At 46.6% G+C, this 141,811-nt stretch overlaps 5 protein-coding genes and 2 long non-coding RNA genes across 9 annotated transcripts; 3 read left to right on the forward strand and 4 right to left on the reverse strand.

Annotated features, from left to right (window-relative positions):
• Positions 1 to 10,006: 10,006 nt before the first annotated feature.
• Positions 10,007 to 21,952, reverse strand: ECSIT (ECSIT signaling integrator). 3 transcript variants are annotated; one of them, XM_035097146.2, is made up of 8 exons: positions 21,906 to 21,952; positions 20,801 to 21,011; positions 19,398 to 19,815; positions 17,635 to 17,858; positions 16,370 to 16,427; positions 13,388 to 13,536; positions 12,004 to 12,106; positions 10,007 to 11,284 (listed from the first exon to the last, which is right to left on the reverse strand). In XM_035097146.2, the coding sequence occupies exons 2-8, from the start codon at positions 20,996 to 20,998 to the stop codon at positions 11,061 to 11,063; spliced, it is 1,374 nt and encodes a 457-aa protein (XP_034953037.2). In that variant the 5' UTR covers positions 20,999 to 21,011; positions 21,906 to 21,952; the 3' UTR covers positions 10,007 to 11,060. The 3 variants fall into 3 exon arrangements, with proteins under 3 accessions (XP_034953037.2, XP_034953038.2, XP_060124747.1); XM_035097147.2 differs by having other exon boundaries at positions 21,897 to 21,945; XM_060268764.1 differs by having other exon boundaries at positions 11,193 to 11,284; positions 11,976 to 12,106.
• Positions 21,953 to 26,803: 4,851 nt separating this feature from the next.
• On the forward strand, positions 26,804 to 50,629 carry LOC118097880 (TLC domain-containing protein 4). The gene is made up of 7 exons (XM_035141170.2): positions 26,804 to 27,007; positions 36,401 to 36,571; positions 37,114 to 37,203; positions 39,527 to 39,585; positions 43,512 to 43,606; positions 46,415 to 46,488; positions 47,466 to 50,629. Exons 2-7 carry the CDS (start codon positions 36,417 to 36,419, stop codon positions 47,755 to 47,757), a joined length of 765 nt encoding a protein of 254 aa, XP_034997061.1. The 5' UTR covers positions 26,804 to 27,007; positions 36,401 to 36,416; the 3' UTR covers positions 47,758 to 50,629.
• Positions 50,630 to 54,781: 4,152 nt separating this feature from the next.
• On the reverse strand, positions 54,782 to 57,021 carry LOC118097881 (uncharacterized). Its single transcript, XR_004694093.2, has 3 exons — positions 56,767 to 57,021; positions 55,447 to 55,497; positions 54,782 to 54,859 (listed from the first exon to the last, which is right to left on the reverse strand). It is a non-coding gene; the product is annotated as an uncharacterized LOC118097881 (long non-coding RNA).
• Positions 57,022 to 64,675: 7,654 nt separating this feature from the next.
• Positions 64,676 to 104,644, forward strand: CNN1 (calponin 1). The gene is made up of 7 exons (XM_035140726.2): positions 64,676 to 64,843; positions 86,580 to 86,701; positions 89,789 to 89,855; positions 90,739 to 90,876; positions 93,263 to 93,373; positions 97,231 to 97,377; positions 100,942 to 104,644. Exons 1-7 carry the CDS (start codon positions 64,781 to 64,783, stop codon positions 101,191 to 101,193), a joined length of 900 nt encoding a protein of 299 aa, XP_034996617.1. The 5' UTR covers positions 64,676 to 64,780; the 3' UTR covers positions 101,194 to 104,644.
• LOC132591261 (uncharacterized) lies at positions 64,850 to 79,517 on the forward strand. The gene is made up of 2 exons (XR_009556879.1): positions 64,850 to 66,079; positions 66,116 to 79,517. It is a non-coding gene; the product is annotated as an uncharacterized LOC132591261 (long non-coding RNA).
• Positions 104,645 to 108,302: 3,658 nt separating the features above from the next.
• ELOF1 (elongation factor 1) lies at positions 108,303 to 113,633 on the reverse strand. The gene is made up of 4 exons (XM_035140727.2): positions 113,491 to 113,633; positions 111,891 to 112,012; positions 110,431 to 110,501; positions 108,303 to 109,989 (listed from the first exon to the last, which is right to left on the reverse strand). Exons 2-4 carry the CDS (start codon positions 112,004 to 112,006, stop codon positions 109,925 to 109,927), a joined length of 252 nt encoding a protein of 83 aa, XP_034996618.1. The 5' UTR covers positions 112,007 to 112,012; positions 113,491 to 113,633; the 3' UTR covers positions 108,303 to 109,924.
• A 7,417-nt stretch (positions 113,634 to 121,050) lies between these two features.
• On the reverse strand, positions 121,051 to 133,426 carry ACP5 (acid phosphatase 5, tartrate resistant). The gene is made up of 5 exons (XM_035097265.2): positions 133,098 to 133,426; positions 130,133 to 130,387; positions 128,279 to 128,406; positions 124,994 to 125,339; positions 121,051 to 123,031 (listed from the first exon to the last, which is right to left on the reverse strand). The coding sequence occupies exons 2-5, from the start codon at positions 130,385 to 130,387 to the stop codon at positions 122,789 to 122,791; spliced, it is 972 nt and encodes a 323-aa protein (XP_034953156.1). The 5' UTR covers positions 133,098 to 133,426; the 3' UTR covers positions 121,051 to 122,788.
• Positions 133,427 to 141,811: the final 8,385 nt, after the last annotated feature.

Raw genomic sequence — 141,811 nt, forward strand, 5'->3', positions numbered from 1 at the left:
GTGCATTTGGTTTTCTCCCATGAAGTTGGAATGGGCATTGATTTGTACCCTCTCTTGTGAAATAGGTTCCCTGCTCCTGCATCTATTTTCTTCTCTTCCCTGCCTGGACTTTGTTTAGTCTCAAGGACTGGATGTACCTGGTGGTGAAGGCAATTGCATGCAATTGCAACTTGGAAAAACAATGCTTAATGATTACTTTTGCATTTTATTTTATGGCTACGTCCTAAAATAGGGGAAACACGGTATGTGTGGCGTCTGCAGAGGATTTTAAAGTGATACCAGATCATGGGCGTAGGCAGGGGGGCAGGAGGGGGCAATTGCCCCCCCTAGAAGCTGAGGGGCGCAGGCGTGGCAGCCCCAGGCTCCCGCTCCCGGCGCGAAGCTCCAGAGGCGCGCGGGGAGCGTAAGCGGAGGAGCGCTAAGCAGGAGCGGGGAGCGTAAGCAGAGCCACAGGCTCGCGTTCCCCGCACGCCTCTGGAGCTTCGCGCCGGGAGCAGGAGCCTGTGGCCGCCTCCTCGGAAGTATGTGGGCGGGGCTACGTTACCTGCGCCGCCCAGCTCTTCCGAGGAGGCGGCCCCAGGCTCCCGCTCCCGGCGCGAAGCTCCAGAGGCGCGCGGGGAACGCGAGCCTGTGGCTGCCTCCTCCGCGCCTCCCCAGTCTTCCGAGGAGGCAGCCACAGGCTCGCGTTCCCCGCGCGCCTCTGGAGCTTCACGCCGGGAGCGGGAGCCTGGGGCCGCCTCCTCGGAAGAACTGGGCAGCGCAGGCTATGTAGCTCCGCCCACATTCCCACTGTGGCCCCTCCCCTCCCGCCCCTTGCCCCGCCCCTTTCCCCCCTAATTTTGATCCTGGGTACGCCCCTGTACCAGATTCGGTGACTGTAGATTAAATATGTTTGCATGGTCCATTATCAGAGTTATAACTATGTTCATTTCTCGAGAGAAGGTGGCTCATGCTTAAGGGAGTGCTTGAGTGGGAAGAGGGCAACCAAAATGGCCAAAGGCCTGGAAATGATGCCTTATTAGGAAGGGCTTAGGGAGCTGGGTATGTTTAGCCTGGAGAAGAGAAGGTTAAGGGGTGATATGATAGTTAGCCATGTTCAAATATATAAAAGGATGTCATAGAGGAAGGAGAAAGTTTGTTTTTTGCTGCCCCAGAGAAGCGGACACGGAGCAATGGATTCAAACTAGAAGAAAGAAGATTCCACCTAAACATTAGAATGAACTTCCTGACAGTAAGAGCTGTTCGGCAGTAGAATTTGCTGCCAAGGAGTGTGGTGGAGTCTCCTTCTTTGGAGGTCTTTAAGCAGAGGCTTGACACCCATCTGTCAGGAATGCTTTGATGTTGTTTCCTGCTTGGCAGGGGGTTGGACTGGATGGCCCTTGTGGTCTCTTCCAACTCTGATTCTATATGGAAATCTTTCATGATACGTCTTCCATTGCAGTTAAAACTGATGTTCCTTTCTAAGCACAGGGAAATTGCCCTAGTAAGACTTAATAGTAATAGTAGGATGTTTAGGATTGCAGCCCAAGGCAGGTAAATTATGTTTTCGATTCTTCCTTCTCCTTTTTACTTCCCCAAGAAGAGATAATATGTAAGTGGTGTCAGCTCCCTAAAAAGGTCAACAACTCTGGGAAATGGGGGGGGGGCCCCGCCGGAGGGATCTTTGCACCACGGCGCCAGATAGGCTTAAGACGGCACTGTTCAAAACCACGTTTTTTCACCCTGGTGTCACCAGGAAGATGTGGATCCGTGTTGTTTGTGGTGCAGGCTGTGCCCCTGGGCATGATATGTGAATCAACAGTGAGTTTTTGTTGTTGTTGTTTAGTCGTGTCTGACTCTTCGTGACCCCATGGACCAGAGCACGCCAGGCACTCCTGTCTTGCACTGCCTCCTGCAGTTTGGTCAAACTCATGTTTGTAGCTTCGAGAACACTGTCCAACCATCTTGTCCTCTGTCGACAGTGAGTTAGATGTGGCCTAATGCAAAAAGTGTGAGGATCCGTCAGGATCCGTGCTTCAAAACCATGTTTTTTCAGCCTGGAAGCCATGGATCCATGATTTTTGTGGTGCAGTCTGTGCCCCTGGACATGATGTTTGATCTGCTGGTGACTTCAGTTTGATCTAGTGCAAAAATCATGAGGATCCATGAAGATCCGTGTTTTTTAACCTAGTTTTTGCGCCATTGCGGCCCCACGAAACAGTGGATGCATGATTTTTTTGATGCTGCCTACAGACTAAGACATGGTCTACAGTATCAGGGTGTGTTTTATTTAATTTGAAGGAAAAAATCATATGAATTCATGAGGATCCGTTTAAAATCATCTGGATCGCTGACCCCAATTTTTGTTATTTAAAAAAACTCGGCTTTTTGTCATTTTGCCACCCCCCTCAGTGATTACACCTGGGGCAATTCCCAAACCCCCACCCTACTTTCTCTGCAACTGCAACAGAGTAAAAGGACTCAAAACTTCCTTAGCAATTTCCTCACCATTTTCCCGGACATTAATCTTCAGACTTTGCTCTCTCGCGGTCTAAGGCTCTCCTCGCGGTCTAAGGCTGTCTCTGGCTATTTCGCTGTTGAGCCAAGGCTGGGGTTGGCCTCAACAGCCAAGTGAGGTTGGGATTCTGAGCTGATGTCACAGTCAGACAGGTTCCGATCAGTCCATTTCCTCTAAAGGGGGGGGGACGACCTGTTTCCCCTTACCGTTTAACACACCATCAAGAGAAAAAGGAGAAAAGCGGAGAAATCTTTTAATTCTGTAGCAAGAAAGAATGAGGGCCAGGAGTTTTCTTTTTCCTGCACTCCTCCGTTGCAACACCTTATTATTATTATTATTAATTAAACTAGATTTAATGAACACTCATATCAGAGTGCTCTGTAAATTGATAGCCATAGTCTTTCTATATTGTACAACCTTTAATGCTCTTCCGCATCTGTTTAATGTTCCTAAACCCTTCTTTTAGATTCTTTTAGACTTTTATATATACTTTGTGTTTAATACTTTTTAGCTTTCCAAAACGTTTGACAGATTGTAAATGACTGTACCCCACCCTACTGAATGCTGGTCTACTACCGTAAAAAGTTTTGATTGATTGAAATGAATTTGCTCATTAATATTAGTAATAATAGTGAAACAATAGGCCCCTCCCAAATTTGCCTTATAGTGAAACAATAGGCCCCTTAGTGGGCGTGACCACCCCACTAAACCCCACCCCGCCTCTCCCCGCTTTCCGACACCGCCTTTCGCGACCTATTGCCTCCCCCAGCTCCACTCTCCCCGCCTCCTTTCACAATGGCTCGCCCGGATTGGCGCAGGCGGCCTGCCACTGTCGCGAGCAGTGGAGCTCCCCCTCCCCTCTCTTCCCGCTTGCCTCGCCCGCCCCGCCCCGCCCCTTGCCCCCCGCTGATTGGTCAAGACGAGGCGTAAGAGGCGTGGCCCGGCGGGACTAGCCCGGCGGGAGACGTGGGGATGGCGTCAGAAGCAGGGGAGGGGCTGAATCCTCAGCGCGGTCGGCAGCGGGATGCGCATGGGGCATCTGCCCCCTCCTCACCTAAGGGGGAAATGGCAAATGGGGAGAGGAGTAACTGAGTTGGACCCCCCCTTTAAAAGACAAACAGATAAAAGTATCTTTATTGGTGTAAAGGAGATAATTTGGGGTGGGGTGAGTTGAAAGCTTATTGTTCCCCCCTCCATAGTTTGTCTCCAATAGCTTAGGGGGCTTAAAGTCTGTGGCTCTGACCCCTCCCCATTTTAAAGGCCCATTCCACTTGAGGGGAAGGGCAGCTTGCTTCCGGGCATCCCCTCCCCTCTGGCTTGAAATTGGTTGGGGGCCTTATGCCCTTTCTGATCCATTGGGGGGGCTTATAAATGTGACCCTCCCCCCATTCTGAAATCAGGGAGGTTGTAACCGGAGAAAATAACAGAGGACTGACTGAATTTGGATACTGTGTTTTGTTTGCCGACTCTTTGCACGTCTGTAGATCAAGGCCGTGCAACATAGCGTACAGCGATCCCCTTCGTTTCCTCCTTTTCGCCATTCATAAAGTGCTTGACCAATCAACAAGCGCCGTTCCTGACAGCTCCCTATTTCCTTTGGCAATCAGAAACACGGGATCAACGCTTGCATCTGCAAAGCAGCTCAGCTCAAGTTTGCAGGGAACCCCCGCTGGGCAACAGCGAAAGTGCGAAGACGCCATCAACACTAACTGGCTGCATTTGGTCGATCCTATATTTAGTAGGAATCTTTAGAAATTCATAATAAATCATTCCAGTGATGGGTTGTTGTTGTTTTTATCCTTCCAAGGTTGCTTTATTCAGGGAAAAGGTGGCCATCCGAGGAGGGGTTTGGGGCTGAGCCTGGCATTGCCATAATCTCTGAAGCATATAGTCACGTCCCCACCTGCCCTATTGCGTAAGGGTTAAGCCCCTCCATTCTAACTTAGGAGGGTCATTGCCATAATATCTAGGTCCAGACTGGAGAGTAACCTCTGCATCAGGTGTGAGGAACCCCTGATCCTCCTGACACTACTGAAATACAGTTTCTATCACCTGTTGCCATTGGCTATGCATTCTGGGACGGATAAGAATTGTAGTTCAACATCTGGAGGGCTAAAGTTACAGGTAGGTAGCTGTGTTGGTCTGACGTAGTAAAAAAAAAAAAATCCTTCCAGTAGCACCTTACGAGACCAACTAAGTTTGTCACTGGTATGAGCTTTCGTGTGCATGCACACTTCTTCTAGGGTGACAAGGCAGGTTTCCCACACCTGCTCTGTCACCCCAGGGTCATTGTGAGGGTCATGGTTTAGTGGCCTCTACTCATGGGTATGCAACCCATGAAACTCCTTCATCTACCAGCTGCTATGGTTAAGGAGTGACCTTTCTTGAGCCCTCCAGTTGCGGGAAATAGTACAAGCACCTGTTTCCTGATTTGTGATCTTCCTTGCTGAGCCCCCTGTGATAATGACCTTGGACTGTTGTCTGCCCTTGTCTCTCTAGATCATATTTTGTACCTAGACTCATTCTGTGCCTGGTCTTGGTTTGTTCAGTGTGCTGCGCCTGCAAACCTACCGTACCATTGTTGGTGAGGACGTTGGTGAGAGGCTTATACTTCCTGGGTCTGGACCCCTAAGCTCTGTGGATATGACAGTTATGTTGCCTGGGGTCGATCATAGTTGTATAAGGGAGTCCTTGGAGCACCCCTCAATTGCCTAACCTTGGCTCCCATAGGTTCACGTCAGGGGTCACAAGCAAGATACTTCAGCCAGGAGATAGAAGCAAAACAGTGACCTGTAGACTTTATCTTTATTGTTGCGACAAGACTTCTCACTACCACAAAGACGAAGCAACCAGCAGTCCCGAACAATGGTTACATCAGTATTTAAAAGTTTCCCAAAGTTTCCCATAATACATTTCCAGAAGCATCATCAAGACGTCATAGATATGTCACAGAAAAGGTATGGTCTCAGGCATGCCCCTGTCACTCATACTCCGTTACAGTACAAAGGAAAGTTCTCTGGTCCCTAAGTTCAACAACATCTGAAATGTCACATTTTCTCTCTCTCTGAACAGAAAAAGCAACTTTAGGAGGAGGTACAGTAATTCAGAGTAGAGAAATAAGGGTATGGTTATGATAACTCTTGCTCAATAAAATGGGCATAAACAACCGAATAAAGAGTTAATTGGGAAATGCTGGTTATCAGCTGGTCTGGATAGAAATGGAACCTGGACAATCTCCAAAGACATTGTTGCAAGACGTCTGCATGTTTACTAGGTCAAATATGCAGTTTGGTTAACTCAAAAGCAAGTGCCCTAATACTGGGTGAGAAATTACTGGTGGTGATAGGGGCTGCAAGTGAGAGGCAGAAAGCATCGCAGGTATTTTGAGGAAACCAAGGCCAACAAAAAATCCATGCGTAAGTGATGTCGGCACCAGTGGCGGAGCTTCATCCTCCGGCATGGGGGGGGGGGGAAAAGCAGACAGGGGCAGGACTGGTGCATGTCCCGGGGGCGTGGTGCTCAGCACAGGCTGGGGGGGCAGCTGCGATGGCACCCCACCAGGATCACGCTGCCGGGGCAGTGTGCTCCCCGCGCGCTCCTCTTCCTCCGCCAGTGGTCAGCACTGACACTGGGTGTTGTCATAGAATCATAGAGTTGGAAGGGACCCCAAGGGTCCTCTAGTCCAACCCCCTACAATGCAGGAATCTCAGCTAAAGCATCCATGACAGATGACCATCCAACCTGTGTTTGGAAACCTCCAAGGAAGGAGAATCCACAACCTGACGAGGGAGACCGTTTCACTGTTGATCAGCTCTTACTGTCAGAACCCTTTTTCCGTACTGTCAGAACCCTTTTTCTGTAGGTGGCGCTGTGGGTTAAACCACAGAGCCTAGGGCTTGCTGATCAGAAGGTTGGCAGTTCGAATCCTGAAACAGGGTGAGCTCCCGTTGCTCGGTCCCAGCTCCTGTCCACCTAGCAGTTCGAAAGCACATCAAAGTGCAAGTAGATAAATAGGGACCGCTCCGGCCGGAAGGTAAACGACGTCTGCACAGGGATGTAGGAGCTGCTTGAGAGGGGAACTTAAGCTTTCCTGCTGCTGAGGCTCAAAATAAGTTTTGGGCTACACCACACCATGCATCTCTATGACTGGGAGTCTCTTCACTGCATGATCCCTAACTCATGGCACACACTTTTAACAGTGCACCTCGATGCTGCACTTCGGAATAAGGGTCTGGATATTTTTTACCCCCAAGTAAACTGCATGATGCACCCACAACACTGGGAGACCATCCCCTACAGTGCTCTAGCATTTCTGGCATGCTATCCAATCCCAATGCCAGTAGTTACCAGTATTAATAAAGTGTGGGTGGGTGTCCAAAATAAGCATTGATATATCTGTACCACCAGGAGCCCCACAAAGTGCCCCAGTCCAGGCCATTTTTTGTGGGCATGTTTTGCAAGGACAGTCTTCCGAGTCTCTGTTGACCATTTTATTGGAGAACTCATGTTTTGTTTTAAATTGCTAAGCAAGTTGCAAAATTTCTAAATGTTTTAATTTCCTTCAGACAAGCCCCGATTGCTTACTTGGGTCTCTCCCTCCTTTTCAAAATCAGTATGTATTTTATTTCTGTAACTTTCTACTGATGGTCAATGGGCTATAAATAAAGCCTGTATTCATTCAAATTATAAAGAATCTGAATCTTAGCTCTGAATCGCTGCAGATGGCATATCCACAGCAGTTAATGTCTGTGTAATTAAGGACTTGTGAATTAGCAGCCCTGAATATAATTTGGGCTGTCTCAAGGGACATCAAGATGCCTCCACATTTTCTCCAGGCCAAGGCTTTGTTTTGTACAAGTAGCTCTAAAGCATGATGACACAAAGCCTATTTTCTTTTCTTTGAAATACATACACCAACAAATATGCAGCTGGGGAGGGTTTTGTAACCCAAATGCAGTCCTGGACCACCCCATATCATACACTTCTGTTTGCTGGGTACTGTTTCTCCCCTGAGCACTCGTGCCTTAGCATCTTGTTTTTGCACAGATCTCACAGAAGAATAGAACTGCAGGGTTGGAAGGGACCACGTGGGTAATCTAGTCCAACCCCCTGCAGTGCAGGAATCACTGCTAAAGAATCCCTGGCGGATGGCCATCCAATCTCTGTTTAAAGAGCCAGTGTGCTATAGTGGTTAAGAGCGGTAGACTCAATCTGGGGAACCGGGTTCGCGACTCCGCTCCTCCACATGCCGCTGCTGGGTGACTTTGGGCTAGTCACACTTCTCTGAAGTCTCTCAACTTCACTCACCTTACAGAGTGTTTGTTGTGGGGGAAGAAGGGAAAGGGAAAGGAGACTGTTAGCTGCTTTGAGACTACTCCTTAGGGTAGTGATAAAGCAGGATATCAAATCCAAACTCTTATTCTTCTTCTCTTTAAAAACCTCCTAATGAAGGAGAGTGCCCCACCTTCCTAGGGAGTTTATTCCACTGTCAAACAGCTCTTACTGTCTTATCCTATATAATAATGTCCATGTTGTCCCTGCGTCCAGTTGTCCCGTGTGTCCCTGGGGTACTGCGCATGTACCCCAGAGACACAGGGATTGGACGGAGGGACAACGGCCAACCGCCGCTCCGCCAACCGCCGCTCCGAAGCCCAGTCTCATGCTGGAGGTGCGCGGCGAGGCGGCGGGGGAAAGAAGCGCTCCCCCCGGCAGCCTTGCCGCGCACCTCCGGCATGGGACGGCGCTTCCTCGGCCGAAGCGGCAGCGGGCGCCGAGGGAAGCCGGCTTTGGCTTGGCGGTGGCGGGAAGAAGAGGAGGAATTCCTCCTCTTTTTCCCGCCGCCGCCAAGCCAGTCCCCAAGCCAAAGTGCGGCGCGGCGGGGGCTTTTCGCCGTTTGCCTTCCCGGAGCGAAGGGGGAGGCAAACGGCGAAAAGCCCCCGCCGTGCCGCACTTCGGCTCGGGGACTGGCTTGGCGTGCGCGGCGAGGCGGTGGGGGGGGGAGAAGCACTCCTCCCCCCCGCCGCCTCGGCACGCAGCGCCGGCATGGGACGGAGTTTCAGAGACCTTCGGAGACCTTCTCCGAAGCCCCGTCTCATGCGGGAGGTGCACGGCGAGGTGGCGGGGGGGGGAAGCGCTCCTCCCCCCCGCCGCCTCACCAGGCAGCGCCGACATGGGACGGGGCTTCGGAGACCTTCTCCGAAGCCCCGTCTCATGCGGGAGGTGCGCGGTGAGGCGGCGGGGGGGGGGAGAAGCGCTCCTCCCCCCCGCCGCCTCACCACGCAGCGCCGGCATGGGACGGAGTTTTGGAGAAGGTCTCCGAAGCCCCGTCTCATGCGGGAGGTGCGCAGCGGGGGGGGGGGGCAGGAGAAGTGCTTCTCTCCCCGCCGCCTCGCCACGCACCTCCCGCATGAGACGGGGCTTCGGAGACCTCCGAAGCTCCGTCCCATGCTGGCGCTGCAGGACAGCAGCGTTCTAGCGCCCGTTTTTAAACGGGCTGAATTCCACTAGTTCTATATGATTCTTGCAATTTGAATCCATTGGTTTGGGTCTTACCCTATGGAGCAGCAGAAAACTAAGCTTGCTCCACCGCCCATGTGACAGCCCTTCAGATATTTGGCTATCATACAGCTCTCAGTCTTCTCCAGACTAAACAGTACTCAACTCCCTCAATTGTTCCTCATAAAGCTTGGTCAGTGGTTAGGTGTGATGTGAATTGTAGTCCAGCAGGTATCTGGAGGACAATCACATCAGTAGGTCCTGTGGAAAAGACCCTGTGGTACCCAGCTAGATTGGAGAAGACCACACAGACTCCTCCCATCCAGCGAGCCTCACCTGTTGAACCTGTGTGCAAAGAGACTGATCCTGGTCCTTGATCTGGCAGCTTTATTTCCAAACCCTCTTCTGTCATGCTGAAGGATGAAGCAGGGGAATTTGTCTTGAGTGGTAACAGCACACCATTGGCAGCATGTTGCCGGTGCAGGCAGCTAAAGTGCATTGGAGATATTTCCGATGACCACTGACCTGATCTGCAATGGAAAACTAGCACAGACACATCTCAGGTTAGTCTGAAACACCATGTGGGAGCTTGAACAAGTCACAGCAGCATTTTAGACCTTGGAACTCTGACTCGGCATATAATGTATATAATAGCCTCCTGTTTTCTTATTTGAGGGTGGGTACTGTTTAAATGCTATAGGACCCAGGTGGCGCTGTGGGTTAAACCACTGAGCCTAGGGCTTGATGATCAGAAGGTCAGCAGTTCGAATCCCTGCAATGGGGTGTGCTCCCGTTGCTCGGTCCCAGCTCCTGCCAACCTAGCAGTTTGAAAGCACGTCAAAAATGCAAGTAGATAAATAGGAACCGCTATAGTGGGAAGGTAAACGGCGTTTCCGTGTGTTGCTCTGGTTCGCCAGAAGCGGCTTTGTCATGCTGGCCACATGACCTGGAAGCTATACGCTGGCTCCCTCGGCCAATAATGCGAGATGAGTGTGCAACCCCAGAGTCAGTCACAACTGGACCTAATGGTCAGGGGTCCCTTTACCTTTACCTTTACTGTTTAAATATAGCATCCCTGTCAAACAGCCAACATGCAGGGTAGTGAAGAAATGCCACCAGAGCTTCAACTCTAGCTGAAGAGAGACACGGAGAGACAGCAGGACAAAATGGGTGTTTACAGACTTTTTAGAGGGCGCTCCCCACTTTACACAATTTCACTTATGCGTGTTGGGGCCCAGAACATAGCCCCTGCGTTAAGTGGGAGTGATGCCTGTATTAAAGCTTTAAATTAAATTCTACACACACATGACATTCAACTTTCTTTTTTAATGGTAGCATACATTACACAAAGGCAATGGTACTGGGAGGGAGGTACAAAAGCAGCATTACATCAGGGAGGGGGAACCCACAGCCTTTTTATCCTTACCACTGACCAACTGTTCAGGCAAATACTCAGGTCTGTCTTAAGTGTACTGGGCGCCGTGGCGCGGTGATCCCTCCCAGCGCCCCTTGCGCTCCAGCATTAGATCAATGAGAGGAAGAAAAGCTCAGTTCATCTAACTGCCAGGGCTGCAGTGATAGGAAGTGAAGAATTGTAGTCAAAGAAATGGAGGCTCTGCCACTGAAAACGCTGCTACAAAATCATCAGAAAGAACTCAAGGAAAGTGGATTTCTAAAAAGAAAACGCCACAGAAGGGAACATTCTACAATTCACTGCAGCCTCTCAGACAATTGAAAGGACAGCAGTGATTTTTAAAGGTATCAATTCTTGATCTGAAAGTTTATCTGGGGGAAGTGTTGTCCAAAAGGAGATGCAACATTTCCCTGCTGCTGTTACAGCAAAGGTGTCAACTCTGTCCACAGGTGTTCAATGTTAAGTGTTGCAGCTGAGAGAAGAGGTGCTTTGTTGAAGAACAGGTGCTCTCAATACACCAAGCAATCAAGACTGAACCCAAAATTCCTCCGATCATTTATAGGAATGATTGCACTAGCATCCTGGGATTTAAAGCACAAGCATGAAGTTAGACTCAATAAATTAAAGACCTCTGTTGAAAACTAAAACATGTGCTCAAAGATCTCTGTTGAGGCGTTGAGCTTCTGCCGTCTCCTCTTCACTATCGTCGTCCAAGTTGGTGCCTGACTGTAGCTCCCGGGGCCCAGGGGTGAGACGGAACACGACCGGCGTCCGGCGCAAAACTGGGTTTGTTTTCTGAAGACCCACAATCCACTTGGCCAAGGTGGCCTGGTCTCCTGCCCCTGCCATACACATGGCAAATACGGGGCCCTCTTCAACTACAGGGAAAGCACAAAGAACAGCGTCATTATTTTGAAACAGCAAAAGAAAAAAGGAAGTGAAAGCAATGAATCTCAGCAGTGATCTTGCATACATTTTGTAGAATGAGAAGCCCTGCTCAGCAACCAGATGTGAGACTCCAAACATCCCTAGGTCTGTTCTTTATCCAGCCACTACCCAATTGAAGACTGTAGCTGGACTGTAGCCTCCTGCAGTGCCACGTGCAAGGGAGTCTGTGCAGAATTTGACCTCATGTTTTCATCAGAGCCAACATAGATGAGCAGTTGAGCAACTTCAACAGAATACAAAAGGGAGGAATTTGCACGGCTAGCAATAGCTCCTGTTTTCAAGTCTTACCACCTCCCAATCAACACCATGTTCCAAGATAATCTCAGAGGATGTCGGCAACATAAGCTAAAGGTGCCCATTGGACGAATTCATGGAAAGCATGGCTAGCTGTGATGGTGCTGCAGGTAGTATGCCACTGAATACCAGTTGCAAGGACTCACAAGTAGGAAGAGTGGTATTGCATCTCTTCCTACTTGCAGTAAGCATCTCATTAAGTCATTGTGTGAACAGATGAGCTTCTGGTCTGATCCAGCAGGGCAAATTCTTATGGAATGGCCCAGATTGTCTCCTGTTACCCTGGAGCACTTCTGCCACATTAATGATAAAAAAAGAATACAGTACCCACAAAAATGACAGGAACAGCAAGTACCTTCATCTATGTCAAATTCGTAATCATCCGAAAGATCCCGTTCCAGATCAATATCTAGGTACATAGGGTAGTAGAAATTCCTTTCTGGGTCAATCACTTCGTCCTTTTGTGAAAAAAAGCAGGGGGAGAGAGACTGTATTACTTCCACAGCCAACAAAATGACCTAGCTGCAAATAACACTAGCCCTGGCGTTTTGAATTAGCACCCACACCCCAACACGACATATTCCCTAGAAGAGCAAGATCAGGCCTACTTGTGTAGAAGAGGAGGAGTTTGGATTTGATACCCCGCTTTATCACTACCCGAAGGAGTCTCAAAGCGGCTAACAATCTCCTTCCTCACCCTGTGAGATGAGTGGGGCTGAGAGACTTCAAAGAAGTGTGACTGGCCCAAGGTCACCCAGCAGCTGCATGTGGAGGAGCAGAGACTCGAACCCGGTTCCCCAGATTACGAGCCTACCGCTCTTAACCACTACACCACACTGGCTCTCTGTATACCATATCCATGCACAGCAGATGCTTCTGAGGTTACCACAGTGCAGTTAAGAGTGATATGTTTCTTTCTCATTCACTTCCAATGGTCAACTTGCCCAGCCCAAACCTTACTGACTTGCAGTGCTTGAACTGTCCTTGCTGACGCCTGTCTAACTCCTCAAATATGCTCTCTCAGTATTCTGTATTATGAGGGGAGGGAATCTTCCTGCATTAAGCAAGCAGCAACTCCCCATTTGCTTTCTCTAGATCACAAGATTTCCCCTTGTTAAATTAAGTTTGCAAAGTCAGGCTCCTTGTTCCTCTTCTGCTCCTGCAAGTGGAAACCCTCCTTTCTCCACACAGCCAAGAGTTCTCTGGATGCCCAGCTCTCTGTTCCTCCTGCTGCTATATGCACTAACATTCTTGGCTGTACTGTACTTGCTCCAATGCATATTCAATGCACATTCCACCATGCAGTGAACACAAACGTAGAGATGGCTGATTAAACAGGACTAGAATTAGTACAGTATTTGTTTAATGTGTTCCATTTCTGAAAAGTCCCACTGACTATCTTGTCTGGTTCCTTAAATTCAGCAAAAGTACCCAATACCCAATTTCCTTTAAAGATGCCTCAAGTGAGAATTACAACCTTTTCTTAAATCCTTTCTAAGTTGCAGAAAGTCTAAAGCGCTAGGAATATATTATCCAATTTAAATGCTCTGAATCACCAACCTCCCCAACCCACAGACATACCACCATCTCTCCCCAAGAAACAACATAGAAACAGTACTATCCCAACTCTCAGTTTTCCCAAGGCAAGTTCCTTTTCTGCTGAAGCACTTCAGCAGTGATTTTATAAATCCTCCAACAGGCCTTCAAAGGGGAGTTGGGAGAAAGGACAGGCCATTTACCCTTTCTTCTCGAGGCAACAGCTCTGCCCTGAGCACATAGTAATAAACACATGTCTCCTTCAGCCACAAGCGGAAGGGGCCTTCAACAAAAACAGGCCTGTCTGTATTGTGGTGAGCCAGGAGCGATTGCTGGTCAGGGCTCTGGATTCCTAAAAGGGGCAAAGTATAGATAAAGGAAAAGGTTATAAACCAATGGTTAGGTATCACAGTCATATCAAAAATAATGCTTGAAAAGGACATGGTTTCACTGGAGGGAAAGGTGGGTCTGCAATGCTCTCTCTCTCTTTGGCGATCACTCGTAGCAGAGTAAGATTGTCTTCTATAAACACGGTTTTAGCAATGGGTCTGTAAGTGACTGTGGAGGCCAATTCTGGATCCACACGTCCTTCCACAGTGGGGACATTGGTTTCCGGGCGGGAGTTGATCACGGTGTGGATTTGCCAAGCGTGCCTTCCTCTTAGGACGTTTCTCCCTTGCATCCTGAGATCGAGTGTCTTCAAAGCCCATGACACCTTTGGTAAAGGCTGTTCTCCAGTTGGAGCGCTCGCAGGCCAGTGTTTCCCAGTTGTCAGTGTTTATACTACATTTTTTAAAAGATTTGCCTTGAGACAGCCTTTAAACCTCTTTTGTTGACCACCAGCGTTACACTTTCCATTTTTAAGTTCGGAATAGAGTAGTTGCTTTGGAAGACGATCATCAGGCATCCGCACAACATGACCAGTCCAACGAAGTTGATGTTGAAGAATCATTGCTTCAACACTGGTGATCTTTGTTTCTTCCAGTACACAGATATTAGTTCTCCTGTCTTCCCAAGTGATGTGTTAATTTTTTCGGAGACACCGTTGATGGAATCTTTCGAGGAGTTGGAGATGGCACATCTGTTATGAACTACTAAACAATAGCAAAGAGTCACCGCATGGCTTTTTTTCCCTCTGATGAAGAATGGAAAGCAGGGAGGTGGAAACAGAAGCCAAAGAACTTGGGCAGGACTCCTACAGGTCAAAGGGTGGGATTTCTAGACCCAGGACTCTTAAAACTATTTCCACCAATAACCAAATGCTGGGCCCATCCCTCCATTCGTGGCTCTTTACCATGCTTGCTGTTACTAAAGTATTCTGGTAGGCCAAGTATTGTAGTTTGAAGAAATTTTGTAAACTTAATTTTTTTCTCCTTAACATGCACTTTTGCAATAGAATGAAAGAACAATATCCCCATCTCTCTCTCTCTCTCCCCCCGAACTGTAAGATGTCTATGACAAAAATGTCTCTCACCAAACGTAAACGAACTGTGAAAAAGGCTATGAATTGAAAGTGGAGACAACAGAGCCACTGTTCCCTGTTTATCAGTTTGCTTTGTTACACACACACACACACACACACACAAACCCCAATAAAAACTAATTTAAAAAAACACAGCACTTTTGCCATCACACAAAATTTCGTATTCACTTGGGTTTTTGTTCCTAGTTCAGTGGGAGAAGAGAGGTCGCCGAGATAGCTAAAAAGCTTAGGAGGATTTCCCCAAGTGTTAAGTTGTCCAATGTCATAGCAGTAAGAAGTGGAGACATGGGATGCATGTAAATGACGATAATCTTCTATGACGACCATCTTGGCTGTGAGACTTGGAGTGCCTGCTCCCTGCCTTTTCCCACCTGGTCTGGGAGGGTGTGGCCCTGACTCCAGCTACAAAAGCTGAGGTTGATGGAGAGGCCAGAGACCCTCTTGACTGTCTCTCAGGTCATTGAGCCTGAGCTTCCACAGACACCATCAACCATGGACCTCCATTGGCAGGAATGGCAGCAACAGCAGCAGCTATGTTCTGTGCTATGATAATACTTTATTCTCTTGCTAATTATGCTGTTTTAAATGTGCATTTTATATCTGATTTCCTTTGATGTTTTCTTTTGAAATGTTTAAGATAATTTTTTTTGTTAGCTTTGCAGCATTAAATGTGCATTCTGTAGTTGACCTCTTTTGTAATGTTTTATTTGAAAATTTTAAGATAATATTTTAGTTTCCTGTTAAATTATGTTGCTTTGAATGTGCACTTCACTTTCTTCAGTAATGTTTTATTCTGGATTGTTTTATTTGATGTTTTAATGTAGGCTGCAAACTGCTGAGATTTTTTAAAAACTATAATAAAGTGATATAGAAATGAAATAAATAATGATAATTCTAAAGTTGATTTATTCCCCTCCCAAGCTTTGGAATTGCATGCCCATCCAGATACAGAAGTCACTCCAAGGGAGGGAGGGGGCTGAAATAGACCTTAATGTATTAAATTTGAAGATGTTGAAATCGAATATATGGATATTTTGGGGTATGAAAAATTGGCTTTGGAAAAAATATATAAGTAAAGGGGTTTAGTTGTTAGAGGTGTGTGTTTTTAACAAGTATTGATATAGGTTTAAATGATTATTATTGATAAATGCTCAAGATATAAGAATTGATAGATGATTTAAGAAATATTGAGAAGTGTTTTAAGATAAATGAAAATTGCATGATTTAGCTATAATAACAAACTCAATGAGAGGGATGTGAGTAAGTCCATAAAGTTACGAAACAGGATTAAGATGTTATATATTTTTCGTTTTTTTTTCTTTTTGTTTTTTTATTGTTTTCGCTCTTTTTTGATGTATTTTCTGTATGTTGCTTTAAAATGAATAATTTTTTTTTAAAAAAAAAAAGATACAGAAGTCACTCAGTGCATAAAATGATACCACACAGCCCCAAGGAGTCAAGTGAGAGTCTGTATGAAGACAACAGGCAACACTTTGGGCCAGGCCACCCTTTGTTCCATTCTGAGTTAAAGATTAGGATAGCATAATTCACACCAGAAATACCTGCTCTTCACAGCCCTGTTCAACCGAAGCATACCATAGCCCTATGACTGCATCCATTTCTGCCTCCTTTATAGCTTGCCTGCTCCAGAACACAGCGATTATGCACTCAACATAAAGGAATAATGCAAAGGGTTAAGTACCTACAATATGCGGGTGGTCAATTGTTTTTCCAGAGTCCAAAATCTCCAAATGATGCAGCTGAAAACATCAAGATAGCTTTATTATTAATTGGCCATTTCCTCCCCAAGCCAAGAACCCCCCCCCCCGAAACCAGGAATTATACAAACAGTCACTGCTCTAACAAATCAAGTCTTTAACAGCCAAACCCCAAGCTTACGCGTTCTAAATTAACAGACAATTCTGACAAACTTCCAATTCTGCAGTCAAGAGGAGGAAGGGAATTCAGCCGCCTATCCAGCAGGATTACAGCCAGGTGTTTTGCGGTTGGGGATGTGGAAATATCAGCGGAGTGGGTGAGGCATATACTATGGTGGGGCTTCCAAGTCAGTATGAAACAGGCAAAGCTAAAAACGCACATCATCTAATGTGTTTAAAAATAAAACAAAACATTAATTTAATTTATATACTGCCCCTCATCAAGAGATCCCAGGGCAGTTCACAGAATAAAATACAGAGCTATATAATTAAATTTAACTTTTTTTAAAAAAAATAATCGGTGCCTAAGACTTTAGTTTCTTGACGCTCATTGAATGCAGCAGGTTTATTTCTTACTAAGAAACCAGGGAAAGAGGAATACTGGCTTCATGGCTTTCCTTATCCCTTTTGTAAGCAGACTGACAAGAAACTTTTTTTTAAAAAAATGAAACCACAAACATTCTCACACAACTCCTTTGGGAATCTGTGCAAAACATTAAGAGGAACGTGCTTCAAATAAAAGGTGTAAACTAGAGAAAGCCTAACCAACCCTTTTGAAATAACGTGTTCAAGTCTCACTGGTTTCAACGTGATGCAAACACACAGGATTTTTTTTTTCCCCAGGAGGGAGAAACAAGACAGACTCCTTCGCCAAGATACTTTTTGCAAATGCTTCCTGAATATTTTTCAAATTTAGTGCCCAAAGGGCTGGACCTGGCATTATTAGCCTGGTAGACCACAAATGCCAAAGGTCTTCCCGAGTTTGAGGAATCCAGCTGCAGAGAAAGAGATGGGGATGTACTTATTACAAAATGCCAAGATCCCTACTCGCAAGATTCTGTGTTTTCTTGTTACAGAATTAGGAAGCACTGGCACACAATTATAGGGACACCTCAACCAAAGGCACCAGTGCTGGAATGAGATGAGCCGATACAGCTTTTCGTTCTTCCTTAGCAATGCTATCATCATTTCAGGCTCCAGAGCAGAGGGTCTCTTGCACTGCCAGGATCTCAAGAGTGCCTCAGCCTACCTGATATACGGTAACCTTCCCATCCAAGTCAGCTGCAATTCTCTGCAGGCCCAGCCTTGCCAGGTCAACAGGGTCCTCTGGCAGAGGATCTGGAACTGGGTGAGGATTGATATGCTTGAATTTAGGAAACCAGTACATGATCCTTTGGTATTTCCTCACAGGGTGGCTCTTGTCCCCAAAGATCTGGAAGAGCAGAAACTTGGTCTCCTTGTTCGGCATGATACCTTCAGAGCAAGAGGAAAGACAAGCCTGTGATGAGTGTGGCAGGAACTCCCTTTCCCCACTCACTAAATATGACTCCCAAGTGCCTGGACCTCGGACTGGAGGCTGTACTTAGCGATTCAGTGGGGGACCATTTCAATTGGTGAAGCTGCAACTTAAGGGCACATGCTGTATCCTGCTTGGTCCTTCAGAGGTCACTATGGGACACAAGTGCCACTTCCCCACCACTCGCGCCCCATAATGTTCCAGTTCCACACATTAACACAGGCATCCCCAAACTTCGGCCCTCCAGATGTTTTGGACTACAATTCGCATCATCCCTGACCACTGGTCCTGTTAGCTAGGGATCTATGGAAGTTGTAGGCCAAAACATCTGGAGGGCCGCAGTTTGGGGATGCCTGCATTAACACTATAAAGAATTACACTGGGCCATGTGTGGTTTCCATACCATCCCACTATGTTGTCCATAATCCCCCCAAAGTATAAAGATGGGACTCCTTGAAGTGAAGGAAAATCTCTCTGTTAAGTTCTCCAGCTATGTTTGTTCGGATGGCAGGGTTTGACACTAGTTCAGCAGGCTCTGCTAATTATTTAGAAAACTTATGCGGCATTTTAAAAATATTTATGATCACCCTAGCCTGATGGAAAGGTCCATGCTTTCCTCATTTAAGGGAAAGCATCCCTGACGTTTCCAGCCAGAACGCAGCACGCAACCGCTCGCGTCGCTTACAATTGCCGCTTACAATCTCGGGCCCGCACTTCGTTCTGACGGGTGAGTGATTTTCGGCATCTCCCCCACCCCCCAACAATCAAGTGGCCAATAGCCGCTTAAGAACTCAGGCTTGTGCTTCATTCCGCCGGATGAGCAATTTTCGGCATTGGCCGCTTGATTGTTTGGGGGGGGGATGCCGAAAATCGCTCACCTGTCGGAACAAAGTGCGAGCCCTAGATGTAAGCGGCAATTGTTAGCGACGCAAGTGGTTGTGTGCTGTGTTCTAGCAGGTGAGCGATTTTCGGCACCCCCCCACCCACCCCAAACAATCAAGCGGCCAATCGCCGCTTACAATCTTGGGCTTGCACCAAAAAACCATTCGTGCACCCCCCCCCCCTCAGCACTACCCGTGTATAAGACGAGCCTAAATTTTGAACCTCATTTTTTGGGTCAAAAAAGCTAGTCTTATACACAGAAAAATATGGTAAATAAAATCCAAGTACCACCAAAAATAATACTGCTTTGCTAACCAGATAATTCTCAGGAGTAACAAGAAGAAACTAGATGAGGAGATAATTGTTTCTTTTATAGGACAAGTAAAAGGTAGCTTTGAGATGTGCATAATCATCATAAATACAGAATGTCTATATAACTTAAAATGTGTATCCCTTCACTAATAGCTCCCTTCCCACTCTGTGTTGACAATATTTGAGATTCCTGCAACACAAAACTATTGCCGAGTTCTTCAGCTAACACTCCTAGGAGTCTCAAACGCTGATCACAGCACAAACACACCCCTTGGAAACGACTGACCCTCTTGCATGCCTACCATAGGTCTCCATCTGCTCAAGCAACTGGACACCACACTCCTGTTGTCGAGGGTAGTGGTTGAACATCCTCTGGATGAAATTGCGAGGGACAAATACTTCCTTGGGGAAGACGTCCAAGATTTTGTTGTAGACATTAATGTCCTTCTCTACCCCATACTCTGGCATCTTCTTCAGCGCTGCATAGATGAATTCCACGTGACCCCTGCGGCGAATGTCCCGCTTGCAGAAGATGTCCACAGCTTCCTGAAACGTGGCTTTGGTTTTTGCAGTTACAGCGGTTCTCTCAAAGATATCTTCAACAGTCACCAAGGCTCGTTGGGTGAATTCTTTGGCATTGTCTCCATCGCCCTTTGGAGGGGTGGTAGTGCCAAGTGCTGTGCTTACCTGGATGCTCCTCACAGTACCCAACCTGGAGTTCTAAGAAAGAGAAACAAACAAAGGGCTTAGCTTAGCCACACTTACCTTTCCTCCATGCTTTCCAGGCACGATCTATGCTTTAAAGTTCCCATGTCTGAGTGCTCCTCTTTTTTTTTTTTTTGCTTTGCTCTGGAGCCTTCCCTGTGAAAATCCACTCTTTACCACTGAACCAGAGCAAACAGCAATCCACAGTAAACCTGAATTGCTGTTTGCTGTGCTTCAGCGCAAAAACAAAACTATACCGTGATAAATCCCTGAAACGAGATACTGATAAAGTGAATGATATTAAAACTAAACTAATAATTGTTCAAAAAAACAAAATTAGCTTAAATCTCCCAAAAGAAACCTTGATATAGAAAAAACATAAATTTCTCAAAGAAACCTCTAAATAAAGTAAACCTTGACGAGGTGCCGGCTGAGTGACTCGTTTCACTGGAAAATCTCTTATCTGTTTCCTCAGAAGGAAAATATTTAGGGGCTGGGGTTTTCTTATCAAAATCTAGACAGGAACTGTAGACTCTGAAAAGAACTGAAAGCTACACCGCAGTCTGGGGTAAAATTCCCCAAAATAAGACTCTAGTTTTGTTTAAACCAAAGGTTAGCTAAATCCTATGAGACAGTTCAAATAATGAATATCATAGCTATTTGAAAAAGATTAGGTAGAGGGCTGTAAAATCTCTCCTAGTCGTGATGTTATAACGCCATTGCTAAGACTGCTTCAGCTTTAAAGAGTGATCTTTAGTGGGGAAACCTCCAGGGCAGAAAAAAAGAGCACTCAGAAACTGAGCTTAAAAGTGCAGATCTGTGTCTGGAAAGTGTGGACAAAAGGGAAGTGTGGATAAGTCCAAAGAATTATGAGTCAGGAAACTTCACAGAATGACAGGCATCAGACCCCAAACATATTAACCCAGAACCTTGGAACAGGCACAGATTTCTGTGAATCTGAAGTATAAGGCAAAAGAGAACTGCTTAGATACATTTTTACCTGGAGACAGTCGCTTCTCAGCAGCTGGCGGAGATCCCTCTTAGAAGTAGCCTTCATCAGCAGAGTGCCCCTTCCTGCAGAGAGCTTCTGGGCCAGCAGTAACGTCCACAAGCAGTTCATGGCGGCAGCCTGTCTTTCCCGAACTGGGTAGCAAAATACAGCAAAATGCTGCTTCCGGCAAAAGGCTACAGCCCACATCCATCAGCTACACCTGAAATGCAGAGTTTGGAAAGGACAGAAATCTGCTCAGTGTCAGAGATAAGAAAGTTACTGGGATATTAACTTTATTTTACTCTCATTTACCAGTTACAGAGCTAGACTACATTCTGTTATGACTTTCCCACCTGATATGCATCCCTCTTTAAACATGCCACGTGTAGTTAGCTTGATATGTTAGGCACCTAACTAGAAGACAGCTGGAATTCATTTGTATACTATACGCATTCAAAGCTAACTGGGGCAAATTTATTTATTTACCTTGCTACCTCCCCTCCCCTCCCGAGAGGAGCCACAGGGCGTTCACAGACCAAGTTTGATAATATGAGGAAGCAACCAAGCGGACAGGCATATTCAAAGACAGTTAAATAGCTCCTACTATTACGGTATCATTACCCTTCCATTTACAGGTCAGTATAAACACAGCCTCCCACAACTTTGGGTTCCCCACCTGTCCTCGGATGACAGCTCCCACCATCCCTGACTATCCTGCTATCTGGGGGTGATGCGAGTTGGTAGCCCAAAACCACTTGGAGGAGTGGAGGACGACCCCAAGGTTGAGAAAGGCTGGTCTTCACTTGTGCAAGGCAATCGACCACTATTCTCATTTTAAAAATCGGGGTATTGAGACTTGAGGTCAGTTTCTGCGGGAGGGCTGCCACATACGAGTTGGGTTCGAAGCCGCTGCAACACACGTGATCACAACCACGTGTTTGACATTCACACATTACTTTAAAACAAAACAACAACAACCCTGCAATGACAAGGTAGGACATAATCTATGGGGGTAACCGCCGCGGCTGTCAACTATTCGGAGCTTCCAGCTTTCTCCTTCCCCGGAGCCATCCACCTACCCAGAAGCCCCTCACCCACAACTGACCTCCCTTACCGGGGCAGCGCCATCTTGAAACCTCTCCGCGTGACGTAAGCTTCGCAAGCTGCCCAATCAGCAGGAGAGGGCGGGGCCTCGCCTTCAAGCTCCTCCCAGAACGAAGCGGCTGGTTCGCGGCGCATCAGAGGCGAGCGAGGGAGCGAGCGCGGCGAAATATGGGGTTCATTAGGACCTGCGCGATCGGCGGTGCTGCCCCGCGCGCCGTACCCGAAGGGATCCCATTCAGCTACGGCAGATACATCTACGCCTTTCCCGCAAGGTGCATGCAAGGCAGGAAACCAGCAGATCGATGCCGGGTTAGAGATGGGGGGGAAGACGTCCCCAGTGCTGGTCGGTCCCACGCTATTTTGCGCCCTAGTCCAGGCTAACTATTTGCACGCACACGAACTTCACCCCCCCCCCAAATGGCTAACTTCAATTTCTAAAAGCAGGTATCCTGTAAGGGGGGGGGGAGACGACAAGCACGAAACTGGAAAGCTCCCCACTTACTTTAAATTGCAATCACAACTTAAGTATTGCAACGATCTTTGATTACCTTTGATTACCTTTCTCAAAAACAAAAGAAAACGTTTTCGCGCGCAATCTTGCGAATGTTAGTGTTGAAGTGTAAAGTCTCTGAAAAGTTCTGATTCCAGGCACATCAAAATCTCGCTTTGCGGGCGTTTCCCATTGCAAATTTTGTCACCGATTCCTTCAGGTGTGTTCCTTCCCCAGCTGAGAAATGGATACTCAAACTGGGTTACAAGCTGACACCCCAAAATCCAACTTTGTATGATATAAAACACTTCTCCGGAAAAGGGTCTCTCTCTTTTTTTTTTAAAGGACCATTCCTTTCTCTCATTTGTTAAGTTATTTTGGCCATTGAGGCAGGGCTGGCCTAATACATTTTGGCACCTGAAGTGAACCAATATTGGCCCTACCACCACCAACAGGGAAGAAGGGGTGACTGAAGATCTACACCAGGAATAAAGGGCAATACCTTCAGACCCCCCTGTAGGCCCCACTGGGCTGTTTTGTGTCGGTGGGGAGATCTCTGCGGAGGGCAAGGATTGTGGATCGGGCGAGCTATGAGGGGAGGGCACGGATTGTGGATCAGGTAAGATGGGGAAGGCCGAGACCTATGGGGGGGGAATCTTTGGGGAGTGGGGGAATCTCTGGGGTAGGTACCTCCGTGGCAGGAGGGGGTCCTTGGGGAGCGGGCTACTGTTGGGGTGGCCTGGTCCCTGGCAGAGATCTGTTCTCTGGGGTGGTGGGGTGGATGGAGAGTAGCAGTTATTTTGCCAGTGGGCGGGATTTTGGGTGTATGTTGGATTTTGTTTGGTGGGGTGGATGGGGAGTGGGCAGGATTTTGGCAGTATGTTGGATGTTGTTTGTTGGATGTCCACTGGAGGGGGCAAATTTTTTGTATACAAATCCAGGTTTCTACCTGTCCTAGGTGTGTGTATGGACAATGTAAGTGGATAGAGACACTCTCACATGCGCTCCCGATGTTGTAGGCAAATTTGAGGACGATCGGGTAAGCGGTTGTGGAGAAAGGTTTGTTGGAACAAACATGCACCCTCTACACACACACACACACACACACACACACACACACACACACACACATATATATATATGTCCAGTAGCACCTTAGAGACTAACTAAGTTTGTTCTTGGTATGAGCTTTTGTGTGCATGCAGGGAGGGGTCATGCAGGGCATGTGTTCTCCCTCCCCACCATCCCAGCGAGCCAGGTGCCCTTAGAGGAAGTGAGCAGCGATAGCTGAGCCGCTTATATGGTTGGTGCCTTCGTTTCCCCATGGCAAGAGTGCCAACTAGGCCCTGCGACTGTGGGTACCCAGGGCACCGAAATTTGTGGATGCCCAGCCCATTCATGGAGAATTTTTAGGCACCCAAGGCCCCAGGGAGTTGGCACCGACCTATGCCCCGTGGGCTGAGGTGGCAGGGGTGCTTGGGAGAGCCTGAGGGCGCATTTGGCACAGGGGAGGGGGCTTGTTCATCTACTCCTTAAACCAGGGGTGTCAAACTCAAATTCATCGGGGGCCGCATCAGCAGTTTGGTCACCCTCAAAGGGCCGGTTGTATCTGTAGGACTATGTGTCCACTCTTTATTATCATAAATTATTGTCACTGCATTCAATTATTACTGTTTTTTGTAATAATGTAAGTAATAACTAGCTCTGAAAGCAGAAACATAGTCAGAATAATGGCAAGTAGATATTCAAATGTACAATTATTGTACAATTTATTGAAAAATGATTTTTGGTAACTGCACTGGGTGGTGGAGGCTCGCTAGGGTTTCATGCAGGACCTTTGCAGAGCTACTAGTACCTGGAGATGCTGGGGTCCTTCTGGATGCAGGACAGATGTTCTGCCAGTGAGCCACCACCCTTCACCAAAGGGACTGGCTGAGGTTGACTCACTGGAGCTGCTCTCCTGGTTCCAGGGTTTAAGGGCCAGAAGTATAAAGCAGCATCCTATGTTTCTGAGGAGAGGGAGAGGGAGGGGAGGGGAGGGAGGGAGGGAGGTGAGGGAGGAAGGAAGGAAGGAAGGAGGAAAAGAGGGAGTGGGAGGGAGAGAGGAAGGAAGGAAGGAAGGAAAGAAAGAAAACGAAAGAGGGAGAGAAGACGGAAAGGGAGAAAGAAGGAAGGAAGTAGAGGGAAAGAAAGAATAAGAATGAGGGAGAGGAAGAAAGATGGGAAGGACGGAAGGACGGAAGGAAGGAAGGAAGGAAGGAAGGAAGGAAGGAAGGAAGAAAAGAGGGAGCAGGAGGGAGAGAGGAAGGAAAGAGGTGAGAGAAAGACGAGTAGGAAAGAAGGAATAAAGAAGGAAAGAAAAAGAAAGAGGGAGAGAAGACAGAGATAAAGAAGGAAGGAAGGAGAGGGAAAGAAAGAATAAGAACAAGAGAGAGGAAGAAAGAAAGGGAAGGGGGGGTCGCCGCCTTGATTCAGCGCCAGAAAAGAGCGCGAAGGGACCCAGGGGCAAAAAGCATTTCCCGTGCAGCGTGAGGCAGCGGGTGTCCGTTTTAGGAGAAGTGCGTAAAGCCTCAGAGTTGCACGTTCGTGAGGCTGAGCCGCAGCAGGAGGAGGAGGAGGTGAGGCAAGAGGAGGAGGAGGAGGCGGCTTGCCGGGTCGGTGCCCGGCAGCGCCCTGCAGAGAGTCCTGAGCCTCTGGGACGCAGCAGTGCTCTGTAGCACTTTGAATCATCCTCCTCCTCCACGCGCGCTGCTGGGTGCTTTGTCTGTGCTTCAGCAGCAGCAGCAGCCGTTTCCAGGCGCCGAGCCATGGCAGGAGGAGGAGGATTCAAAGTGCTACAGAGCACTGCTGCGTCGCAGAGGCTCAGGACTCTCCGTGCGGCGCTGCTCCGGCCGCCTTTCTACCCCCCCCCCCGGCCCCAGCTGTTTGTCGGCGCGGCGCTTCAGCAGCAAGGTCCCGCTGCTGGGGCGCGCTGGCTGGGGCGCTCGGCGGGCCACATGATGAGGTCTGGCGGGCCGGATTTGGCCCCCGGGCCTTGTGTTTGACACCCGTGCCTTAAACTTTCACCTTGAAATATAAGCATGTTTTAATGACACAAACTTCCATGGAGTAGGGGCCCACTTTGTCAGCATGTTCTGACAATTGATAAATCTGCATACTGTATATAATAAAATTCCCCACGACAGCCAGTGTGGTGAGCCAGTGTAGTGTTGGACTAGGACCTGGGAGAGAGACCCGGGTTCAAATCTGCTCAGCCCCAGGGAAGCTTCCTGGGTGACCTTGGGCCTGTAACTCACTTCTCAGCCCGAACTACTTCACAGGGTTGCCTTGAGGATAAAATGGGGAGGAGCAGGAGAGGGACTATGTCTGCCACCTTGAGCTTCTTGGTGGAAAGGTTATTTAGTACAGTATGTAAATAAATAGACAGATAAATCCCGGAGGGAGTCTATGTATGAGCAGAGGGCAACGCAATGCAAGCCCGTTCCTTAAAATTGCTACTTGTGCTATTTTAAACATCCTTTCCCATTCATTATCTATCATTTCAATTCATTACTGTATATATCATATTATCATTTGAAAAACAAACCCAAAGCCTTCCTTTTGGGAATTATAGGGACAGAACTACCAAAACTGTATATAAACTTATTCATGTACAGAGGCAAGAATGTTACTTGCCCCAAAACAGAAAGAAGCAGAAGTCCCAGTAAAGGAAGAATGGATATAAAACTAATGGAATATGCAGAAATGGCAAAACTTACTAAAAGAATAAGAAATCAAGATAACACACCTTTTGATATAAAAGAATGGAAATGGTTTATTGAATACAGATAAATTGTAAGCAGATAACATTGGCAGGATTACTGGCAGTTTGAAAAGAGTATAGTTAAAGTACATAGATGAATAAGTGAGCAAATTAACTTGAATATGCAGAAGATATTAAAAATAAATTTAAGGAACCGCAGAAAGGGGGGGGGAGGAAGTCAAGTTTTGAAATGTTCAAATGATTGTAAAATTAGTGAAATGTATAAACCTGAGAAGTATAAATAAAATATAAAAATAATAATAATTGGTATGCTGTGGATTTACTAGTAACAAGCTGCGTGGAGAGGCTTATTTGCGGGTAAAGTAAAATAAAACACCACCAGCCTCAGCTGACTGACTAGGCTGGCCTCGGAGCGGGTTTCTCTCCGGGTTCGTGGCACCATGCGCCCGGGCCGGGTGCAACGACCTCGCGCCCCCGCTCGCTTTGGTCTGCGCGCTTCCCACGCCCCTTCGCGGCGTCTGCGGGGCGGATCTGGGCGGGAGCGAGGGCGGCACGGAGGCCGCCGATTGGAGAAGGCCGGGGATGGGGGGCGGCGCTGGCCTCCTGTGGTCCGGCTGGAGGAGGAGGAGCCGGGGGGGGAGTGTCGCCTGCCTGGGGCCCCGGTCGCGTCGCGGCCGTCTCGGTAGCTCTGCGCAAAGCAGCAGGCGCGGCCGGAGGGAGGTGCGTGCGCCTTTGCGCGTGGCGGCGGCGGCGCTGGAGGCTGAGGCGCGAGACCCCGGCAGGCGGGGAACCCCAAGCGGCTGGACTGAAGCTCGGACGTCGGGCAAGCGGGAGCTGGAGGGGCTCGGCTGGGTGTCAGGTGGGTCCCGCGAGCTGTTCACCGCGGCGGGGCAGGAGCAGAGCCTACTTTTGGAGAGGCTCTGTCCGTCGCCAACCGTCCTGCTTTGGGGGTGAGGCGTCGCCAAGGTCTTGCTTCGAATGGGCAGCGTTTAGCGGGGAATACAGGCTGAAGCAGAGTCCCCTTTCCCCTAAAGCGAAGGACATTTTGTTCTCTCGCTATTGCGCAAGGAAGCCAAAGCGTTGCAGAGATATGCTGTGCATTTCTGTGGAGGAGAAGGCTGTCGAGGGCTACCGGTGGCCACGGTGGCAACTTGGGGGGGGGGGCTGTGTGCTCCGCCTCCTCCGCAGCTGCTGGAGGCACACGGGCAGATGTGCTTCTGAATGCCAGTTGCTGGAAACCGCGGGAAGGGTCTCTCGTATTCGGATCCTGTTCGCTGGTTTCCCATAATGGGCATCTGGTCGGCCACTGTGAGAACAGGATGCTGGATTAGGTGGGCCATTGGCCCGATCCAGCACACTCTTCTTAGGGAGTGCAGTTAACGATCTTTCACCGGCCCAGGGGCATATTTCTCTGGTTCCGCGATAATATCTCCTACCTCCCCATCCCGTTTGAATGAATAGAAGCCGGAGAATTGGCGCCTCGACCTTTCTGGTAAACTGGGACCTTGGGGGTGAATTACTATGGCAAATACGTGGCAAGAGGGAGACGCGTCTCATGGCAAAGGGAACCGTAGCCTCAAAGAGGACGGAGAAGCCCTGAGTATGTTTTGCCTGCATGTGTGTTTCAGAGCATCCTTAACAGAGCAATCCAGCAAGTAAAGTTGTATGATAATAATAATAATAATAATAACAACAACAATAAATTTTTATTTATACCCCGCCCTCCCCAGTCAAAACCGGGCTCAGGGCGGCTAACACCAATAAAATCACAATAAGACATAAAAGAAAGAAAACAATTAATTAAAATACAGATTAAAATACAATATTAAAATTTAAAATGCAGCCTAACACGGGTCAGACTGAATCCAACCCAAAGGCCAGGCGGAACAGCTCTGTCTTGCAGGTCCTGCGGAAAGATGACAAATCCCGCAGGACCCTGGTCTCCTGTGAAAGAGCGTTCCACCAAGTCGGGGCCAGTACTGAAAAGGCCCTGGCCCTAGTCGAGACCAATCTAACCACCTTTTATGGCTCGGAATCTCCGGAATGTTGTTATTTGTGGACCTTAAGGTCCTCCGTGGGGCATACCAGGAGAGGCGGTCCCGCAGGTACGAGGGTCCTAAGCCGCATAGGGCTTTAAAGGTCAAAACCAGCACCTTAAACCTGATCCTGTACTCCACCGGGAGCCAGTGCAGCTGGTAAAGTACTGGTATAGAGGCACAGGGAGCATATTCTCTAGAAAAAATAACTTTACTGCTGTAGCTGTATGGCTGAACATGCTTTCCCCTATACAGTGGAACCTCGGTTTATGAACACATCGGTTTATGAATTTTCAGTTTATGAACGCCGCAGACCCATCTGGAACGGATTAATTCATTTTCCATTACTTTCAATGGGAAAGTTTGCTTCAGTTTATGAACGCTTCAGTTTATGAACAGACTTCCGGAACCAATTACACCCATGCTTCAGTTTATGAACGCTTCAGTTTAAGTACTCCGCGGACCCGTCTGGAACGGATTAATCCACTTTCCATTACTTTCAATGGGAAAGTTTGCTTCAGTTTATGAACGCTTACTCCACAGACCGTCTGGAACGGATTAATTAACTTTCCATTACTTTCAATGGGAAAGTTCGCTTCAGTTTATGAACGCTTCAGTTTATGAACAGACTTCCGGAACCAATTGTGTTCATAAACCGAGGTACCACTGTATACGGTACGGTACGTGGAATCCTTTGGAAATGTAAATAAGTCTGAGATCACTTGCTTTGTAACAGCCAGCAGCATGTGTAGGCGTAAAGCCTACTTATTTAGCTTTAAGTTGTGTCCGAACTTTTTTTCCAAAGAGGGCCAGATTTGATGAAGTGAAGGGCCGTGGGGGCCGACCAAAGGATTGAGGTTGTTGAGCTTTTTTATGATTTTACCCAAAGTTGTTAGACCCCGAAACGGACTTTGGACATTTCTTTAAGCTGTGGTCCTAGAACACTTTCCTGGGAATAAGAGCCTTTTAATTCAGTGGGATTTACTTCTGGGTTGGCATGCACAGAACTGGACTGTATGTCAACGATTGAGCAAATTTAAGCCGACCTGTTGACGTGTACATATGAAGGCTCATCGCACGGGTTAAAACATTCATCTGAGACCTGGAAGACTGGAAGAAATTCCAAAGGTTATTAGGTGATAGGTACTGTGATGTGTCCAAGAACATAAAAAAATTACTTTCTGCCGAGTCAGGCCGTTGTTTATAATGCTAAGAATTCTACCTTGATTGGCAGCAGCTCTCTGAAACCTTGCACGTGAGTTTCCCCCAATCCTGCTTCCTGTGATTCTTTGACTAGAGAGCTTGGCATGTGCCATGGTACTGAAGGCGGAAATTCCTCAGTTGAAGTGCCATAGCAAAAATAGGTGCTATTTGCTTTTATTTATTTATTTCTGTTGCAATATCTATATACTGCCTGCCGCCTTTGATGGCAAAGCTCTCCCACAGTGGCTTACGTAAACATTTTAAACCATAAAATATAACTGAAAGCAAACCATTAAAAAAAAAAACCAACGGCAATCTAGGAACAGTACATGGCTGAGCTGAGCAATTCAGATAAAACAGATTAAAACAAAAAAAACCAGCAGCAGTTTACACAATTAAGTAGTTGTTAGACCAGTACTTCAGTTAAAACTAGATTTTATTTCATGGGAAGGTGGTATGCAGAGCAGGCCCTCACCTGACAAAATCTTAATGCAGGGGTTTATGGCACACCTGAACAGCAGCTGGAAGGCATGTGGGCTTGGATATGGCATAGAGCCATGCTCGCAATCCCACCTGTCTCTTGGAACTGCATGGCTCCTCATCTCAATAGATCACAGCAAAACCACCCCAGGGCATAGGGACCTGCATGTGTGGTATAATATGCATAAGAATGGCCCTGTCGTATCCCTTGGGCTTGACTAGTGTCACACTTGCTTAAATGGTTGTTGGACTACAACTCCCGTCATCCCTGACCACTGGTCCTGCTAGCTAGGCATGATGGGAGTTGTAGTTCAACAACAGCTGGAGACCCAAGTTTGAGAAACACTGTTAACTAGTGGTGGAAGCTCATGCAAGAACTTCTGCTGGCACAGTGGGGCTTTCTCTCCTCTTCTCCCCCTGCCCTCCTCTAAATTGGCTTGGGGTGTGTGTGTCAGGAAACACCCCCCCCCCAAAAAAACAGCACACAGAGCTAAAAGTGAGGATAGTTTCGTACGGCAAGCTGAAAAAGCTTCTCTTGATGGAATGATTGCCATAGCACTACACCAATTTCCTCCGCTCAAATTCAGGGGTATAGATACCTCCTACTAGAAGGGGACATGGCTTAGTGGTAGAAGACGTGTTTTGCACACAGAAGATGTCGGGTAAAGAGACAAAACCGCAAAACCTTTTGGGAGATGCGTAGGTGGTGGACGTCAGCTTGTATGAACAGGAGCCTTAATTGCAATCATTTGGGAAGCGGAATAAATCTATTGCAAAATTCCGTGCTGGCGACACAACTCAAAGCAGGAGGATGCTGGCAAATTAGTAGCTAAGAAACTGCCTTATATGAAGCCCTACCATCACTTCAGCTGTGCTTTCAGATGCCAGAGATTAAAGCAAGGACATTTTGCACACTAAGTGTGTGCTCTTTGCTGCAGAGCAGTTCTCCTGTGTGCCTGTACGTTTATCCATTTAGGTCGAATGACGTTCAGAAGGTTGTACCCCTTTCCCCTGTGGTCCTTACTCTGGATTAGCACTCCTCCAGCTGCTTTTTGTTAAAGAAAATTTTGAGCATGCTAACCTTGGAACTCCAGTGCCACTTCTGGTATGACCCATAAACTGACTGGGAGGAGTCTTCAGGTCAGAGAACCACAGGTGGAAGATGCACATCTTGCAAGAGAGCATTTTGAGAGTAATTGAGTGAGAAGACAAATCCTATGGAAGAGTGGCAGCTTCAGGTTTTGAGGGGCCCTTGAGCGAGATGTTCCTGAGTGGAGCCACCTGGTAGTTGCTGCAAGTACCCATTCATTTGTCCTCTTCCTTTGTGTCTTCTTCAACACAGCAAGCCAGAGGAGGAAGGCAAGCTGAATGGAGGTGGTTGCTGCTGCTGTTGCTACTACTACTTCTGTCCGTCCGCCACTGCCTATTCACTCAATGAGGGCAGGGGAATGGGCAGCAAGAAGGAGCAACAGCAGCAGGGAATGGCAGTGAAGCCTTGGCCCTGGCATGAGCCTCTGAAGGTGTCCACCCTTGATGCCAGCGCTGCTATGGAAGAAGGACCAAAGGCGCTCTGAATGTTTAGCCCAGAGGAAAGAAGATTAAGAGGGCAAGATTAGGCTGTTTCGTTCAGAAATATTTTAAAGAATTTCGGAAAGAAGAGAGGGAATAGCCATTCCCTATGTGAACAGCAGCAATGGCCATGAATCACAAGGAGGTTGGTTTGGGTTCGGTTCAGAACAGATTTCCTAGAGAAGCTGTTGGTCTTGCTTGACTTTTTTTCAATGAGGGGGCAGTCAGAAAGGTTGAACAGACATGTGTTGGGTAGTCAACAGCACACCTTGTTGCACTGTTTTAGAACCAGTTCAGGGTTGTTTTTTCTTGTTATCACACTCACAAATTTGTCGTAAAGTAACTGTACTAGCTAATCCTGGGTCTGTTTATTCAGAAGTCAACCCCACTGAATTAAATGAGAGTTGCTAACAGGTAAGGGCACGGGTGGCGCTGTGGGTTAAACCACAGAGCCTAGGGCTTGCCGATCAGAAGGTTGGCGGTTCGAATCCCCACGACGGGGTGAGCTCCCGTTGCTGGGTCCCAGCTCCTGCCAACCTAGCAGTTCAAAAGTACGTCAAAGTGCAAGTGGATAAATAAGTACCGCTACAGCGGGAAGCTAAAAGGCGTTTCTGTGTGCTGCTCTGGTTCACCAGAAGCAGCTTTGTCATGCTGGCCACATGACCTGGAAGCTGTACGCCGGCTCCCTCGGCCAATAAAGCGAGATGAGCGCTGCAAGCCCAGAGTCGGTCACGACTGGACCTAATGGTCAGGGCCCCCCTTTACCTTTACCTTTAAGGGTGCAATCCTCTAGTATGGGAATAAATGTCAATGAAATCAATGGGACTTCTGAGTAGTCACTGTTTAAATGTGCACATGGTTGCAGCCTTAATCTCCAGCTGCCCTGTCCTGTGGCAGGCCTTTACAACTCCTTCCTGGAATCTGGGCTTTGAACAGGATGCACCTTGATCAAACAATTCAGGCCAGGCCAGACCAGCAAACATAGAAATAAAGCCAGCCAAGCACATTTCTGCTCTGCATCCAGATCTCTGTGCAAGATGCCCTTGAGAGAACTTTGCAGACACCAGGTGCAGTTGTGTGACCTCTGCATATGAGGACATGGGTGTGTGTGTGTTTAGAAATCCTGCACCCATTGTAAGTCTGCCAGTGAAGAGCAGATGCCCATTTCCTCATGCTGCAACACACATGTTGGTTTCAAGGCAGTTTCATGTTCCTCTGGTTTCCAACATGAACATATGTTTTTGAACACCTGGCAAGTATTTTGTTGTTCTCAAATACACTTACTATATGAACATAGGGAGCTGCCTTAGTCAGACCATTAGTTTATCAAGCTCAGGACTGTCCTCTCTGACACTCATAATTCATTCACATGAAATGTTCTTCCTATAGGCTGTAGTTTCCATATGATTTGGGGTGCCTCTCTGCATTATATGTGCCATATTACAAACCACCCAGCAGGGGAATTCCTCACCCCTGGTTAAAATGGCAAACACGGCTGGAATTTTACCAACTTGCTTGCTTGCTTGCGCACGCACACACACACACGTACGTTTTCAGTGCCACAGCCTATTTGATTCCCAGATGGGGGCATCTTTGTTTAGGGCAGCATTTTGTACACCTCCACTTAAAGGAGCTCCAATAGCAGAGTTGGGAAAGATCCCAATACAGTGGTACCTCGGGTTACAAACGCTTCAGGTTACAAACGCTTCAGGTTACAGACTCCGCTAACCCAGAAATAATACCTCGGGTTAAAAACTTTGCTTCAGGATGAGAACAGAAATCGTGCTCCAGCGGTGCAGCGGCAGCAGGAGCCCCCATTAGCTAAAGTGGTGTCTCAGGTTAAGAACAGTTTCAAGTTAAGAACAGACTTCCGGAATGAATTAAGTTCTTAACCAGAGGTGCCACTTTACCTTGGAGAGAAAAGTAGTGGACTGGACTAGGCAAACTAGTGGTCTGACACCAAGCTATAGAGAACTGCCAAATGTAGGAGCCGGCTAGGAGACCGGGAGACCTGGGCAATCCATTGAGAGGAACACTCTTGCCCTTATTATTTGATGGGCATGCTTTTTGGAAGGACAACATGACTACCACACTACCAATTTAATTCTGCTGTGTGGAGCTGCAGGGGAATATTGGCTGACTTTTCAGTTGATAAGAAATAGCTGTGCGATTGCAAATACCTGGCTTGCGCTGTGCATGGACCGATCATGTGCTCTAGATTCCTTTGGAAGGAATGTGGGTTCTGAGACAGACAAGTTGGTGTGGTGGGGCAGCGTGTTCTCTAAAAAGTTGCTCTTATCTGATAAGATTTGTCTCTCTGCTACCAAGCTTGATTTAACAGCCTGGCCAGAGATGGTAAAACAAGTTATTGCTTTCAGCTACTGGAGGGCACTTACCGTAGTAGCCATCAGGCCGCTCCTCTGCCTCTTAACTGGCTAAACTTTCCTTCCGTGAAAATTCATTATTTACTCCCATCCTCTTGAAGCTATTGTCTGCTGACCCCTTAGTCCTGTCTCCTCATTTCTCTCTAGTTCTGAGGGAATCACTTTTTCGTCTCTGATAATACTCCTGTCTCTCTCCTTTCTTGGGAGTTTCTACATTCATGTTGACCACCCAGCCTGGTACCCCCAGATTCTTTCCACACAACTTCCTTCAGCAGCTACCTTTGGTCAATTTCTCCCTGCATTGTGACACTCTTGATCTTGTGAAAAGAAGGGCCGCTTCAGGCAATCTTTTTATTGAGCATTCAATCCGATTTACTTACACTGGTGTTGTATAATGCCAGCTATTTATCAAGCATTCACCCAGATCTGTTAGCACAAAGGTCTTCCCATCTGTCAGTCACGAACACACACTTTTTAGCGCATTTTGCCACCCATTTCCTAACTGCACGAAGCCTGTGTGTTTGCTGCTGTTTTTTACAAGTGGATTTGTTGTGACAGTGCTTTAATCCACTTTAATTATGCAAACCTAAATTTCCAGTATGTATTTGACCCTTTTCTGCTAAGTAGCAGTCTGGAGGCAACTTTCTTCCACCTCTCCATCAGCCTTCTCCTCTCTCTTATTCAGTCAGTTCTGGAACCTTTTGCCTCTTATCCCCGCCTTCCTCTCTCCTTTCCTTTCCTTTCCTTTCCTTTCCTTTCCTTTCCTTTACCTCTTCCTTCAGTTTTTCAGCCTCCTCTGTGCTTCACTCCTTCGCTCCTCCCTCTCTTAGCTCCCTTCATCCCACTGATCCTAAGCCCAAGCTCACTTCTACACTGTACAGTATTTCACTTCATCTGCTCCTGTTCTTGCGCAGCTCAGGAAGTCTCCTGACCCTTGCCAGCTGCTCTCGACACAACAGGTTTGTTTTCTGTGCATTTTATCGTGGCTGATTCTTGCTAACCAAAATTACTGTTCTTCTCTATTTTTACGTTCTTCCCACCAAAACTCTGCATTTTGGATATTAAGAAATATCCTGCTTTCCTTCTCTCCACCCATTTCCCCCCGGATCTTCCTCCTTTACATTTTAGGGGCTCTTTTCTTCCCTGGTATTCTTAATCTCATTATTCTTACAGATCCCTCTTGTCTTGCCTGATTCCCCTTTTACTTCTTTCTGCCAGCATTTTGAACCTGTCGTCCAATTGGACGTCACCAGCTAGCTTACCTATATTCTCTATGTGGGGGGTCTCCAGGGCATCTTCCCACCTTTGAAAGTTTCGCCTCTCACTTGCTGCTTAGATTGTCCTGGGTACATGAACCCCTGTGGGAGATTGAGTGAAGCTTATCCCTTTGGCATACTTGCAATTCCTTTAGATAACACGCCCGATGCCTCCTAAGCTACACCATATGCAGCCGCTTGATCCTTATGGTGTTATGACGCACTGGCCAAGCCTAACTTTGCCCCATATATCAGAGACTGAACTTCTTCTTCCCCACCACCACCGCTTGGTCCATGCAGTGAATTGTCAGCCCAGTAGTGGGCACTCCCACCCTGTTCTTACAGTGGGAATATATGTGCCATAGCAAAGCATATAACCAAATGTTCCAGCCTTGCAATTCACAAAAATTGCAGATCCATGGGACTATCTAGGACCGGCTCCATATCTGTGGCTGCATCAATCAACGAGTGGGACAGAAGTTGCAGTCCTTCAAAGTTTGAGACTATGAGTTATTTGCAATATTGCCTATGGCAGAGTAAACTGGAGAGACTGGGCTGTGTGTAATCAACCATTTACTAGTCTCAACCCAGGCAGCAGTTCAGTGCCTTTTGCTATGCAGTTTTGAGACCAAAAAGACTTCCTCTGCTACCCCTGGTGTAGCAGTTCTCAAACCTTTTTTCTTTCTTTCTTTTTTGGCAAACCATTTGACAATTTACTGGGCCTCGGCAGACTCCTGGATAGGTCAGTTAATCCTGGATGGCTCAGTTGGTGAGGTGCTAATAATGCTAAGGTTGCAGGTTTGATCCCCTTATGGGGACAGCTGCATATTCCTGCATTGCAGGGGGTTGGACTAGATGATCCTTAGGGTCCCTTCCAATTCTGTGGCAGGAAGGTAAACAGTGTTTCCATGCATTCCGGATTCCGTCATGGTGTCCTTTTGCACCAGAAGCGGCTTAGTCATGCTGGCCACATGACCTGGAAAGCTGTCTGTGGACAAACGCCGGCTCCCTTGGCCTGAAAGCGAAATGAGTGCCGCAACCCCATAGTCGCCTTTGACTGGACTTAAATGTCCAGGGGTCCTTTACCTTTTCTTTACAATTCTATGATTCTGTGACTACTATACTTAATAAACTTTTATTCAGTGTCAAGATCATGGTCAAAGCTATTGTCACTTCAGAAAAATCAACTGCAGGGCCAAGTACAGATATTATTTCCTCCAAACACATGATTCTAGTGAATTTGTAGGGTCCCCCATCTCTGTTTTGCATCTCCCCCCCCCCCCCCGCTTTCCACACACACCCATACACATTTGTCTTCTTGCAGGTGTTGCTGGGAACCAATGGAGGACTCTACCCGCCTGGGCTACTGTATTGTGGCTGGCAGTTTTGTGGCCTTCCAATTCTTCTTCTCCGCTGTCAGCCCACAGTTATCTTTGTCGCTGAGTTCCAGATATTCCACCCTTCCATCAGTCAAGCAGAACGAATGGAATTCCAGGTATAGTGTCTTAAGTGGTGGGGGGAGGGGATGGAAAGAGTCCTGCAGCTCTGTCTCACACTCTCAGCCAGTTCAGTGGAAGAACCCCCCCCCCCCGTCTTAAGCATATGCGACGCCGGGGTGCAAAGATCCACCCCCCAGTTCCCCAGTCCCAGTCGCACAGGAGGGCGGAGCCAGCCGGCCGCCTCAGCATCTTGCTGGCTCGGTCGCCCCCGAACTCGCGGCATAGAGCCGCCCACAGCAGAAGGGCCCGCCGTGGCGCTCTGACCGACGGGTGGGCTCTTCCCCAGACTCAACTCTTGGGCTCCGGACTCTTGGCCAGGTGCCCCTGAAAGCCTGACGCCCAGGTGCCCTGCATCCCTAGTGCCTATGGGTAAGACGGCCCTGAACCCCCACTCCTTAGCATATGAGAAGCCTTGGAGCATCGCTTGCTTTGCAGGAAAGAGATGTGAATGTGTACATGAGTGCGCATGTAGGGGGGGGGGGAAGAGTGACACGAGCACTGCAGTCATGGGGTAACCCTGTCCTATCCTCCTGCCTAGATGTGTGTCCACCCTCCATGCTGTGATAGTCGGGCTCTTCTGCCTCTGCATCCTTTGGTTTGACGATGCTGTAAATGCCAACCCTATCTGGTAAGAAGGAAAGGCCCTCCTGGCTTGCTTGCACGCTTCCTCTGACCGCTTTGCTGTCCAGGCTGGCATGTGTAGATTTGTCAAGTCTGCCCTCCCCGGAGAGAGAGAGAGAGAGAGAGAAGGAGGAAGAACTGGTGCATGTGAGCTTGATGGGACACATTGTGCTAGGAAGGCATGAAGGGTTGTTTTGTCTCGGGGAAGAATAGCCCCTTGTGTTCCTTGAGATTTGGGATTGCAGGAGGGGGCGGGGGCACAGCTTCTGGGCCAGGGCTGGCAATGGGCCTAAAGAGGTGTTTATGTTGCTGCCTAAGCCATATCCCCTTCCTCCCTTCCTCCCTCCCACTCTGCTTGCAATGCACATTTCCATGCCTTTTTTCCAGCCTCACATTGCTCCTCAGCAGGGCTGGCTAAGTGAGTCCCTAAATAAAGCTCCGCAGGCATTTCGGTCTCTGTTCCTTTCCCACCAACACACACATGACCCTGACTAGTCGACTTCACCATCTTGGAGCACGCAGCCCACTGTTACCTTATGTACAACCCGTCTTAGATTCACCAGCTACATGTAGGATATTAGCTGTGTATGTCCTTGTGGTAATATAAGGCTGTTACCCAGACCAGCCCTCAACCTGAGGGTTGCGCAACCACAGTCACCAACATCAAGGTTGGGGGAAAGACCAGGTTTTGTTCCTACCTTGTTACAACTTCTCTCTTTTTTTGTTCTGTCTCCTACAGAAGCAACTAGCTCCTATTGTCTAGTTTACACCAATCCTTTCGGTCAGTTGTAATCTGTGAGGGGACATCTTAAAGACCCATGGGTGTGTTTTACACAGTTTCAACAAGAAAGAATGGGGGGGAGACTGCTGGAGAAACAGCCTCCCTTTCTTCTAGAGATGGGGATCCTATGCCCCTCCAGAAGTTGATGGACTGCAAGTCCCATCAGTACTTGCCAGCATGGCAGATGGTGAGGGATGAGGGGAAATGCTGTAGCGCGACACTATATAGAGCACTGGTCACCATCCTTTTTGGAACAGTGAGAGCTCTGGGTGTCCCAGACAGAAAATAGCTGCTGTGGGGAGAGGATTTGCCGTAATACAAAATGGCTGCCATGGGGAGCATAGCATAACACGTTGTTGTTAATAATAATAATAATGATAATAATAATACCCTGCCCATCTGGCTGGGTTTCCCCAGCCCCTCTGGGCGGCTTACAGCATATCTAAAAACATAATAAAAACATCAAGCCGTAAAAACTTCCCAAAATAGGGCTGCCTTCAGATGTTTTCTAAAAGTCAGATAGTTGTTTATTTCCTTGACATCTGATGGGAGGGCGTTCCACAGGGCGGGCGCCACCACCGAGAAGGCCCTCTTCCTGGTTCCCTGTAACTTCGCTTCTCACAGTGAAGGAACCAGCAGAAGGCCCTCAGAGAAGGACCTCAGTGTTAAAGATAAAGTCACCCCTAACAACCTTACACTTTCCATGGGAAGTCACCTATGTCCTACTAGTCTTGATTGTGGAGTTCGCACAATACAGGTTTTACACAGGGAGAGGGAGAGAGAGAGAGATGCTGTTGCTGTTCATGGAACAGGGAGCATTCCTCAGTACCAGGGAAAATATTGAAGGTAGCTGCACGGCATTCATTCTTATTTGAATGAAATTTCTGAGGTGGTGCCTGCACATTTTTCCTCATAACTTTCTTCAAGTTGGGGTGGGAGGTAGGACTGGAGACTTAGTTTCTTCTTTAAAAAAAATGAAAGCTCAAAGTCTGGGGCACCAGTGAAAGCCTTTTCAGGCACAAGTTGGCAACCCCTGGTATCGAGGGTCATAGGTTACCCCTCCCAGTTAGTTGTTTGTCATCAGTAGTCTAAACCAAACATGTAAAATATAAAAGTGTGGAAAGAAAGAAAGAAAGAAAGAAAGAAAGAAAGAAAGAAAGAAAGAAAGAAAGAAAGAAAGAAAGAAAGAAAGACCTGAAGATGTTTCATGGTGATATGGAGCAAAGCAAGGGCCTGGTGTCTTTTTTCTGCAAGCAGGCGGTATGAAAGACTGCTGATCTGGATAGACCCAGAGTGCATTGTAGTGGACCGTCAATTTTTGCCCAGCCTCTCTTACTGAGTCAGAGAGGTCTTTTTCATCTAACACCAGGTGGTGCTTCTTGCATATGAGAATGAAAGAAAGAAAGAAAGAAAGAAAGAAAGAAAGAAAGAAAGAAAGAAAGAAAGAAAGAAAGAAAGAAACTGGCACCTATTCGAAGTAGGGTAGATTCACCTCCCAGAAGCAGATCCCTCACCTCTTATCATTTCCCCTCTCTTTCATCCTTTGCAGGGGAGACCCTTGGCTCGTCAAGCTGAACATAGCTGTCACGTCTGGATACTTGCTGTATGGTAAGTATCCTGTCCCCCATTTCACTGGGCAGGCTAGAAAGGCCCAAGGCTGGTAGCAGAAGTTTTCTGGGGAAGCTTGCCTTTCCTCTCAGCACAGCCAAAGTTTGCCTTTCTGTTCCTTGGCCTGCTGCCATCAGATGCCACTGGGGATATCTGGCCTTACCTTCCAAGTTCCGGACTGCAGAATCCGGGACCGGCAGCCATTTGACACCGGAAGTTGCGTCGATGTAACTTCCGGTGTCGCTTTGCCCTTCTATGGGCACCCAAAATGGCCGCCGCCGGCTTCGAAAGTTGCTTGTACGCATGTCAGGAAGTGTGCCGACGCAACTTCCGGTGTCACTCCGCCCATCTATGGGCACCAAAAATGGCTGCCGCCAACACCGGAAGTCACGTCTGTGCACTTCCGGACATGCGTAGATGCGACTTTTGAAGCTGGCGGCGGCCATTTTGGGTGCCCATAGAAGGGCAAATTGGAAAGAAAAAAATGGCCGCCGGCAGGAGAAAATAACGGAGAAAAACGGGAGACGAAGTGATACGGGGGACCACCGGGAAAAGGTAAGTAAAAAAGGGGTTTTCCTAGGGAAAACGGGAGACTTGGCAGCTATGTATCTCGCCCTGACCCAAGACCCATTCAAGTGAACAGGAAAGGTGCTTCTATACTGAGGCATTCCCAGTAGATTGGGCCCCAAAGAATCACCCTAAAACAAAACACAGGAGCTTGTGCTTCCCCACCTCCCATCTCACAGTGAAGGGGAAGTTTGGACTGCCCAGAAAGAAGAAAAGCTTTGCAGCTGAAAAAACATACTGGTGTGTGTTATCTGCTGCCCTGTCTGCTTGTTTTATGTTTCCTGTTTTGTTGTTGTGCTGTTTATCTATTGTTTTTATTTATTGTGGTTATCTATAGCTTCACTGTAAGTCATTTTGAGCAGCTTTTAGGTACAAAAGTGGAATAAAAGGTGTCTAAATAACTTTTTTTAAAAAAAAAAAGTACACAATCACTTGTGATGTACAGCAGAGCACTTTCTTTTTTGCTGCCAGTTGGTGAATTTCATCCGGCGATTTAGTTCTGTGAGAAGTGAATTTGAAGCCCTGCTTCTTCTGCCAGGGAGTCTCTTGCATCCTCCATCAATTCACTCTCACTCTTCTCAGTTACCCATTGGTAAAGTTTTTATTTACTTACTTACTTACTTGCATCCATATCCTTGTTCCCAAGGTGGCAAACATGCAGTTCCCAAGTGATCTCTCATCCAGGAAGTGAATGATGGCCTCATGTGCCCTCAGACAAAACTCTGGAAATCACAAGTTATTTCAATCCAATAACACTAATAATAATAATAATAATAATTATTATTATTATTATTATTATTATTATTATTATTATTATTATTATTATTTATACCCCGCCCATCTGGCTGGGTTTCCCCAGCCACTCTGGGTGGCTTACAACAGAAAAATGGAATAAAATAATCTCTTAAACATTAAAAGCCTCCCTAAACAGGGCTGCCTTCAGATGTCTTCTAAAAATCTGGTAGCTGTTTTTTTCTTTGACATCTGATGGGAGGGCGTTCCACAGGGCGGGCGCCACCACCGAGAAGGCCCTCTGCCTGGTTCCCTGCAACTTGGCTTCTCGCAACGAAGGAACCGCCAGAAGGCCCTCGGTACTGGACCTCAGTGTCTGGGCAGAACGATGAGGGTGGAGACGCTCCTTCAGGTATACTGGACCGAGGCCATTTAGGACTTTAAAGGTCAGCACCAACACTTTGAACTGTGCTCAGAAACATACTGGGAGCCAATGTAGATCTTTCATGACCGGTGTTATGTGGTCTTGGCGGCCGCTCCCAGTCACCAGTCTAGTTGCCGCATTCTGGATTAGTTGTAGTTTCCGGGTCACCTTTAAAGGTAGCCCCACTTATAGCGCATTGCAGTAGTCCAAGCGGGAGATAACTAGAGCATGCACCACTCTGGCGAGACAGTCCATGGGCAGGTAGGGTCTCAGCCTGCGTACCAGATGGAGCTGGTAGACAGCTGCCCTGGACACAGAATTGACCTGCGCCTCCACGGACAGCTGTGAGTCCAAAATGACTCCCAGGCTGCGCACCTTGTCCTTCAGGGGCACAGTTACACCATTCAGGACCAGGGAGTCCTCCACACCTGCTCGCCTCCTGTCCCCCACAAACAGAATTTCTGTCTTGTCAGGATTCAACCTCAATCTCTCAATTCCATTGCAGACCTAATCCACACTTCCCAGACCAGATCAGAATTCAACAATCTTTCTGATTTTGCACTTCTCTGAGTTTTGGTTTCAGTCCTTACCTAGAAACATGCCACAACATATTAAAAATGTTTCTTTTAGGATAACATATATTTAGAAATGTGTATATTGAGATGAAATATGTATTTAACCCAATAACCCAATTTTTAAACATTTTAACGGAAAGGTTTTTTGATGTTTGGCATTTCATTATGTTTTTATATTCTGCTAGAAGCCGTCCAGAGTGGCTGGGGAAACCCAGCCAGATGGGCGGGGTATAAATAATAAAATTATTTATAATTTTCTAAATAACCAAAATTATCCAAATTTGGTATAACAACAACAACAACAACAACAACAACAACAACAACAACAACAACAACAACAACAACAACAACATTTGGTAGATGCAGTGGGAATGGGTTTTGTTAGCCAATTAAAACAAAAACAGCAAAACCAACCAATATGTTGTTTATGGAGTTCTGAGAGGCTTAATTTGTGGAAATTCACATTCCAATTTTTGTCAAGGTCATTAAAGAAAAGGCAAAGCTGCTGGAAAACTGTGCTTCAGATTGAAGCAGGCCCGCAGGGCAGAGGAGAATACAGTGGGGAGGACGCAAAGTTCTTGGAGTTGTTCTGGATGAAGAAAGCTCATCCCAAATACTGGGATCCACACTTTCTGGAAGAAAGCTGAAACACCCTCTATATTTCAAAGGATTATTACGATGTGATGGGGACTATATAAGGTTTCTAGATTTCCTCAGTGGTAGGAAATGTGTGAAGGAGGAGGGAAGAGAGGTAAATGTCTCAATATAAAGATACTGTAATGGTTTTTGTGTGTGCAATTTTTTTAAAAAAAAAAAACCACGGTTGTATTGTTGGATGCTACTGAGTAGTTGACATTGGGGCCCAGACTATAGCTGCCAAGTCTCCTGTATTCCCCGGGAAACCCCCGTTTTTCCAGTTGTTCCCAGCCGAAAAAATGGATTTTTTTGTTTTTCCCCGGTTTATTCTGGCGCGGCAGCCATTTTGGAACTGGGCGGAGCAGCATCAAAAGTAACTTTTAAGCATGCTCCGCCCAGTTCCAAAATGGCGACAGCACTACTTCCAGTCTGCTACTTCCGGTCCAGTCCCTTATTTCTCAGGCCGGAACCTGGCAGCTATGGCCCAGACTGCCAACACACTCCTGTGCCACTGCTGGCAGATGGACATAAATCTACTAGCTGGTGGGTTCGAATCCCCACGACGGGGTGAGCTCCCATTGCTCTGTCCCAGCTCCTGCCAACCTAGTAGTTCGAAACCACACCGGTACCGCTGTGGTGGGAAGGTAAACGGCGTTCCTGTCCGCTCTGGCTTCCGTCACGGTGTCAGACAAATGCCGACTTCCTTGCCTGAAAGTGAGATGAGCGCCACAACCCCATAGTCACCTTTGATTGGACTTAACTGCCCAGGGGTCCTTTACCTTTTAAACCTTTTTTCCCCTACCCCATTTAAATCTTCACCTTTTAAATCTCTGCCTGCAGGTTGGCTGTTAAAAGAAGAATCACGGGGCCAGGGGTGGAAACATGTCAGCCTTTGCTGTGTTACTAGCCATGCTTGAACCTTGTTCCCTGCCTGCTCATCTCCCAGTAAACCTTCCTTGTGTGTATGTTGTGTGTTGTGTTCTGAATTCTAGATCTGTTGCTGCTAGTACGGTACTGGAGGACATTGGGAGATTCCCTTTTCGTTTGCCACCACTTGGCAGCGCTATACGCTTATGGATACGTGTTGGTTAGTTCCAGAGTCCTTTAGCTATTGGGGAGGAGGGAGGGGGAGAGGTTTCCTCTTATTCTTCATTCTTCTTTCTTTTTCTTAAAAACAAAACAACAACCCATTCTTCATCTATCCCTTTGCTTCACTCTGCTCTTCTACAGCTTTCAGTGGTGCTGCATCGCTCCATCCCAACCCACAAAAACCGGCTGTCATCAGGGCAAAAACGGACATGGTCTGAAATCGGGACTAGGGAAAATAAAGAGAATTAGCATAGCACAGATTGAAATATTTCCCTCTCCGCTTCCAATGATCAGTTGGCTGAGAAATAGAGCTTCCATATGTCTGAGAACTCCTGATTTACTTTTCATTTCCATGCTCCAGGAACTTTTAAAAGGTGTTTTTTTTAAGAGAGAGAGAGACAGAGGGCACATACCATGGGAAGCAACCATAAGCATGATTACTCAGAAATAAGTCCCATTAAGTTAAATAAGATTGACCCGCTAATTTGTGTGTTTAGGATTGCAGCCTTAAAAAGGTGTTGTATGGAAATGAAGTAGTATAAAGTATAAAGACAGTCTCTGCCTGTGGCTCCATAGTAGTCTAGAACAGGAATGGCAAACCTGTGGCCCTCCAGATGTCACTGAACTACAACTCCCATAATTCCTGACCTTCAGTCAAGCTGGGCGGGACTAAGGGCAACCAGAGTCCATCAACATCTGGAGGACTACAAGTTATTCATCCTTGGTTGTTGAAAAGAACAAGATATGCTAGGAAGGGAGTGGGACAGACATTTTAAAAGCATAATGAGAAGCAGCATTGGTAGGTCACATTAAAGAGGAGGGGGAAGGTGAAAGTTTTTTATCTGGGTTGCTAACTTTATTCCATCACTAAGCTCTTTGTGAAATGGTGGAATTATTTCCCCCTTGCCAGAAATAACCACCACCACCATAGTTAATTTATTAATCAGCTTCCTAAACACAGTCTTAAGGTCAGTGCTATCAACTTTCCCCTTTTTTGCAGGAAATTCCCTTATTCAGCGCCCTTACTTTCATATCCGGGAGTTGACAACCCCATAGAATTCCTTATCTTATCTTCAAATCCGGGGGGTTGACAGCTATGCAAGGTAATTTACACATGAAATAATGAAAAACTCAAAAACAACCAGGGCCGTCTTGAGCAGGTCGGGCGCCCTGGCGCTGAGGCGCAGAGATCGCTCCAGCGCCCTCGCAGCGCACAGCACCCTGCCGGCTCAGCGCCCTGGCGCCCCGCGCCACTGGGACTACACCTAGAGGCGGGCCTGAAAACAAGGACATTTAAAACAAGAAGTCTTAACACTCGTGGGGAAGACCTGTTAATTCAGCTGATAAAGCCAGAGCAGAAATATTTTCAACTGTTTCCGGAAAGTGCAGACACTGGGTGCCTGTCGTATGTTGGATGAGGAGGTGGAGAGTCCTGTTCAAGAGGAATCCATTTGTGCTTCCAAGCTGTGCTTGTCCTGCTCAGCCATTGATTGATTTAGCAACCTTGGAGCAAGTAGCGTTTCCTCAATACTCCTTACCTCGTCTGCAAAATAGCCATTATAACATAGGCTGCCTTCTAGATAGGCATTTATTTACATGCTGCTTATATGTCAAAATGGCTTCTAAGCACTTTGCAACTATAAAATCAGTCCATATTTAAAATGCACAATAACATTGAAACATCCTTACTTAAAATATAACTGTACAGTAGAACAAACAATTATAAAGCCTAAAATTAAAACCGTTAAAAGCCGTTAAAACAAAACAATCACATGTTCGATTCAAGGGAATGTTTATCTGGCTAGAAAACGATAAGGAAATGCTGGCATCACATTGAGCCTTGAGGTTAACATAACAGCAGTCCTTTGCACACTTACATGGAAGCAACTTCTGTGAATTCAGTGGGAAGAAATCTCTCATGGATGCTGCAATCTTGTCATACTTGGAAGCTAGTCCTGCTAAATGAAATTGAGATTTTTTACAATCAATAGCAGAGATTGTGTTACTAGTAAATGGGTTTAGAGGGTGGTCAGGCCCCAGCACCAATCACCCCAGGTTAATATAACTTCAGCCCACATCTAAGGACTCCTGCCCCCACTGCGGATTACCTTGCCCTTTCTAGCTCTTTCTCTTTCCTGAAAGCATTAACTCTTGAATCCCCTGTGGTCGTTCTCCTGTGGTCACAGCCCAGCCTGCTCCTTCATTCATAGCAAATGGAGTCAGCTAGAGCAATAACCCTCCTGCAACAGAGGTCCCTAAAATTCTCAATTCATTTCAAGGGGGATTGAGCAGGGAAAGGACCCATGAGATTGCGCCTGTCTTCTGACATGCAATCAGGCATTTGTAAGGGACTTGCTCGGAGGGATTCGCAACCCAGCCCAGTAAAGTTGCTTACGTATTACGTAGTTGTGTTGCTGAACTGGTACAGTTCACGTATTTGGAACACACAAATCAAAGAAGCGGGTATTGCGGACCAGCTTCTATTGGCATAGATATGCACAGGTTTGGCAGGGTCCTGTTGGGTGGATGGACATTAAAATGGTTTTGCATCATTCAGGATGGAAAAGCACAGCGACCATGGCGTGGGTGGCACCAAGGAGTCTGGCCGTACTGGTATTCTGCTGTGTTGCTCTCTAACACTTTCTCTGCTTGGCTTCCTTGCTGTTGTGAGAAAGGGAGGTCGGGCTCTCTGCTTGGTACCTGAGAGCTGCCTAAATCTTCTGGCACTGGAAAAAGCGAGGCCTTTGGCGCTGTCTTGGGGAGCAGTGAGGCCAGCATCTCAGGGCTTATCTTTCTGTCCCCACAGAGCCGTGGGGTTCTGCCCTACTTTGCCAATTTCCGTCTCCTCTCAGAACTCTCCACGCCCTTCGTGAACCTGCGGTGAGTTTTCTAATGGAGTAAGTCAAGGGTTTTTATGCTTTCAGGAGCTTCTTCACAACCCTTCACAAATCCATTCGATAATGTGGGTCTGCATATCCTTTTCATAGCAAAAGGAACAGGCTTGTGGAAAGCAGCTGTTCTCCAGGCCCCTCACAAGGAGCCACAGTAAAGCCTCTCACTTCCTAAATGGCCTTGGCCCAATATACCTGAAGGAGCGTCTCCACCCCCATCGTTCAGCCCAGACACTGAGGTCCAGCTCCGAGGGCCTTCTGGTGGTTCCCTCTTTGCGAGAAGTGAGGTTACAGGGAACCAGGCAGAGGGCCTTCTCGGTAGTGGCGCCTGCCCTGTGGAACACCCTCCCGTCAGATGTCAAGGAAATAAATAACTCTCTGATTTTTAGAAGACATCTGAAGGCAGCCCCTTTTAGGGAAGTTTTTAATGTTTGATGTTTTATCGTGTTTTTAATATTCTGTTGGGAGCTGCCCAGAGTGGCTGGGGAAACCCAGCCAGATGGGCGGGGTATAAATAATAACATATTATTATTATTATTATTATATTTTATTATTCCACAGTCAACATCTTTGGGTGGCCACCACTAAGGAAGCTCAGCTCACCCCGATCCCTTAATCCTGGAGGAATTACCATAGGTGGCCCTGTGTTCCACCAACCAGTGAAGCTTAACGGGGGATGCAGAGGGCACCCCCTTGAATTCATAGCACTGACCCCGTTCAAAGCTTACTTTTCAAGAAATTGCTGAGAAAATGGCTATATCGTTCTATCTGGGAGAACCATGGCTGATTTAATGCTGCTGAATTCTTGGTTCCCCATACCTCACTAGAGGTCTGGAATAATCCTTTGGATGACTTGTGGTTTTGCTTTATTCAAAGAGGTGGAAGGAAGGGGTGGCATCTTCCAAGGCAGCCCCCCTGGGTGGTGTGTGTGTGTACATTTGACACAATCCTTTTGCCTTGCCTCAGGTGGTTTCTGGATGCAGCTGGCTGGCCACGCACTTCCTGGGTCGTCTTGGCCAACGGCCTGGCCATGACGGTGGTCTTCTTTGTGGTGCGGATTGCCGTCATCCCCAGCTATTACATGCAAGTCTACTCCTGGTATGGGACTCCCGAGTACGAGCGCCTGGGCCTGGGTGTACAGCTAGCCTGGATTGGGCCCAGCCTAGCCTTGGAAGTACTCAACATGGTCTGGATGTATCGCATCACCCGGGGCTTCTACCGAGCTGTCTGCCGCTCCGTGTCTCGCAAGGCAGCATGAGGATGTTGAGGACGGGGCCGTACTTGGTCAGGAACGCAGAGACTCTTAAGTACTTCTGGACCACACTGGAAACTCTCCCTTCTAATGCCCTTAGAAGCCAGTAGCCATAGGAACTGCTTCTGACCATCCCCTTGGCCCAGGCAGACAGCCCTGGATCTACACAACTGGAGCATTTGGTTTTGGTTTTTTTCTTCCATCATCTTGGGCCACCCTGAACAGAATGAGCAACTGGAGAACAACAACCACCTCAGTTTTGGGGATGGACTCTCTGGGCATTTAACATGGTTTGAAATGTATAGTTTAAACTCTCTGTGTGTGAAGCACAGGGATATCCTTTGGCTCACATGGGTGAGTGTGGAGCAAAGAGAGATATAGCTGGATCAGGGGCTGCCTGGTCTTTGTGGCTGCGGGCTTAGACTGCAACAGTGTGTCTAAACAGCTCATTGTCCTAATTCAGCCGTATGTCTATCAGTTGGAAGGAAAAATGTGCACCATTGACTCCAGTGTAGAGGGGCCTGGTTCTGTAGGAGGGAGACTTTAGAAGAAGAGAGAAGGGATGAATGGAAACCGTTCTGCCACTTTGCCCAATGGCTCCTGGTTCTTTTATAGAAGTATGTTGGGAGAATGAAATAGGCCGAATGCATAGAGGAGGAAACTGCATCAAGCGAGGCACTGAAAACGGAGGATTGTCCATGCTTGGACGGCAGCAGTAAATACTGGAAGACAGTGTTTGGAGAAAAGGTGTTTCCACTCTACCAGGTTGGGGTAGAACTTGACATTCCTTCATACCAAGGTCCTCAGAACGCTGTCCTTAGCAAAACAAGGCTTCATAACTCTCTTCACTTGGGCATAACCATGACACTCTTGGCTGTTTTGTTCCGAGAGCTCAAAAGTAAAGAGGTTGACACAAAAAGGCCTGAGCAGAACTAGTTCAAAGCAAACTGTGAGGTTGTTGGGGGTGGGCGGGGCAGACCCAGTTACCTTTCACAAGAACTAGCCCGACAGGTGTCGGCTGCCGTTCTGAACCCAGGCACCTCTCCTTGAAGCAGCATCCCTCTTAAGGGGGAAAATTGCATCATTCCAGCACAATATTGCAATAATCTGTTGTACGTCGGTCGTAATATTGAATGCAGCAGTGTCGATTATGGCTTCCTAAAAGTCATGAGCACTCACTGATCATGTCATGTGTCACATGTGAACATAAGAAGAGCTTGCTGGATCAGGCTCATGCCCCTCTTCCCCCCCCCAAAAAAAACACACACCTTGTGTGCATGGCAAACTGTGACAGCAAGGCCCCAGGTGTGAAGATCTTGTGTTGTGAGCGCCACATTGCTGCTGAACGTGGGAAATCAATGTGTCCCATTCCTCTGTGGTTACTCATAGCGAAATTAAGATGCACCTGTGAGAATGGCCCAGGCGGGTTTCCGTGTGGCTTGTATCTTTGATTCACCTTAAGGACCAACCGCAGAAGAACAGTTGCTTCTCTCCCGCCCCCCCTGCACACAGATTCTGATGATACAGTGCTTACAACAAGTTGTCAAGGGTTCAGCATTCTGTTTGCAAGGTTCTCTGCACTGATGCTATTACTTCCTTACTTGTTCTCTGATGCTGAATCTTCCCCTGCCCCCAACACACACACACACACACACACAGCACAAGTCACAACAGTTATTCCATCTCTAAGGTGCCGGGGGGGGCAGAAGTTTACCTGTGCTGAACCAGCCGAAATGAAGCCCCCATTAATTTCTGTGGGTTTGCACAGGAGACTTTTCTTGGGGACTGTGCTTCTAAGGTTGCGCTGGACCAAATATACCAACATCAGGTGCTTAACGTCTTGAGGTAGACTTCAATAAGAATTTGTATGCTCTGGGTCAACTTCTACCATTCCTCTACCTGGCTGCTAGGAGAGCAAGCTAATTTTTAAGAAGCTTGTGAAAGCATTGTTCCAAAATCTGTGCCTTAAAATGCTTCGCCAAGCACTTGGCACCACCCTGGAAAAGTACCCTCCAGTTTGTGGAAAGGGTACAGCTGCCGGCATACATCATTTCACTATGAACAAATTTATGCCACAAATACAAGCAGTGGAAATTCTGTTGTTGATTTTTCTCTGCTGTTCAGATGGTTTTAATCCTCACCTATGCAGCATTTTTAATTTTCTAACCTCCATTTATTAACTGGAATCAGTGAGCATTAAGATAATAAATAAGATTAATTTATTAAATTTTGGTTTCCTCTACTTATTCTTGTCTCTGTGTGCATGTGCATCTGTGTGTTGCATTTGGTGGATGTTGGGGCTGCAATACACCTGAAATTTCCCAGACATAGCCGGGATTTGGCTATTGGAAACAGCGCCCGGGCAGAAAACGCTTAAATGTCCGGGGAAATCCGGATGTATGGCACCCCCCAAGCTCAACAACTTTGGCCCAAACTTTTTAAAAAAAGAAGCTTAACAACTTTTGTGTCTGGATTTTCACTTTTTGAAATACGGCAACCCTAGTTTAGGCATGTTATTGGCAGAGAGGTCTGCACCATATATGGATAGCTCGACCTTGAAAGTCGTCTTCTCACTGTGCTTCCTTCTGTGTTTCTCAAGTAATACACCTGATGTAGTGAGCCATGGATAGACACCATGCACATCAAAATAACTGGGAAGCTGAGATGACCCCAGATCAAATGTGTCCAGGACCCAAGAACAACAGGCCCAGCCTGGCTTCCATTGAGAGAGGTGTCTACAAATGGATTAGAAACTGGGTGGCAGCAGGGCATATGGACAGAAGCAACTAGAAACAAAAGGAATAGCTCTTATTTTTATTTTTTTAATATATATATTTATTAAGATTTTCTCAGACAAAAAAACATTTAGGAAATACAAAACAGAAGAAGAAAAAGAAAATAGGTAAAGGTAAAGGGGCCCCTGACCATTAGGTCCAGTCGTGACCGACTCTGGGGTTGCGTGCTCATCTCGCATTATTGGCCGAGGGAGCCGGTGTATAGCTTCCAGGTCATGTGGCCAGCATGACAAAGCCGCTTCTGGCAAACCAGAGCAGCACATGGAAACGCCGTTTACCTTCCCGCTGTAGCGGTTCCTATTTTTCTACTTGCATTTTGATGTGCTTTCGAACTGCTAGGTTGGCAGGAGCTGGGACCAAGCAACGGGAGCTCACCCCGTCACAGGGATTTGAACCGCTGACCTTCTTATCAGCAAGCCCTAGGCTCAGCGGTTTAACCCACAGCGCCACCTGGGTCCCTGGGACAGAAAAACGTTTAGGAAATACAAAACAGAAGAAGAAAAAGAAAATACAAAACACAAAAAATACAATACAAAAAATATAAAAACAAAAATTCTAACTTATAGCAACCCTTATTGCCAATCTATTGACTTCCTCATTCCTCCTTCTGCAATTCTTTACCTATCTTCAGTAGTAAACTCTAAATCTTATATACTTTCTAATTATTACTTTAATATTACCTCGTTTCTGTATCTTTTACATCTTAACCTTTTATATTCTATCCAAATCTTTTTTCTTAATTAATTTATCATCCATTTCTAACAATACTTATTTTACACCATTGTATTATCTGCAACCTCTATTTTATCTCCCTCACTAATCTATTATATGCTTATTCTTTAAATAAATTTTAAATTTCTTCCAGTCTTCTTCCACTTCTGCTTCACTTCGATCTCGGAGTCTCCCGGTCAGTTCAGAGAGTTCCATATATTCTACAAAAGGAATAGCTCTTAAACCAGGGGTAGGCAACCTAAGGCCCAGGGGCCAGATGAGGCCTAATCGCCTTCTCAATCCGGCCTGCGGACGGTTCGGGAATCAGCGTGTTTTGACATGAGTGGAATGTGTCATTTTATTTAAAATGCATCTCTGGGTTATTTGTGGGGCATAGGATTTTGTTAATCCCCCCCCAAAAAAAAAATATAGTCTGGCCGACCACATGGTCTGAGCGACAGTGGACCGGCTGAAAAAGGTTGCTGACCCCTGTCTTAAACCAAAATGAACAGCTAGACAAGATGCAGTATCTGGCCAAGTTGACTCCCAGAGTGGATAATATACAAAGGAAGAAAAGGGGTAGCTTTTGCTAATGACTCTTTATGTCTGAGTGGCTGGCAAAGATTTTGAGCGATGGAGTCATTCAACTAAATAAGTAATAGCAGCAACTACATTTATATCATAGGAGCCAACTCCTTGGGGCCGAGTTTCCTTTGGTCCCCCAATAAAATATTTGAGAGGACCACCGCCCCAAAGTTGATGGGCATTGCCATTCAGGTGGTGTCTCTATGCTGTGTCACATGATTGATTATGCAGGGTGGGGTTTACATGCCCCCCCCAATATTTTATTCAAATTGGCACCCCTGATTTATATGGTACTTGAGTGTTCAGAGTGCTTCACGCAGTCACATTGTCCTTCAGGAAATGTTGTCCTGGAAGCAGTCAGAGACCTAACCTTTCTTACTGGTTTATCTCTGGTTGTAAAAAATACTGTCAGGGTGCTGAGCCAGCAATTCTTAGCGCTGCCCAATCATGGATCTTCCCTTGAAAAGCAACATGGCAATGGACTTGCAAATTGATGTTTATTCCAATACAGCTTTAAAGAGCAGGTTTCTGCAGGAAATGCTTGAGAATAATGATGATGATGATGATGATGATGATGATGATGATGATGATGATGATGCTTGGACACAGGGCGGGTAGTGTGTTTTGCATACCTTAACAATCCGGATGGCACATTTGGTGCTTCTCAGCTACATCCCTGGATTACTGAGGTCAGCCTACCCTACCTCCAGGTATGTTTAGCCTGGAGAAGAGAAGGTTAAGGGGTGATATGATAGCCATGTTCAAATATATAAAAGGATGTCATATAGAGGAGGGAGAAATATATAAAAGGATGTCATATAGAGGAGGGAGAAAGGGAGAAAGGTTTTTTTCTGCTGCTCCAGAGAAGCGGACACGGAGCAATGGATTCAAACTACAAGAAAGAAGATTCCACCTAAACATTAGGAAGAACTTCCTGACAGTAAGAGCTGTTTGGCAGTGGAATTTGCTACCAAGGAGTCTCCTCCTTTAGAGGTCTTTAAGCAGAGGCTTGATGGCCATATGTCAGGAATGCTTTGATGGTGTTTCCTGCTTGGCAGGGGGTTGGACTGGATGGCCCTTGTGGTCTCTTCCAACTCTATGATTCTATGATTCTACCTCAGCACTGCAACCTGTCTAACTTTTTCATCCACGCTCTGCTCTTGCACACAGGCCTGCCTGCTGCCACTCACAGAAGTGCAAAGGAACAGAACAGTCACCCAGGCAGCGCTGTGAACCAGCTGGGACTTCTTGCATTCTAGGGCAGCCCTGTGGGTTCCCTTCCCTTGCATGGGAGGTCTCTAAGCAATGACAATCTCACTCCCCATCCATCTCTACCCATGAGCCTCGGATGCCACATCTTTTGGAGCACTAAACATCAGCCACAGCCCTGCCAAGTGGGATGCTGCAGTAGCAACCCAGTAGCAGTTTTGTTCTCTGGTCTAGGAAGCAAGACACACACACCACACGCACACACTGTGTTTACCAAGCTCGTGGGGCAGTGACGTCAGCCCAGCCACTAGGGTCCTATAAATGGAAATGCTCATTCTTAGTTAAGGTACAGCACTCGGCCGGGGGTGTGTGTGTGTGGAGCTCTGATTCAGCCTCCATGCATCTTAGCCTCACATCATCAGGAAAAATTAAACTCTCAGAGGCTCCCTCAGGAATTGGTGAGGCTGCATGTGCCAAATGACACAATGAGCTTTGAAGGCTACTGGTGTTAACTATGTGGATGCCACATTGTGGAACAATGCAAACTTGCCTAGACATGAGGACAGACCAATGGCACATTTACCACTGACAGTGCCTTGCCAAAATCTCCGGCAAAGATGTTTTTTGTTGTTGTTGCTGTTAGCCTTTGGTTGCCAGAGATATAAAATATGTGCTCTGTTCCTGAGATATTGACACATTTTGAACTTTTCGTACCACATGTGAAACAAACCACATAGGCCACCTGAAATTAAGCTCACCAAAGATTGAAAGTTTGAAAGATTGTTGGGTGCAATCCGGCCACAGTTAAGTCATAAAGGCATGTCTTGTACTTCATTAAGCTCTTGGTCTGATGGATTAATGGCTTCTTGGCCAGGTAGCAGTTCTTTCAGCCTGGCTACCTCAACTTCTTTAACTGGAGATGACTAGGACAGAATTGTGGGTCTTAAACAGGACGCCATGTGCTCTTATCAATTTTATTGGGTGAGAATCACACAATTGTCACCCTGCTGTGACTTTTTCTCCTCGGTTTTCACATGGTAAAGTGATCTTATGAACACCTCAATATGGGGTGAGCTCCCACAGCCTGAAAAATATTACCTTCTGGTGAAATTTCCTCCTTAAAAATGGAAATTAAAAATGGCCATGTGACTTGGATCACACCTGAATTTCCCCCAAAAACATTATTGTTTAGATTTACCTTGCTTGTTTGTTTTTAATTATATTTTATTTGGTTACTTAGTCTTCTTTGGCGATCACTCGTAGCCAAGTAAGATTGTCTTCCATAAACACAATTTTAACCATGGGTCCATAAGAGACTGTGGAGGCCATAGTGGGGACATTGGTTTCCAGGCGGGAGTTGATCACGGTGTGGATTTTCCAAACATGCCTTCCTCTTAGCACATTTCTCCCTTGCGTCCTGAGATCGAGTTTCTTCAAAGCCCATGACACCTTTGGTAAAGGCTGTTCTCCAACTGGAGCGCTCGCAGGCCAGTGTTTCCCAGTTGTCAGTGTTTATACTACATTTTTAAAGATTTGCCTTGAGACAGTCTTTAAACCTCTTTTGTTGACCACCAGCATTACGCTTTCCATTTTAAAGTTCGGAATAGAGTAGCTGCTTTGGAAGACGATCATCAGGCATCCGCACAACGTGACCAGTCCAACTTAGTACAGAACAATAAGAATACAGAATTTGAAAATGGAAATGAACAAACCAATAAAATTACCCCACCACCCTCTCTGAGAGACAAAGTGTGCATCCAAACCTGAAGTCGATTCAAGTTCACTTCACATATCCAGGACCTAGAGGTCTGCAAAAGATAACATAAAAATAGTCAAACTAGCCAGAAATTCTTATATGAAGTATGAGTCCTTTATAATCATTATTCACAGTATATATAATAAAACAGTACCACTCTATCATAAAGGAGTCCTTTCATTTTCTACCTTGTGCCATTCTAAGTTTATTGGCGAGTTTATCAACACATGCCAATTTCCAGACTTAACTGTGAAGAGTTAGTATAGTAAGGGTTTACTTAGTACTTATCCTTTTGTTTCATCCCCCCCTTTTTTTACTGCAAGATCCCCAGAGAACCAGAAGCTGCCCTTAAATTCAGACACGTTGCACTTTTGTTTCTTCAACTTTCACTATAGGCGAAGACTTTGAATTGCATAAATGAGGAGCAAATTCTCTGTGCATAGATTGCAATCCTTTCCAGTACACACTGGAACTTAACTTTTGAATAAACACGTACTACACAGCATTGCATGGCGGATGTAATAAAGGAGGCCATTTGGCATGCAAGTGGAACACAAAATGTGTTCTCCAACAGGCATGCAAGTTTGTGGTTCCACTAGCTCCATTCGCTGGGCATTTTGGATAAAGCTGTAGCCTTACCCTGCAGATGACAGTGTGCAGTCAGATCTATACGTCGTCTCTATCTTCGTCCTGTAAGGAGCGAAAACACATAGATACGTGTACTTTAAGTTTATGTGCCTTTGATCACTTGCTACTTGGGTGCAACTCAAATAGCTTTGGCTAATTCTGAAGGTATTGACTTTGCACTGGTCTGTATATCGTTGCATCCCATAGTAACCATTTATTCAGAGCTGGTTGATCCTCACACTCTGGCCTTGAACAGAATGTGTCCATTCGTTTTCACAGAGCGCATCCTTAAAAGAAGCTCAGCGTGTGTGAGTGTCTAGGTAGAACGTCATCTAAATATGATGCAAGTGTGTGACACAGTTTCTGTAGCAACAATACCCATGGCACCTTTGTTACCAAGAACTTGTTCCATACCTGCTTAACCCACCCACCTTCATTTTTAATAAACATGCCTTTCATTGACTGCAATAAGAATCATAGAATCGCCGAGTTGGAAGGGACCCCAATTGTTCATCTAGTCCAGCTGCCTGCAATGCAAGAATCTCAACTGAAGCATCGACAACAGGTGGCCCTCCAACCTGTGCTTAAAAACCTCCAAGGAAGGAGAGTCCGCCACCTTCCAGGCGAGTCCATTCCACTGTCAGACAGAAACTTTCTTACTTTCAGAAAGTTCATCTTGATGTTTAATCAGACTCTCCTTTCTTGTACCTTGAATCCATTGGTTCAGGTCCTTGATTGGCTGCCCTTCAGGTTTTCCCCAACCCCAGTTTCCAGCTGGAGAAAAGTGACTTTGCCAAACTGGGCCTTTTTGCTCTGTTGAATTCTGAAAACTACCTACTTTTTTATGTTATGCAGGCAACTCCCCCATTTGTGCAGGGGTTACGTTCCGGATCTTTGTGTGCGTAAGCCTGTTCTGCCCGCTTTTGGGGCCGGAAGTGGCATGCATGTCGGCGGCAGAGTCCACAACCTCCTGAGGGAATCCGTTCCACGGTCAAACAGCTCTTACTGGAGACTGAGGGTTAGGTGGTAGCAGTAGCTCACTTGAGGAGAGATGACAAGCAGTGTGCCTAAGGCTACCTAGTGGACTTTTTTGGGGGTTCAGAGGAGAGAGGGGTCTTTTCTCAACTCTCAGGAGGCTTCTTTGAGGGCTAATTGCTAAAGATTGTGGAAAGGGTTACCTGTGCCTCAGTTCAAATACCAACAGAGCCTCTCATATCTCTAGTTCATGGTTAGGTAAACAGACAGCCTGAAAAATATTAGCAGAGGTGGCACTTGAAGTGTGTGTGTGTGTGTGTGTGCCCACTGCTACTCATAGCACCTACCAACTCCTACCTGAGGAGGAATAGCAAAGGGGGGTGCTTCAGATAGGATGCCTCGACCCTCCTTAGACTGGGAGCCCCAAGGATCCCGAAAGGTCCCGTTCCTCTGCTCCTTTCCCATATAAAGTCTGAAAATGTTCACCGCTTGGCTTAAGGCAAACATGTTTATAAAAGCACTGTAGAACCTGGCACCCGTACAGCCTCTCGCAATCCCCTCTCCCTCATTCCGGCCTGCACTGCCTCACTGGCCCACTGCTGCTTGCTTCTGATTGTTACCAGATTTATGGACAGCCGAGGGAAAGGGGGGGGGGGGACGGCGACGACAAAAAGCAAAGCAGGAGAGGAAGGAGGCTGGACTTATAAGGCAAGTAAAGAGCAGGAATCAATCTGCTACAGCCAGAAGTTTGGCTCATTAGTTATAGCAGCGCGGAGATAAATGAAAGCCGCCACCCTCCCTCTGCTGTGCGCCAGTAACTTTCAGACTTGCATAGTTTAAAAAAACCTTCAGTAGGACTGATAAGGGGTGCGGGAGCTAGCAGTTAGAGCAAGGGGCAGGGAGCCAAAAGCTCTGTTTCATTGCCTGCTCTGGGCGTGGAGTTGGGGCAGGATTCCTGCATTCAGTTCTTTGCTCTATGAAAGTTGTGAGGGAGGGGACTTTGAACCAGAGGTCTTCGATTTTACTAGCCCAGTTCTGTTAGAGTAGCGGTGATGACTATCCACATGCAGGCAGGCACAAGGCAGGACCAGTGTCCTTGAGAGCCTTTAAAGCAGGAAAAAAACAGCTGGTGAGAAAAACCACCTCCATCCATGGCAGCTTTCTGAAAGCTATACAAGCAGCGTCTGGCACAGTTGCACAAGCAACTCAAATGGTTCATTGGGGGCAGGAATGTATTTAGGGATGCCGAGGAAGAAGAAGAAGAAGAAGAAGAAGAAGAAGAAGAAGAAGAAGAAGAAGAAGAAGAAGAAGAAGAAGAAGAAGAAGAAGAAGAAGAAGAAGAAGAAGGAGGAGGAGGAGGAGGAGGAGGAGGAGGAGGAGGAGGAGGAGGAGGAGGCAATTAATGGGGGACACCATACAGGTGTATAAAATTATATATGGCTTGAAGAAATTGGATCTCCCTTGTAAAACTAGGGGTTATCCAATAAAGCTGAATTGTGGAATAGCCAAGAAAGATAAACACAAGCACTTCTCAGTAGTTGCACCTGCCCTATGGAACGCCCTCTTATCAGATGTCAAGGTAATAAGCAACTATCTGGCTTTTAGATTACATCTCAAGGCAGCCCTGTATTTTTGTTGTTTAGTCATTTAGTTGTGTCCGACTCTTTGTGACCCCATGGACCAGAACACACCAGGCACTCCTGTCTTCCACTGCCTCCTGCAGTTTGGTCAAACTCATGTTTGTAGCTTTGAGAACACTGTCCAACCATCTCATCCTCTGTCACCCCCTTCTCCTTGTGATCTTTCCCAACATCAAGGTCTTTTCCAGGGAGTCTTCTCTTCTCATGAGGTGGCCAAAGTATTATTGGAGCCTCAGCTTCAGGATCTGTCCTTCTAGTGAGCACTCAGGGCTGATTTCCTTCAGAATGGATAGGTTTGATCTTCTTGCAGTCCATGGGACTCTCAAGAGTCTCCTCCAGCACCATAATTCAAAGGCATCAATTCTTCAGTGATCGGCTCTCACTTCCATACATCACTACAGCCCTGTATAGGGATATATATATATATATATATATATATATATATATATATATATATATATAATTTTTGATAATTTTAATTACATTTTCAATTTTGCAATTCCAAATAAACAACATCTGGGGGGGGGGGGCATTTTTCCTCCTTCAGCCAAGGAAGAATTTTTTGCATGTGAAAAGACTGATCCAGCGGTCCCATTTTCTCTGAATGTGAAAGTGAAGAAATCAAATGGGCAAATGGGAGAACTTAGCAGCAGGGCTGGCAGACACCCCTGATTTCAAAGGATAGGTTTGAACCCTCAAGTCCACAGCATCACCTTTCCACAGAATATAAGCCTTTGCATAAAATATTCTCAATTCTGGCAACTTGATGAGGGAACAAAGCTCCACAGTCCTTTGCTTTAGCCAAGTAGCAAAATACATAAATGAATAATGTTATTGACAGAGCAAAGGCTGTCCACTCAGTTTTCCACCAACAATTGGTCTTCATAAAAATATACAATGATAAAATGCAGCGTGACATCAGAATTAATTTTTAAGTCACTTTAACGGAAGCAAGAAAAGGAAAATTACTTCAGTAGCAAGAAGCAATGGTGGATCGTGTTAGTCAGCGATGACAATAGGCAGCGGGGGGATATTTGCCTGGCAGCTGCAATTCAAGGTGACTTTGTATGGTGACAAAGCCCTGTGAGATAAAAGGCCAAATCTCTATCCTGTGTGTCACAAGGCTGCAAAGCATTGGGGAAACACTGAATAAGTAGTTTTCTTTCCAATCTCTGATTCAGTATCATCCACATCAGCAGGTAGAAAGGGGGATCTCTGAGTCAAGGCAGAGAACTACAGCTAAATTTAATGAGCATTTGAGGTGTGATTTATTTTTGTTGGACGTAGCATGGTTCTGTGTCCTGTAGTCCACACTTACTGCCTTTCGGTTGCAGCTCTGCGATTGATTTAATGTGATTTCCAAATTCTCAACATGCTGCTGAACCAGAAGAGGAGACTTTTAAGCACATAGGAATGTAATAAGAGCTCTGTTGGGTCAGACCGACCCAATCCTGTTTCCCAGAGCAGGGCACCCAGAGATTCCCCAGAGGTCCACAAGCAGCACGAGAAAACAATATACTCTCCATATTGCATACCCTCCAACATGGGATGCGGGTGGCGCTGTGGACTCTAAACCACTGAGCCTCTTGGGCTTGCCGATTGGAAGGTTCAAATCCCCACGATGGAGTGAGCTCCCATTGCTCTGTCCCAGCCCCTGCCAACCTAGTAGTTCGAAAGCACACCAGTGCAAGCAGATAAAGAGGTACCGTTGCGGCGGGAAGGTAAATGGCATTTCCACATGCTCTGGTTTCTGTCCCAGTGTTCCATTGCGCCAGGAGCAGTTTAGTCATGCTGGCCACATGACCCGGAAAGCTGTCTGTGGACAAACACCGGCTCCCTCGGCCTGAAAGCGAAATGAGCGCCGCAACCCCATAGTCGCCTTTGGCTGGACTTAACAGCCCAGGGCTCCTTTACGTTTACCTTTATCTTTTAACCTTCCAACATTCTTGAGATGAAAATAGGAACATTTCTCACTGCCCCCCACTGCCCCTCCTCAACCCCCCCACATTTTTGTCCCCCACCCACAGACCATTTCCTATCAGAAGAAGGCGAATGCTACGACCAGCACAACAATAGGACACAGCACACACACCCTCCACTCTCCTGAGAAAACCCCTTAATCCAGATTTTATTTTATGCTATTCTTTGATAGATTTACAGAAAGAAAAATACACACCAATGAAGAAATTATAGAAAGCAGCAAGATTAGACATGGACGGACAAGACATTTTAAAAATTAAAAACAGCATCAAAACTCCTTGTGCTCTGCTCTTCTCCCCCTTTCTTGTCGCCCAGAGCTGCCCTGCCCTCTTCCTGCCCCTCAGAGCCGGAGTGTCAGGGCTGGGCCTTGGCGGCCGCAGCCTCTCCTCCTCGCCTCCTTTCCAGCGGCTGCTATGAGCTGCCCAAGGGAGGAGGCCAGCCGCAGTGGCCATGGAGAGACCATGGAGAGGCAACAGGATTCTCCCTCGCAGCCGCCACTGTTGCCGCCATCACAAAGGACAAGTGCTGGCTCACCCTCCTCACTGAACTCGGTAGTTGTGGTGCTGGCGGCGGAAATAGGGACAGTCCGGAACCAAATCAGAAGCTGGAATGGCTTTCATAATTCAGGAAAATCAGGACACTTGGAGGGTATGATGTTTTATGGTACTGCAGCTGCCATTTTGATATCATGCCACGGGTGATAGATCCATCTTCTGTGACTTTGTTTAATCTTTTTTAAAGCCACTGGTTGCCACATCTTGTGACGCTGAATTACATGCATCGTTTAAAGAACTTTCTTTTGACTGTCCCAAATCTGCTGCTACAACATTTCATTAAAAAAGGTAAAGGACCCCTGACAGTTAAGTCCAGTCACAAACGACTCTGGGGTTGCGGCGCTCATCTCGCTTTACTGGCCGAGGGAGCCAACATTTGTCTGCAGACAGTTTTTCCGGGTCATGTGGCCAGCATGACTAAGCGCTTCTGGCAAAACCAGAGCAGTGCACGGAAACACCGTTTACCTTCCCGCTGGAGCAGTACCTATTTATCTACTTGCAGTTGGATGTGCTTTCAAACTGCTAGGTTGGCAGGAGCTGGGACTGAATAACGGGAGCTCACCCCGTCGCAGGGATTCGAACCGCCGTCCTTCCAATCAGCAAGCCCTAGGCTCAGTTGTTTACACCACAGCGCTACCCGCGTCCACAACATTTCATTAGGTGACTGCAATTTTCAGTGTTGTAAGAGAGATCTTTCACTCTCCATCTTCTTCAAACCATGCATTGCTTGATAAATCTCCATAATGTCACCTCTTTTATTCATTTTTCTAAACTAAAAAAGCTCCCATTCCTTTTGTTGAAAAGTGCAAAGCAGGAAAACTTCCCATAAGGCAGATGTTGGGCCTCTTGTGCTTGTGAGTATGAAAGTCAGTTCACAAACAGATGGGAAATAAAGCACTGAATGACTTGGGGGGGGGGGTATTTGCATGTTATAGTGCGGGGCCTAACAACCTGTAGTTTTGAAACCACAGAGAAACTCAGAACCAATGTGGCATGGGGGACGAATCATAGAATTGCTGAGTTGGAGGGTCACCTTGTCCAACCCCGTACAATGTAAGAATCTCAACACTACTGGACTTCAATCTCATTTCAAATTAAGTGTTTAGCTGTATATGATTTTTATGCATGCCCTCAGTGAATGCCTTAGGCCTCAGTTCCTTCGTCTGTAAAATGGAAATTACTATGACTCAGTTTGAGGAGGACAAATAAAACAGCACTTTATGATGCTCCATAAAGTAGGTCTCAAGGGGAGGGTGCTAAGTGTGGCAAACTAAGGATTTTGCCTGCTAAAAATGCTTTATAAATTAATAAGCAACAGTAAATCATTCTGGGGTTTTTCTGATCCCAGAAACTTTCACAGCAGTTGGAAGAGGAGGGGTGATGGAATCTGGCAGGTGCACAAAAGGCTATTGAGTTTGTAAAAGGAAATCACAGCAACTTGTGGAGTTTAAATGTAAGCCCAGAAGTAAGCACTGCAATATTTTAACAAGACTATATTTCATTGTTTATTAATTCTTGTATCAATTACTGTGAGAGTTTATCCTACGGCAACATTACAAGGAATGAAAAGTCAAAAGAAGTTTGCAAAAGAATTCCAGGCTGGTTATTTGTTTGCTAAGAACTTTGCAAAAGAATTCCAGGCTGGTTATTTGTTTGCTAAGGGTTTTCTTCTTTCTCTTCCCTTTAGCAAGTGCTCAATCAACAACAGTGGTGTATCATGGGTTGCCAGTGATCGGGGCAAGGAAGGTGACATACAACTCCCAATGCCCCCAAACCACCACCAACTTAGCCCTGGGACTAGTAGCCGGGGGTGGGGGAGCACAGACAGACATATGTACGCCACCCACCTGGCAGAAGCAACACTGCTCCGCAATGCCCAGGAGGAGTGGCGCGAGAACTAGCACAGGGTGCAGTAGGCCTCCATGGTCTCCCCACCTCCTCTCCTGTCCCCCAAAAGGAAGCAGAGTCATACCCGCCCCATCTGGAAATGCTTCCTATCAGGACTGGGTGGCGTTGGCAGCAATATTGGTGGGGAAGGGAGAGCCAGTGTGGTGTAGTGGTTAAGAGCGGTAGGCTCGTAATCTGGGGAACCGGGTTCGTGTCTCCGCTCCTCCACATGCGGCTGCTGGGTGACCTTGGGCTAGTCACACTTCTTTGAAGTCTCTCAGCCCCACTCACCTCACAGAGTGTTTGTTGTGGGGGAGGAGGGGAAAGGAGAATGTTAGCCGCTTTGAGACTCCTTCGGGTAGTGATGTGCCCTGGGCAATTGCCCCTCTCACCCACACACACTATGCCACTGATCAATGATCCCCTGAAACACAAAAAGTCCCTTCTCCTAGAGAGCAATACTAGCAGCGTGTCAAAGTTTGAGGTCACTGAAGCACAAGCTAGGAATCGGGAACTTTGAAGGAAGTGAGGGATGGGACAAAAAGCTCTAGGGCAGGCATCCCCAAACTGCGGCCCTCCAGAAGTTTTGGCCTACAACTCCCATGATCCCTAGCAAACAGGACCAGTGGTCAGGGATGATGGGAATTGTAGTCCAAAACATCTGGAGGGCCGAAGTTTGGGGATGCCTGCTCTAGGGCTCTTTAATAAGATTTGCTAACAGGTAGACCCCGGCTTTAGGAATAGTGTGGCAGCAAGGAATGGATGATGTGTGAAGGTTAGAAGCCATCAAGGCAGATTCCCAGTCACCAAGAGCTTGGGAAGCCATGATTGCCCAGACACAATCCAGTCTGCTGTGGCAGATGGTTATCCTTGAATCCAAAGAGGGATGGGGGGGGGGAGGACCCAACAGGATTTCTCCCAACTCCCACCAGTGAGTTTTAAAAGGCAAAGCACAGCTGGAAACAGCTGCCCCACCTGATGTTTATGCCAAATCTGACAACCTTGAGGCCCAGCTGAACTGCTTAGGCCAAAAACTGTCCTGCCACACATATATCAGGAAGAAATGGGAAGAGCTGACCTGCTCTGCTAGCCTTTTCACATCCGTGTCAAGAGACTGGGAACTGGTAGGAAGATGTGACTGAGATACAGTATTCTGAAAAAAAAAGTTTTCTTTATTTATTATGGTTTAACGAAGAAGGGTTTATTAAACTTGGGGAGAGTCCTGCTCCCCTCCTGCAGCACACTGCTAAATACTTGCCTCTCGATAACATCTCAAAATCTGCTCATCCTTGAAATTCAGCAGGCTAGTTGCCACCATTGTCTGTACAGGTCTGGTGGCTTCAGCAAATCATGGCAAGTTGTACAGTCAAATGTTCCCTTCCCATGCCTGATTTCTGAACAGCAGTTTCATTTTGCAAAGCTTTCTTGCCTATTTAGATTCTTCGAGTTTATAGAGACAGGTCTGTTTAGTAGCCGCTGCTGGGGGAAAAAAGTACAGAGCTAAACTTTTCTTGTTTTGTGCTGATAGTTTGCAAAAGCTCTTTGCAAAAAGAAAGGGAGCAATGCCAGCTACCAGAGCAAGATGTGAGACTCAAAAGCCAAAGAAGATGACAAAGCAAAGGGAGCTGGTGCAGAAAGGGTCAGGGAGGCCTGGCCAAACAGCGAAGGGCTGCCCTCTGGATGACTGGGCTGTTTTTCTAGTTTGTTCTTTCTGGGATTTGATGCATGAAAAGGGAAAGTGAGCGGCGCAGAGGCTTTCCTTGGGAAAGATGCTAGAAGGGAGGGAGTGGAAGAGAGATGCAAAGGAGGAAGAGCCACGCAGAAGCGTCAGGTTGAAAAGGGGGACAGAACTAATGAGTAAAAGAGGCAGGAGGTTGCACTACCACCGGGGAGGGAGAGCTGTGGGCAGCTGTGGGCTGGACTGGCAGCCCAGTCCATCGACTCTTCCCCTCTTTTCACATGCTCAGAAGTGACAAGGGCTTCTGTAAATATTTAAAACATCCATCAGGGAATTGAGTCAGCAGAAGAACTGGATGCCCCCCCCCGAGCCCCCCAAGGTGGAAAAAATGACACCATCATTTCTTAATACCAACAGGATGACATCAGCACCCCTGGCAGGTGGCGATTGGCCATGCTGCCTGGCCAATGGAAGGACTCCCCCTTGGGCAGGAGGAGGGGGAGAGCCTGAGAGCCAAGAGTTTTTAAAAGTTGCAGGGGAAGCGGCACAGAGGCAGACACGCCGTGCACCAAGAAGGCACCAAGCCACACGCAGAGAGCAAACCACACAGAGGACAGCTGCACGTGGGCAACATGTCTGCGACGCACTTCATCAGGGGCCCAGCCTATGGCATGTCAGCTGAAGTCAAGAATAAGGTAAGGACACCTACCATGCCTGCTTTGGAGGGGGGGGGGCGTGTCCTAGCCCTGAGAGTTGTAAGGTTCTTAATCTAATGGAGTGGGACTACTGCCTGTTGCATTACAAATCTAATAGCATCAGCACGGTGCAAGGCATTTTGTTTCAGGGCACCTACTCACTCGGAGAAGAGAATAGGAAGGATGTGACTACATGTCCAGGTAGGAAGTCAAGGCAGGGAGAAAACCCACGCAAGGCATCAGGAAACAGGCTGTGGGAGGTTTTGGAATGGACTAGCAGAAACGGACACCTAAATCGCTTTTAAGATGGCAACTCTGTTTTGTTTCTGTTCTCGGGATTTTTGTTTGATGTGGTCTGTTTCTTTTATTTGATTCCCCCCAAATGGACATGGGGGGGGGACGACGACAAACGCTCTGAAATAATGGTAATAAGTAATTAATTACAGGCTCTAAGCAAACTCAAATGATGACCTCTGGGACAATCCTGTTACCTGCAGAGGGTGGGATAAGTACCACAGATGATGGGCAAGGGAGATCCATCAATTGCCAGGATGAACAATCCCGGCATCAAAGAGCCTCTCTTTCGTGTAGCCCATTTCAAACATTCCAAGTGCTTCACCCTCCCTCCGACTCTGCAGTCCTTGCAACGGCCCTGCTTACTAGGGCAGTACAATATTCCCCCCACACTGACGATGGAGGGGTTGAGGCAGGGAGAACAGCTGTTTGCCTATGGCTGCCTACTGTGTTTGTGACTGAAGTGAGATTTGAACCAGCCACAGCCCTGCTCGCATTCTTAGCTGCTCCACTGCCTTCTTAAAGAACAGGTGGGCTAGCCAGGTGTGGGGAACCTTTGGTCCTCCAGATGTTGCTGAACTCCAACTCCCATCACCCCTGGCCTTTGGGCATGCTGGTTGGGGCTGTTGGGAGTTGTAGTTCCGCAAACATCTAGTGGGGCCAAAGGTTTCACACACCTGGGTCAGACAAAAGAAAGAGATTAGGACAGCTAAGATCAGCATAATTAACAACCTTACATCTTAGTTCTTTTTCCTTATGAGGAAGATCACTGTTCTACCCATTTTACAGATATGTTGGTAAGATAAAGGCATTCATAGTCAAACAGGAATTTTTCACACAAAGGTTTTGAGTCTCTCTCTTGCCTGGTTGTTGCTCACTACAGAAGAGAAGCATCTGTAACCTGAGTTTTTGCAGTCCTATTAGCAGCACTCCCTTCTACATGTCTGTTTGGAAACAAGACCCATTGAATTAAATGAGGTCTGTTTCCAGGTAAATGGGCATAGGATTGTAGACTATGTTTCACATCTGAAAATGCCCACTCCAATCCCCTGGTCTGGCACCATTCTAAACCACTCATGACAAAAGCCCATCACAGCAGCCGTGCTGGGAAGAACTTACAGGAACACCTTTTCCAGAGGTCCCTCTTTACCAATGACAGTTTCTAGATTTTGGAGTCTGCCTTTGGCAAAACACTTTTTCCATTTTCTCCCCTTGCGGGGTAGGTGAGAGCAAAACATAGTGGGACTTAATCCAAAATAAGTATGGTTTAAGACTGCAGCCCTGATTACTTATCCTACTTACTTCCTCATTTCATATATATTTTTTACACCACTTGACTGTAAAAAAAGCGGTTTACAACAATATAAAGACATAAAATTGTGAAAAATTCACAACCATATTTTAAAACACACTGAAGTTAAAATACTAAAGCAGATTAAAATTACCTCAGCTTTCTAAGCACCAGGGGAGGCTTGTCTAAACAAGAGTGTTTTTAGCAGGTGCCGAAAACTGTACAGTGAAGATCTCTGCTTGATCTCAATAGGCAGGGAGTTCCAAACCGCCACACTAAATGCCTGAGTTCTTACAAATGCAGAAAATGGGTATTAGGTGGCACCTTCAGTAGTGCCAATTCATATGATGAAAGAGAGGTTTTCACGGCTGGTTTACTTTGGGCTTGTGATGCCTGCTCCTCCTCACCCTTAATGTATCTTTAAGGCCCCTTCCCTACAAATATTCTGTCTGAGGGCCTGGATCAGACCAGTTAATGCCTGGGGAGGGGATTCTCTTCCAACAACGGCACCCCACCTGTTTTAGGCCTGTCAGAGACCAGGAGGTTCAGCCTGAGACAAGAGGTTCTGCCATACTGTGAACTGAGCAGCAGGTGGTCACAGAGCCATTATTATTATTATTATTATTATTATTATTATTATTATTATTATTATTATTAGCCACCCATCTGACGGGGTTTCCCCAGCCACTCTGGGCGGCTTCCAGCAAAATATTAAAAACACAGCCAAACACCTGTCCTTAGAAACTTCCCTATACAGAGCTGTCTTTAGATGTCTTCTAAAAGTTGTGCAGTTATTCATCACCTTGACAACTGCTGGGAGGGCGTTCCACAGGGCGGGTGCCACTACCAAGAAGGCCCTCTGCCTGGTTCCCTGAAATTTCGCGTCTTGCGGTGAGGGAACTGCCAGAAGGACCTCGGAGCTGGACCTCAGTGTCCGGGCTGAACGATGGGAGCAGAGATGCTCCTCAGGGTATACACTTGAGGTGTGTTAGCCTCTCCAGAGGCACAAAGAAGCAGCCACTTCAGATGACAGGCCTAGGGTACCACTAAGGGGGACAGAATAGGGAACAGGCCATGTTGGGCCACTGCTTTCGTTGGGTGTTTTAACTTTGGTTTTTTAAAAAAGTCATGGGAGCGTGTTTGATTAAAAGAGGGGAACTGGGAATGGGGCTTGTGGGTTTTGTCAGAGCCCTCCACCTGTTCTCCATAATTCTGCACGAGGCAAAATCCAGCAGGAGTTTCTCCTGTGCAAGGTTCAAAACTGAACACACACAGCGTCTGTTTATTTTAAGAAGGCTTATGCAGAAGCACTTTCCACTGGATTGTGCCCCTGCCAGTGTGAGAGCCAGTGTGGTGTAGTGGTTAAGAGCAGTAGACTCGTAGTCTGGGGAACCGGGTTCGCGTCTCCGCTCCTCCACATGCAGCTGCTGGGTGACCTTGGGCTAGTCACACTTCTCTGAAGTCTCTCAGCCTCACTCACCTCGCAGAGTGTTTGTTGTGGGGGAGGAAGGGAAAGGAGAATGTTAGCCGCTTTGAGACTCCTTAGGGTAGTGATCAGTGGGGAGGGGGGTGCCATTCAGATTTTACATCTCGGTCATCAAAATGCCACCAAAGTATGGATGCTGGCACTCTGAAAGATTAACTCAGGAAGTCAAGGCATTGGCTGGAAAAGGAGAAGAGGATAACTGTATTGCGACACGGCCATCCTTTTCTTACACATGCAATGGACCGTCATTCACAGTGGCACTTGCACCTGACCTGTGTTTGGAGGGTGGTTTGGGTGGGAAGGAAGTAGGGTTGGACGTGGAGGTTGTTATCCCATGTTATTTTTTAAAAAACCAATGAAATACATTTAAAAATAGAACGCCACGGGCATCTCTGTCCCTAGCAGAGGCAGCTGTGTCATGGCTTGGCAAGGATTGTACTACCTGCTGATCTGTGAAGCGGATTGGCTCTCTGCTCGCCATGGGCCTTTCAATATCCCACAGCTTTAGGGGCGGTGCTTTATGTATGGAATCTTCCTTTTACTCCCATAAGCTTAGCTCGTTTCTTGTTTCTGGCTCTGTTAAAGACTGTCCGTCTCAGGGCCAGGCCAGATTTACAACAGGGAGTTTTTTAGGGGCACCCGTCCGTAAGGTACAAATGGTGCCTCTTCAAGCTTGAGGCGCTGTTTCGTGACTCAAGAATCGCCTCCTAGCACCCTCAGTTTGTGTGCAAAGGATTCCAGGTTCAGGATTCCCTGGCATCTCCAGGTAGGGCTGTGAAAGACTCCTGTCTGAAACTGCAGGATCGCTGCCTGTGCCAAGCTAGATGGGCCGATGTGTTTAAGGCAGGCATCCCCAAACTTCGGCCCTCCAGATGTTTTGGGCTACAATTCCCATCATCCCTGACCACTGGTCCTCTTAGCTAGGGATCATGGGAGTTGTAGGCCAAAACAGCTGGAGGGCCGCAGTTTGGGGATGCCTGGTTTAAGGGAACTTCATATTTTCTTGAAATGTCTGGGGCTGCCCCCAATTATACAGACCTTCCTGCCCATTTGCCACATGGCCTGGCTTTATCTGCTTGCACCCTCCATCTTCCAGGGCTCACCAGAGCACTGGCTCCAGCAAAAGGCCGGCCTCTCCCCCCCCCCCCATCCTCCTTCCACAGCTAAATTCTTCAGCTACCGTCTTGGACTGCACTTCGCACTCTGCTGCGGGAGTCTGGGCAGCAACAGACTCACCATATATGGTCAGTTTTGGGGTTTCTTCGTAGGCTGGTTCTATATAAGGCATAGTTTGGCAGGATGTGCATCTGGCAAGCGGCAGGATATCTGCCCCGAGACCCCAGGTGAGGGAGACCACCACCACTGCCATAAACACACACCCCAACAAACACATTCCTCAGGCAGAGGGACCTCCTCCTCAGCCATCAAAATCAAAAGTTCTTTTGGAACAGTGAGGATTGTGATACAAGAACAAACTTTCATGCAGGATGGGAGTTACCTGTTAAGGAGAAGGTGGGAGACAGGCTGTCCAGGATTTGGCAAGCTCCTGCAAACCATCAACGCCAGTTTCCTACAAAAGATAGAGTTACTGTTCCTCTGTCCTAGCAGAGGGACAACAGAGAGAGCCACAGTTCTTAAAATATTAGGGAGGGAACTCAGTTACCATTTGCTGGAAAGCCATGGCTGAGAAAACAAAGCTCTTGACTGTTGGGAAGTAAGCATTTTCAGCACAGTGCCTCCCTCTAGTGAGACAATTGGCATCCTTGTGCACCTTCCAACTGATACGGGGAGTCTGCAAACAAAAGTTTGAGTTGCACAGAACTCTTCCAGCAGAATGAAGAGGTGACCATTGGTGAGCTGCAGGGAGCAAAAGCAAATATTTTTAGTTTTCCTCCAACTGAAATAGAAACTCTTGCACTATGGGTGGAAGCTAGATGTGGGGAGAGTAAATCTAGTTTTGTAAACAAGATGGGGGGGCACCTGACTTGCCACCAGTACAAGTGAAAGGGATCTAGGGGTCTTGGTAGACCACAAAGCTTAGTGTGATGAGTCAACAGTGTGATGCAGTAGCACAAAAAGCTATTTCTATTCTAGGCTGCAACAGACGTATAGCGTCCAGAGTGAGGGAAATACAGTAATGTTGTTGTTGTTTAGTCATTTAATCATGACTGACTCTTCGTGCCCCTTGGACCATAGCACACCAGGCACTCCTGTCTTCCACTGCCTCCCACAGTTTGGTCAGACTCATGTTGGTAGCTTCAAGAACACTGTCCAACCATCTCATCCTCTGTCGTCCCCTTCTCCTTGTGCCCTCCATCTTTCCCAACATCAGGGTCTTTTCCAGGGAGTCTTCTCTTCTCATGAGGTGGCCAAAGTCTTGGAGCCTCAGCTTCAGGATCTGTCCTTCCAGTGAGCATTCAGGGCTGATTTCCTTAAGAATGGATAGGTTTGATCTTCTTGCAGTCCATGGGACTCTCAAGAGTCTCCTCCAGCACCATAATTCCAAGGCATCAATTCTACGGTGATCAGCCTTCTTTATGGTCCAGCTCTCACTTCCATACATCACTACTGGGAAAACCATAGCTTTAACTATACGCACCTTTGTCAGCAAGGTGATGTCTCTGCTTTTTAAGATGCTGTCTAAGTTTGTCATTGCTTTTCTCCCAAGAAGCAGGCGCCTTTTGATTTCGTGACTGCTGTCACCATCTGCAGTGATCATGGAACCCAAGAAAGTAAAATCTCTCACTGCCTCCATTTCTTCCCCTTCTATTTGCCAGGAGGTGATGGGACCAGTGGCCATGATCTTGGTTTTTTTGATGTTGAGCTTCAGACCATATTTTGTGCTCTCTTCATAGCTGCCAAGTTATCCCTTTTTTAAAGGGATTTTCCCTTATGCTGAATAGGCTTCCTCGCGAGAAAAGGGAAAACTTGGCAGCTATGGCTCTCTTCTTTCACCCTCATTAAAAGGTTCTTTAATTCCTCCTCACTTTCTGCCATCAAAGTTGTGTCATCAGTATATCTGAGGTTGTTGATATTTCTTCCGGCAATCTTAATTCCGGTTTGAGATTCATCCAGTCCAGCCTTTCGCATGATGAATTCTGCATATAAGTTAAATAAGCAGGGAGACAATATACATCCTTTCCCAATTTTGAACCAATCAGTTATTCCATATCCAGTTCTAACTGTAGCTTCTTGTTCCACATAGAGATTTCTCAGGAGACAGATGAGGTGATTAGGCACTCCCATTTCTTTAAGAGCTTGCCATAGTTTGCTGTGGTCGACACAGTCAAATGCTTTTTCGTAGTCAATGAAGCAGAAGTAGATGTTCTTCTGGAACTCTCTAGCTTTCTCCATAATCCAGCGCATGTTTGCAATTTGGTCTCTGGTTCCTCTGCCCCTTCGAAATCCAGCTTGCACTTCTGGGAGTTCTCTATCCACATACTGCTTAAGCCTGCCTTGTAGAATTTTAAGCATAACCTTGCTAGCGTGTGAAATGAGCGCAATTGTGCGGTAGTTGGAGCATTCTTTGGCACTGCCCTTCTTTGGGATTGGGATGTAGACTGATCTTCTCCAATCCTCTGGCCACTGCTGAGTTTTCCAAACTTGCTGGCATATTGAGTGTAGCACTTTAACAGCATCATCTTTTAAAAATTTAAATACCAGTAGTTCAGCTGGAATATCATCACTTCCATTGGCCTTGTTATTAGCAGTGTTTTCTAAGGCCCATTTGTCACGGTCTGGTCGGCGGGCGTCAGGACCAGAGGCAAGATGGTGGTGAAGAAGCAGGGTCGAAGGCAGAGGCGAAGGTCCACGGGGCACGCAGCAAGGCGAAGGCAAAGCGAGGGTCCAGGAACAAGAAGCAAGGCGAAGGTCCACGGGGCAAGAGCAAGGCGAAGGCGAAGCAAGGGTCCAAGGAGCAAGGCGAAGGATCCAGGAACAAGAAGCAAGGCGAAGGTCCACGGGGCAGGAGCAAGGCGAAGGCGAGGCAGGGGTCCAAGAAGCACGGCAGCAACAAGGCAAGGGTCCAAGGAACAGGAGGCCAGATGCAACCAGGCAGGGATAGCGTTGCTGTGGCAAAGAGCTGAAGGGAAATGCTGGGCTTTTATCCCTCCCAGCTCCTGCCACCAGGTGCAGTGAGATCTCAAGTGGCCTCACCTGGGTGATTACTCCTTGCCTCTCCAGCACAAGCTGAGGACTTCACCTGTGTGGCCACGCCTTGCTTCTCCAGCACAAGTTGAGGCATGCCCCAGTCCTGCAAAGCACTACAGGCCCCAGAGCCTGACTCCTGCCCATACTCCTGACACCATTTGACTTCACTCTCCGGGATGTCTGGCTCCAGGTCAGCAACCACACTACCTGGGGTGTACGAGACCTCCATATCTTTCTGGTATAATTCCTTTGTGTATTCTTGCCACCTCTTCTTGGTGTCTTCTGCTTCTGTTAGGTCCTTTCCACTTTTGTCCTTTATTATGGTAATCTTTATACGAAATGTTCCTTTCATATCTCCAATTTTCTTGAACAGATCTCTAGTTTTTCCCATTCTGTTGTTTCCCTCTATTTCTTTGCATTGCTCGTTTAAGAAGGCCCTCTTGTCTCTCCTTGCTATTTTTTGGAATTCTGCATTTAATTTCCTGTATCTTTCACTATCTCCCTCACATTTTGCCTGCCTTCTCTCCCCCGCTGTTTGTAAGGCCTCGTTGGACAGTCACTTTGCTTTCTTGCATGAGGGAAATAATAGTACCTCTCTATTCTGCCTTTGTCAGACCACATCTGGAGTACTGAGTCCAGTTCTGGCGCCACAGATTAAGAAGGATATCGACAAGCTGGAATGTGTGCAGAGGAGGGCGACCAAGATGATCAAGGGTCTGGAAGCCAAGCCTTATGAGGAATGGTTGAGGGAGTTGGGTATGTTTAGCTTAGAAAAGACAGTGAGAGGAGAGGCTAGGACCTGAACAAAGTGAGTAGGTCCCTGTATAATATCAGACAGGGGATCCGGGTGATTCTTATTTTGAGGGTCCAATTGGTGATTGTAGTGCGCAAAGAACACCTGTGTTGGAATGTGAATATACGATTGCTGGGGAGTACAGAGCAGTTCTGGCGCTCAGGTAGAAAGCAAGAGACCTCTATCTGCCAGGGAGGTAAGAGTTGTACCCACATTCCTCCCTTAAGACAACTGGGAGAATGTTTCATTTTGCACAGAGAGACGTCATAGGAAGCTACTCTGCAAACCGGAGGGCCAGAACAAGGTGATGTCTTCACAACCAGTGTGAAGAACCCAGTATCATTGGAATAAACATTAGATTAGTGACATGCTAAGAAAGTTAGAATAGGGGTTCAACCCTGGCCAAACTGGCATCCACAATGGGCCATATATACGGAGGAACTTCCAGTTCCTGAAAGAAGCCCCAAGCATAGCTTGGAATTTGTTAGGGGGGCAGGGAGCTGCTGGCATACACTGCATGGAGTAGTGTTAATTCAGAAAACAACCACAGATTGGAATCCCTGTTTTCTGTCCCACCAGACCCAATTCATTAGAAGCACAAAGCTCACCTCCTTTGCCCATATTGCAAGCTCATACTGCCTGCTCATACCCAAGTCCTCATAACACAGTACACCCATTTGACTGGACGTGGTGTGTCCCTGGGAAACACAAGGCGAGAGCTACCATGGCACTCTGTCTGGGAAGCATGGAGAAACTTTCTCCAAGGCAAAATTCGCATTGCTCTGGGCATGACAGACTACAGCTATTTGCTTGTTTCTGTGAAGCTGTGCACAGAGATTGTCCCATCCTGCTTCGCCTTCTTGTGTTGGAAGCAGAGATTAACACACAGAGTAATCCGTGACAGGGTATTCTTGTAAAGACAGTGCCCCATGAACATCACATGCTAGCTTCAGATTTCTAAGCACAAAAGGAAAGAGCCAGTCTTAACTTCTTCAAATGCAGCTCCACAAGCAGGCTACAGACTAGTCCATTACTTTCCATATTCTTTTAAATGTGTGTGTGTGTGTTTGACAGAAAGCAAATATGGTTTTCGTGGGGGGGGAGGGTACTGGATTTGACCCAGAGTGCCTCAGGACCCAATCCTTGCTCAGCTATGAAGTTTAATACCGAGTGACGTTGAACCAGTTTCTCTCAGCCTAACCCACCTCACAGGGTTGTTGGAAAGATAAAATAGGGAATAGGAATAAAATAGGGAAACGGCATGCAGAAATTTCCTCGGAGGAAGGAATAAGATACAGATACGACAAATGCCTTCAAATGCAACTTTTTAAAAAGAGTATTTTTTTGCTAAAGTTTTAGTCATAAGAAAACGGGAATTAGAATAGCACGTATGCAACCTGACAACGCAGGTTGAATCCTGACAAGAAAGGAGTACTGTTTGTGGGGGACAGGAGGCGGGCAGGTGTGGAGGACTCCCTGGTCCAAACCTAAACGGGGTAATTGTGCCCCTGAAGGACCAGGTGCGCAGCCTGGGAGTCATTTTGGACTCACAGCTGTCCATGGAGGCGCAGGTCAATTCTGTGTCCAGGGCAGCTGTCTATCAGGTCCACCTGGTACGCAGGCTGAGACCTGCAGACTGTCTTGCCAGAGTGGTGCATGCTCTGGTTATCTCCCGCTTGGACTACTGCAATGCGCTCTACGTGGGGCTACCTTTGAAGGTGACCCGGAAACTACAACTAACCCAGAATGCGGCAGCTAGACTGGTGACTGGGAGCGGCCGCCGAGACCACATAACACCGGTCTTGAAAGACCTACATTGGCTCCCAGTACGTTTCCGAGCACAATTCAAAGTGTTGGTGTTGAGCTTTTAAAGCCCTAAACGGCCTCGGTCCAGTATACCTGAAGGAGCGTCTCCACCCCCATCGTTCTGCCCAGACACCGAGGTCCAGTACTGAGGGCCTTCTGGCAGTTCCCTTGTTGCGAGAAGCCAAGTTGCAGGGAACCAGGCAGAGGGCCTTCTCGGTGGTGGCGCCCACCCTGTGGAACGCCCTCCCATCAGATGTCAAAGAGAAGAACAGCTACCAGATTTTTAGAAGACATCTGAAGGCAGCCCTGTTTAGGGAGGCTTTTAATGTTTAATAGATCACTGTGTTTTATTTTTCTGTTGGAAGTCGCCCAGAGTGGCTGGGGAAACCCAGCCAGATGGGCGGGGTATGAATAATAACTTATTATTATTATTATTATTATTATTATTATTATTATTATTATTATCTTGCAAAGAGATTCTTAACTGCCATATAGAATTAAACATGCAAATTACTGTTCTGTGTTATGCTATATATACTGTTCTGGGTGATATGTACTGCAGCTCATATTTAGGCAACCTTTCCAGTAAGCTTTCTGTGGTCCCAAATAAAAAAATTCTCAGTCTTCCCTCTGAAATCCATAACAGTGGATAATAAGCAACAACACATCCATGAGAGAATGTGGGGGGAAAGGGATGAAAAGACAAGTGTGAAAAAGGACAATTTAGGAGACGACACAAAAGGCTCTGAACTCTTGCATCTTATGCTTAGCTCTCCCTGTAGTGGTAAAAATCCAGCAGCTGCTATAATGAAGGCTGGTCAAGGCAAATTCTGATTGAATTAATGCAAGTATTTCCCTTCACTCGTGTGCATTCCTGCCTCTGTTGTGTTGTCAGTACCAGGTCTGATGGTTCCATCCAAGTTATGTAGTCCAAGCACTTGCTTCAAAGTTTCCTGGACAGGAGTGGGCCTGGCTAGTGGATATAGTACAGAGCCTAGCAATCAAAATATTTCCAGAGAGCTCCTGTTAGAAGCCTAGCCCATTCTCATCAGAACCAATAAGCATTCCGCAAACCAGCTCAAATTATTCGGACCGCAAAGAAACAGAAACTGAGAAAAGAACCTTCTAAGCTTCTATTACAGGCATCCCCAAACTACGGCCCTCCAGATGTTTTGGCCTACAACTCCCATGATCCCTAGCTAACAGGACTAGTGGTCAGGGAAGATGGGAATTGTAGTCCAAAACATCTGGAGGGCCGAAGTTTGGGGATGCCTGTTCTATTACATGTGCAGCTCAAGTAAGCGACCCTAATCATTCAAGCCTGGCTGCTCACTGTAATTTTCCCCCGTTTCTTTTCTTAGCTCTGGGGCGTAGGCTGGGTGTAGCCAGGATTTTTGTTGGGGGGGGGGCAGCAGGCCTTTTTGGGGGTTGGGGGCAGAATCTCAGTTAGCTATGTATTTTTTTTTATGGGGGGCAGCTGCCCCTCCCTGGCCAACCTTGGCTATGCCCCTATGGGTGTAGGGGTGAAACTAGGCTTCATTTCAGCTTGCACTGAAATAAAGACCCAGTTTGCCCCTCTGCATGCACATTTGCTCACAGGCTGTGAGCCTCAATGACGCCCCTCTGGAGGCTTCACCCAGGGCAAAAACCTCAGCTTCCCCTTCCTGTAGCGATGGCGCTGCTGTGATGCTCCTAAGTGCAGTGAATTATTGGTGTTTTGATTGTCTGAGTTTTGTGCATCAGTCCAAAGTTCCTGTGACAGAGAAATCCGAGAACATCTCTAAACAAAGGACATACTGTCCCACTAGCTTTCGGTTGGTGCCCAAACTGATTGGCAGCAGTTCCAGACTATTATAATTTTCACTATTTTGGGGTGGGATCCAATCACCTCCTGGAAAATTCAGGTTGGCGCTTTTAGCCGACAAACATGCCTCTCTAAAAGATTGGACTGTTTGCAATAAGGAAAGTGACAGGAAAGTGTGGGTAACACTTGCTTTGATGTGACATGGTCTAGCCTCTTTGCTATCATATCAGCCTGAGCGCTCACCAAATGGCCAATGTTGCCTAACCTCCCTCCAAACATGTCTGAGTGAATGCTCAGTAAACAGGTCAGGTGAAAGCACCCCCAGCCTCTTGAAGGTTGCTAATACCTTCAAGGACACGGGTGGCGCTGTGGTCTAAACCACTGAGCCTCTTGGGCTTGCCGATCAGAAGGTTGGCGGTTCGAATCCCCGCAACAGGGTAAGCTCCTGTTGCTCTGTCCCAGCTCCTGCCAACCTAGCAGTTCGAAAGCATGCCAATGCAAGTAGATAAATAGGTACCACTGTGGCGGGAAGGTAAACAGTGTTTCAATGTGCTCTGGCACTTGTCACGGTCCTCCGTGCACCAGAAGTGGTTTAGTCATGCTGGCCACATGACCCGGAAAGCTGTCTTGACAAACGCCAGCTCCCTCGGCCTGAAAGCGAGATGAGCGCCACAACCCCATAGTCACCTTTGACCGGACTTAACCATCCAAGGGTCCTTTGCCTTTTACCTTTGTACCTTCAAATACCAGACGAGATTTTTGTTTCATTACTAATATTTTATGCTTCTTCACCTTTGATCTCTTGCAACTGCAGCACATCATAAAACCATAGATTTCAAGGGACTAAAGAGGCCAAATAATGCAGAGGGAGAACTTGGATGAAGTACACTAACACACACCACCGATCAATCTATGTGCAGGGATAGACCAAACAGTCTCTGGCGTGGAAAGTTTTTGACACCCCAGGCATTTGTTCAACTTTGGAACAAGTTAACTTTGTTCACACGTAATGCTGGCCATAAACAATGGTTAGATAAATTGGCTGTCATGGAGTGGCTGGATGCAGAGGAGCGGTGGGAGACACCAGCTAGGGCCATACCCTCAGGGGAGCCCCCAATGGTAGAAGGCTCAGTGCCAGGGGAGTAGCAGTGGGACGACAAGGAGTGGTCAGAGGGAGAAGAGGGAGCAGACTGGGAGGAGGAGGTGTCAGAAGCTTAAGAAGTAACAGCGTATGGTGAGCAGGAAGAGTCTGTGGCAGAGAGCAGTCCAGAATCGGAGGCAGATGCAGAGGCTGGAGAGGACAAGGGCCAAGAGGCAGAGATGAGGCAAGTAGCTGAAGAAGCCAGGGAGTGTCCCCCCCCACCCCCGCTGCGATAAGCTCGCCTCCCCACTGGTCTCCCAGAGGTCATTCTCAAAGACAGACAAGGTGGATAAATCTCAGGTTGCTTGGGAAGGTCCCGGAAAAGGACGAGACTTAGGGAGCGGTGGGAAGACAGGGACCTTTGGTCCTTGCAACTGCTTCATTGGGGCAAGACCTACTAGGAAGGGGTGTTTCTTTGAATAAAGGGTTAACTTCAATATCTGTATGTTTTATGATGGGCACTGCCCCACCAACTTCAGCCTGCCCTCTGCCAGCTCCCCTCTGCCTCCTTTCTCACTTGGAACTGGTCCAAGGGATGACAACTACCTGTCGGCTTCTCCCCCTTAGTCTCAAGTGTTTTCCGGGTTTCAAGAGAGGAGGATGGGGGCAAGACTAGAATTAGTTGGCTCTGCCTACTATTGAGCACCAGGCCCAGTGGAGCACCAGCCACCACTAGCTGTTCTAATGTGGGCTGCGCATTCACTAATATCATGATCATAGGATAGGGTTGACATATTTCAAAATGCGAAAAGTTGTTGAGCAAAATTTGGCAAAAATGACACTGCTGACATGGGTTGCCGTAGGTCCGGATTTCCCCTGGACCTTTTTCCGATTTCCACCCGGACACTGCTTCCAACTGCAGTATTCCAGGTATGTCCAGGAAATTCTGTACATGTGGCAACCCTGTGGTAGGAGACAACACCTAGGTGAATGGGCATTGTCATTCAAATGGTGTGTGTGCACTGTGTTGTGTGATCAGTTATGTGGGGCAGGGCTTACCTGCCCCCCCATATTTTATTCAAGTTGGCACCCCTGCTCCTGGTGTTCACTTATTTTTATGGTATCAATATCACAATGATTTGTGCACACATCAGTCTGTTGAATGGACATGGAAGCTCCAAGTTCCCCCACAAATTGTAATACAGTGGTGCCTCAACTTACGAATTTAATCCGTTCTGAAGGCACCTTCGTAAGTCGAAAAATTCGTAAGTTGAAAAACGCCATTGGAAACGTGATTTCCCGTAGGAATGCATTGGAAGCGGAAAAATTCGTAAGTCGAAGCAACCCCATCTAAAAATTTGTAAGTCGAAAAATCCCTATCTAAAACCGCCGCGGTTTCCCCCCGGATGTCGAGACATTCGTAAGCGCGCGGCCATTTGCCCCATTCGTAAGTCAAAAAATTCGGTTGTCGAGTCATTCGTAAGTCGAGGTACCACTGTATAAGAAAACCAAATGTCCACACAATGTCAGCCATGAAGTTCAATACGGACAACATTATAAATGACAATACTTTGTTGGTACTCCTTGTTCCAGCTATTAAGTAGCTAGTTGAGTGCACCCCGGCAGCCATCTTGGTTACCTGCCATGACATCAAAACGCTACCTATGTGATATAGCCTGAAGAACATTACAGTCTCAGCTACGCCTGCAGAACAAAGAACTCCAGCTGACTCACACAACTGAGTCAGTTAAGCCACTTTTCACAGGCGGGCGGAAAAATCAGAATGCTTGGCAATGCTTTTTAACCTTTTTTCTTATTCGTTTTGCAAACCGCGAGCTGTAGGGTTTTAAGCTGCGTACAAAAATGGTCAGACATGATGCTTTAGACTGAGTTCCAAACCGAATATGAAAACAGGGTCCAGAAGAGCTCAGTGAAGCTGCTTATCAGTATTGGGAAAGGTCCCCCCCCCCCGCAACCCCCCCCCACACCTCACTTGCATTATTTTAGGCGCTGGTTGCAAATGTAGCAATCAGCTCACGGCTTTTGAGTTAGGTTTCAGTAAGGCTTAACCTCCTAGAAGATAAATCAAATAAATAAGGAGTCTTAACATCACTTCTAACACTTAGTGTTTAGCCAAATGTCCACACAAAAGTCCTGCTCAGCCCACTATGTCTTTGAAACATCCCAGCAGAGGGATAAATCCTTGTGGATCTAGAACGGACACATCCCCCATTTTTCTCCCAAGTTTGGTGAATTCCTCCTAGAGGGGACACAGCCTGTTTGGGTTGGCAGAGCTCCCTGGCACTAGCTGAAGGTATGAAGCTGCCTCATGTCCAGAGAGAGGGACCAAGGAATGCTCTCTCTCTCTCTCTCCGCTGCAGCTTGGGCTGCCAAGTACCAAGAATGGAGAGGAGCAATGCTATCAGAGCACCTCTGAGATCCAGCGCAGGCAGTCGGTTTACAGAACAGAGCAGCCTGCTTGCCATGAATGCAAAAGCTGCTCCTGTGGCCCACCCTACGTCACTACTGAACTACAACTCCCATAATCCCTGACCATTGGCCATGCTGCGTGGGGCTGATGGGAGTTGGAAATATCTGAAGGTCCACTTTCGATTGTCCCCCCCTGGTCTAGGTGCTCAGATTCCTAATGGCAAAGGCATGGTTCTGGGACCAAGGATGAGGGCATGGAATCAGTAGTACCTCTGGTTTATAAATTCCTTTCTGGATACTTTGCCAGGAGATTAGGCTGGCATTCCAGCCCTAATCTCTCTGTTAATTTCTTCCTCTGACTCACTGCATGTCCTCAAAAGTCTTTCTCTTCTCTCTCTCGGAGTGCATACACTTGTTCACCTTTTAACTAATCACAATGTGATTACAATGTGATTAGCTACTTTACATCTGCTCTGCTCTGGACTTTAAACGTTTTCATTTGCTCCCTAATGAATTAGTTCTGTTCATTATAAGAATTCTAAGGTCATAAATGAAATGAATGTTCATAAGCAATGCCATCTTTCTAGAAAAAGAGGGGCTGGAACTCACCATGGTGGAATCTACACACATATTTAAAAAATGCTGTGAAAATATATATTTTTATTTAATTTTTTTTGAAAAATGCATTGAATTTGTCATAGCTCACAGTTACCATCTAGTGTCACATTTTTATATTGCACTTTACAACACATTTAAAACATTTATTTGCAGCTGTGGTCTAAACCACTGAGCCTTGGGCTTGGTGATCAAAAAGGATGGCGGTTCGAATCCCCGCGACGGGGTGAGCTCCCATTACGCAGCCCCAGCTCCTGCCAACCTAGCAGTTCAAAAGCATGCCAAAAGTGCAAGTAGATTAATAGGTACCGCTCCAGCGGGAAGGTAAGTGGCATTTCCGTGCATTGCTCTGGTGTCAGTGTTCTGTTGCGCCAGAAGCGGTTTAGTCATGCTGGCCACATGACCCGGAAAAACTGTCTGCGGAGCAGACAAACGCCGGCTCCCTCGGCTTGTAAAGCGAGATGAGCGCCGCAATCCCAGAGTCATTCGCGACTGGACTTAACTGTCAGGGGTCCCTTTACCTTTACCAACCGAGTCCTTAGAATGCCTCCCTCATTCTCTTAGAATGGCAACGGCGCCCACCTGAGACGTGCCGGAAATGTGTTCCGGTTTGTTCCGGCTGAAAAAAAGCCCTGTTCATAAGTGCACAAGGTAAACACACATACTTAAGTACATAAACCACGTGTCTGAAACTGTACAAGAGAGCAATCCTGAAACCACTCTCTTAAATGATCCCAAATATTGTCTCTGTAGTTGAGGGACATATCTTGAAAAAACCCTTCCCAGTAGTTCTTTTACAATTACAAAATGCATTCCAAAGAGCGTATTTTGTGTATGAATAGGTGATGGCCATCTGACATGGTGGCTTTTGTTGAGATTCCTGCATTGCAGGGGTTGGACTAGAAATCCCCTCGGGCGTCCCTTTCAACTCTAGGATTCTGTGAGCTGCACCAGGATTTTAGTGATCTCTGCTAGTCCAAACAGCAGGCTGGGAGTTTAGGAAACGCAGCATAGGTGGCACAGCCTGAAGATTTGATGAAGACGGGATTCTTACACAAAATCCCACACAACCCTTGTTCCTGTTTCTGTCAAGCATTGCATCCTGCACTCAACCATACAGCCCGCTTATGAGGGGAAATCTAGAGGCAGTGAATCTAGAGGCAGCAGGTTGGAAGAGTCTTATAGCCTGCAGAAATCCCCACAAAATTCAAAGCAAATCTCTCCAGCCTTTGCAACAACCAGCCAGGAGCATGGGATGAGAGCCATCAGAACAGAATGTTGTCAGAGGCTCAGAGTCCTGCCAGCTCTAGAAGGGCTTAGGAAATACTGTATTAGATTTTCCTCATTGGATTGCTGTATTAGAATGAGCTGTTCCCCAAATCAAAATCTTAGTGGAACAACGCGTTGTGGATGGCTGCTGCGTTGGCTGGCTTCGATCAGATTACATCATAAGAATGCTTGCCCTGAAGTCATTGTGGGTTTTGTTGTTGTTTTAAAGTAACCTACAGCAGCTGCAGGAAGCTGCAATCTGAATCAAAAATTCACAAAGGGAACGAGAAGACTTTTCTAATACAAATCCTGCCCCCTTTCTTCCCACTGAATTAAACCTAGTGAGAAGGAAAATACAGGCATTTGAAACTTCACCCTACTACCTACCGGTATGTGCCAAAAAAGAAGCTCAGAGAAGATCTTTAGCTGTGGAAAAGCTTGGTATGAGAGAGAGAAGCACTCGATTGTTAACATCCGGATATATAACCCAGGTTGCTCTTCCTCAGTTTCTTGGGGTTTAAGATGGACCAGACTAAACCAATAGAATCTATATTGTGACAGGTGAAGCCTCTGCCACTGTTTGGACAAGTTGGGGCTTATCCACACTTAGCTCTCTTCTCGCTACTCTCCCTCCCTCCCCCACCCAAGGGGAAAATCACTCTTTATCACTCAATCGGAACAAACAGCAGTTTGGTTTCCCCCACACTGTCCGTGCCGAGAAAGCTTGGGTCAAGCGCAAGACAGCTTTGAACCATGTTTTCTAGGCACAGCACAAGTGATGATTGAAAGATGATTTCATGATAACCATGAAACAGGGTTCATATTCTAAGGGGAAGGGGTTTAAAGCTCACCCAAACTCCAAAGATGGAACTGTGTGGGTTTGGTGGAGGACTCGAAAACTGTGCGGGAAGAGACCTCAAAAGTCACACGAGGAGCTGAGGGCCGGAAGCACCATATCTAGCGTAACTAAAAGAAGGATGCAGAGTGATCACAATAGACTGAGGAGGCTTCCTGATGGGGGCCGTATATCACAAATAGGTCATGAAGACCTTATTTTTCTGTGTGCACATTTGGTACATTAGCTTCCACAAATTCCTGATTTTGTTTTGTTTTTTTAGCAGAGGGAGGATTCCCTTCCCTTGCACCATCCTTTGGAATCCCTTTGGGGGTAAGGTAGAGAAACCACATGAGATTTCTCCATGTGCCGGTTGCCAAGCTGAAGCAGGGATGAAACCTGTGGTCCTGCCTGCTCTGGGAGATTCGTTTTTAAAATAAAAAAAACCTACAAGGGCAGCACAGATGACTGTCACTGCAGCGGTTTTGGTTTTAATGGCTTAATCATCTGGCCTCTTGGGCTGGCAGAGAGTGGCTGAAATAACGTCATGGATTTTTTCACAAACCAGCAGATCATAAACTCCTCAAGCTTTCTCCTGTCACTCAGGAAGCACACTCCCGTGGGGCCAGTAGAATCCAAGACCCCAGTTGCTTTGGGGGGCTGAAAAAGCCCTTAGAAGGAATGCCAGGACCTGGTTTGCAAGCACATTTCCAAATAAAGAGACAAGCTGGCGCCAAGGTTGCTTTTCCCAGAGGTACATAAAAACCCAAACACTGGTGACTCGTTGCTCTCTATGGTTGGTATAAGTTTCCACTGCATTAACATACAGTCCAACAGAGCTGAAAATAGAGACAGTCAGGTCAGGTAATATCTGCTATCCATGATCACTCTCAGAGCATCCCCCTGTCGGACACCACTACACGTTGCTGCAAGCTCTGCTCGGCTTGCTGAGCACTACAGTGGTACCTCGACAACCGAACGATTCGACTTCCGAAGGTTTCGACTTCTGAAGTCGACAACCCCGGAAGTCTTTTTGCCACACACGCATTCTGCGCCTGCGCAAAGCGGCACGGCCGGCCGGCGCAGAAGTGCGAAATCGTGCTTTGCGCATGTGCAGAAGCGGTGCTTCGACAAGCGAAGACTTCAACTTACAAAGACGGCCGCGGTCTGCAGCAGTTTGTTCTGTGTTGTCTTCAGAAACAACACAGAGCAATGTGTTTGTTGTTGACAAACTTACAATTAACGTAAAAAAAAAGTTTGATGGAATGTGCAGCCTTATCTGTACATGCTTGCTTTGAGGAGTGCACAGAACCAAAGCCTTTGGTGGAATAGGCATTGTCACCCTCCTCACATTCCATGATAAGATAACCATGGTTGCAATCTTATGCATACATCGTTGGGACAATATTTTACCAGGGGTGGGTAGCAGAAAATAAGGGTATTGGCCAGGTTTGTACATCACAAGACGTCAGTTTGTCTTAAAACGTGGTTTGCTCATGAACATGCTCCTAGTCTCCCATCCTGGCACAGCTCAAAGAAGCTATATTATGCCTTGCCTTGTTTCAACCCACTATGATCAGGAAGCCAGAAATAAACCTTGGTTTTCTTTGAAACAAACTGGAGGGAGGGGTATAGAAAAGAGAGAACAGAGCACACAAGGGGCAGCAGAAAGGACGGCAGCAGAAAGATGCAAATCCACTCCTATCAAACCATGGTTTAAGACAAATTCTGACTTCTTATGTCCAAATCTGGTCTTTGACAGCTTGCATTCAAAACTAATAAGATAAGAAAATGAGAAGAGCCCTTTCTTAATTCCAGCTCCACAACTTGTCTGGGGGTTGGGGTGCCCTATTTTGCCAACTGCAGTGAAATTAAAAGGTGCTACTGTGCTACCCCCGCTGAAGCCTTCCTTACCTGAGTTGCATGCTGGCACCCATGAAGCAGCGGTGGCAGGTTCCAGTGAGAACTTGTGGAGCTCTCTTGAGATATCACGAGATTTGGGCAAGATCTTGTGACATCTTGCCAGTGCCACTTCTCTGTTGGTGGGGTGGGCCTGTAAGGGCACCGCATTTTGGGGCTTCCGCCATTGGCCTTGTCCTGGTTCCACGTAGGTCGCCATTAAACACCCCTGAAAATTCCACGCATTCCAAAGACCAGAAGTGCAACCAACATACCAAACAATTTGCACCCCATCGTTGAAAGGGATGTCTGTGCATGTGTGTGTGTGTATGTGTGTGCGTGTGCCTGCCTTCAGGCACCTTCCCACTTGTGCATGATCGCAAGCACATGACTGCTGATGTGCACACTGTTTTTGGCACTGAAAGGGGAGTGGGGCAGGAGCAGAAAGGGGTAAACTGGGTTGGAATGGACTGACGCGCAGTGGCCATGAATGGAACCCCCGTGTTAGCAGGAGTTCCCCTGTATATACGGTAGAAAATCAACAAAGAAATGAAAGCCAGGTTCAATTTCACAACTCTTTGTTGCCACACGGAAACTAGCTTGAACATACTTAAGAAGTTCAGAATTAAAGAGTGCAGATAGCACAATTTAAGGCAGAAATCAGTGCATTTGGATACAATATTGCATGCAATATTGATTTGTTAATGGTGTGCAAATATTTTGCCTTTCCTTGGTGATGAAAATGAGCAGATCTTGACCATAATGCTTCACCGTGATCCGAATTGCTGTACTTCTTAGCTGTACATGAACCTTAATTCTCAGAGTAAACAAGGAGGCCACCTCTGGCCAGTTAAGAACCAGGGCCAGTTCTAGGGGTAGGCTGGGTGGCGCGGGGCGCGGGGCTGGCAGGGGGGCGCTGCAAAGCCGTGTGGAAGCTATGCTGCACACTGCGCCTGCCCACCAGAGCGGGGGCGCCGGAGCGATCTCCGCACCACGGCTCCAGGGCGCCTGACATGCTTGAGACGGCCCTGTTAAGAACATAAAAGGCCCTGCTGGGTCAGACCAAAGTCCAGCATTCTGTTTCCAGAGGTGGATTTAGGGCAGTGCCCAGGGTGCCGAGCCAAGAGGGCACCTTCCCACCTCCCTCCCAAAGCCTAGTTAGCCCTTGTCCAGCTTTGGGAAGGAGCTGAGAGGGCTCTGGGGCCCTGCCAGAGCCTTGCACCTCCTTCCCAAAGCCCAGCACCTCGCTTAGCCAGCTTTGGGAAGGAAGTATAAGGGTTGGGTGTTTGTGTCAAAATTTGGCCTCATGCTGGGTGCCATATTACCAAGGTCCTCCCCCGCTCCTTCCCACAGTGACCACCTGTGAGAAGCCCCACAAGAAGAAATCGTGAGGGCGATAGTCCTCTCTTGCTGCTGTTTACTCCCTATTGCATTCGGCGCTATTCTACTTCCGATACTGAACGTAATATGTAGCTATCATTTCTAGTAGCCATCGACTGTCTTATCCTCAATTAATTCTCCTAATCCCTTGCAGGCCTTAACGGGCCCTTCTCTGAAATGGAGATGGCAGCCTTCTGCTAAAAAGGCTTTCCAGGTCTGCTGTCATCTGCAGATGGAAACATGATCAAAAGGCTGGACATTAGCATCCAGTGTGAGAGCCAGTGTGGTGTAGTGGTGAAGAGCGGTGGACTCGTAATCTGGGGAACCGGGTTCGCGTCTCCGTTCCTCCACATGCAGCTGCTGTGTGACCTTGGGCTAGTCACACTTCTCTGAAGTCTCTCAGCCCAACTCACCTCACAGAGTGTTTGTTGTGGGGGAGGAAGGGAAAGGAGAATGTTAGCCGCTTTGAGACTCGTTTGGGTAGTGATAAAGCGGGATATCAAATCCAAACTCCTCTTCATCATCATCATCATCATCATCACTTTAGTGACTGGAGCTTCACCAGATATTGGACCTAATTCCAAAATACTCTGTTCCTCTATAGCTAGCACAAAAATACGATCCCCAGAAGGAGCACGAACTGCGGCAATGGATTGAGGAGCTGACCGGGAAGCGCATCGGGGACAACTTTATGGAAAGTCTGAAAGATGGAGTCATCCTTTGCGAGTAAGTATTCTTTTTTGAAGGGTGGACACCAAAGAATATCACCACCCACACCCTGGCACCCAGAACTCGCAGCTTTTGTAATGATGAGACAAGTTGTATGACAGAGTGCCCAGCGCTGGCAAGAGACATCTGTTTAAGAGAGTTCATAGTGGGTTTGAGTAATACACACCCATGAGGCAAGGTGAGGCAGTTGCCTCAGGGCATCATGCTTCAGGTAACTGGGAGGGGCAGCAGATCCTGCCTCTGTGGAGCACACCCTACGCTTCTTGGGGCGCGGGTGGCGCTGTGGTCTAAAGCACTGAGCCTCTTGGGCTTGGTGATCGGAAGGTCGGCGGTTCGAATCCCCGCCACGGGGTGAGCTCCCGTTGCTCTGTCCCAGCTCCTGCCAACCTAGCAGTTAAAGCATGCCAGTGCAAGTAGATAAATAGGTACCACAGCGACGGGAAGGTAAACAGCATTTCTGTGCGCTCTGGCTTCCATATAGCTGATTCCCTAGTTCTACTAGTGGGAGCCTGTGCAAAGGCACAAGGTCTTTCGCTAGTGCATTGGGGCTCCCCATCCCCCTGTGCCCCAGTACCCTTCCCAATTGGCTCAGGGGGCTCGAGAGCACGCACATAGCAGCACATGGAAAGAGGAGAGGGAGGCTGTTCTGTCGGGCACGCAGAAAGGCTTCTGCTGATGGACCATTTGTTTTAATGTAGCGTTGACCTCCTCTGTAAGCAGCAAAAAGTGTGCAATGGGGGGGTCATCTAGTCCAACCCCTGCAATGCAGGAATCTTTCACCCAATGTGGGGCTTGAACCCACAACCCTGGAATTAAGTCTCATGCTCTACTGCAGATATAAGTAATTACAAGCATAGTTTAATCCATAAATCCCTTAAGTAGGTCAAAATAAAAGGTTATGAGATAAAGAAATACTTGAAAAGGGAAGGAAGTAATCTCTTTTAAAAGTATAACAAAATAATTATCATTTTACAACAATGTAAATAAATTATACATATGCGTATTCTACCAAAACTTGTTCTAAAACACGATCACCACTACCTAGCACTCTAAAAAAAATCTATATAGTGTTGCCTCTCTTATGTAGTATGTTGACAGATGAAACTACAGCATCCCAGATACTTTTGACACATTCTGAAATGGGAGGAACTTAGGCTCCCCCCCCTGACTTTTGCAATATTTATCTTTGCTGCAAATAATAAATTTACTGTTAGTTCCCATTTTGTCTTCAAGAATTACATCCCTTAAATAACTTACCTAATAATCCGAAAACTTTATTGTTATCTGCCAGCCCCAGTCACAAGATCAAACACCGTGGGCCAAGCCTTGGATCTCGTGACCGAGGGTACAAGGGCAGACCCCTTGCCAAATTCCCGCCCTGCCTCAATAGAACCTTTGCAGGATGCCTAAGGAAAAAAGCACACACACAAACCTTGCAGCATGTGAGATGATACGCTGCTCTGAGGTCATTGGCCTGGCTCTGTAAATAAGCTACACAGCTGAAGCATGAACATTAATGTAGGGTTGCCATGTTTCAAGAAGTAAAAAATCCAGACACAGAGGTTTGTTTGTTTGTTTGTTGCCCTATACTCGGAGGTCTCAGGGCGGTTCACAGAAAAGATCACAATACAGTGGTACCTCTACTTACGAATAACTCTACTTACGAATGTTTCTACTTATGAATGGAGCTCCGTCCGCCATCTTGGATGCAGTTTAGATAGGATTTTTTTCTACTTACAAATTTTTAGATAGGGTTGCTTCTACTTACGAATTTTTTCTCCCAATGCATTCCTATGGGATTCGACTTACAAATTTATTCGACTTACAAATGTGCGTTCGGAACGCATTAAATTCGTAAGTAGAGGTACCACTGTATATAAAATCAAAATAGCCCAATAACACGCCTCCCCCCCCAAAAGAGAGCCACATTTTAAAAGGATGTTGAGCTTTTTTGGGGGGGGGGGAAGCAACCGAAAAAGGCAAAGAGTGATATACACACACACACCACACACGTCCTGGTTCTGCTGGCAAAAACCTGGAGATTTTGTCAGTTTTTCAAAATCCTTCCCTCCGCCCCTGACGCAAATTTCACTATTGGAATCTTGGGGGGAATTGGATGTATGGCAACCCTAACTAACAGAAATTATGTTGATGGATTTTACACAAAAGTCCAGCTGTCATAAAAACTTTCAAGCCAGCCCCGATGCTAGGTTTTACATAAAGTGTTCTGGCAAGCAGCCCAGAGGTCAAACAACCTAGCTGATGGTTTGGCAATCCTACTCACCACCCCAGCCAATTGGCAGAGAGGTGGATTCATTCCTGCCTTCCTCGAGACTGCTTTACCTATTTATTATTTTGAATATTTTTTTAAAAAAATTAAAAATCCCACTAACAAATGAGTTCAACACCGCTCAAACTTAGAAAGGTAAAGCAACACCTGCCATTCTCTTATTTCCCTCTAGCATCAACCTAGATTATTAAAAAATTGTCTTCCTCCTAAAGATAGTTTGATAGTTGGAAAGAAAAAACAACAACTTAAAAATGGGAAAATTCAGCAATAATCATCAACTGGTTTTTGTTGTGAGTAGTAATAGATTTTAATTGCCTTGTTTTAAACAAGAATATATCAGAAGATAATATAGCAATTGAATAGGAGTGCTGTGCATCTTTTTACTATGTTTTATTATATTTTCTGTATTTGGTTTTTTGTAACCATCATCCTTCAGCTTGAGCAATGGATCATGCAGGCCTTTATCTGATCCAGAGGATCTAGTTGTAAACTGAAAAGCAGCAGCATTCATTACCCAATTCTACAATAAGGAATGGTCCCAGTGTTTCTATATAACAAGGAGCATTCTTTCTGCTGATTGCCTTGCAAATATATGCATATACAGTACAGAGGTTCCCTGTGTATAGAAAAAGTGCACTCCGTCACTTACAAAACACAGTGTGTTCTTGCATCAAAAGACTTGCAGATTGGGAAGTCTTGAAGGATAAACACACAGCACATGAAGCCATCCTTACACTGAACAGCACACACGACACTTAAGAAATAAACTTCCTTCTCCCATTTCTGTCTTCCAGCCTTATTAACAAACTCCAACCTGGATCTGTGAGGAAGGTGAACGAGTCCACACAGAACTGGCACCAGGTAAACATGCCCTCTAATTCATTGCTAATCCATGTATCCCTCATTAAGCTTGCCTCTCCAAATCCTGCTTTGGAAAGCGGAGTGGAAAAGGATGAACTGATTAAAAAACCTAGTCTCAACTTTAATGATCAAATTCTGCGAGTTCCTTAGCCAAGCTTTTTCTGTATGGCCATCAGTTTTATCTCCCACAAAAGGCTTCTGCACAATCACGCAAAATAACCTGCCGCAATCGCATTTTGGTCTTTGACTTTTGTCCATTATTCCTGCGAGCCTTGATTTAGCAACGTCTGTGCATGTGTGGGAGAATAATAATAATAATAATAATAATAATAATAATAATAATAATAATAAATTTATGCCCCGCCCATCTGGCCAGGTCTCCCTCGCCACTCTGGGCGGCTTCCAACACATCAAAATACATTAAAATATCACAGACTAAAAACTTCCCTAAACGGGGCTGCCTTTAGGTATTTTCTAAATGTCAGGTAGTTGTTTATCTCTCTGACCTCTGGTGGGAGGGCATTCCACAGGGCGGGTGCCACTACCGAGAAGGCCCTCTGCCTAGTTCCCTGTAGCTTTGCTTCTCGCAGTGAGGGAACCGACCGCCGGAAGGCCCTCGGCACTGGATCTCAGTGTCCGGGCTGAATGATGGGGGTGGAGATGGGGGGGAAAGAGAGGGCTTGAGCTAAAAAGAGGGTGCTCTCTCCAGAGAAGAGGAATACTTGAGAATCTGGCAACATCTGCATGGCCACAGATCTATCTGCTCAAATGCCACTGTCCATTGCCAATGGGGTATTTGTGGAAGGCAGTCATCGCCTGGAGAAGCACGCTAGGGTAAGAAAAGCCAAGGGCAGATTATTCATTGGCCTCTCCTCTTTTGCAGCTGGAGAACATTGGCAACTTCATTAAGGCAATCACAAAATATGGAGTGAAGCCCCATGACAGCTTCGAGGCCAATGACCTCTTTGAAAACACAAACCACACCCAAGTCCAGTCTACTCTGATTGCTCTGGCTAGCATGGTAAGTGATCTGGGATCCCAGTTGCCCACTTTTCCTTGTAAAAATGCAAGTAGCGGTGATGGAACAGCGATAGATAGATGATAGATAGATAGATAGATAGATAGATAGATAGATAGATAGATAGATAGATACTTTATTGTCATTGTACATAGTACAACGAATTGAATGCCATCTCATAAAAACAAAACAAAAAGACAATTACAGCCACACACACCCATACCTACACACCCATCACAACTCCCCCAAGATCATATTACAGTGGTACCTCTACTTACGAATTTAATGCGTTCCGAACACACATTTGTAAGTCGAAAAAAATTGTAAGTCGAATCCCATAGGAATACATTGGGATAAAAAATTCGTGTCGAAGCAACCCTATCTAAAAATTCGTAAGTAGAAAAAATCCTATCTAAACCACATCCAAGATGGCAGACGGCGCTCCATTCGTAAGTAGAAACATTTGTAAGTAGAGTTATTCGTAAGTAGAGGTACCACTGTATTTAGTTACATCATTTAAGGTGGTTATAGCTCTTGGATAGAAACTGTTTTGTAATCTATTCGTTCTTGATTTAAGAGTGATAAAAGTGTTTCACCAACATGCCCTCAGTAATTTTTTCAGTCAACTGCGTCCCCATATTGCATACGGAGTCAAGAGAACAGTCACTTGCCTGAGGCCACCTGGAGAGTTCATGGCTTAAGATATGATTCCAATAGGAGACCCTTAGTTTGTGGCTCTCACTGCCACTGGCTCTGATTCAATATGGGATGGCAGTAGAGATGGGCGATATCTGGTTTTCAAAATTGCGATATATCACCAGCTAAACATCGCAAAATACTGATGTATCACAACAGGGCTGTCTTAAGCGCCCCTGGCGCCGTGGTGCGCCACATCCCTCCGGCGCACCCCCCGCCCCGTTTCCCAGTGTGGTGGGCGGGTGGGCGCAGCACGGCTGCCACAGGCGCTACTGCACGGCAGGTGGGCGGGCAGGCACAGCGCGGTTACCGTGGGCACAGCGGACCAGCCGGCCAGCGGTCGGGCGCAGCTCGCGGCGCCCTCCTGGCGGGCCGGCGCCATGGTGCCCTGCGCCACCCAGCCTGGCCGTAGGGCCGGCCCTGTATCACAATGTCTGAAATAAGGATAGAGCTTGTTTTCTACTTCGTGATATTTCACCAGCTAAACATTGCAGTATACAGTTGTACCTTGGAAGTCAATCGGAATCCGTTCCGGAAGTCCGTTCAACTTCCAAAACGTTCGAAAACCAAATCGCGGCTTCTGATTGGCTGCAGGAAGGGTAGCTGCTCCCCCCATGCCACTGCGGGCGGGAAGCTCCCTAGAGCGCGGGCCGCCTCCCGCAGCTGCATGGAGGGGAATTGCGCGTCCGCCAACCAGCTTGTAGCTCGCCCCCCATGCCACTATCCGTGTATAGGACGCCCCCAGTTTTTTTGACATGATTTTTGAGTCAAAAAACCTTGTCTAATACACGGAAAAATATGGTATGTTTTGTCAGCAAGGCTCAGTCTCAGAATGTGTCTGCAATATAAGATCCTAAGCCCTGGAATATAAAGAGAGCTTTTCCTCCGCTGCACTGTAACCCACAGCCTATTCCCACCCTCTAAGAACTTAAGGCACAGAGATTCTAGGAAAGGGGACCAGCTCTCATTTTAAGAAAAGCCTCTTCAAAATTAAGTGCTGAGGCTTGGCCTATCTGATCCAAGCCACAATAAGCCCAGCACGTCTGAGCAAGGAAGCTGCTTGCCAGGGCCGTCTTAAGCCCATCCAGTGCCCTGGCGCTAGGTCCCTCCAGCGCCCCCCTCCTGAGCCTCTCCAAGGGCCCGGGAATGGCAAGCGGACCACGGCAGCAGCGGGAGGCCACCTCAGAGGACTCCGTGCTGCACCTCCTTCTCATTTCCCCAGCGCTGGGTTCCGCTCAGTCAAGCTTCGCCACCAGCGCGCGCACCACAGGACCAGCAAGAGCTGCTTGGGCACTGTGCGCTCGCTGGTGGCGAAGCTCGACTGAGCGGAACCCAGTGCTGGGGAAACGAGAAGGAGGCGGAGTCCTCAGAGAAGGAGAGAGACGCGGCGCAGCCTCTCATCTCGTGGAGCGCAGTCCTGGCCAGATCGTCGGAACCCTGTGCTCACTTGGCGCCCTTCCAGCGCCCTCCAGCGCCCGGCGCCGTGGTTCTCCGCGCCACTAGCCTCTATGGCTAGGACGGGCCTGCCGCTTGCTGGTCTCAGCTAGTGTTCAAAACAGAGCCCTCCTCACTCTTGGAAAAGCGGAAGCTTCTGCTATATACCTGAGAGGACAAACTTGCATCTTACTCTTTAGGCATTAGCGCAGGGCAAGGGCAGAACTTGAAGGGACTTCTGCTTCTCACTTTCCTACAGGCCAAGACGAAAGGTAACAAGGTGAATATGGGAGTGAAATACGCTGAGAAACACCAGCGCAAATTCCTGCCTGAAAAGCTGAAGGAAGGACGAAACATCATCGGGCTGCAGGTATGTGACTCCAGAACTTCCTGGTGATTTATTCAGTAATATAACAACAACAACAACAACAACAACAACAACAACAACAACAACAACAACAACAATTTATTCATACCCCGCCCATCTGGCAGAGTCTCCCAAGCCACTCTGGGCGGCTCCCAATCGAATGTTAAAACAATACAGCATTAAATATTATAAACTTCTCTAAACAGGGCTGCCTTCAGATGTCTTTTAAAAATAGGATAGCTGCTTATTTCCTTGACATCTGTTGGAAGGGCGTTCCACAGGGCGGGTGCCACTACCGAGAAGGCCCTCTGTCTGGTTCCCTGTAACCTCACTTCTCGCAATGAGGGAACCGCCAGAAGACCCTCAGAGTTGGACCTCAGTGTCCAGGCTGAATGATGGGGGTGGAGCTTCTCCTTCAGGCATACAGGACCGAGGCTGTTTAGGGCTTTAAAGGTCAGCACCAACACTTTGAATTGTGCTCGGAAACATACTGGGAATTCTCCCCAGCAGATGATAAATGGACTGCAAGGATGTCCCAAAGGACCATTAGTGTAGTTGTGCCCAGGGCCGGATTTAGGTTTGATGAGGCCCTAAGCTACTGAAGGTAATGGGGCCCTTTATATGTCCAGCTGTCCTTTATCAACAACAAATTGCCAGTGTTTTTTGTGTTGAATATATGCTATATGGTAATTTTTGGACCTAATAGGTATCTAAAGCCATTCACACATGTTGCCATGCGACCAGTCCATGCAGAATGTAGGCACCCTATATATTGTTTAGTTGTTTAGTCGTGTCCGACTCTTCGTGACCCCATGGACCATAGCACGCCAGGCACTCCTGTCTTGCACTGCCTCCCGCAATTTGGTCAAACTCATGTTCGTAGCTTCGAGAACACTGTCCAACCATCTTGTCCTCTGTCGTCCCCTTCTCCTAGTGCCCTCAATCTTTCCCAACATCAGGGTCTTTTCCAAGGATTCTTCTCTTCTCATGAGGTGGCCAAAGTATTGGAGCCTCAGCTTCACGATCTGTCCTTCCAGGGAGCACTCAGGGCTGATTTCCTTAAGAATGGATAGGTTTGATCTTCTTGCAGTCCATGGGACTCTCAAGAGTCTCCTCCAGCACCATAATTCAAAATTGATCCCTTCATGGATCAATGCCTTGTCGTGGCGAAGGGGCTTGAATAACTCAGAGAAGCTATGAGCTATACCATGCAGGACCACCCAAGATGGACAGGTCATAGTGGAGAGTTTTGACTAAACGTGATCCACCTGGAGAAGGAACTGGCAAGCCACTCCAGTAACCCTGCCAAGAAAACTCCATGGACAAAGACCCTATATATAGAAATGAGCAAACCCGTGATATTTTAGGGAGCCGGCTAGCAGGCATACATCATAGGAGCCTACACAACACAAAACACTGTTGCTGTATGTAGGTTTTATTTTATTTGTTTTTTTATCTTATATTTTGGAAATGTACATCCAGTTTTCCCCCCTTTAAACTCCCCCCCCCAAAAAAACCAGTGGGGCCCTAAGCTATAGCTTATTTAGCTTATACATAAATCCGGCACTGGTTTTGCCAACCCTGGCTGAAAATCTGATGCGGCCACAAGTCACAGGAAGCAGCAGGAGTTTGGGGAGGTGGAGGCTCCCAGATTCAAGGGATCCACCCAGGGATAGCCTGTCCCATTTCACCACCTGAGGCGAAATGGAATTGTGCCGCTTCCTGCTACAGCCACACACACCCCTGAAAATCAGACAGCGGTATTCCAGCGGCAGCAGAAATTGCAGAAACAGTGACGGGGTGTGTGGTGCAAAGTGCTGCCTCTTGCACTTCAGCCGCCTGAGGCAGCTGCTTAACCCTGCCTTATGGATGGGCCGGCTCTGCGTTCAACTTTAGCATTTCCAAGACACAGATGAAAGCACAAATGTATGGGAAACTGATTTATGAGCACTGCATTGCCACCTAGAGGCAGAAGGTGATACTACTAAAGATGCTTTTTAATAGGGGTTTAGGTAGGGTTGCCATACATCTGGAATTTCTAGGACGTAGCCGGCATTCAGCCATCGGAAACACCGCCTGGTGGAATCGCTTAAATCTCTGGAAGTGTATATGTTGGTGAATTTCCTTTAAAATAGCTCAAAAACTTCATTAATTTATGAGATTTTGCAAAAAGCAAAAAAAAATTTTTTTAAAAAAAAAAGCTCAGAAACTTTGGGCAAAACTAAAAACAACATTTGCCCCCTACCCCCCAGGTTTTCACTTTTTGAAATATGGCAACCCTAGTTTAGGAATGTTAGAGAAAATAAAGCCCGACAGTGTGGGGGCTCGCCTTGGCTTAGTTGCAAAACCACACTGAGACAAAAGATTTGAGGTGGTGCAGAGCACTTTGCCAGGGCCGTCTTAAGCATATCTGGCGCCCTGGCACCGTGGTGCGAAGATCCCTCCGCTGCCCCCGCCCCCCGCCGCCCCGTTTCCCAGCACGGCTGCCTGGCGGCCCGGCACCCTGGCGCATTGCGCCACCCAGCCTTGCCTTAGGGCCAGCCCTGCACTTTGCCTTCACATAACGTGTGAACATTGCCAATGTTTACTGGAGCAGAACTTAAAATGTCGCTTCCGCAGCTCTTCTGGAGGTAATTTTCTGGATAGTTAATAGTTTTTCATCATTTTAGCTTTTGAGGGAATTTTATAATTATTTTAGCTTTATTTCCACTGAAAGCAGTGTGGTTTTTTTTCTTTAAAAAATCCATTTTATTTTTTAAAAAAAAGGCATAAATGGAAAGGGATTTCCCTCTTTTTCAAAATCATTGTGAAGCTGCAGCTGCAACATGTTACTGATATTCTTAAATTTACTATTCCTGCTGGAATTCAAACAGGGTCAAATCCACAAAATATCAGGGTGTCGGAACAGTAACAGAACAGAACGCAGGTACCAACAGGGGTTATAAAAAGAATTATTAGCCAAAATAGGAAGGAGGGCAGAAAACTGGGCTAAGAACAACAGAGGCCTAAGAAAAGAAGGCTTAGTCTGTCAACTTTAGTTGCCAACAGAATATGCACACCTTGCAGACTTAACATAGAGAATAAGAGAACAAAAAGAACAAAACGTTTATTGAATATATGGAAAATAATTGTGTACAGCTGGAAACGCTGGCAGCATTAAGACAAATGCAACTGTGTAAAAAGTTTTGATGGATGTAATAGTGGAAAAACAATTGGTATAGTTTTTGTAAAATATGCAGGGATATAAAATATGCAAAATGAACTATGGAAAGAGATGAAGGGAAGTCATTGATATCTTAAGTACGTAAAATGTTTATCTGAAATTGTCAAACAGAAAATTTAATAAAAATCATATATATATATTTTTAAAAAAGAAGCCTTACACTGCCTACAGATGCAATATGGCCAGTCTGTTCCAGACATAGTCTACAGGAATGTGATGGGAACAAATTACAGGGACCCTGCCAACTGGAAGATCTTCCTGAAATCTGTGATAGAACCAGAAATAAATGAAATTCTACATTGTGTAAATGGCAGGGTAGGGTTGGGGCTTTTCACCAGTGTGGTGTAGTGGTTAAGAGTGGTAGACTCGTAATCTGGGGAACTGGGTTCGCGTCTCCGCTCCTCCACATGCAGCTGCTGGGTGACCTTGGGCTAGTCACACTTCTCTGAAGTCTCTCAGCCTCACTCACCTCGCAGAGTGTTTGTTGTGGGGGAGGAAGGGAAAGGAGAATGTTAGCTGCTTTGAGACTCCTTAGGGTAGTGATAAAGCGGGATATCAAATCCAAATCCAAACCAAACCCAAACTTGGAGGAGACAGAACGACCAGCCTAACTGCCAACACTGTTTTTGCTTCCTAGATGGGCACTAACAAATTTGCCAGCCAGCAGGGCATGACAGCATATGGCACACGTCGGCACCTCTATGACCCTAAGTTGGGCACAGACCAACCTTTAGATCAAGCCACCATCAGTCTACAGATGGGAACCAACAAGGGGGCTAGCCAGGTAAGAAATGGAGGGGGGACGACATGGAATACGGTATGTGCATTGACTATTTAGAATTCCAGCTCTAGCTGGGGTTTCCCACAAGTGCAATGCTGTCTTGGATTTCTCCTGGTGCCCACAAAGTATCTATCCAACATTCCTTGCCCCCTGCCCCCTTCATCATGAGTTGGCAAAGGGGGATTAGTTTTTTCCCTCCTTGAAAAGCTCATAGAGCCGAAGGACTCTCTGAAAGAGTGCCACTCTTTCCCATTCCCTCTTTTAGCTCTATGTGCTTCTCAAGGCTCAGAGGGCATCCGGGCAGTTGAACTGTAGGAATTGGAGCAACTAAGAGAAAGGTAGGGACACAGGTGGCACCGTGGTCTAAACCACTGAGCCTAGGGCTTGCCAATCAGAAGGTCAGCAGTTTGAATCCCCATGACGGAGTGAGCTCCCGTTGTTCAGTCCCAGCTCCTGCCAACCCAGCAGTTCAAAAGCACGTCAAAGTGCAAGTAGATAAATAGGAAGGTAAACAGCGTTTCGGTGTGCTGCTCTGGTTTTGCCAGAAGCGGCTTAGTCATGCTGGCCACATGACCCAGAAAAACTGTCTGCAGACAAACGTCGGCTCCCTCGGCCAGTAAAGCGAGATGAGCGGCGCAACCCCGGAGTCGTTTGCGACTGGACTTAACTGTCAGGGGTCCTTTACCTTTACCTTTTTAAGAGAAAAATGGAACCACCGAGTGGGTGAAGTGGCCAGGGGACAAAAGAGTGTGTGCTGCAGGAATCAGGAGAGTGTAGTGCCAGACAACCAGAAGGCGCACTCACAAAAGTTGGATCCAGTAAGATGTATTCTCTTGAAATGACATCTTTTCCCCAAGAGTTCACCCAGCCTGTCCACCACCAAATCACAGATCACATCTGTCTCTATTGGCTGCACTGTAAAAATCACAGATACAGTACCTCCCAGTGCTTCCATGGTTCACATGGATACAAGGCACAAATCCTCACAGATTTGTAAGAGATTCTCAAAACCACCATCAAATCACAGGTCACCTCTGTACCAACTGATGTATTCTGCAATTTGTTGGTGGCTTTGTTGCCCTTCTTTGCGGGGGGGAAACCACAAGGAGCCATGTTTTTGTGGTGCATTTTTAATATATATACTATGCAATTTTCCAGTGGAAGGTTTGTTTTGATTGTGGCTTTGGTGGGATCCAAATTTAAGAGTATGTTTTAATTCTGCTGGATCTAACTTCTACCCAGACCCCATGGAAAAATAAAGTCTCTCTCTCTGTGTGTGTGTAGTGTGTGTGTGGTATGTGTGTGTGTGAGAGAGATTTCTTTCTCTGGGGAGAAAGATTTCTTTCTCTGTCCTGAGGGAGCATGGGAAGAAGCAGAGGAGGTGGTACCCAGAACACTCTCTCAACATTCCAAATGTGGCCACAGCGCCTAAAGTTGATGGCACCTGAAAGAGATGATAAAATAGCCTTAGACACAATAAAGGTAAAGGGACCCCTGACCGTTAGTACCAGTCGCGGAAGACTCTGGCGTTGCAGTGCTCATCTCGCTTTACTGGCCAAGGGAGCTGGTGTACAGCTTCCGAGTCATGTGGCCAGCATGACTAAGCCGCTTCTGGCGAACCAGAGCAGCGCATGGAAACACCATTTACCTTCCCGCCAGAGCAGTACCTATTAATCCACTTGCACTTGACATGCTTTCAAACTGATAGGTTGGCAGGAGCTGGGACCGAACAACGGGAGCTCACCCCGTCGCAGGGATTCAAACCGCCGACCTTCTGATTGGCAAGCCCTAGGCTGAGTGGTTTAGACCACAGCGCCACCCACGTCCCTATATACAGTAGACCAGGCATCCCCAAACTTTGGCCCTCCAGATGTTTTGGACTACAATTCCCATCTCCCCTGATCACTGGTCCTGTTAGCTAGGGATCATGGGAGTTGTAGGCCAAAACATCTGGGGGGCCGCAGTTTGGGGACACACACAGTAAGATGGTGTAAAATCCTCAAGAGACAGGCCCATTGTCCCAATTAAATATTTTGCATTGCTGCGTTACCTTCTTCTTCTCTGTAAAAAATACCCACCCACCCCCCATGACTCTGGAAAAGGCACCATTTTTTGCACCCTGTTTTGCATGCTCCCCCACCAAGTGAAACACCACCAGATTATCCCCACTATGACAGAAGTACAACAGGCACACTGCAGCTGTTCTTAGAAATGTCACAGATGTAATGAAGTACAGTTAAGGAGAAGTCAGTTTCTGGGAACAGCTGGGAAAGTGTGTTACTACTTAGGGATCTATTTATATATAACTGCCTGTCTACAAGAGCAAGGGGCATCCCTTGTGGGTTCTAAGCAACACCCCCTTGTGGACCATTCATAGATTACTGTGCACTTTTGTACAACTAGGTTTTTAGGCATAATGCAAAAAAATAAGGGTACTCTGCCAAGAACAGACAATGCTGCTGCTGTTTTGGGTACCGGATTATTTAACCTGGGATAAACCATTCCAAAAGAGTCCATGATTCTTTTTGAGCCAATTGCCTTGCTTTGAAATTCTGTCTTACAGTAGCCTCGGAAACATGTGAGCTGAAGTTGAAGCAACTTCAGGCCATGCGGGGGCAGTTATCTCAAGAATTGCCAGTAAACAAGTCCTAGCTTGTTCTTTCCTCATAAGTGTAGTCCAGAAAGCAGGTACTGCTAATCTCAAAAGTGTTCCACAAGTACTTTTAGGTCCCAAGAAGATCAAGGTAAACTCAGAAGAGCTATTTGAGGTATGTGTTGTCCTAGCAAATAAGCTCAGCCTTAATGCAAGGAGAGGAAGATGAGGGATGTTCAAACAGGAAAACCAAACTTTTGCTTAGCATCCCATTGGCACTAATGAAGTTGAATTAAGTACAGTGGTACCTTGCTTCTCGAACTTAATCCATTCCGGACGTCCATCCCAAAACCAAAATATTCCAAAACCAAGGTGCGCTTTCCCACAGTATGTAATGCAAAATGGATTAATATGTTCCAGGCTGTTGAAAAACTGCCCCTAAAACGCTTCTCCCCACTGCCCCAATCAGAGCGATCTTTCCAGATCTCTCTCTCGCTCTTACTCTTGCTCTCGCTCTCTCATGGCAAAGCAGCTGGGCTTCAGAGCGCTGCTGGGATGCTTCTCCCCACCACCCCAATCAGAGCTATCTTTCAAGAGATCTCTCTCTCTCTCCCTCTCTTGTCAAAGCGGCTGGGCTGCAGAGTGCTGCCAGGACACTTCTCCCCGCTGCCCCAATCAGCCCGATCTCTCTAAAAGCAGAATCATAACACTAAAAACAGAAGCCCAGGACACATTTGACTTCCCCCCAAAAAATCGAGAACCGGAACGCTCATTTCCGGGTTTGCGACATTCGGGTTCCAAGTTGTTAATGAACTAGGCTGTTCGAGAACCAAGGTACCAGCAGAGAGGGTATGGAGGGGGCCCCATGCAAAGCCTGCTCTGCTTTCCATTCTTCTCCTTAAGACGTTTTACACTCCCAAGCTCACCATTTCCTCTCTTCTTCTTCCTCCTCCTCCATCCATATCCATCCCTAGGCGGGCATGACGGCTCCTGGAACCAAGCGGCAGATTTTTGAGCCTGCCCATGGCCTGGAGCACTGCGACACCCAGAACATCTCCCTGCAGATGGGCAGCAACAAAGGGGCATCGCAGCAGGGCATGACTGTGTATGGGCTGCCGCGGCAGGTCTACGACTCCAAGTACTGCCTCACACCCAACTATGCCATGATCGGAGAGGATGAGGACCAGTACAACCACAGCCATCATAACTTCTACAACTCAGAATAGCCAGCAGGAATCATGGGACGGACATAGGACAGAGACACCAGCACTTAGAAAAAAAAAAAGGAAAAAAAAGGGACACTTCCCAAAGAGAAGATCCGCCATCCGGTGGCTATTTTCACCTGGGAATATAAGAAGATCCAGACAGTTCCCTAAACTGCTAACCAGCTCACTAGAGACTCCTCAAACCATGCCAAAGCCAAGCCTCCCCTCCAAGTCTCCACCCACTGAGCCTTAAAAGCTTCACTTCGATCCCTTTCACGCTTTATTTAATGTATGACGTACTGCCACTACTTTTAAGCATGCACTGATGTGGCTCAAAGCCACTAGGATGGAATGTTACAGTAAAAATAATAATAATCTAATGGGTTGGGAGAAGCAAATACGAGGCAATGAGCACTCTTGATTTCTTTCCTGAACAAGAGCCATCAGTTATCTCTTCCCTGTGGCTTGTGGCAGCTCCTGCCGCTGCTGTTTTGGGGTCAAGGCAGAAGCAGACAATCAAAGGCACAGCTTCTGTTGGTGAACATATTGCCTACTGCACTCTGTTTTGTACCATAACAGAAGCTGCCCTGGTACCAGGCCCCGTCATCTGCCTTGCTCTGCCTACAATCAGGTTAGGGGCAAATTGGCAAGCCCCCACCCCAGGGGTTCCAGTCATTTTTGCTTCCTACATACTAATAGTTTGTAGAAAATCACCGGTGAACTGAATCAGCCATTGGCTTCCTGGAAACGGAACATATTTAGGTAGAGTATGTGAACTGTGGAGGGAGACTGTAGGAGGTTGGACGCATCTAACCAGTAAAGGGGTATGTTCACAGTGTCCGAAGTTATCCCAAGATTCATGTTGAGAGATCATTTGGTGAGAATTACACACAATTGTAAACCAAGGCCGTTCATCTTCTACATCTTCAGGGAGAATCTGGAAAATAACTTACCAGGTTATCAGTAATCTAGTCTTCACTAAAAAAGAGAGACAGAGTTTCTCGTCCTAATGGTTCATGACTGAGCTCCACTATGCAGGCAACTTCTACAGAAACACTCTAGCGCTCAGAAATTGGAACTTATCCATTCCTCCTCCTGAATGCCTCTTGTTTACCAACGGTTCTCCTATCAAGTAAGCCACTTCCTTGCCATTTATCTCCAGCACACACACCCAATTTCATAGTAAATAATGGAAATCAAAGCAACTCCACACACTGCAAGCACATTTACACACATTCTGGAGAAGAAATTTAAAATTACAGAGGTACAGAACATGAACAGCCCTTAATAAGGCTGGCAGAAGTGCTGTGGGACTAATTTGTGTTTGAAACTAAAATGCTTCTATTAAGTAACATTCACATGCTTCAAATGAAGACAAATGAATCACCTGCTATAGAGCCAAAACCAGTTTTGAGATAAGCCTAACCACCAAAATAAATCCCACTGAATTTACTTATACAAGTAAATTTGGCTTGTGATAGCACTATCATCCAGTTCAATACTCAATTAACTGCATGGATTTTAAACTTGCATAAATTTGCATATATCACAATAGCCCTGAAGGGGGGTGGGGAGCATTCACTGTTTGTAGTGACACCTGTATGTGTCATAGCCGGGGCCATTTCGGAAGCACTATTTCCACCTGTGTGAGGACCAAGGAGCGATGCTCTTATAAGAAGCCCCCTGCCACCACCTGCAGATTTATAATCACTTCCATTTAAAAGCAATTTTCCAACAAATCTCCTCTAAATGACCAAGGTAAAGGGACCCCTGACCATTAGGCCCAGTCGTGACCGACTCTGGGGTTGCGGCGCTCATCTCGCTTTATTGGCCGAGGGAGCCGGCGTATAGCTTCCGGGTCATGTGGCCAGCTTGACTATTAATCATTTAGATTAGTTGTCCAAACATGGCAGTCTCAGTTAAGGATTGGGGTTGCTTATCTACCTGCGTGGCATCCAAGTTAGAACAGGAAAAAGCTCGCTGGCTTCACTAACTGCACCACCGTGTTGCCTGGTGGCAAATCTAGATGTTTAGCCGGGGGGGCGTGGGGCACTTGCTCACTGATTAGCACTGTAGTTAGTATGTGGTACCAGCTATTGTTACAAACCAACAATTGGGGGAAATGCCAAAGTCTATATTGCCAACAAAAGCAGCTGCTGTCTTTAAATCCTGCCCCTGCCCCTCGCTTCTCTCCCTGAGATGCTCCACATATTGAGCAGCTAAGACACACCCAAAGAACCCACTCCAAAACTTTTTTTTTGTTATCTTCTGCTAATGACCACTTTTTAATTTCACTGCAGCACAATAAAAAAGAAAACAAAAAAACATTTCTAATATGATTGGAGGTCTTCCTTATCCCTTGGTCAGAGGTTTTCAACCTTTTTGAGTCCACAGCTCCCTTGAGCAACTACAGTACTGTACATTCTTTCTGCAACACCCTTGTGGAACTCAGGAACCCAGTTATGTCACCCCTTGCCTGCAGAGCTGGCAGCCTGTCATGCTTTTTCAAACACCCTTCAGCCTCCTCTCTTTTCCCTTCTCATTGGGGGTCCCTGAGCTGACCCCCCCCCTGCCGCAAATAGAGGTGCCTTTTCACACTGCCCCACAGGGGCCTGAGAGGCATCTCCTTGGCAGCTTGTAGCCAGAACTGCTGCAACAAACAGCCACACAAGCCTATGGGAGGCAGAGACGCAAGAGAGCATCAGAGGAGGGAGGGACAGAAAGAGGGACAGAGGCCAGTGTTGCCCGTGGTACCCCGGCCATCATTCGAGGCACCCCAGGGTGCCATGGCACACTGGTTGAAAACCACTGCTCTTGGTCTATCTAGTCCAGAACAATCTACTTTGGTTTACAGGGAATCTCTTAAGTCCTCCAGGCAGAAAGGACTTTTCAAACTCTGGTCCCCAAGTATATGCCAAGGATTGAGCCTGGGGGACCTTCTACGAAAAAAATTCATGTAAAAAAAAGAGGGAATTTTTAAAGTGCTAAACTAGAGTTTGACTCTGCTCTCTTCTAACTCAGTTTAAAGCAGGCATTCCCAAACTTCAGCCCTCCAGATGTTTTGGACTACAATTCCCATCTTCCCCAACCACTGGTCCTGTTAGCTAGGGATCATGGGAGATGTAGGCCAAAACATCTGGAGGGCCGCAGTTTGGGGATGCCTGGTTTAAAGCTTGTGTTTCTTTGCAAGTGTCTACTGTCAAATGGAAAACAGTCAGCTGACGATGCAGAATCAGAGAGAATAAGCCTGCATGGTTATGAATGTATTCAGTGATTTGTACCACATTCAACGGCATAAAAACCCGTGTGGCAAATGGGCTGTCATTTTAAAGTGAGCAAAGTTTCTAGCCTTTGTAGTTTACAGAGAAAACATGAAAATAATGGGCAGTCTCTGCTTAAGTAGAAAATTCAAATTTATACAAGAAGGGTTATTACTATGCTGCAAAATAATAAAGCATGTAAGCTCAAGCTATACTGTGTGCAGATCCTAGAGCAGTTTAGAATCTTCTTCTGGGAACAGACAAAGTCTAAACAAGTCTCTTGCTTGGCAGGTCTCAGAAAATAAGTACTCACCAAATAAGGGAAGTTATGTTTCATTTGCTGTCCATGGGTTGGTGTAAGAACATAAGAGCCTGCTGAATCAGGCCAATGGCCCACTTAGTGCAGTCACCTGTTTCCAGTGGTCAACCAGGTGAGGCTGAACCTGAACACAAGTGCTCTTCCCACACCTGTGATTCCCAGCGACTGCCATTAAGAATCACACTATCTCAGACAGTGGTGGCAGAGTGTAGCCATTGTGGCTTGTAGCCATTTGATAGCCTTTTCCTCCACAAATGTTTCTAATCCTCTTTTAAAGCCATCCAAGTTGGTGTGAGTAGCAGTGAGTTCCATAGTTTAGCTATGCATCAGCACTTTCCATGGCGTGTCCTGAATCTTCCATCCAATCTTCATTGGATGGCTCCAAGTTCCGGTATTGCAGAAGGAGATAAACTTCCACCCACTTTCTCCAAACTGTACACAACTTTTTACACCTCTTATTCAAGTTTTGTCTAAACTGACCGAGCTGCAAATGCTGTCAGCCTTCATCATAGAGGAGTTGCTCCGTTCCCTTGACAATTTTGCTTCTTTGAAATCTTTTCAAAATTTTTGAGGCGAGGCTACCAAAACTGTACAGTATTCCAAGTGTGGTCACAACATAGATGTGTTTAATGGCATTATGTTATTTGCAGTACAGTATTATTTTCAATCCCTTTCCTAATGGACCCCTAGCATGGAATCCAGCTTTTTCACACTGGATCAAATTCATTGCACTATCCACTACGACCCTACATCTTCTTCCTGGTCAGTTACCATCAGTTCGTTTACACCAGGGGTCCCCAGACTTACTGGGCTTCGGGCCGGTGCCCGCCGCGCCGACCGCGCGGCGGGCCGGAGAGCAGGGGAGTGCGCGCGCAACGGGCCGGAGGGCGGGGGAGTGCGCGCCCGTGCGCATGCGCACACGGTCGGGGGGAAAATCGCCGAAAATCGCTTGTGCGCATGCGTATGGGCCTCCCCCGACTGGGAAGTGCATCGGAAATGACCTCTTCCGGGTCGGGAGAGGCCCATACGCATGCGCACAAAGGATTTTCGGCGATTTTTTGCCGATTTTGAAGATCGCCGCCGCGCTGCGCGCCGTAAGAGCGGGGGTCGTCGCGGGCCGGATTGGGCGGCTAATTGGGCCGCATCCAGCCCGGGGGCCGTAGTCTGGGGACCCCTGGTTTACACTGAATTGCATTTAGCATTTTACTGCCCATTCACCCAGTTTGGAGAGATCCTTTTGGAGCTCCTCACAATCTCTTAGCTTTAACCACGTTTAACAATTTGGTATAATCAGCAGACTTTGCTACCTCACTGCTCACTGCTCACTCTACAAAATTAAAAAGCACAGGTGCCAATAAGAACCCTTGGGGAACTCTACTTTCTGACTCCCTCCATCGGGAGAATTGTCTATTTATTTCTGCTCTGATTCCTATTTCTTAGCCAGTTACTGATCTACAAGAGGACCTCCCTTATTCCATGTCTCCTAAGCTGATTCAGAATCCTTTGGTGACCATTAGACAAGCATCTCCATTCCACTGGCTGGAAGTGACCAAACATGGCAACCCTTTACAACAAGGATAAAAAGGTAATACAGTACAGTGGACACTCAGGTTGCAAATATGATCCGTGCGGGAGGCATGTTCGCAACCCACAGTGTTCGCAACCCGCGTCTGCGCATGCACGGGTTGTGATTCAGTGCTTCTGCGCATGCGCGCGTACTGAAACCCAGAAGTAACCTGTTCCGGTACTTCTGGGTTCAGCGCAGAGCGCAACCCGAAAAAAACACAACCTGAAACAGCTGTAACCCAAGGTATGACTGTATACAGGTGATTCTCAACTCACGAGATTACATTCTGGGGATAGTGTGTATAGTCAAAACACATTGGGTTCATTGATGGGTGGGATTGTCAAAGTATTTTTTCCCTGGACACCTGCCCCCTTTTATTTTATTTTAAATTGAGTGAAGCTGAATGTGCGAGTTGTGAGTGACCTGAACTTAGCAAGTTAATGAGCACATAAACACCTGTATTTGCATGACCAAATCCAAATACCTTTCTCCATGTCAAAGAAACCTACAGGGTACTTGGTTAATTTTTACAGCAGTTTCATTGGATCCAAAAGCAGACCTCCAAATAGGTGAATAGCCAATACTTATTTGACATGTTTCTACCTCGCCTTTAAGACAAGACAGCTTCCAAGTCAAACACCAAAATCGACAAACGTAAAATGAAAAGGTGGTCGAGACCTCTGGTCATACTGTTCTAAGCCACATGTCCTACAACCTTTACAGTATTCAAAAAGCAAGGTGACCCTGCCAAAGTACAAAGGCTACAGAGAAAACAGGGTTAGTTGTCTGGGGGCCCTGATTACCCTAGAACTAGAACACTGTGCAAAGTCCCAACCAGTCTTATTTACTCAGTCTAATCTCTCATAGCAAACAAGCCCAGTCAGCTGATTTGTCACAAACCCTCCATTCTGGTACTCTGAGGTTCTCGCCTTGGCCTGGAATGCAGCCATTTGCTCCGTTTTTGCAGAGGTCAATAGGGGGAAAAAAGATTACTTCAAGAAGTCATGCTACTTTACAAAGAACAGGATATAAGTAATAATTTCATAATAATCTTTACCAGACAAGTTAAGTGTGATGGCCAGCTTCAGTAGATGGGTAGAGGTTCAATTCTCCACAACAGGACATGTCGTTCTCTTTTGCTGAGAATTGGGTATTGCGCAGCAAAAAGACAGCCAGGGTGGGATGTAGCGAGAATCGTGCTGTCTCCAAGTGATGCAGGGCTGCAGAGAATGGGGAAAGGCTTTTCTTTCAGCTTGGATCAGCTACTAAATGTAGTCTTTAGCCACTTGTCAAAATGTGGGCAGAGCATAATTCCTTTCAAGGCTGGGTGGAAGGCCACAGTGCCACCTCAAAACTTGTTTCAATGGCCCTTCAGTTGACTCTTCCTTTGGCTGAGAAGTAGGACTTGAATAGTAGATGGTCTCCGCAAGGCAAACAAGAGAGAACACAAGAATATTTTTTTTAGGCTCCACCTTCTCTGCTTTTCTTTCATCACTGCCTGTGGAACTTGCACCTCCCTGACCAAGACAGGTATATAATTGAGAGTTCTGCATTAAAATAGACTTCTAGGAAGTTCAGTGTGAGCTTGTACCATTACTGTTAGTGGAATGACCACTCCAACAGAAAGCTCAGTTTCCTTAATGTTTGTTCAGCCTTGTGGTTCTTTGATTTCCTTCTTCTACAGAGCTCAGAATGGTATTTTAGCCCCACAGCATCCATGTAAAATGGAGCTGGGCTGAGAGAAGGTAATTTACCCAAAGCCGCAGGGAATTGAAGATGCAACTGCCAAGAGTATCTAATAAGCACACAACTTAAGGCACTCTTGTCTTCTTCAAAATGGGCAGCAATTACAAAACCGAAGACAAACACAACGTTGCTATCACAGAAGCAGCTAACACAAAAAGCTGTACTGACTTCATACAATCCAAAAAGATTAAAGTGGGACGCAACACAACACCAGCAGTAACAGAAGACACTGAACAGATGCTTTTCCATTATGGAATTTATTTAAACGGGATGATAATTACTCAGTTACTGGCAGAGGCTCCTCTAATACATTTAAAACAAGTGGGTTCCTGCTTTCTTGGACATTATTTACATACAAGGGCACAAGAATTTGCTGTCCAATAGACTGTGGAATTAATTCCTGCTTGGATTTAAAAGACAAGGGACTTGATAGAGCAGCAGGGGTTGTTGGGAATGTACAGCTGGAGGCTGCTTTTACCATCCAAGGCAGCCCAAAAAGGCCTCCTGATTCAAGGCCACATGACAGTGAGGAAGGCAAGGTGAGAAGGGGCCAAAATCCTCTGTCATTGACTGCCAAATTCAGAATTAAACCTCTGTCCGTATCGATATCCACTCCAAAGTAAATCATTTGTGGTGGTTGCTGTGACCCCTGTATTTTGTGAGCACTCTGTTATTAGGAAGACTAATAAGAAAAGGGAAGCCAAACTGGCAATTAAGTGATCTATTTCTGGAAAGCAGAGTTCATGCTCACCACAGTGAGAAGAATAAAAAGCAAAACAAAACGAAAAAGCATACACACTGGAAGGATCTTTTACAATATACTGTTTGATTATCACCTATGTACATTGCACCAGTACCTATTAATCGGATGATGGCACAATCTCTGCGATGTAGGCAGAATTCTCCTCAGTAAAGTACAATTAAAATCCCACATCTAGTCCTATGGAGCATCCAGAAGCGAAGTTAACATCACTGGCTACTAAGCTGGCTTTTAAATAAGTCATTTAAAATAAAGCAACACTGCTTTCGTGGGATAAAGTCTCCATTTAAAACAGTAGCATCAAGGAAGAGTCGTGACCCCACCCCCCATCATGTTGATGGTCCCATAGTCTTAAGGTCAGAAGTAAGGTCAGATTCCTGCCTATTCAACTGCTGGGCAGGAGCTAAGCTTGCTTTGTTTCCTGTGAAAGGAAAGAAGAGACCCAGAAAAAAAGAAATGCTGGTAGGGAAAGAATTATAAGAAATTCTTCTGGCAGTTTCAGGAACCCAAAGATGACATACTGCCACCCCTACATAATTGGCACCAACCTACTGAAAGAAATGTTTCCTTAGTGACCAAGTCTACTACTCAGTGAGTCAGTAAAGCAATTATATGTGGGGGGTTATTTCATGTTCTGTTCCTGTATACACTTGCTTGCTCAGCATTGCTGTTCAACCATGGCAACAAGGTGTACAATTTCCCAAGGACTACCTCTGAATACCCAGCGACAAAGGAGCTTGCATGGATGCTCCTTCCATACAAGCCCAACTGAAATGAACAGAGATTGAATAGCGGCCCTTGATAAGAATGCACCCAATGCACTGTTGTATAGCGAGATTCCCAATGCTCAGCATGTTTACAAAACCGTGGGCCTTTCCCATGTTTTGCAGATCCTACTTATAGTCTTTAGTCCCTTAATTCCAGGGGTACAATCCCATAATATTCATATGTAGGACAGGATTACTGGATAGAAACAAACAGCACAAGAGTCACATTTCCCAGCCACTTGTTGGATCTTCCAATGCATTATGTAACAAAGAACTTCCACCCTCCCAAATTAAGAAGTATTGTTGAATTCCTGGCAAGTTCCTCTCCAGTTGCTATTGATTGGCTGCCTCACAAGCATCTATCCAGTCACTGTAAACATCCACTGGTTCTGAAAGATCTTTAGGATCAAATGTCAAGGAAGAATCTACCATGAGTGCCCCCCCCCCACATAAAAAATATTGTTGGTTTTGGATGTGTATATCTTTCCAAAACCACTGCAAAATCTTGCAAGCGATTTCTTCTATGAACCATAGTTAAGCTGATAAAAGAGTGGCACTTTAGTTGATTTTAAATATCTGTGGTGGTGGGGTGTTTCAGCTGATTAACCACTCTGGCAAGGCTATGAGTATGTGAATAGCATGTCTGATCAATTTTGATGCTAACTCACTATTTCTAGGTCTTTATGCAGGGTAAGATGAAACATGTAAAGGCCAAGACCAAGACCAAGAAGATAGCATTACACCCTAGGTTACAAATTACTGACATGAAGGCAGGTGCCAAGTCTACATGGGGGAAGAGAATAAAATATTATAAAACTGAATTGAAGTTCAAAGGATACATGTTATAGGAGTCTGGAATTCTTCCAGGCACACGGTACAGGATATCACACCCGTATTTCGAGCCCTGTCCCTGAAACACACATGCAAAAAAAACATATTATAGCTTAAAAGTACCTTATGTAAGAAAGTGAAAGCCAGAAAAGAGGAAAAGGGTGACTTTGGGTATGGAATATTGTTTAACATGCAATGAACAGTAGGCACAAACATTCCTAGTCATCTCAGTTAGAGGCATAGCAAGTACCCTCCACAAATCTTTCCCTACAGAATGGATGGAGAACCTCTGGCCCAAGAGCCAATCTTATGCCACACAGGGCTCCAATCTGGCTCACAAACCATATTACCCAAACCATGCCCATTTGTGAATCACCCTGATGGAACGGGCTTTCCAATCCTGCTTTGCCTGGGGAAGTAGGACAAAGGCCAATGCTTGCAGAAAGCAGGAGTGAGCTCCCTCTGCATCAGCTGACATGTGCTTGGGGACTTGGGAAAACATAAGGCCAGATCAACAAGGCAGCACGAGAAGCATAAATATTCCATTTTCACCACCTTGCATTAGTACTAAAATAATTTCAATGCCAGCAATGAAGGAAAGCAAACAAGGACATATTTGGGAATGGTACTTTGAAATGAAGAAATGTTGGCCTCTGCACTTAAAATCTGATATGCTTAGTGGGGAATAAAATAATGTACTCTTCATACATTTCTCTTTTTATTTAAGAATTATTTTGCCCACCAACATCTGAAGGCCTTGTTCAGCCAACATTTGAAACTTGAGAAAAGACTTTCTTGGTAGCTGTTCCCACAATTTTGAACTCCTTGCTAATAGGAGGCCCAGTTAACATCACCTCTGGGTTGTTTTTTTTACCTTTTTGTTTTTTCCTTTTCCTTTGTTATTGTATTTATTAGTTAGCTGCCTTGATCACCTTTTCATGGAAATACAGGATACAGATACAACCAACAAATAATGGATATTTTTTATGTGCACTTGAGAATTCTCCAACTCCTTGAAATATATCATTTACTTGTTGCTCTGAATAATTCAGTCTTGTTCCTGTTAGGTTTTTTTTAAAAAAAAATCCTCTAGTTTTTGTCACTCTCTTAAAACCTTTGAATTCTGCCACAAACACTTTCTTCATACACCCTTGAATATAGGAGAGGAGTGGCAAAGGAGCTTGAGTCTTCTCATTGTATTTCGGCTCTGGAGGCATTGTTTGTGGCACTGTGTACAATGTAATACATGGAAGATGAGCAGACTGAACTACCAGCAAAGTGCTGGTCTACCAGTTATTTTTCCTTTATTCCATTCCCAGTTCTAATAATGTCTGTGTCCTCCTGCATGTCTACTTTTTGAACCTTCCCTTGTGAGGGCCAGGATGCATATGTCTGCACCCTATTAAGCTTCAGTTTGCCGCACAACATTAATCCACACTCGTCTTTCTTTCTTTTTTACATAACTTACATTTTAACATCACATGATTTCTCATGGTTACAGAAGGGGCAAGTAAATTGAGTCTCAAGTGTCCCAGTCATCTTCTTCTTGGGTGGAGGCTTCCGCTTTGACTTCCTACGGCCCATTTTTGCCTATAGCATGCAAAGCAAGGAGAAACAAATGTGAAGGGGGGTCAGGAGAAGAAGCTTCAGCGAAAGTCTGGATAATGACTGATGATTGGGGGGTGGAGTGTGTTGCAGTTAAAACAGGCACCCCCAAACTTTGGCCCTCCAGATGTTTTGGACTACAATTCCCATCTTCCCCGACCACTGGTCCTGTTAGCTAGGGATCATGGGAGTTGTAGGCCTGGTCAGGGGAAAAAAGGTGGGGTATAAATACATATAAAACTGGGGATATAAATAACTATAATAACAACAATTACTACAACACTCTGAAAATGCACCTGTAACCTTCTCCCTCCCCCCCTCCTTTGAACAGCCACCTTGGCCTGAAAAGAACAGCGAAGGGCTATTATAAACTGCGAAGGGCTGCTTACAGTGTTTGAAATCAGCCTGGCGCCAGGCACATTTTGCACCTGGCTTTTGACTACTTGCAACCAAGTAAAGATGGCGCCTGAACATCACCACCATCAGGAGCTGCATGCCTGGGGATCCTTGGCTCTGGACTGTTTTCACACACTAGTACCCTGTCCTGGGGAATGCTTCTAGTTATATTCTATCTGCACCACGGGAATGAACTTCTGGAACTGAAATGCCTTTCTTTTTTCTGCGCAGCCTGAGCAGGGGCAGTCACTATTGCCGGGGGGGGGGGGGGAGGTTGGTATAAGCCAATAAATATGGGGACTGTCCCTGGATCGAGCGGCTTTTCTTCTTTTAAGTTCTCAAAGCTCTCAATCTACGGTAGCTCAAGGTGGTCCTCTGAACTATCACATAAAATAAAGACTTCAGCCTTGTCCCCAAAGGGCAACTAGACATTCTGTTCTTCTGGTGACTATAACCTTGGCTTAAGACTGTGGTTCCCAATGTGGGGCAATTTGATTTTTAAGGGGGGTTGCTTTGATTTTTAAGGGGGCAATTCGAGAATGTGTTATTAACAGTGAATAGCCTTTTAGGCTTCCTCCACGTGAATATGAGTTCACTTTTTGAATAATAAGAATTATATGTCACAAGCGGAGGAGGCATCAGGGTTTTAGAGATGCTTAGGTGAGGCAATGTCAAGGAAAGGTTGGGAACCACTGATCTAAGGTGCTCTTTGGCGCCTAGTTTATACATCCCAGTTTCGAAAAGCTGGTCTGCTTCCTGAGCATCTCTCAGAAGCGAGCCAGAGCAGGCCGAGGACTGGTTTTGCTGGAGACTCTCGTCATAGAGCTCCGCAGAGGAGTTCAAGGCAAGGGCAGATAAAAGCGACGTCCGGGCGCCCAACCGGCCGCGCTTGTCCCCGCTGGTGCGGCGGGCGACTCGGAACCGGGGTGCGGTGCGGTGCTCCTCTTCCCTCCCGCGCTCCCCTCGTGGGCCCAGAAGCAGCTCCGCCTCCGGAGCCAACGCCGACTCGAAGCTCACTACGGGCGCCACACCGGAGGCCCGCCCGCAGCCTTCCCTTTCCCCCTTACCTGGGGTCGGTTCAACTTCCACAAGGCCTCGTTTCTAACGGAGACAAGCACTTCCGGCGCGTCACCCGGAAGGGAAACGCGACGCTCCCCCCGCCCCGCTCCCCAGGTTCAGGGAGGGCAGGTTGGGAAGGCGTAGAGATAGTGAAAAGATTAGAGTCGCCCGACGCGGCTTAATGATTTGGAAGACGGGAGATCGCGCCTTTCGGAAAAGCCTGCGTGGAAAAAGGAAAGGAGCAAGGAAGAGAGGAAAGGAAGATTCAGTGATTTTAGCCCTGTTTGATTGTGGAGGCGGGCGGGGAAGAAAAAAGGAAAACAAAAACAAAACAGGGCTATATATTGCAGCAAAACTTCATAGTGCACAACAGCAAAGAGTAGCCTTCTGCTCCGTTGCAGGCAAGGCAGGTTGAGGTGTTTTGTTTTTAAAAAAGAAAATAAACTGGGATAAAGATCCAAAAAAACACATTCCCCTTACAAAATAAGAGCAGAGTTAGAAAGCACAGGAACTTCTGTGTTAGCTTTTATTTTTTGTGAGGGGGGGTCTATGCTCCTCAATCACACAGCTATGCTAAAACCCAAGATCCCAACCCCCCCCTCCACCAGGTGATTTCTGTGGACAGCTCTAACTTCCACCTTAGAGGAGATTTTTATTAAAACAGAACAGAACCCGCCATTTCACCGCATTATCTGTCAGTCTGCAAACGCTTGTATATCTCTGTGTTTATTCCTAACCACCCATTCGTCAAGCCGACCGACAAAAGGACCCGGATGTATTTTGAATGAAACGTCATAACTGCTTCTGTTCATTCAAACCAACAAAGGTCCATCTCCAACGCCTCGTTCTATTGGCGGCTTGCCGGATGCCTGAACAATCGCGCAGGTGGACATGACACTGCAGCTCTTAAGCAACGAGGCTGCAACCCTATGCACACCCTTAGCTAGAACTCGAAATTAATTAATTAATTTTCCACGTTTGTCCCTGGCAGGGACTCGAGGCATTTTACAGATAAGAACAGCTAAAAACGGGGGGGGGGGGGGGAGATTATTAAAAACAAAAATTAGTAGAATTAAAACCATATACATATATAAAATCTGTTTAAAGCATACAAATAATTGCAATAAAACCAGCAGGGCACCAGCCCTTTCATTAGGAGGGTGCCAGTCTGGCTTCTCTGGGGAGGGAGTCTGGGAGCAGCCACCACCAAGAAGGTCCTCTCCTGTGTCCTCACCAAGCATACCTATGAGGGTGGCAGGACTGAGAGAAGGGCCTCCCCTGGATCCCAGAACCCAGGCAGGCTCATATGAGGGAATCCCGCATCTTATGATTCCAAGATTCCGTATCTTATGATTTTTTCCTTCCCTGGCTGCTTCAGCCCAAAATCTCATTTTCTCATCACTACCTGTAGCCACCCATTGCAAAAATAAACTTTTACTCTCAGCCATTGCCTGAAAATGACCCACCTGCATTCTTCTGGCCCTTACCTGAAAACTACCCCAAAGCACTCAAAATCTACAATTCAAACTACCATTGTCCCCTGAGAAACCTTTTTCTAAGGCAAGTGGTTCTAGTTACAGTCCATACAAGTTCCCCCTTCAGATAAATCTAAACTCTTTTGAACTTAGTCTACTGTAAGTGTGCTGTTTACTGGTGGTAAAGCTAATTTCCTATTTGTGATTTATCTGTTGTCCTTGTTAACCCTCGGGTGCCAGATTCTGGAGTGCGTTCAGGTTTCAAGTACGGAAATATTGTTGGTTTTTTTGAAGAGTCAAGTTACTTTAGAGCCGGTCTAATGTAAATACTGTTTGTTTAAGAGAAACAGGTGCCGGTGATTTCTGTTAATTGCTCACAGGCGTGGGCTCTGCTCCTTGTATATAAGGCTCTGCCAGAAAACTTTCTGTATCTCTTAGTTAGATCTTTCAGTTTGATTCATCTCTTAGTAGATCACTCTCTCAGTGAGATCAGTACCTTAGTTGGAGAATACTTAGTTGATTCTCAGTTGTTCTCGGTTTAAGAGATTCCCAGTTGAATCTTAGAAAGAGAGACTCTCAGTTTAAGAGATTCCTTAGTTGAATCTTAGTATGAGAGTTGCTTAGTTATAAAGCTAGTTTGCTGTTAATTCTCGGGTAGTTTAATGGGAGTTATGTGGGAGTTTGTAGGAGGTTTGGAATGGTTTGTGGGTAGATAAAGTTCCCCAAAATTGGGAAAGGAGTACGACAAGGTTGTATATTGTCTCCCTGCTTATTTAACTTATATGCAGAATTCATCATGCGAAAGGCTGGACTAGATGAATCCCAAGCCGGAATTAAGATATGCAGATGACACAACCTTGATGGCAGAAAGCGAGGAGGAATTAAAGAACCTTTTAATGAGGGTGAAAGAGGAGAGCGCAAAATATGGTCTGAAGCTCAACATCAAAAAAACCAAGATCATGGCCACTGGTCCCATCACCTCCTGGCAAATAGAAGGGGAAGAAATGGAGGCAGTGAGAGATTTTACTTTCTTGGGCTCCTTGATCACTGCAGATGGTGACAGCAGTCACGAAATTAAAAGACGCCTGCTTCTTGGGAGAAAAGCAATGACAAACCTAGACAGCATCTTAAAAAGCAGAGACATCACCTTGCCGACAAAGGTCCGTATAGTTAAAGCTATGGTTTTCCCAGTAGTGATGTATGGAAGTGAGAGCTGGACCATAAAGAAGGCTGATCGCCGAAGAATTGATGCTTTTGAATTATGGTGCTGGAGGAGACTCTTGAGAGTCCCATGGACTGCTAGAAGATCAAACCTATCCATTCTTAAGGAAATCAGCCCTGAGTGCTCCCTGGAAGGACAGATCGTGAAGCTGAGACTCCAATACTTTGGCCACCTCATGAGAAGAGAAGAATCCTTGGAAAAGACCCTGATGTTGGGAAAGATTGAGGGCACTAGGAGAAGGGGACGACAGAGGACAAGATGGTTGGACAGTGTTCTCGAAGCTGCGAACATGGGTTTGACCAGGCTGCGGGAGGCAGTGCAGGACAGGAGTGCCTGGCGTGCTATGGTCCATGGGGTCACGAAGAGTCGGACACGACTAAACGACAACAACAACAAAAGTTGCTAAGAGAGAAAGCATTTATCTTTAGTTTAAAGTCTCTTTAGAGTCAGTTTGCATTTCAGTTAAAGAAACCCAACCGTTTGTATTTTCATCTGCATACTTTTACAAGTGTGCAGCTAGTAAGGGGTTTCATATAAGGGAGATAATTCCCTACGCTCTTGGTGCTGTTTTTTTAGCCAGGTCGACTTCTTACTGCGTATACTCTGCGTGAAGCATACTGTAAAGGGCCGCTGGAAACTGGGATATATGATTTAGGTTAAGCAAGATTCAATACCCAGTTTTCTCCATTATTTTTATATATATATAATTGCAAAAAAATATTTCTTTTAAAGGGATTGTTTCAGGGCTACAGGTGAAAACTGAAGGCTTGCCTGCAAATTTCTTAACAATACTTCTACCTGTGCTAAAGCTTGTAAATACATTGTAAATCCCTTGGAGACCGTTTTTGTCTAAGATGTAACTAGCAAGTCTTCCTCTTCATCATCATCTGAAGCCCCTTCTCGGGGGGGGGGGGGGCACTTCCAGGAGATGTTTGGAGGATGACAAGTGAACAAACCTCTTTAGCAGAAGCCTTCCCCCTGCTCCATCTGTGGAACACTCTCCCCAGAGAGGCTTGCCTGGTGCCAACATTTTCATCTTTTCAGCTCCAGGCAAAGACTTTCTCATTCTCCCAGACACCCTGCGCTGATATTGTCTTTTTTTGATAGTACTTGATGTTTACCCTGTTTCTGGGTGCAGAAGGCTTTTCCTATTTTGTGACTCAAGTCTGTGTTCGCATCACATTTACTTTGCTTCCGCAGCGATTTTACTCTACAACCCATAATTTAGAAGCACATTTAGCACATATGGCCAACCTAATTGAATGGGATCCAGCGCAGCTCATCTTATATTCAGATATGGAGCTGGTTTGGGGGTTATTTGATGGTGGTTGTTGTTTGCAGGTGGTGTTGAAGAAAGGGATTATTTTGCTCTACAATCCATGATTTAGGAGGTATATAGATGGCATTTCTAACCATTACATGATAGGACAAATTTGAAAAATCTGCACCAGAGGTTATTGGGGGGGCCCTTGGAAATGGGGTGTTCTATCCTGCAAAGCAATAGTTAGGGTTTTTGGCCTCCTGGGGGGGGATTTTTCACTGTCACATCTTGCAGCTATTTTGGAAAGTGTCCCGTACCCTCCATCTGGGCTCCCGGATGACTTGCAAACTTTCACATGCATATGGTACCCAGTAGCTATTTATACCTGGTAACTTCAAGTAAAATACTTGGGCCACATGCTGCTAATCTCCTGCACTAATGACTAAGATGCAGAGTTTTCACCTGAGGAATTTCTGGTTTTTCTCTCACACACTTTGCCTCTGTGCTATACCAGCCACTGTCTCATTTGTTCCCAGTTCCCATCCCAAAGCCTCACACCACTTACAACAGGCATCCCCAAACTGCGGCCCTCCAGATGTTTTGGCCTACAACTCCCATGATCCCTAGCTAACAGGACCAGTGGTCAGGGATGATGGGAATTGTAGTCCAAAGCATCTGGAGGGCCGAAGTTTGGGGATGCCTGACTTACAAGCTTTTGAGGCAGGCTCCCCAGCACTGCTGGCAAAACCAAAATGGGAACTGTACTGGCCCCACACTTAAGCTTTATGCCCGTATTGTGTCATCTTTCGTATGCAAGCTTAAAACCAATTTCCCAATGACACGGTAACTTGATATGGGGAGTGAAGAACCTTAGGACTCAACGTTTGCACTTCTCTAATGAAGAGAAGCTAGCTCCTGAGAGATAACACCTTACTTCTTCCTTTTTGGTATCTCTTGAGAGTAGCCAGAAACTGAAAAACAACTTTAGAAGTGCTGCAGAATTGAAGTCATAGAACCAATGTGATGTAGTTAAGAGTGTCAGACGAGGACTGGAGAGTCCCAGATTCAAATCCCCATGAAGCTGACTGGGTGACCCTTGATCTCTCTGGGTCAATTCTGCAGGGTTTTTGTGGGGAGAACATGGGGAGGAGAGAAACCGAGCTCTTTGAACGAAGAGGCGGGATAAAAATGCTGTAAATAAATATTAGATCAGGCAGAATATAAAGCCATGGTGTTATGTCCTCTCCTAAAAGCCGGCGGTTGTCGCCCAACCTTTACAAAGGACTTTATGGGTTGTGGTAGAGCTTTGAAGGCAGAAGACTCCTTGTTCAAGACCTGGTGTTTCCAAGTACGGAATGTCTCCCGTCGGATACCCTGGAGAGTCGCTGTCAATTGGTGTAGACATGGAGCAATGGTCTGATTCAGTATAAAGCAGCTTCATGTGTTCCTGCATGATAGGGAATTTTAGAGGGGGGGCACCCAAACGAGGCTTCATTTGGGAATCAAGATTGGCACAAATGCCCTCAAGGGGACCCTGTCTGATCCTACACCACTCTAGTATCGCACCAACACGAACCCCTCAAGATCAAGCCCTGTGTAATGAAGGCTCCCTTTCCTATCCTTTCTCTGTTGCCTGAGACTCTATGTAACCATATTTCTTTATGAATGAATACCGTGTATCTGTATTTCTATATGAAACCCCCTTTTGCGACTCTGGCCAAGGGCTCTCGGGGATGCAGGGAACAGCCATAATCCTTTAGGCAAGAGGTCACGTAGCCAGGGTGGTGCTCCTCTGCATATCCATAATCCATTCAGGTACCATCTCCTGCCATTCCCGACCCTCTGAAGCCAGAGGCAATACTCACACCTGGACCCATTGTTTTCCCCCGCCAGGTACTCAAGGATCCCCTCCCAGATACTTACTGGGACTTGCTTATCAATGTCCTGGGACATCGTGCATTGTTACCTTATGTTAATCCTGTTTACCTCCTGTTTTCCTGTATGCTAATGCCCCTTGCACCTTCCCCTTTTCTGACGTTTTACTCTGTCACAAGTGATGTATGTATGATGCTTTCGATGTGCGTTATGGGATGGTGGTGGGAACTTTTAAAAGTTCTTGCAGCCCTGTTCACGGTGTTCAGTTTGGCACTGAACCTGCTGCGCAGTAATAAACCTTGCTGTTTGCTCCGGATCATGGCTGGACTCCTTCCTTTTATCCTCCGCAACGACCACAGGCCCTTGCCTGATGAGCTGGGTGGCTGAGCATTCTCACACCCAGAATTTTGCCCTAACACTGCACATTTTCAGCTCTTCAGATTTAATGGTCAACAACTTGCAGCTCTGAAGGGGAAACATTTATTGCCTCTTAGGACATGCTTGCTTCAGAAGGAACGCAACCACCTTTCAGCTGATGAGCAGTTGACCTTGTGGAACAGCCTTTGCAATGCAGATACGACGTTTGGGCCAGTGAGGCTGTGGGCAATCTCACAATTAGCTTCCAGGGCTAGCAGGATCTCCTTGGATTCTTTTAAGCGCCCCCCCCCCCCGGCCAATCTTTATAAACTGCAAAATTCTTCGCTCCTTCTTCTGCAATGACAGCTATGTGCTTAATCTCTCTGACTCTTTTTGAACCTGAAAAACAGCAGTCATGTGGCTCCTAAAGATAGACAGTTTTATTGTGTTTATGTCACACTTACGTAATACTCATATTCTAAGGTGCCACAGAACCGGGGGGGGGGGGGTTGCTGTAGCAAAATAATGTGTCTCCCCCTTTTGGAATTCGTTTTTGTGAATTTGTGTCTAACAGGCCTCGTTCTGTCTGGAATGTCGTGATAAATATGAAAGCTGAATGTTCATGACTGAAGAAAAATATATCCTGCTCGTGAAGAAGAAATGAAGCTGTTAGCCTAGTGCGTGCCAGAAATGAAAACCTTCAGTTTTTTTTAGTCTGTTTAAACTCAAGATTTAAAAGGCCAAATTACGACCTGTTCAGTCCCCCACCTGCACTGAAGCCATTGTCTCTCGGCACCAGTATTCGGCTTAAATGTAAAATAACAGTTTTCCTTTTGGTTTATGTCCTTGGAAACAGAAAGGGTAGACATGGTTTGTATAAAAGCAGAGATAAAGGAATGAGGAGAAAGGCTTAACTCCCTGTTGTGAGGGAAGACGTCTGCCACGTATTGACGTTTCCCTGGTTATGCCTAGTAAAAGAAATGTGATTATGTGGCACGACATTTCTTTTATTATATGTTAGCAGTGAAATATTAGGTCATGGTACCTCACCCCATGCATGTTTTGTACTCCATTCACATACTCCATTCATCTTTTATATACTGCCATATTTTAAAACTGAAATAACCTTCCCCTGCTACTGCTGCCCCCCCCCCAGCATCTGATGCCTGAGGTACTTGCCTCACTTTGCCTAATGGTAGGGCTGGCCCTGAGAGTCCTGGTTTCTCTGTGAAAGGATATTGGGGGGGGGGCATCTGTTTTCCAGTAGATCTGGAATTAACAACTCTGACCTTTTTTTAAAAAACAACAACTTAGGGATGCAAACTGTTCTTCACAAAGGCCCTACTGAAATTCAGTTTGGTGGGGGGAAAGCCAAAAGTATTAAAAAGTAATTTATTGAAAAGCTAGTCAGAAGAAAACATTAGAAGATTCTATTTTTTCTTTTCTTCAGCCAAACCTAAGGAGCCCATATACAGAATAAAACTGGATCCTGGTTGCACAGAATCATTGATCATGCAGATAAACATCCTGGCAAGCGAATGACTTCAAAATGCATAACAGCGACTAATGTTTGGAGCAGAATCAAATACAAAACAGAAGAGTCAGAAGTAAAATCCAGAAAGGAAGGGACTTATCATCCGATAGCCAATCTGTTTAGAAGGCAGGAGGAGCTCCTCTTCCTTTGGCACACAGCAATACCAGGCCTTCTTCATTTGAAGAGTGTTGTTTCACCAGGATAGGATGAATCATTAAGTCCACTGTCTTGAAAAGACATGGGGCTGGGCAATAAAATTACTAAAGTGAGGACCTTAAGTCTGGGTGCTCTGCATACCCCCGCTTTCCTAATCGCCCATCTCCTGATCTACAGGAGCTGTTTGTCAACAGGAGGGAAACTCTAGATCAGGCATCCCCAAACTGCAGCCCTCCAGATGTTGTGGCCTACAACTCCCATGATCCCTAGCTAACAGGACCAGTGGTCTGGGGAGATGGGAATTGTAGTCCAAAACATCTGGAGGGCCGAAGTTTGGGGATGCCTGCTCTAGATGCAAGGCCTTGCCTGTGTGGTGCAGAATTTCTACATAAGAGGTGCATAGAGGAGAATCATGTACCTGAAAAGTTAAAAGGGGAAAGACCCAAATGTCCTCTGCATCCAAACACTTCCCGGCTTCCCTGGGTGCTGCTCAGACAGAGCAAAGTCATTTTTCATCCCCAACCCTAAACAGTAGCCAAGTCCCACTGTTTGCACCTGAAACAGATGAGCCAGCAGATAGTTTCAGAATGGTGATCTTAAGTAGGCAAAAGTTCATTCTTCTTTGAGATAATTCTGAAAGCTCACGGCAACTACAGACACCATGCTGCAGGAATAGGCTATATAGTAAGTGAGGGAGCAGTCCCTGCTTTTTCTTCTTTTGTACTAGGAGAGGAACGAATTATGACTACTCAGTGTTGTCTGGCTCTTCCACCTCTCATGTGTTTGTGTGATAGGCAGCTTGTGAAGGCTGTGGGGGTGGGGTGGGTTAAGTGGCAATTCTAAATTCTTCCTTTCTCATTTTGCCCTCCGGGAAGCAGCAATGGGCATAGCAGGACTGCATGGAGGCCTCATCCTACAGTGGAGACAAAGGCCAGGAGCAAGGGTATGCATTTCATTTAAGCTGAGCAGATCTCTGACCCTTGCCCGCTAAGGCTTGCAAATTTTGAAATGCCGAAAATTTAACACCTACGGAGTTTACTACTCAAAGGCTCGTAGCAGCCACCAGCCAGGTGGCGATTAAGCTGGACCAGTGATCACTCTGGATCGGGTATGTTATCAATATCTGGGCATGAGCCATATATGAGGATTCAGAGAGGCATGCTTTTGATGCAGAAGAGGAGGTTCTAATGGGAGGAAGGTAGAACTACATACCCACGACCGGTTTCGTATAGGTGGGTCTTTTGAGGTGTGCAGAAGAGTAGGAGTCCCTCACAAACAGGAGGTGTTAGAGCTCTCTCGATGGCTACACTCCCCACAAATGCCAGTGCTCAGCCCTAGGAGGAAGGAGTGCTGCGTTTGTGTGTATCAGAGAGGCCTACAAGCCGGGACATTGACTACAAGGCCAATGCAGACTGATGTCTCATCTTCAGAAACGTCTCCGCCTGGGCAGCGAGGTCTTGTAGAGAGACTTGCCTTTGCCCTCAATGTAGGTAATGCTCATCTCTTTGCCATTAATCTCAATGTAGGCAAAGCCCCCCTGAGAAGAGGCGTGGCCATAGAAGAAGCGCAGGTAGCCGGCAGGGACCTCGTGAAGGTGTTGCTTGGAATCGTCCATGAAGTTCCCCGCTCCACTTAGCACATAGCCCAAGCCAGTTTTGTCCTGCAGGTACTGTTGGGAGAAAGAGAGAGGAACAGGCTCAAACCAGTATTACCGCCGCATAACTTGGGTGTCTCAAGCCATCGTGTTGTTGCTTAGCTATCCCCCCGCCAATGCACCTGGGGAAAACATATGTGACAGACTTTGATTTAAGAGACATGGATACAACTTCCAGCCAATGGAACGATTGTGGGAAGCTCATGTTTTGTTTTGTTTTTAAAAAGGTAAAGGACCCCTGGACGGTTAAGTCCAGTCAGTGGCGACTAGGGGGTTGCCGGCGCTCATCTCACTTTCAGGCTGAAGGAGCCAGCGTTTCTCCAGACAGCTTTCCAGGTCATGTGACCAGCATGACTAAACCACTTGTGGCCCAACAGGACACCGTGACGGAAGTCAGAGCGCATGGAAACGGCGTTTACCTTCCCGCTGCAGTGGTACCTATTTATCTACCTGCACTGGAATGCTTTCGAACTGCTAGTTTGGCAGGAGCTGGGACAGAGCAATGGGACCTCACCCCATCGTGGGGATTCAAACTGCCGACCTTCCAATCGGCAAGCCCAAGAGGCTCAGTGGTTTAGACCACAGCGCCACCTGCGTCCTATGCTGAATGAGCATAGTCAGTGTTGCTCCATGAAGGAAATGCAGTGGGCCATAATAGTTTTAATGATCTTATATGATTTATGTTGTGCTTGTGATGTTCTATTATGTTCTATTTTGTTATTGTTATTTATTGTTTGTAAGCTGCTTTGGGATTCATTTGAATGAAAAACGGCATAGGATTTCAATCAATCAATCAAAGATAATGATTACAAAGTATATTCAAGGTAGGCTACCAGATAGGACGATAGAGCTGTAGGGCCACATTTTTATGTTTAGCACTCCGTTCTACACAGACCATCAAATGCCACAATTTCTCTCCAGAGGAGAGGAGAGAAGTTGGGAGAAGGAAAGCAACGGAAAAGACGGGAGAGGTTGAGGAAAGGGTATGTCAGGGGGCAGCAGGAGATGCACACATGGCACACAAGGGTCAGTGGTCAAAGGGAACTGCTGGTGAAGAGAAGAGACACGAAACATGGGATGGGAACTTAGCGAAGGAGCCCACCTGCTTCCCCACTTCTACCAGCTCTCCCACTGTGCAACAAAAAGCAAAAGGCAGGTGTTGGGATAGCATTATGAGGCAGAAACTGGATGGAGGGGTGTCAGGAGTATGGGCAGGAGTCAGGCTCTGGGGCCTGTAGTGCTTTGCAGGACTGGGGCCTGCCTCAGCTTGTGCTGGAGAAGCAAGGAGTGGCCACTCAGGTGAGGCCACTTGATACCTCACTGCACCTGGTGGCAGGAGCTGGGAGGGATAAAAGCTCAGCATTTCCCTTCAGCTCTTTGCCACAGCAACGCTACCCCTGCCTGGTTGCCTCTGGCCTCTCGCTCCTTGGACCCTTGCCTTGCCGACGCCTTGATCCTCGACCCTTGGACCTTTGCCTTGCCGACGCCTTGCTCCTTGACTCCCAGACCTTCGCCTCTGCCTTGCTCCTTGACCCTGTGACTGCCTGCTGCTGGACCCTCAGCCCTGCACCTGTTCCTGCTTCTACATCACCATCTTGCCTCTGGTCCTGACCTCCTCAGTCAGGGCTTCAATCGCCCGCCAACCGGACCGTGACAAGGGGGAAGGGCCGTAAACCAGGAGCAATACCCCAACAGTCACAGGTAATGAAGTAAGAACTTCCTTCTTGCTCTTTTCAATAGCACTCGTGGCTCTTTTAGCATTTATTTTCTCACTCATTCCTGCAGCAAGCTCATTATTCTTTCCCATTTTACAGACGGGAAACAGAGGCTGGGAGATAGTCACTTCCCAAGGAAGCCCAAGACTCAGGCCCAAATGTATCACTTTCTACTACCACAAGGTGCATCGTCTTTACAGGAAGTGTGCAAGAGCAAAGTTCTAAGCAAGGATGGTGTGGGGCTCTTTCTTCCTTGGCTTACCTGCAGGTTGTGATCATGGCCGCACAAGTAGGCTGTGGCCTTGTATTTCAGCAGCAGCGGCTGCAGTTGCTTCACCAAGCATGTGGTTGGGCCGTGCTTCCCCACCGACCACACTGGGTAGTGCCCAGCCACCAACAAGTAGTCGTCCTGAGAATTGGCCAGCTGTTTGCGGAGCCAGGACATCTGGGAGCGGGCCGCGCCCAGTTCCTGTGGGTGCAGGGGCTGCTCATTTTGGAAGTCATCCGAATTGCCGCAGATAGTCACCGTGTCTATCATGACAATGGAAACTGTGGCGTTGGTGCCGGGCACTTTGAACCTCAGCCTGTAGTAGTTTTTGGGGAAATGCCTGGTAGCGAAAACAGCGGGAGGCAAAACAGTCAGAAAGGCAGGAGAAGAAGGTGCTTCTATATCGCAAGGCCTTTGGTGGGATGCTTCCACAGCCACAAAAGCTCTGTGGACGAGATGGGATGGGAGACCCACACAAGGGCTGGCCTAACCAGTCATCAAAACATAAGGGGGGTTAATTTGAGTCCGGACTTGTACCCAGGCCCGTCCTAGCCATAGAGGCTAGTGGCGCGGAGAACCACGGCGCCGGACGCTGGAGGGCGCCAAGTGAGTGCAGGGTTCCGGCGATCTGGCCAGGAGGACTGCGCTCCACTAGCTGAGAGGCTGTGCCGCGTCTCTCTCCTTCTCAGAGGACTCCGCGCTGCGCCTCCTTCTCGTTTCCCCAGCGCTGGGTTCCACTCAGTCGAGGTTCGCCACCAGCGCACGCACAGCGCCCAAGCAGCTCTTGCTGGTCCCGCGGTGCGCGCGCTGGTGGCGAAGCTTGACTGAGCGGAACCCAGCGCGGGGGAAACGAGAAGGAGGCGCAGCGTGGAGTCCTCGGAGGTGGCCTCCCGCTGCTGCCGCGGTCCACTTGCCACTCCCGGGCCCTTGGAGAGGCTCTGGAGGGGGGCTCTGGAGGGACATAGCGCCAGGGCACTGGATGGGCTTAAGACGGCCCTGCTTGTACCTGAAGACCTGCAAGGATCCCCTCACAGCTCCAAGCAGAAGCAGCGCCTATCTAGGCACTCTGGGCCAAACTAGACGCGATCTTGTGTGTGTGTGTGTGTGTGTGTGTGTGTGTGTGTGTGTGTGTGTGTGTGTGTCTATGAAGTGACTCCTGGTTGGCTTTTCAAAAATTATGCAATGCAGCTGGCAGGGCTCCAGATTTCATGGGAATAGAGGCAGGAGAAGAAATAACCAACTCCCTCCCCGGCTGTTTGTGCATTAAATATCCTCAAACTGTTTTCCTCCTCTGAGAGAAAGAGATATGTGGGCCTAAGTATCTTCCCCCCCGTGGGTATGAAAGCAGCTGCCTGGTGTGTGGGTGTGATTTTTTTTGGGGGGGGGAACCATCAGGAAACGTTTAAATACCTCCCTCTCTCTGCTTTTCTGTATATCACTGGAGAATAATCTACACACTCAATACCTCAGTTGCTCTGATGAGAGCACAATATACAATTCAGCTAAGCTGTGTGACCTGCTTTTTAAAGGGCTATGCAGTCAACTAACAGAGCAATCCTATACTTGTCTACTCCAGAGTAAGTCCAGTTCAGTACTGAGGCCCCAAAGGCCTGTGACCAGCACCCTACCTTACCCTTTGAATGCATTTTATAGAAACATTGGCTCTGAAATGATAGAAGAATTAAATAAAGTAAGCAATATCACAGAATCCTCTGCAATGTCCAGGTGTTTGATGCCGAGAGAGATTTTTCCTCAAGGAAAGAGGTTTGATGGCCACTTATGTAAAGTTTTTAATTGCTTAATCTGTGGCGCAAATTTTCAATCAATGAAGCTGCGGTGTGAGGGCAGCTTTGCTTGGTTGGTTGTTTTGTTATTGTAACAGAAAATTAAAAACAAATATTAAAGATGCTTAATAAGAGCTGGTGTACCACAAAGTGTAGTATATTGCATTTAGGGAGGAACTAACTCCAAAACCAAGAGTTTTACATGACACTTCAAAGACAAAGTTACTTAAACTTGGAGCTCTTATTAATTATGTTAATAGGGAAGACAATACACAGCATCCTCCCTCATACTGTAGTATACAAATTTGGAATGCTTGACATCGGTATTTATGTTTTGGTATGGTATTTTCCTTCTATATCTTGTCATGTAAACAGTTGCCCTGGCCTTATTTATCGTCTTTGCCTTCCACTTATAGTAGAGTTTTGCTGAAGTGTATTATGGAGGATGCACTGTGTATGGTCTGCTAGTGTATATATATATATACACACACACACACACACACATACAGGGCCGGTGCGTCCATTTAGGCGGACTAGGCCATTGCCTAGGGCGCGAAAATGGAAGGGGCACTGCCGAGCCTGCCCCGCAAAACCCCCGTGCCGCCGCCGCCCTCCCAAGGCACGCGCTCACGCGTCCTCCCGCGGCGGCCGCAGCGAGCGAGCTGCGGCGGTAGTAGCGGCAAGCGCCCGCAGCCGAAGCCTTCAGCTATGGCCACTGCTGCTGCCCCCGCCCGCCCACTCGCCGAGGAGCCCCCAGCGTCCCCTCCACAGGCGGGAGGAGCGCGAGCCAAAAGAAGAGCTCAGCGCCCTCCTGCCCACGGAGGGGACGCTGTGAGCTCCCCAGCGGCTGCAGTGCCTGCAGCTGAAGCCTTCAGCTATGGGCGCTGCTGCTGCCGCCACCGCTGAGGAGCTCAAAGCGTCCCCTCCACAGGCGGGAGGGCGCCGAGCTCCCCCCTTGGCCCGCGCTCCTCCCACCAATGGAGGGGACGCAGGGGCATCAGCGGTGTGCGTGCGTGCGTCATGATGCATGTGTCATGACGCATGTGCCCGGGGGGCGCCAGGAGGTGTTTTTGCCTAGGGCGCATAAAGCCCTAGCACCGCTCCTGGAAGGGAATAGTTATTTGTTCCATTGTTCCTTGATGTATTGCATTCATCAACCTTTGCAATAGCTGTTACTGACTCAAAAATGACAGGTATCTGTAGTGCTGAAGGCATTTTCTATCATTCTCCACCTGGATATTGGTCTTGAAAATAAGTAAGAATATACAGAAAAGAGAGCTGGCGTTCTCTAGTGGCTAAAGGTGTCATCTGCAAAGCCTACAGATCAAATCGTACCTCTGCTGTGAACAGGGGTCCCAAGACTCACACAAGCGCACTGGAAGACATTCCCCTCCTCCCGCAAAATCTGTCCCTTAACTTTTCCACACCTGGTAACTCTCTGCAGCTTAACGACCAACAAGAACAAATCACAGGCCTTTCAGCAGTGGAGTCTTACCAACGTTTGGAGATCTTGCTATAGGCAATCTGCGCAGTGACATTCCCTGAGTGGTCGTGGTTTCCAGCCAACACATACCAGGGCAAGTTGCGCAATGAGGGTGCCTGGAAAACTGACTCGAATGTCTCCTGCAACAGAAAAAGGAGAGCCTTTGTTTATGGATTCCTCCAGACAACCTGTTTATTGCGCATTCATCCGGATTTGCTTGCAGAGAGCTTACGCTGAAGGTTAGACTATGCCTCTCTTCCTTCCTTTGCTTGTACAACAGAGGTCATGCACCTCCCCATTAATAATTTGCCCACCCCACACTTTTCAGTGCATTTCCCTGTTGCTTTCCTTAACCACACAAAGTCCCTCTTTTTTTAAAAAACGCGGATTTGTTGTGTTAAGGCAACAGAAAGCTATAAGCCACTCTTTGTACAAGCCTAAATTTACGGCACGCGCCTGAAAAACTCCAGTAAAATACTGAAAGAGAAAGAGATTTTACTTTCTTGGGCTCCTTGATCACTGCAGATGGTGACAGCAGTCACAAAATTAAAAGACGCCTGCTTCTTGGGAGAAAAGCAATGACAAACCTAGACAGCATCTTAAAAAGCAGAGACATCACCTTGCCGACAAAGGTCCGTATAGTTAAAGCTATGGTTTTCCCAGTAGTGATGTATGGAAGTGAGAGCTGGACCCTAAAGAAGGCTGATCACCGAAGAATTGATGCTTTTGAATTATGGTGCTGGAGGAGACTCTTGAGAGTCCCATGGACTGCTAGAAGATCAAACCTATCCATTCTGAAGGAAATCAGCCCTGAGTGCTCCCTGGAAGGACAGATCGTGAAGCTGAGGCTCCAATACTTTGGCCACCTCATGAGAAGAGAAGAATCCTTGGAAAAGACCCTGATGTTGGGAAAGAATGAGGGCACTAGGAGAAGGGGACGACAGAGGACAAGATGGTTGGACAGTGTTCTCGAAGCTACGAACATGAGTTTGACCAAACTGCGGGAGGCAGTGCAAGACAGGAGTGCCTGGCGTGCTATGGTCCATGGGGTCACGAAGAGTCGGACACGACTAAACGACTAAACAACAACAACAACAAAATACTGATATTTTGAATAGTGCCCAAATATGTGTGTGCATTCAAGAAAGAGAAGATTTCTATGGCGTGGTTTTCAGTTGTTCCTTATCTTTTTTTTATTTTATTTTATTTTATTTTATTTTTCAGTTGTTCCTTATCTAACATGTAACCATTTCCACAGCAACATTTCATACTGACACTCTCTAAACGTTTTAATAAAAGAAGTAAAAATTGAAATAAAAGTGGTGCCCTGAAATTTGCTTTCCCCTCCCCCCTCCCCCTTCACTTTCCCCTCCCCCTCCCCCTCCACTTTCCCCTTTTGTGCTGTCGATCTTTTAGATTGTAAGCCTAAGGGCAGAAGCAGGAGCTATATTGATCTTATAAGGCACTCCCGGGAGCCTGTTTGCCTGAAGGGCGGGTTCTAAATAATAGAATCGCAGAACTGTAGAATTGGAAAGGACCCTGAGGGTTTTGCAGTCCAACCCCTTGCAATGCAAGAATCTCAGCTAAAGAATTCAAGACAAATGGCCATCCAACCTCTGCTAAAAAGTGAGGATTGCCAAGTGTGCTGGTGGTGCCTTGGGTACACTTCAAAATAAATTCATGTAGGTAATTCAGGATTTGTGGGGGGATTTTGGCATTCAACCCCAGGGCCCCCAACTTGGGACTGTGTAGGCTGTGTGCTGTGTCCAAGTTAACTCCACAGCATTCTGAGTTTTATCTTATTCCAGGACTCCCTGGAGTCCCAATGGAGTCCCCAGCCTCTCTGCCCCCCCCCAACCTCCTGACCTGAAAGCGCTTGTCGTAGGCGTCCTCCACACCAGTGTAGTAGAAGTTGTCTCCAAGGGACAAGATGAAGTCTGCTCCCAGCGAAGCTGCCGTACGCCCCATCTCATTGGCCACAGCTGCCTCGCGGGCTGTGTAGAAAGGCGCGTTGGGCACCCCACCCCAGTCTCCCACAGCGATGAAGCGCAAGGAGGAGCGTGCATGAAGGCTTGGCGGGGCAGCCAGGATGAGCCCCAAAAGGTAGAGGAAATTCATCATCTGAAAGTGAGGAAATGAGATGACAACATGGGGATATATAGAGAGAATGTTTACCTGGAAAAAGTCAACTACAGATCTGCTTGCGTTGCTACTATCTTTTATAGGAAGCCCCTTCTGGTTTCTCTCCTTTCTGGTCTCACTACTAAAGAGTTTTATTCCCCGTTTGCTCCAAACAAACATTCCTGAAAAATTGCAGTGCTTATTAAAAACAACCAGAGTCCAATAGGATGTAACATTTCAACTTCTTCTGTGCTTCTTTTTTTTTGTTCTTTGAAATGATGCCAAGAACAGCGTAGACCCCCAACAAATTATTTCTAGATACCTATTGCTAATGAGGCATAGAATGCTTCCAGGTGCGGGTTTAATATTACAAATGGGTCACTTGGATATTGCAGATAGGACAGTGGCAGCAGTCGTCCCCCCAAACACTGGATTTTCCATGCATGGGGCAAATAATGATTAAATGGTGGGGGGCAAGATAGGGCTGGCAATATAATGTGACAATATTGTGTGGATGCTGTGAAAAACTTGCATGTCTGAGCAACAATAAACAGCCACCTGGAAGCACCCATAGAAAATGGAGCTATTTCTCCACCAACCCAATATTTTTGTCCTGCCAGCTAACTAATGTACCTAACCAGCCAATTACCCATTTAAAAAAAATCAAATTGATAGCCTACCTTACCCAGTGTGTTGTTTTTTCAATTGATACCATACTTTCTCTCCCTCCCTCCCCCCCTCTCTCTCTCTGTGTGTGTGTTTTTTTCATATTTACAAACACACATACAAAAATCCAGTGACCTTTTAAATGTTCCTTGTGAAAATGCTTTTCTATTGATACAAAGGGCAGAATTCACTTAGCAAACCCGTCAGTGAAAGGCCTGCACAAGGACTTCTGTTTGTGTAACAGGTAAGGTAAAGGTAAAGGGACCCCTGACCATTAGGTCCAGTCGTAACCGACTCTGGGGTTGCGCGCTCATCTCGCATTATTGGCCGAGGGAGCCGGCGTATAGCTTCCAGGTCATGTGGCCAGCATGACAAAGCCACTTCTGGCGAACCAGAGCAGCACACGGAAACGCCGTTTACCTTCCCGCTGTCCTATTTATCTACTTGCATTTTGACGTGCGTTCCAACTGCTAGGTTGGCAGGAGCTGGGACTGAGCAACGGGAGCTCACCCCGTCACAGGGATTCGAACCGCTGACCTTCTGATCAGCAAGCCCTAGGCTCTGTGGTTTAACTCACAGCGCCACCTGGGTCCCTTTGTGTAACAGGACTTTCCCCCAAAAAAATTTCTGAGGTGTGAGTGGGGTGGGGTGGGGAGAGACATTCTGTCTGGCAAGTGGATGTGGATGTGCAGATAAGAACATTAATAAAGTATAGCATGTTGAATTCCACCCATATTTATCTAATGACACTTTGCCCTGAAAAAACAATCATTACTCACTCCAAGATTACATTAGAAAGCTATTGTCATTCATGGTGCATTCCTGTGCAGGTCTACTGAGAATTTGTGGACCTGCCTGAGGGGCATTCATCTCAATTCCTTTGCTTACAGATTAGACACCATTAGGCATTCACTCTGATTTGTTTGGGGAGACACGGCTAGAGGCTGTTGCATCAAATCAAGAGTTATCACACTTTCCTTATCAGGAAAAAGTTGATATTTAGGGGAAGCGGCGGGTGTGATTCACAAGAGCTTCAAATCCGCTTTAACTGTACAGTTTAAATTTGTCAGGATGTGAATGAATGACAAAGAGCATGGAAGTCTGGTAGCGCGCCCTTACTCTCAGCAACTGTGTGCACAAGATTGCAGCCTTAAAACATGGTAGCTGACAGCCATGCTGTGGCATGGAGAGATATACCAAACAGAAGAGGTTTTATACCATTTGCTAATCTCCTAGATAATGGGATTTATTTAAAAAAAGCCACTACCTTTCCTATTTTGCAGTATTATGTCAACATCAAACCCAGGTTTGGTGATTAAAAGAGTTAAAAAAGACAGGCATTCCTTTTTCACAGTGCGGTTAACATCCAGAACTCTACACAGTATTCCAAATGTGATCACACCATACCGGTAGATTTGAATAATGGCGTTATGATATTGACAGTTTTGTTTTCAATTCCTTTCCTAATGATCCCTAGCATGGAATTAAGACTCTCTTTTTTTTGTGTGCAGCTGCTGCACACTGGGTCAACATCACCTGGATTTGGATTAGGGCTGTAACAATCCCTGTGCTGCTCTGGCTAATTTCCCTTCTGCTGAATTTTAAACATCCCTTCAGTTTCATAGCTTTAATTCTTTGTTCTTCAGAGACCTGCTCCGTCCAGTTTTACACTCGGGTTTGCCAGAGCTTGTGCTCCCTCCTCGTCATCACCCAAAACACTCACTCCTTAAATAAAGCCTTGTTTGCATTGTATAGCTTCCTTGACTCTTCGATTTAACCACGCTGGCATCCCTTCCATTTGCTCTTGTTTGTGCCTTTCCTAATGGGTAGCCCGTGGTTTTAGGTTGCATTAACATGGGCATCCAAACGGTGGCAAAACGTTGAAACGGATCCATCGATTGCGCTCTTCTCCGGGAGGGGGAGGGAAAGAAAAGCAGTTGGGGGGGGGGCGCAGATCAGGGGCGACCTGTGAGCGAGGCAGGAAAGGAAGTAGAAAAAGCACCAGAAAGAGAAAGAGAAAGACTTCGTAACAAGAGGAACTTACTTGCTGTTTTTGTTAAGATCCGTCTTGTCAAAACTATGTGTGCTCGGATCCGATCGTCCTGGATGTTAACTCAGATCCTCTCTCTCCGGGGAGTCTCTGCCATCTGAGAACAACTGAAGCACCTCCGCTGCAACGGGGAACATTTTATCAGTAACTGGAAAAGGGAAATTGGGGCGGGGGGGGAGTTCCCTCCAGCACCAGTCAGGGGACTAAATTGAAGCAGAAAAACTGAGTGAGATGGAGAAACGGATGCTGAAGTGATGACCCACACTAACTTACTAACTTCTCTCTCTCTCCCCCCCCCAACACCACCCCAAGCCATGTGACACTTCCTCCTCCTAGCAGACGGAGGTTAAAGATTCTTTAACCTGCCTTCACAGCAGAGCTGATAAGGAAACTGCAGATCAGCCCTTTAACCCTTTCGCAGTTCCTCACCTTGGATGCCACAAAGGCTTGCTTACTTTTTTTTTTTTTAAGAAGGACTCAAGAAAGGCACCGTTTGAACGAGATCGGCAGACTAATTGTTGGACCTTCTGATAAGGTCCAACAATTAGGATATGTGCTAAGGATATGTGCATGCATGAAGTGTGCATGCACACGAAACCTCATACCAAAATAAAAACTTAGTTGGTCTTTAAGGTGCTACTAAAGGAATTTTTTTTATTTTGTTTTGACTCAGACCAACACGGCTACCTACCTGTAACTAGAACTTCTGATAAGATGCTCCGACAAAGCATAACGAAGTTGTGAGCCAAAAGCCAGCGAGGCTGAACCCGGGAGAAAAGAAAAGCTGCCTTTTCCATATGAAAGGGGGAGGCAAATGAAGAGGCTGCCATGGGCTATAAGCCAGGGGTGTCCAAACTTTTTTTTCAAAGGGGGCCATATTTGATGAAGTGAACATGCATGAGGGCCGACCAAAGTTATTCTTGACCTTTTTTTTTAGGATTGAGGTTGTTGACCTTTTTAATTATTTTATCCCGGAGTTGTTGACCTTTTTTTAGAGCCATGGGAAGGAACTGCCTTAGGGGGGGCGGATTAAACCAACCGGTGGGCCGGACTTTGGACATGCCTGCTAAAAGCCATGATGGTTAAATCAGGGGTCAGCAAACTTTTTCAGCAGGGGGCCGGTCCACTGTCTCTCAGACCTTGTGGGGGGCCGGACTATATTTTGAAAAAAAAAATGAACAAATTCCTATGCCCCACAAATAATCCAGAGATGCATTTTAAATAAAAGGACACATTCTACTCATGTAAAAACATGCAGATTCCCGGACCGTCTGCGGGCCGGATTTAGAAGGTGATTGGGCCGCATCCGGCCCATGGGCCTTAGTTTGGGGACCCCTGGGTTAAATGAACCTCAACTTCAGACGCAATGCACTTCTGATGACCAGGGGCTGGATGAACAACAGGGCATGGCTGTTGCTTTCAGGCCCTGATTATAAGTTCAGATACGTGGCTGGCCATTGTTGGAAATGCAGGAGGATGAAGACTCCGCTACCTCAGCCTTCTAAATAAAAGGGGTTAAGGAAGATGGGAGCTTCTTGAAATATACCAAAGATGGCACATGGGTTTCCATCAAACCATTCTTATCACGTATGAGGGTAAAAATGCAGCACATTTTGGAAGAGGAGAGCCTATGGGCAAACCGGGGGGGGGGGAAGGAGGGTAGTTGCCTCCCAAATCAATACAAATCTGAGGTTCTGCCCCCCCCCAGCAAAAATCCTGGCTACTACGCCCATGGGCGAGCCTAATATCTCAAGTCTATAATGGCCTACCTAGAGGTATTTAACCTACAAAGTGTGTTGGCCACTTTAAGACAGGGGTCAGCAAACTTTTTCAGCAGGGGGCTAGTCCACTGTCCCTCAGACCTTGTGGGGGGGGGCGGGCTATATTTTGGGAAAAAACCCACAACGAATGAATTTCTATGCCCCACAAATAACCCAGAGATGCATTTTAAATAAAAGCACACATTCTACTCATGTAAAAACACACTGATTCCTGGACCGTCCGCAGGCCGGATTTAGAAGGCGATTGGGCTGGATCTGGCCCCTGGGCCTTAGTTTGCCTACCCATGCTTTAAGAGAAGGAAGCTCTCACCCTTTCAGGAAGCAAGGACACAGAGAGGGAGAGCACATCTTAGAACCACCACAAGTTCTAAACATGCTTCCAGCCACCACCACAAGCCCCACTGTCTGCAGCCCAAACAACCGTATTTGTTGCTTTATGATAAGTACCCCAAAAAGTGAGGAGTCAGATTGACAAGCCCAGTTTGATAGCTGAAATTTCCAGGTCTTGAAAAGAAAGTGACAGAACACCATTTGTTGTCACCTAGACAGGGTTTCCCAACTTGGGATCCAGCTGGGGTGTTTTTTTTTTTGGGGGGGGGGACTACAATTCCCATCATCCCCAAACGAAACGTCACGCCTGAGTATATGCACTCCATGATCGTGAAGCTCTCTCTTACATAACCACTGTTGGGAGCAGGGCCCAGTTTGCATGGCAAAATAAACTTCTGTCTGCTGCAAGCATCCTGTCTGTAAAACAGAGTGACCTTTGATAATATCCTAGTTAGGACCTGAGATTTCCTACCCCTGCTTTTAGCGTGTTCTCTGCACCCTCTCCAGCTTGGAGGTCCATTATATTGCCATGAGGGTTGGGAACTGTGCCCCAGGCCCATGTTGCTGGGTTCTGTTGTACTGTATTTGTCTGGAGAAACACTGAAAGCTGCTTAAATAAAGACCAGGGTATATTTGGAAAGGCTGATATTCTGTGAGCTGGCCTAGTGGATAAAAATAATATAAAAGCGGGGCAGCATAGGAGGAAGCTAAATAACCTTATGGAGGGTGAATCACCCTGTCCTGATGGAATTAGCCAGAAGATGAATGTACTAGTAGGAAGGTGGCCAGTCTAGTTCTCCTTGCCATTATAGAGAGTCAATGACCGGACATAGCTCTCTGGCTGACAGCACCCATAATCCAGCCATAGACGTGTCTGCTTCTGCAGTCTGTGAATGTAGAGGCAATCCCATGCATGAAAGGATCCCCCAATTTCATAAGGTATAAGATTTTCAACCATAGCAACAGATTTTTATTTTTATTTTAAAAAAAGGTTGTTGGCTTCAGCCATGTGCTGCATAATGTAAATTGAGAATACAGGGAGAGGGAGGGGGAAAGAAAGCAACTTCGTGGAGGGCATCTGATGAGTATTATATATTTCTGTACATGCACGGGCGCCAAGACATATTTCTATGCAAAATTGCACAAGTCAATAAAATGCAAAGCCGCAATCAAATAGTATGCAGTAATAGGTTTATAATTTTTGTAAATCACTCAGAGGGCTTTGTTGATTGGCAGTATGAAAATGTTGGAAATGTATAAATAAATACCCGTTTCTCCCCCCCCCACCCCACCCCAAATGGCAAAAATTTTGATCGTGCACTTTATGGAAGTGTTTGAGGGGTACTTTGTCTCCCAAAGGCTTCCTCCAAGTTGCTGTGCAGTGTTTCTGCTGCCCAAATGCCTGTCAGAATGGCTGGACAGTTTGTACTTTATGACAAGTCATTCATTTTCTTTTTCATCTACAGAATAATTTTTTTAAAATTTTGCAATTTCAAATAAACATTTTACAAACTTTAAAATGTCCAGTGACTTCCCTTCTTCACTTCCCATGGTTCATTTTACATATCATAAGGTAAAGGGACCCCTGACCATTAGGTCCAGTCGTGACCGACTCTGGGGTTGCAGCGCTCATCTCGCATTATTGGCCAAGGGAGCCAGCGTACAACTTCCAGGTCATGTGGCCAGCATGACAAAGTCGCTTCTGGCGAACCAGAGCAGCACACGGAAACACCATTTACCTTCCCACTGTAGCGGTCCCTATTTATCTACTTGCACTTTGAAGTGCTTTCGAACTGCTAGGTTGGCAGGAGCTGGGACCAAGCAACGGGAGCTCACCCCGTCGCAGGGATTCGAACCGCCGACCTTCTGATCAGCAAGCCCTAGGCTCTGTGGTTTAACCCACAGCACCACCTGCGTCCCTGCTTACATATCATACATCCCTGCAAATTTTACTATCACCATTCAAATCAACTTTCCTCTTTTACATCCATCGAAAATTATTTACTCTGTTGAATTTATCTTAATGCTGCCAGCGTTTTCAGCTGTACACAGTTACTTTCCATATATTCAATAAATGTTTTCCATTTTTCTTTATACATATGTTCTTGCTCAGTTTTTCTGTATGTTAAATCTGCAAGTTGTGCATATTCTGTGAACTTAATTTGCCAATCTTCTTTAATGGGACCTCGCTCGCTTTCAATTTTAGGGCTAGCAAAACACAGGCCGCAGTTGTTGCATACATAAACAACCTTCTCTGACACCTGGGAATTTCAGTCTGGGTTATCCCCAACAAAAAAAGGACTCTGGTTCTTTGGGGGAAGTAATTTTGAACACCGTTTTCAATTCATTATAAATCATTTCCCAATACACTTCTACCTTATTACATGTCCACCATATGTGGAAGAATGTTCCCTCCACTTCTTTATGCTTCCAACACTTATCTGATTCTGTTTTATAAATCTTATGAAACAGACTAGTCAATCGCTTTCACGCTTTCCACCTTTCAAGCAAATCCTTTCCACATGGACTGATCTGCCGGTAACCCTTTCGATGCTGCACAGGACTCCAGGGACCACACAGTGCTGCCTCCCAAAACTATTTGGCCTCACCTTTGCCCTGCACAAGCAGAGCACAGGCTCTAGAACATGCCCCACACCACTCTGTGGCTGCGCATTGCAGGGGGAGGTCAGTGGTGGAAGAACCTCCCAATAAACTGCTGAAGAACCTCAGAGTCCCTCCAAGGATAGTTTGAAAGCCATTCACTTCCTTAGACAAAATAGCATTTAAAATAGTTATCCGACCCCCGAGCCATCTGAAGGCAATCCTGTAGGCCTATAGGGAAGCGTTTTTTTAAAAGTGTTTAATGTTTTTATATATGTTGAAAACTGCCTAGAGTGGCTGGGGCAACCCGGTATGATTTGTGGGATATAAGTAGTAAAAACTATCATTATGGAATGGGACATCCCTATTTTAATCAGAGAAATGTTAAAGGATATGTGCACATAGACATGTGTAAAGGAGAGTGCATACCAGCCTTTTCGAACCTGGTGCCCCCCAGATATTATGGACTACATCTCCCATCAGCCCCAGCAAGCACAGCTGTCTAGAGGGCACCAGGTTGGTGACGGTTACTGTTATAGAAAATTATAGGGGGGAGAATCAAGATACCATTATTAATGAACAGAGAGGGGTGACCGAATTTACAGCTGCAATACCCAGAATCCTGTTCAACGCCATCTTCCCCGTCTCCGCTCCAAAGACCCTCACCCCTCCCGCTTGGACTCAACCCTGCCTTAAGGAAGGCTTAAGGATCAGCATATGCACACATTTCCACATGACTAGCAACTTGGGAGCCATAATTCCCTGTCAATGGTATCTCGTTGACAATGGAAGACTCCTCTGAACAAAAGACAGTGATCAACTCTTATGAAAATGTTAATTTCTCTTTGTGTTTAGGAATTCACACCTGGGAGGGGTGAGAGGAGGACTAGGAGTGGTGTCAAAAGTGCTCAGATTTCTACCTTGAACCCTCCTTTTTTGTGAGGTATTGATTACATAGCTGTGATGTAGGAATGATGTATTGGGGGCGTTTCTCGGTGATGGGGAAACTGATAAAAGTGGAGGTTCTCTTTTGTTCTGGGTGCCTTCCTTGTTCTCCTGCGTGAGGGGAAGGACCCTGTTGCAACAGCAAATAAAGGCTTTGCTTCTCAAACTTCTCTGGTTGGCCTCTGTTATATATTCTCCGACCGATGGAGAACCCAATAAGGCTCTTGTGTACCCCATAAGGGAATAAGAGCAGATTTTTGCTTAGAACATTGGGTATATACTACATAGTTTGCCCCTGTTATTTCATTTCTAGTTTTTTCTTTTCTCTGTTTATTGCATTCAATGCTCTTCCCCTTTTAAGGACCCACCCCCACCCTCTGGCCGCCTCATGAATTTCCATTCCTAACAGAATCTTGTGGAGCTGACTCTGTGACTTGGAAGTACTGAATCACGGAGCAAGAACCTTTCCAGCGAAACTAGGCCTCCTGAAGACGTGGCGTGCATCTGGTACAAGGTCACACTTTTATTCCTGACAAGTTAATCCAGAATAAATACGACTTTCTGCTGCCACATGCAGAATCTGTGACTTAGAGCAGAACTGCAACTCTGCACTTAAAGCACACACATGGATGGCAGTGGTGAAATTGTGCTCTCTGAATCCTTTGAAGCATGATAGAAGCATGGAAGGGTGGCATGGAAGAAAAGCCAGCATAGAAAAGTCTAGGCCTCCTTCTGTGTTTTTATCAGGAGACTGATATGCAAGAACCATCAGGCCAATCTCTTCAAAGTGTAATCACCTGACAGATTCAGCTGCTTTCATTTTGCTGTTAAAGGAACAGGAACAGCAAAATAAGAATTCTGGAGGAAGAGTCTGCTACTTCTCAGATTGCCTTGGGTGTGCAGAAAGGAGGGACACAACCAGCGTGAATGAACATACTGTGCCTCAAAACCAGTTGCACAAGTATAAGATGGCGGACACCTGGCTTGCAAACAGTACATGTGAAAAGGATCTGGGGGTCTTAGTAGACCACAAACATATGAGTCAACAGTGTGATGCAGAGGCAAAAAAAAGCTAATGCTATTCTGGACTGCATCAACAGATGTATTGTGTCCAGAGCGAGTGAAGGAATGGTGCCTCTCTATTCTGCCTTGGTCAGACCACATCTGGAATACCGCGTCCTGTTCTGGGCACCACAATTTAAGAAGGATATTGACAAGCTGGAATGTGTTCAAAGGAGGGTGATCAAGATGATCAAGGGTCTGAAAACCAGGCCTTATGAGGAATGGTTGAGGGAGTTCTCTACGTTAGAATATATCTATTCCGTCAGGTGCCATAGGAAGGCACTAGACATATCAAGAGATTCATCGCATCCTGGTCATCGTTTCTTTGAGCTCCTGCCATCGGGATGGAGATACAGAACAATGAAGGCGAGAACGAGCCGTCTCAAGAACAGTTTCTTTCCTAGAGCAATTTTGGCTTTAAATGGAAATTCTGGGCTTTGAAGTCATTTTATTTTATTTATTTGGTTATAACCAAAATATTGGAGTGTCTTATCTGAGTTGATACAGCAACCGAGAAATTTCGTTGTTCCCGCAAGGGGACAATGACAATAAAGATTTATTCTATTCTTCTATTCTATTCTAAAAGAGGAGACAGAGAGGAGCTATGATAGTGATCTTCAAATATCTCCAAATATCTCAAAGGCCGTCACATGGAAGATGGAGCAAAGTTGTTTTCTTCTGCTCTGGAGGTTAGGACCCGAAGCAATGGATCCAAGTTACAATAAACAAGATTCCGACTAAACATCGGGAATAAGTAAGAGCTGTTTGACCGTGGGACAGATGGGCCTCTGTCATGGATGCTTTAGTTGTGCGACCTGCACCACAGGGGGTTGGACTAGATGACCCTTGGGGTCCCTTCCAACTCTACAATTCTATGATTCCATGAAAGCCTCCAGAAGTGCTAGTGGCACTGGGGGATTCTGGAATATTTGGTGGGGTAGACAAGGTTAGTGGTGGAAAGTTTTGGACTGCAAACAACATGTCTTTTGAAGAATTACATGGTTCTGCCCGTCTCCAGTGGCCAGACAAGGAATGGCTGATTGGATTGGCATAATCTCATTATTTCATGTCACAAGGCAGAGTTAAGGGTAGCGTACCAGCTTGATCCAAGGTTGCAGTCCTAACCCCACCTACCTGGGAGTAAGTCCCACTGAATTCAACAGGACTTACTTCTGTGTGGACTTGGATAGAGTTGAGCAGCAAATCCTATTGAAGTTCTTTGATCAAGACTCAGAAGTAAGTTCTATTCACTTGGGACTAATATCCAAGGAAGCATGGCTGTGATTGAAGCCTTAAAACCAGTTAAGAAACACTAATTCTTCCTTCTATAAGAATTACTGTAAAAAATAATAATAATTAAAAGACAGGTAGAAAATGTAACTGCCTTGGAGACGTCAGTCTATGTAGATTTTCCAGGAAAGATAATTACAATAATTAAATAATAACAAGAGGCCACTGTTTCATAAATGTCTGGGATGAAAGTAGAAAGAAGTGTTGATCTGTTCTGCAGTTTAAAATCCCTGGACAGGCATCAAGCTCATTGAATGGCCTTGGGGCAAAATCATTATGTGCTTGTGCCTAATCTGTGTTATGTCATTAGATCACTCCCTGTCTCCCTTGCCTTTAGAGGCCAGCACCAGGAGAGGCAAAACTGCTTCTGTGCCACACTAAAACTTTACATGGGGGTCAATCCTGTGCCACAGGAAGACTGGTGAAAGGATGAGATTGGCTGAAAATCCAATAAAAGGGGTGTAAAGTACGGTATGTATGCAGTCATGAATGAAAGCAATATGTATCTTAGCCACATGACTTGGTGTTATATCCTACCCGTGTTTACTTGGGAGGAAATCTGGCTATGTCTGGGTTTACTTCCAGGTAAGTGTTGCAGCATCTGAAAACCAAAACGGTAAATGTCGTAAATGTCGAGCTCATTGGTGGAAGCCTGGGATGCAGATCAAGCAAGCAATAACATGGCCCTCTTGTAGCTAC

The sequence above is a fragment of the Zootoca vivipara genome, chromosome 16 (assembly GCF_963506605.1).
Source record: "Zootoca vivipara chromosome 16, rZooViv1.1, whole genome shotgun sequence".
NCBI lineage: Eukaryota > Metazoa > Chordata > Lepidosauria > Squamata > Lacertidae > Zootoca > Zootoca vivipara.

Coding starts and splice junctions, on each gene's coding strand:
- ECSIT (XM_035097146.2), bottom strand. CDS start 20,998: ATGTGGGCTGTAGCCTTTTGCCGGAAGCAGCATTTTGCTGTATTTTGC. Junction 19,816..20,800: donor TGAGAAGCGACTGTCTCCAG/GTAAAAATGTAT, acceptor TCTCTTTCTTAG/AACTCCAGGTTGGGTACTGT. Junction 12,107..13,387: donor TGTTGCCTCGAGAAGAAAGG/GTAAATGGCCTG, acceptor TTTTCACAAAAG/GACGAAGTGATTGACCCAGA.
- LOC118097880 (XM_035141170.2), top strand. CDS start 36,417: ATGGAGGACTCTACCCGCCTGGGCTACTGTATTGTGGCTGGCAGTTTT. Junction 37,204..39,526: donor GTAAATGCCAACCCTATCTG/GTAAGAAGGAAA, acceptor CATCCTTTGCAG/GGGAGACCCTTGGCTCGTCA. Junction 43,607..46,414: donor ACGCTTATGGATACGTGTTG/GTTAGTTCCAGA, acceptor CTGTCCCCACAG/AGCCGTGGGGTTCTGCCCTA.
- CNN1 (XM_035140726.2), top strand. CDS start 64,781: ATGTCTGCGACGCACTTCATCAGGGGCCCAGCCTATGGCATGTCAGCT. Junction 86,702..89,788: donor GATGGAGTCATCCTTTGCGA/GTAAGTATTCTT, acceptor TCTGTCTTCCAG/CCTTATTAACAAACTCCAAC. Junction 93,374..97,230: donor GAAACATCATCGGGCTGCAG/GTATGTGACTCC, acceptor TTTGCTTCCTAG/ATGGGCACTAACAAATTTGC.
- ELOF1 (XM_035140727.2), bottom strand. CDS start 112,006: ATGGGCCGTAGGAAGTCAAAGCGGAAGCCTCCACCCAAGAAGAAGATG. Junction 110,502..111,890: donor AAATCATGTGATGTTAAAAT/GTAAGTTATGTA, acceptor TGTGTGTTTCAG/GGACAGGGCTCGAAATACGG. Junction 109,990..110,430: donor ATTCCAGACTCCTATAACAT/GTATCCTTTGAA, acceptor TTGATCCTAAAG/ATCTTTCAGAACCAGTGGAT.
- ACP5 (XM_035097265.2), bottom strand. CDS start 130,387: ATGATGAATTTCCTCTACCTTTTGGGGCTCATCCTGGCTGCCCCGCCA. Junction 128,407..130,132: donor CCTACGACAAGCGCTTTCAG/GTCAGGAGGTTG, acceptor TTTCTGTTGCAG/GAGACATTCGAGTCAGTTTT. Junction 125,340..128,278: donor AGCAAGATCTCCAAACGTTG/GTAAGACTCCAC, acceptor TTTCGCTACCAG/GCATTTCCCCAAAAACTACT.